Here is a 144,179-nt window from a genome sequence, read left to right on the forward strand (position 1 = left end):
TCAGCGGGGACCACTCTGTCAATCCCCTCTGAGCAGGAAGAGGACAGGTCCGTCTCTGCACACTGTGCTAGTTCTAATGGTTCTAATGATTAAGAGACATACACATTTTTGACTCAAGTCTGTACAATGGTTTTGTCGTGTTGTGTTTAAAAATAGATTCATTATAAATGTAAAAGTAAGTCTTGATTAAATTATAAAGCTATATGGATAGTATAATATTTTGTCTGTGCATTTTAAAGTGTAAGTTTGAAGGTCTATTTAAGTCCGTAGAACTACAAAAAGCTAATCACTAAAAGTTACCAAGCCTAAATTTACCAAGTTATCATTCAAGTTATTGAAATATGGTATTTTGTAATAAGAGCTTGTGTAGAAATGTGATTATCATCTGTATCATCATATCTTTGATATTTAAAAGTATATCAATATTTGTATTATCACCAAATATACCTGATATTATTTTACACTGAATTTTTATTTAATAAATATAAATTTTTAGCATATCGTTGTGTCACTTGTCTTCAAAATAGCATCGATAAACAAACTTGAATCACTTATGCCCTGTACACACGATCAGAAATTCGGTCAGAAAAGACTTGGATGGTTTGTCCGACGGAATTCCGCTCAAGTTTGCCTTGCATAAACACGGTCACACAAAAGGTCTCTGAACTTTTGACCGCCAAGAACGTGGTGACGTACAACACTATGACGAGCCGAGAAAATGAAGTCCAATGCTTCCGAGCATGCGTAGGAATTTTGCGCGTAGGCATTTGTACAGAAAATCTGAATTTCCGACCGGAACTTTTTCTGACCGAAAAATAGAGAACCTGCTCTCAATCTTTTGCTGGTGGGAATTCGGCCAGCACAAGTCCGATGGAGCATGCACGTGGTCACATTTTCCGACCAAAAGCTCTCAACGGTCTTTTGCTGACCGAATTTCCGATCTTGTGTACGGGGCATTGGTTGTATTTGTGGTAAAATGTCTAATCTCCCAAAACATAGAGGTTTGCACAATTCCATAAATATAATATTGTTTTAATATTTCAGTATAAACATTATGACATTCTATTTTTTTCTCTGCATTTTTACGGCTCCACTCTTTAATTCTTTAAACTCAGGAAAAAAAGAAAACTGGTCAGGGCAAGAATCATAGAACCCGTTTTTTTTCCCTCCGAAAAATTGCCTCCTCTTACCCTTGCATAGACATGTTATGCCTTGTAATGGATACAGGCCAGGACTGCATAGTGCAGTCTTGACCCTAGTAGTACTCGTGGTTTTTGCTTTTGTTTCTTATATGAGGTTATATAATGATATACTATGTTGTACTGTATGTTCTTTCATTTCCACTGCTTTTTTCACTCTATTGGACACTTGAGTTATAGATAAACGTTCCTTTGATTTCATTGGATATTTGAGCTTTGAAAGTATTTTTTCCATTAATGACTTTCACATTATTTAGGTTTTTCACATTTATACATTTTTCTATTAAGTCACATTCATATTTAGAGGCTAAGCGCTGCACTTTTATTTCTTCTGTTTCTGTTGTGCCCAGTATCCTGGTTATAGTGTTCAGCTGCTGATTTTTATTTTATCTTATTTTATTTTACTAAGCGCAGATTTTTTATTATTATTTCCACTGCTTTGATGCTATGGATCTTGTCTTTTTATTAAATAAAAGATTTGAAGAAGAAAAAAAAAAAGCGCCACCCAGCAGTTGAATAGCTGCTAGGATGGCATTTACATTACAGAGAATCACCGGCTCGAAAGAAAGATATCTGAATGATGCCTGTAGATGCACATCAAGCTTGAGATGTCATATGATGTCCTACGGGCGAGGAGTGGTTAAAGTCTTTTACATTGTTGATACTGAATAATATTTTTGCACACTAAATTCCAATTCACAATAAATATTACACTTTAAATTATGATCAAGTTAAAAATAAATATTCTATTTAGACAACAGAAAATTAAACCACCTGATAGCTCTGTCCTAAGAGTGGTAGTATGCATACAAGGTTCTAGGGCGCTTTCTGCCCTGCCATGTGATATTGTGCAGATACTTCACATTGCCAGATGTGCTACACACTTCTATCCACTAAACCGTGTGGATGGAGGAACCTGCAGTACCAGCTGTGGTATTCAGACAGCCACAGCATCCACAGCTGTCTCAATACTCAAACAGTAACTACATCTGGATGCAGTCAGTTTGGTTGGTAATTTTTCACCTTGACTTGTTGAAGTGGGTGGTGCAGACATGGCCATCTATGGCTCACATTTTGGCCGATGGCAGTATTGGCCATTTTACTGCAACAGCTGCCAGCACTCTTGGCCCAGCACAGCTCTGAAAAGATCTTCGCTCTTCTGCCTATGTGGGGTGGGGGTCTGTGCCTTTCCTCCAATCAGCTGTCACACAGTGTATGGCAAGAATTCACTGCTAGTGCTGAATGAGGAAATAAAAATTCTAACATGATGTAAGAATTCTAAAGAATATAACAAGGGAAAGACAGGAGATATGCATGTAATACGTATGTAGGGAGATTTTTTTTCATCCCTGTCTATCATCTGAGGCTGTTCACTTCACTGGGTATAGGAAAGGGTTTACATCCACATTAAGCACTCCAGATGCTAAATAATCCATAATAATTTGGAACAGTCAAGTGATGGAGTACAGCTCAAATTCTGTGGCCTGTTTTACACCTGGCCATTTAAAGGGGCAGTTCACCTTTTGTAACATGTTACACCCATTTTTAGGGGGGCAACATATATGTTACTGTAGCACCGGCTCCCGCACCCCAGATTTTCTACCTGTGCGGCTGTCGTCTTGTAGTTCATCGATTCTTCCTGTTAGTGTGAAACTGCCTGCCCATACGATGTACACAGCTTAAACTGACAATCTAACTTTTCAGGCTCCTACAAAAAACGGCAAAAGAAATGTGCATTTATTCTTTCATTTTTAAAAAGTGAACTTATCCTTTAACCACCTGCCGACCAGGCCATAGCTGAATGACAGCTACAGCACGGTCAGCTAGTTCTGGGAGGGCATATATTGACATCCTCCCAAACTCGTGCTTCCCGCGCGCCCCCTGGGGCGTGCATCTGGAAGTGTCCATGCTCGCTGGGTCCTCCGGATCAGGGTAAAGGACCAATGACAGCAGCCCTTTATCACGTGATCGCTCCGTGAGGAGGAGAGGAGGGAGCCAGTACAGTACAGCAGCGTGAGTGGGATGGATCTAAAGTGCCCACAGTGCCAATATGTGCTCATTCATGCCTCATTAGTGCTCATCCATGCCTCAGTATTGCCCATGTATGCCACATCCGAATACAATGTACAGGCAGACAGCTTACTCTGACATTTTGTAGTTTCTCAGGCTCCTACAAAAAAAAAAAAAAACACACCAAAAAAGTTTATTCTTTCATCCATGCCACATCTGCTCATTATTTGTGCCACATCCGTGCCTCAACCTTGCCACATCCGTACTCAATCGTGCCTCAACCTTGCCACATCCGTACTCAATCGTGCCTCAACCTTGCCACATCAGTGCCTCAAAAGTGTGATAGGTAGTCATGAAACTAGATGTGTATTTTATGTCCCAAGAACACCTGACAGTTCTCCCTACATGTTGGGCCTCTGTATGTAGCCAGGCTGTGTAAAAGTCTCACACATGTGGTATCACCATACTCAGGAAGAGTAGCAGAATGTATTTTGGGGTGTCATTTTTGCTATGTACATGCTATGTTTTAGAAATATCTTTAATATTTTTAGTCACTTACATATTTAGAAAATTACACTTAATATTACAATATGGCAAGAAAAATACTTCAGAATACACTGCAGAACATACATTTCCCTTTCCAGCTTATATAAATAGGACTATAGCCATGTATGGCCACTAGGTGGTATGAAAAAAACTCCCTAAAATGCTAGGGATTGGCATGAACTTTAACTAGCTCACCGTAGAAACCAATAACATTTAAAGTGGCCCTTCCACCTGAGTGGCGCGTTCATTTTAGGTACCCCCTCTCTTCTCCCTATAAAGCTGCATAAAAGTACCTTTGGGAGAGGAACAGTATGCACACATTTCATATATGTATGCAGATTCTTAGGGAAGGGGCCAGATGGACCCTGCCACTGAGGTTGAAGTTCCTCTTTTATATCCATGGAGCTCTCTAAAAGGTAGAACTACCTAACAACCCTGTTCTAGAAGAAAACAAAACTAACGTCTCAGCAGTCTTTGTCCGCTAAAATAAATAACTGAAGATAAATAAAAAAAGAACAAAAAATAAAATATTAGTGCAAGGGCCTCTGATTACACAAGAACCACAAAGAGGAGAAAATGCTCTGTATAAATTAAATAATCAAATTCAAATAATCTCTTTTTTGCTTCATCTATACACCACATAATTAACATCTTCATTTGCTGCACTTCATAATTATTTAATTAACCAGTTTGGCAAATACTATTGTGAATAATTGTTATTTGGATAGAAACAAATCAGTAGTAAATTGTTCTGTACGCAGACACATTGCTGGTAAGATCAAAGCAGTAATATGGATCCATTCATATAAAATTTAAATGGAAATAAAACATTTTTTTTTCTTTGTAAAATGATACAAATGCCAACACTTAAAGTGGTTGTAAAGGCAGTAGTTTTTTTTTTTATCTTAATGCATTCTATGCATTAAGATAAAAAAACTTCTGTATGCAGAAGCTCCCCTCAGCCCCCCTAATACTTACCTGAGCCCCATCTAGATTCAGCGATGTTGCACCCCTCCTCATTGACTGAGACAGCAGCATGGCACCATTGGCTCCCACTGCGGTCAAACAAAGTCAGTCAGCCAATGAGGAAAGAAAGGGGGCAGGCTGGGCCCCTGAGTGGACACAACTAGCTGCAGTTCGGCTCAGGTGCCCCATAGAAAGCTGCTTGCTGTGGGGGCCCTCAACAGGAGGGAGGGGCGAGGAGCACCAAAGAGGGACCCAAGAAGAGGAGGATCTGGGCTGCTCTGTGCAAAACCACTGCACAGAGCAGGTAAGTACAACATGTTTTTGATATGTTTAACAAAACAAAACAAACAAAAAAAAGACTTTAGTATCACTTTAGAGGACTAAAAAGCTAAAACAAAAAAAGCTACATTATGTAAATGATATCCTAAAAATCTAAGAAATGATTTACACCAAAGTATCCATACCTATACAGAAGATATTTCAAGTTTTATTCAATGCCATGTAGGCAACGTGATCCAGCAAAAGGATATTTGGCAGTTTTCCCAGGCAGAGTCAGTTGAGTATGCCACGTCCACCTTAAAGTAGAACTAACCCCACCTATCCTTTACGGCCAAACAGTGGGCCATCATAGCCTCTATTTAGATCTGCAGTTGCCATGGTGTTGCACATGTGGTCAGCTATGATACCGAAGCTCACATAAATGTAAAGCTGGCCATACATCTTTTCTTTTTTTTTTTGCATTCAGCCAATGAGCTGAACAAAATAAAATAAAATTAACATAAACATTAACTCCTCCATCCACACAAGTGAGTGGACACTGTATTCTCAAAAGCGGTACTCCCGGCAGTCAGAATACACTGATCAGCTGCTGCAGCTGGCAAAATTTTATCTAGGGATCGATTCTGTCAAACAGGCACAGCCATAGATGGATGGGAATTCTGTGGGTCCCTGTTAAACATGACAAATTTCTTTGGTCAGCTTTTGTTCTAAATTTTGTATTCTCGTAAACCAGGCACAAAAATTGCATTCCTGCCCAGCTTTAACGCAAACCGGTCGGGTATTCTGAACCTTTAACAGTAGAGTCAGGCCCAAGCACACACACACACCACAAGATGCCAAGATATTGGTTAGGCAAAAACCTCATGTGTGCTTTTCCTTGAAGCTAGGTCATTATCATAATTAGGCCTAACTTCCCCGCTGAATCTTCTTTGTCAATTGGGCTTTTAGTGATGATAAAAGTCCCACACGTGGCTCAATGCAATTAAAATAGCAGTTATGCGTTTTCTTTTCATTGCCAGTACAGGTGTTAAACATAAAAAAACATATATTAGCTCCATAATCTGCAATCATTTGTTCAGCATGAACCAATATACAACATGTTTGTGTTATCATAAATAAATGGGTTAGTGGGGGGAATATCTAAGCTGCAAATCTCCATTCTGCTCTAATTTCTGAAAAAGTAAAAGACTACGTAATCTGGATTCCCGCTTTCCTTCTTTCCACAGGATGATGAGCTGGTCTGCTGAGCATGTGACTAGACCATGATCTTGAAAATACAGGAACATCTATAAAAGCAAAATATGAACTAGTTACGCAAATAAAATCTAGATAGGTAATCTACTATACAGGCAGTCTGTATAAAGCTGGATACACAGTGGTACGTTGTCGAAGCTGCATACTTGTTACCTAGGAGCATTTGTACAAGCTCTGGGAGAGATCTAAAGTGTGTAAAGCTAAAATGTATTAAGTATGTCTGGCATCGTGCTTCACCGTATACAGTTTTCAAACCTTTTTTTTTGAATCTGTTGCAAAAGTTCTTAAAAAAAAAAAAAAATAAAAAAGTTGGACTGAAAAAGTCTGACCGAAAAGGTGTGCTTTCTTTTTTCACAAACGATGAAATAGGCACAGGTTGGGGAACATTTTAAAAAAAACAAACAAAACAAAAGCAAAATACTGTGTTTGTGCTCTTTAGTATTTTTTTTTTTTTTTAAGATATATTTTTTATGGGGGATTGTGTCAATGGCTTCACATCACTTGAGCTTTTGCGAATTCAGTGACTAGTGCATTTGGCCTGCACCTCCTAGTGGGGTTTACATTCCTATAAACATGTATAGCAAACATCAAGTCCATTAGAAGAAACAAGATACTGGACGATGGGCAAGATGAACTCGTTAAAGCTAAACATACACTATACAATCTAAATGTACAATCTCCCTTTTCGATATACAAACTATGTAACATAAGGGCCTGTGCAACTGGATAGAAATTGATTGAATTGTAGAGGTTTTGTTAAATTTAAATGAGATTGTATAATCAGATTGCAGTGTGTATGGTCACCCTAAGTTTCAGCTCACACCTATATGTTTTTTGGTGCTTTTTGCAGAAATTCACTACAATTCATTTAACATGGTTTCCTATGGCACACATTCACATATAGGCTTTTTTTTTAGCCACTGCATTTATGGAAAGGGTCAGGAACTCTTTTAAATACAAAACAGTGCTTTTTTTGGTTCAATAGATGAGCTGCAGAAAAGCATGTAGTGCATTTTTGCTGCAATTTTACTTCGATTTGGGTTTTTAATTTGCTCAACAAATTGGCCAAAAAAAAAAAAAAAAAAGCATAAAAAATGCAAAATGCATATCGCGGCAAAATCACGTCTGCAAAAACTCACAGCAAAAAGCACTGCAGAAATTACTAAAAGCAAACTGTATAGGTGTAAACCAAGCCTTAGACCCATTTTAGGCCAACAATGGTCATACATGGTTCAGGTTTTTCATTCTCCCAGTGGGCAGAACAGGAACAACTAAGCCAATTCCCCATCCACATATTCAAGTGGAAATGGGGAATCCTTCCACTGTGCTATTGTATTCTTATAGTGAGGAGACTCCCCTATTGTCAGAATACACAGATCAGCGCTGCAGCAGCTGATCAAACAGCTTTTATCCGACGGGGTGGTTGAACGGGAGTCCATCCATAGAGCGACTTCTGTTTAATTGCAGTAACCACACCTGGATACAAATGTGGCTGGACCTTGCTGAACTGATCGAATTTTGATCCATCTACAGTATGGCCACCTCAGCAGTCTAAGGCCGTGTAAACATGATCGGAATTTCGGCCAGAAAAAAATCGGATGAGAGCTTTTCATCTGAAAATGTGGCCGTGTGTATGCTCCATCGGAATTTAGCTGGCCGAATTCCCACCAGCAAAAATTTGAGAGCAGGTTCTCAATTTTCCCGACGGAAATTCCGATCGTGTGCATTTCCGTAATTCCGACACGCAAAAACTCACGCATGCTCAGATTCAAATACGAGATGGAAGCTACTGGCTAGAGGTCGACCGATATATCGGCCAATATTTGCTGTTTTTTAAATAATCGGCTCCGGCCGATTGTGCTGATAAAAAGCAGATTTAGAACTACAGGGGGACTTTGAAATGACTTCTGTAATAGAAGTCAGTGTAAGTTGCTGAGTCGTCATAGAAACGTCTTTCCTCCTCTCTGGGCAGGCTGCCAAGAAAAGAACAGAAAGATACAATGTTTACATTTGAATGAATGAAGTCATCTCAGTGTAGAAGTTCTCAGTTTAACCATTTAAAGACTAAATCTTTTCTGACACTTGTTGCTTACAAGTAAAAATCCTGTATTTTCTGCCAGAAAATCACTTAGACCCCCCAAAAAATTATGATTTTTTAGCAGAGATCCTAGGGAATAAAATAGCGGTTGTTGCAATATTTAATGTCACACGGCATTTGCACAGAGGTCTTTCAAATGCATTTTTTTGGGGAAAAAAATACACTATATAAAAAATAAAAATAAAATAAAAACAGTAAAGTTAGCCCGTTTTTTTTTTTTTCGTCCAAAAGTTTTGACTACCTGTTTTTATTTAATATATAGTTTTTTTTTTTTTATCTAAATCATACATACAAGTAAACTGATTGGAGGTTTGTTTTGTTTAATAAATGTTTAAATGTAAGAAATTTTCTGTATCACTTATGAAGGCTGCTTTCACACTGGGCAGGTGTTGATGGTAAAACGCAAGTTTTAGCGGCTCTTTACCATCATTTTAGCGGTGCTATTTGGCTGCTAGTGGGGCACATATAACCCAGCTAGCGGCCAAGGAAGAGGTTAAATGCGCCCATGAAGCACTGCTGCCAAATCGCATTGCATGCGCTTCGGCAGTGGTGCCCATTCATATCAATGGGCAGGAGTGGTGGAGGAGCGGTATACACCACTCCAAACGTGCTGCTTGCAGGACTTTTTTTTTTAAGATCCTGCCAGCGCATCGCCTCCGTGTGAAAGCACTCTGTCTTTCACACAGACTGCAGGGGAGCCATTTTGCAGGCACTTTACAGGCCCTATTTTTAGCCCAAAAGCGCCCGAAAAACGCCCCAGTGGGAAAGGTGTGTTAGATCAAGGGGGATTAAAAAAAAAAAAATAATAATAAAAAAGGAAAAAAATAAATAAATAAAATAAAATCGGCCTAACATATCAGCCCAAAAAAAATCTGCATCATATATCGGCTATCGGCCGCCATGATTTCTAAATATCGGCATCGGCCAGAGAAAAACCCATATCGGTCGACCTCTACTACTGGCTATTGATCTTCCTTTTTCTAGTCCCGTCGTACGTGTTGTACGTCACCGTGTTCTTGGCGGTCGGAATTTGGTGTGACCATGTGTAGGCAAGACAGCTCGAGCGGAATTCCGCCGGGAAAACCATCAGACCTTTTTCCGACCATAATTCCGATCGTGTGTATATGGCATAAGCAGAATACTCAGCCACTGCTGAGAAAAGCAGTGATAATAAGGCACACACAAGATTTCTATTTTTTTCCCCAGCAAACTATTACACATAGCACTGCTTAATGAAACATATTTTCTTGACGTATACCTGCACAGAAACCACAACCTTTACCTGTACAGCAGAAGAATGTCCAATCAAATCTCCAATCAGCTCCAAGGAAGCTACAATGCCATTTTCATTCATCTTCTTCACCATTTGATTGGACTGCTTATTGCCTTTTCCAAAGCCCCACATAGTGAAAAAACCTGGAAAAAAAAGCATTTAGCATTTTCAACCTATTAATTCTTTATAATAAAAGAAAACATTCAAGTCAGTGAATATGGGAAATGGCAAGCCATATACAGCTGTGGATCAACGCTCAACAACCTTTACCAATAAAACCTTTTCTCTATTAAAGTGGAGACCCCCCCCCCCCCCCCCCCAAAAAAAAACAACAATAAAAAAAACAAAAACAAAAAAAACACATGAATGTAGATCTGCAGACTGAATTTAAAACACATTGAAAGCTTCTGTTTAATGTATATTACTTTGATATAAATTCTTTTTGAGACACTAGTAAGGTGGCCAGTGCCCACTGGGAAGTTTATGCCACCACTGCCTTCCATGGAGTTCAAACTGTACTATCCCCCAAGATTTTGTGAACTCTTGGAAAAAAGGCCTTTTTGTATATATATTGCCATCTTTTCAGCAACAAAAAAGTGTTGGCTGATGTACTTCTGCTCATGTTGCATTATGGCAATGTATAGACAGTAATAAACCATGGCAGATCTCGTACAGATCATGCATTATAGGAGATCTGCTGAAGAAATCATTCACAGAAAACAAGGAAAAAAGGAGCTGGCTACCTATACATGAATATATGGTGGCGAAAGTGATGGCGTGGGATATGGTGCAGGGGTATAATGGACCAGTGTGTGGGAAATAGAAAAACAAAAGCGCCATGTAGTGATCTCCTTTTTTTGTTTGGCCATATCTTTTCCCACATAGAATACGACTTGCACTCAAAAACAGCACTGCTATATCAGCCAGTGAAAACTACAACTGCCATAAATAATGTGGGCCTTATGAATACTTTACACTATTGTTTGAATTGCAAGTGGACGTGATTTGTCCTTTGTTTTCTGGAATGGTGATACAGTTTCTGTTATAAAGAATTTTAAATAAATAAATAACTTTAATACTACCATCATAATTAGTAGTTAACCATCACTACATACCTGCTGGCACAGACTCTGCCTGGAGCTGGGGTTTTGATCTCAACTCCCAAATACGAACACTGCCATCTTCTGAACATGAAACGAGCTGCCTGGATGAAGCAACACTATAAATACAACTATTTACTGTATATACATTTTCTAGAAGTTAACTAAAATTATTAATCTTGCCAAAGTGAAAATAGTATTTCACAAAAGCTGTGCAAAAAGTTTGTAGTTAAAGTAATACATTTTACTAACTCAAGTTAATAAATTGGTTGTAAAGCCTGGACATTTTTTTTCTTCACATTTGTTTGCATTCCCTGCATTAAGGTAAAAAATGTCCCAGTGTTTGTACCACTCCTTACCTCTGTATACTTACCTGAGCCCGGTCTCAATCCAGCGCTGTGCCCATCTCCAGCAGCTTTCTCCTCTCTCTCTGTTCACAGAGGCAGCAGTGCGAGCCATTGGCTCCAGCTGCTGTCAATCAAATCATGTGAGCAGAGAGCTGGGGGTGGGACTGAGCCGCGCTATGTGTGTCAATAGAAGAACACAGCCCTTCTCTGGATTGAGCCCACGGGTGTGCCCCAATAGCAAGTGGCTTGTTATGGGGGCACACAAGGAAGAGGAGGAGCTAAAAGCGCCAGCGGGAACCCCAAGTAGAAGGGGTTCAGGGCTACTCTGTGCAAAACCATTGCACAGAGCAGATAAATATAAGAGGTTTGTTATTTTTGACAACAGCTAGGAATTCATGAGAGTTGTGATGCAACCATATGCTTCTATGTCCCAGCCATTGTCAGCTTGCCCTCCTCTCCCCTGCAGCCACCGCTGGCTGACACAGAGGAACTGGATCATGTAAGTGGACATTTTTTATATTTTTTTAGTAGTACATTTTTACTAGTATTGAACCCAAAACTAAAAATGTCATATTTTGCAGCTTATCAATCATTAGATGTGATAGTTGCATCAGTTTCCTCTTTTTAACCTCCCCTCTGTGTTTTCTGGCCAGTTACATTCCAGTTTTTGAGTGCCTCCACCCTGGATTTAGGAGCACATGGGGCACCTTTGGACAGCAGCATTGTCAGTCTAGGGGGATGGAGTGCTAGATGAACTAGCGGATTTAAATACACTAACAAATTGAAGCCTTACTCAAGCTCACACTATAAGAACTTAGAGCAGTGTTTCTCCTTTTGGGATAAAGGCTTTACATAAATAAATAAAAGCTGATAAATTTAAGTACCCCTGTTAGAGTTATATGGTTTATCCAATCTCTGTAATTGGTACATTCCACTGGAGAGCTTGTTCTATTGAAAAACAAACTTACAGGCCGGATCACCAGATAAAAAATAGAAGGAAGAAAGCCTATAATAGAAAATAAATGCAGCCACCACACCTAAGAATTGGTAAGCTGCAATATAATATATGTTTGCTTTGGGGTTTAATACAGCTTTCAGGCTACTTAAAGGGGTTGTAAAGGTTCATAAAAAAAATTAAAAAAAAACACAACAAACTTTGTATACTTACCTTCTCTGTGCAAAGGTTTTGCACAGAGTAGCCTCAGTCCTCCTCTTCTGGGGCCCCACAACAGCTCTTCTAGCGTTCCAAGGGGGCACCCATGCGGGCACACTCCTGAGTCCTGCTGCTGTGTCCATTGACACAGACAACAGGATTCAGCCCCGCCCTCCAGCTCTTGTGTCACTGGATTTGATGGTGGACGGCAGTGGCAGCCAATGCCTGCACTGCTATCAATCTATCCAATGAGGTGGCTGGAGATTCTGTGCTCATCCCTGTCGGCTGGTTCAGGTAAGTAAAAGGGGGGGGGGTGCAGGAGTTTTTTCACCTTAATGCATAGAATGCATTAAAGGTGAAAAAACTTGAGGGTTTACCCTTTTAATGTTAGGCAGAAAATCTACTTTTAGGGTAAGGTCACAACAGATGTGGTGATACGGTGTTAGGTGGCTATTCCAAAGTCCTACGAATTACAAGGGAAAATGCCTTGTCTCCCTATGTGCTCGGTTCAGACCAGCACATGGGAGTGGTGTGTGGGCAAAGTGCACAAAAAAAAAGTGCTGCATGCAGTATTTGTTTTCAGCGCAACGCAGTGCACAGCAATTCACTGCCTCACATTGCATGGTTGACAAGCCAACTATTTCAGATGTCTGTGTGACAAAAAAAGAAAAGAAAAGGGAAACAATGTGATGCACAGAGATTGGTGCATCATCACTGTGCTGATCTCAGCCAGCCGCTGCATTGCATTGAATGAACACGAAAGCATGCACTGAATAAACACATTTAGAAATACTGCATTAAAACAGTTTTCCAGCCACAGATCTGCAAAGCTGCTGATAGTTGTGTAAAATTATATTTTCATTTACAATTATTAAAAAAGTAGTATGCTATTAGGACTTGATACCTGTTTGGTATGTTTGCCATGTGCTGTATACTGGAGTCATGAGCGTTCTTCTGAAAAGCAATCACTCTCTTTGTATGCAAGTTGTATATGTAAATTCCTCTTCCCACTGCCACATAGACACACTGCAGGGAAATAACATATACATTATTGTAATCATATTAAATTATTGTCAATTTCCTGCTTTTAGTGAAGACCAAGCTAGTTCAAGCAAACAATTTACTTCACTAATAGATGCAGTGTCTGAGTGAACTGTATAAACTGCATGCTGCCTCAACTACATACAGTATACAGCACTGTGTTTTAGGAGCGACACAAGAACTTCCTGTCCCGTTCCTGGAACAAAATCAAGTCGGTTTGAGTTCTGCTCAGTGATTCACAGAGAGCTTCGTATTCTATGATTGAATACAAAACTTCCTCTGACTAGTGTAACGCAGATATCGTCACACCATCTACCCGGCTCTCCACCTCAGCCGATCAGAGGAAGCTTTGTATTCAGAGAATGCAAAGCTTCCTGTGAATGACTGAGCAGCGCTCAGCGCGACTTAAATTTGTTTCAGGCATTCAACGAAAAGTTCTCATCCCACTGCCAGAACACAGAGCTGTATACTGTATGTAGTTGAGGATAATGAACGTTCATACAGTGCACACAGCACAGCCGCTGCATCAGTAAGTTAAGTTAATAGTTCATTTAGACCAGCTTTGTCCAAATTAACTATTTAAAACTTCAGTGAAAGTCGGAGATCAGCTTTAAAAAAGGAGAGAATAAAGAAAAACAGCACATTAAATAAACTACTTATGCTCCAAAAATGTACAGCACGTCATCAGAACTGTAATAGGAACAGAATACAGACCTCTCTATCAGACGACAGGTGTTGTATGGACACCTCCTCTTGTGTTGGCAGCAGTCTATTCTCTGGAGGAGAGTCTTGCTGTGCATATATGTGTGGGAAGTTTCTTTCACAGCCTTGGATAGACCAGTCTAAAGCATCCCACACAATCAGCTCCCCAGCATCACAGCCGCTCACAAATGTCAACTCTACAGAATAAGAAATCAAAACAGTAGGCACACAAAATATTTCAATTAACTATTAAACAACATTTAGGCCCAATAAGTGACCAGAACAAAAAAACATGTCTTATCTGTAGCTCTCAAAACTACAATACTAATAGCAGGCAGTGTCAGTAAATGGCTCACTCGCACAGGGCATACTGCTATGTATTATACAGTCATTTATAATGCAGACAAAATGCACGAACATGCACAAAAATCAATTGTTTCCTATAGTTCTAAACCTGGCCCATAGACGATACGATTTTCTTTCCTTCCACTACAGGCTGAAGGAAAGAAAATCACTCGATTCCCCCAGTCTGTGTTGATGGGGGGAATGCCTCCTGCTGCGCTAATGTACTCTGCTAGCGGGTGGGAGGGGGGATGCACGGAGAGCATTACCGGCTGGCAAAATACAATGGTTACTACTAGCAGCTATAGCCGCTGCCAGTAACTGTAAGTGGAAAAATTCAACAGGCTGGTTGTATCCAAGTTGATCGATCTAGGGCTGCAACTAACGATTATTTTCATAATCGATTAGTTGGCCGATTGTTGTTTCGATTAATCGGTTAATAACCTTTAAAAAAAAAAAAAGTAGGTCAAATTGACGTTCATTTTCAACCACAGTTACAGGAAAATTTGGAAATAGAAAACTTCTTGGTCAAAGGAATTTTCAGACAGTGGATGTGGTTTTCGTTAATAAATTACATTCATTTTAAAAACAGAATGTTAAAAACAAGTGAAAATTTCAAACCAAATTCTTTCATTCATTGAAAGTACAAAGATTTTTTGTTTGAATATTTTCATCTGAAAATTGATCTGTGTGACCAGCATAAGGCTCGGTGCACACCTATGCATATTGCTTTTGATCTGTTTCTGCAGTGCTTTTTGCTGTACGTTTTGATTTTTGCGCACGTGATTTTACTGCAATTTGCATTTTTTTTGGGCAGATTAAAAAACACAAATTGGTGCAAAAACACGTTACATGCTTTTCTGCAGCTTCTCCATTGAAGTATATTGAACCAATAAAGCACCATTTTGCGTTAAAATTCCCTGACCGTTTTAGATGTGAATGTGTCCCATAGGAAACCATGTAAATTAACTAATAAACACATAGATGTGAACCAGGTCTAATGCCCTGTACACACGGTCGGAAATTCTGACGGAAAAGTCCCATCGTAACGAACAAACGTCATCACGTTCCAAGCGATCGAATTTTCCGACAACTTTGTCCGACCGTGTGTATGCAACACCAGTTTAGGACAAAATCCATCGGAAAAAATCAGACGGATTTTGTTGTTGGAATGTCCGACTGTGTGTACAAGGCATAAGACGTTTAGTAACATAATGGGGTTAAAAAAGCTAAAATTAGCCCTTTATAGTAGAAAAAAAAGCTGATAATCACTACTGGAAGGGGTTAATTTTTTTTTACTGTAGAACAGTGAAAGTAATATTTACAGTAGTGATTATTTGCTCTTTGTACTATAAAGGGCTCATTTTAGTTTTTTTTAACCTCATTATGTTACTGGCCGATTAATCGATTATGAAAATGGTAATCGATTAATTTCATAATCGATTAGTTGTTTCAGCCCTAGATCGATCAGTCAACTTGAGTACAATCAGCCTGCTCAGACATGGTTTGAATCTCAGTCAGTCTCTGTTGAACCGGCTGAGATTCTAACAGACTATGGCGAGCTTAACACGACCGATTTGCGTGGGAACAAATCATTCTTGAGCCCTGGTTCACATTGATGATTTGACATGCCAAATCAGCGGCTATTGCCCGCAATGAAACCGCCAAAATCGGTGCAACACCAACTTTTTTCTGTACCATTTTGCCGATTTGAGGTGCGATTTCAGGAAACCGCACAGATGTCTCTGAAATCGTCGGCCTGACATACTGGAATGAAATTGTGCACGTTCAGCTGAACTCGCATGATTTCAATCCCGCAGGCTGAACCTAGGCTGAAGGACAACTAACCTGTAATTTTGGGCTTCTGCTGTATGATGAACACTATTTTTAATGAATAAATTGTAAATAAATATATAAATAATGTTTATTACAAAAAAAAAATGTGTCTTAAAGCTTTGCATGTCTGTATGAGGCCTCTCCTGAATGTTTTAACTTGACAAATAGTAACAGACGTTTAAAAACATCAGTTTTGCCACATTAGCATGCCGCGTTCGGCTGCATTTGTGTCTAGGAGCGTTTAAAAAAATTGTCAAAAATTAAAAACACCTGTAAACGAAACACAGCCAAACATGAGTTACTACATTTACAAGCTGTTACAGGCATTTGGCTTTTTAACGACTGTGTACATGTACAGATAGGATAACAGAGGAGAGTTCAGGGGCAGCTGAAAAAAATGCCCAACTGCTCCTAAACATCCATTTACCAGCAGCAGTGTACATGAGGCCTTACACTAGTTATACAAAAAATTTCGGAAAGTACATAGAATAAAGTAAAGAAAAAAAAAAAGATGCTAACCGTTGACATTTATCACAGTTCGAACAATGTCCTGGTGACCTGAAAGGCATTTCATCTGAAAAATATCCCATTTATCCAATTCTTTGGACGTTCCTATTTTAAAGATTACTAAAAGACATAAAAAAAAACAAACAAAAGTTTACCCAAATGTACAAACAGTCATGCCAGACATTTAACTATAAGTAAGAGAACATATTATTATTAAATAAAATTTACTACAAGGTTACATGTACACGAGCATATAAGATCTGTATTTTCCGGTTCACATACATGTGGCTTTTCTTGCACAAAAGTTTCTGCATAAATGATCAGAAAAGTGCTTGTGTATAAATGCATAAAATTCTAGTTCTATCCTTCTGTTCTGTTTCAATCCCATAACACACTCTCTGTATCTATGTATATGAACATGCTCCCTAAGTGCATGATTTTTGGTTTTATACTGATAATATACAGATACTGATGATTACTCATCTGTAAACATGTCCCCATTAAAAACAATACATCTGCATTCGGATTCGAAAACAAAAAAAAGCTTTGTTGTTTTTTTTGCTTTTTAGTTTTTTACACAGCGGTATGCATGCACCCTAACTGGACACAAACAATATTAAGGTAGCCTACTTATGTGAATGGGCTGCCAAAGAATACTAGACCCCAAATCAGACCTGCAGCATGTCTGCCCAGTGCAGCACACAGGAGTGAGACGCCACACATTACACACACACACACACACACAGGAGCGAGACACCACGCATTACACACACACACAGGAGCGAGACACCACGCATTACACACACACACAGGAGCGAGACACCACGCATTACACACACACACAGGAGCGAGACACCAAGCATTACACACACACACAGGAGCGAGACACCAAGCATTACACACACACACAGGAGCGAGACACCACGCATTACACACACACACAGGAGCGAGACACCACGCATTACACACACACACAGGAGCGAGACACCGCGCATTACACACACACACAGGAGCGAGACACCACGCATTACACACACACACAGGAGCGAGACACCAAGCATTACACACACACACACAGGAGCGAGACACCAAGCATTACACACACACACAGGAGCAAGACACCAAGCATTACACACACACACAGGAGCGAGACACTGCGCATTACACACACACAGGAGCGAGACACCGCGCATCACACACACACACAGCAGTGAGTTACGAGTTAACATTACCTACAAATAAGTGAGCTGGGGTGTGTGTTACCGCAACTCATGGGTCCTAAAAATTTGTTTTTTCCAGGTATGCTTAGAAAATATGCTTTTCCACACAAAGATTAGGAACTTTAATGAAGAGGTGCTAGCATGGAAGGTCCCTCTTATGATAAAAGTCACCCTTCTTGAATCATTAAAAGTCCTGGCAAAAAACAGTCATTAAAAAGTGCTTTATGTTAAAGTTGAAACAGCCTAGGCTTTTGTGATTGACACATTGTTACTAAGGGCTCATCTTACCAAGCCCTAACCCCTGGAGCTAAGGTAAGACCACTGAAATCTTGGGATAGGTTTAGAAGGATGTTTTCACTGGTCAGGTAAAGGATGAGGGAGGAGGGCTAGGATTTTTCTTGCGTTCTGTAGATCTCCCTGCTTCATTAGAGATATACAATACAAGAAGCCTGTTGGCGTTTCAGTACACTAGTCCACTGGAGCAAAGACTCATTAACCACTTTCAGACCGGACCATTTTGCTGGTAAATGACCAGAGGTCTTTTTACAATTTGGCACTGCGTTGCTTTAACTGGTAATTGCGCGGTCATGCAATGTTGTACCCAAACAAAATTTGCGTCCTTTTCTTCCCACAAATAGAGCTTTCTTTTGATGGTATTTGATTGCCTCTGCGATTTTATTTTTTGCGATATAAACGTAAAAAGACCGCAAATTTTTAAAAAAAATGATATTTTCTACTTTTTGTTATTAGAAAAATCCAATAAACTCAATTTTAGTCATACATTTAGGCCAAAATGTATTCAGCCACATGTCTTTGGTAAAAAAAAGTCAATAATTGTATATTTATTGGTTTGCGCAAAAGTTGTCACATCTACAAACTAAGGTACGTTTTCTGGAATTTACGCAGCTTTTAGTTTACGACTGCCTATCTCATTTCTTGAGGTGCTAAAATGGCAGGGCAGTACAAAACCCCCCCAAATGACCCCATTTTGGAAAGTAGACACCCTAAGGAAATTGATAAGTGGCATGTTGAGCCCATTGAATATTTTATTTTTTTGCCTCAAGTGATTGAATAATGACAAAAAAATTTTTTTTTTTTTTTTTTTACACAAAGTTGTCACTAAATGATATATTGCTCACACATGCTATGGGCATATGTGAAATGACACCCCAAAATAAATTCTGCTGCTTCTTCTGAGTACGGGGATACCACATATGTGGGACTTTTTGGGAGCCTAGCCGCGTACGGGGCCCCGAAAACCAAGCACCGCCTTCAGGCTTTCTAAGGGCGTAAATTTTTGATTTCACTTCTCACTACCTATTACAGTTTTGAAGGCCATAAAATGCCAAGATGGCACAAAACCCCCACAAATGACCCCATTTTAGAAAGTAGACACCCCAAGCTATTTGCTGAGAGGCATTTTGAGTCCATGGAATATTTTATATTTTGCCACAAGTTGCGGGAAAATTACAAACTTTTTTTTTTATTTTTTTTTTCACAAAGTTGTCACTAAATGATATATTGCTCACGCATGCCATGGGCATATGTGAAATGACACCCCAAAATAAATTCTGCTGCTTCTCCTGAGTACGGGGATACCACATATGTGGGACTTTTTGGGAGCCTAGCCACGTACGGGGCCCTGAAAACCAAGCACCGCCTTCAGGCTTTCTAAGGGCGTTACAGTTTTGAAGGCCATAAAATGCCAAGATGGCACAAACCCCCCCCAAATGACCCCATTTTGGAAAGTAGACACCCCTAAATTTAGGGGTACACTAGTGAGACTAGGTAATAAATGGCGGGTGCCCTGAAACTATAAAAAAATAACTAACCAACCAGCGTCACCTGTAACAGTTATATGGTGATCACTGGTGAAAGGGTTAACTAGGGGGCAATCAGGGGGCTTTATGCGGTAGTATATGGGGGTCCCTGGCGCTATAAAAAGCTGCGGCGAACCTAAATACCTACCTGCCTAACTAGCGTCACCTGTGACACTAATACAGCAATCAGAAAAACGATCGCTTATTAGGCTGGGTTCACACTGGAGCGATGCGGGAACGCCACGAATCCGTGGCGGGTTGCCACGTCGCATGCCTCCCGGCGGCAGTTCACACTGCCCTATGCGAACTGCTGGGAGTGTCAGTGAAATGTTAATGACACCCCCAGATCAGTTCGCATATCGCAGTGCGATCTGCAAACTCGGATCGCATGGTGTGAACACCCATGCGATCCGATTCTGCTGCGGGTCAAAAAAAGGGTCCCGTGCGAATTTGCGGCGGGTGCGATGCGAATTCAGCCATACTATCTGTATGGCTGAACGCGAATCGCACAGAGATCGGATGTGATTTGCACTGCAGTGCAGTGTGAATCACAAACCGCTGCAATGTGAACCCAGCCTTAGTGACACTGGCGACGGGGGGTGATCACGGGGTTAAACCTTTATTGGGGGGGTTAGGGGGGTACATTAGAACTAAAGGGGGCTAACCCTAACTGCCCTAACAGTTATTACAGTCACAAATGACACCAATGCAAAAAAAAAAAAAAATGACATTGGTGTCACTGTGACTGGGGGGCAGGGGTAATTGGGGGGGTGATCGGGGGGGTGTGAGTGTGCCTGGCATGTTCTACTGTGTAGTGTCGTGTTGGTGCAACTCACCGATCCTCTCTCCTCGGTGTCGGAACGAAAAATACCGACACGGAGGAGAGAATACATCACTTCCTCTCCTGTGTTTACATTACAGGAGAGGAAGTGATGTCACGGAGCATTTTCATTCGTCGGGAGCGATCGCGAGGGGGTGGCCATGAATGAATGGCCGTCCCCTCGTCCGGGATCGCTCCCGAACGAATGCCGACCGCCGCAGGCCCGCGGGCAGGCAAGGACGTACATGTAAGCCCTTATGCCTGCCCGTGCCATTCTGTCGACGTACATCGTCGTGCGGCGGTCGGGAAGTGGTTAAAAGCTATCAGAGAAAAGTATATCTGTGCAACACAAAGACACATACACTAGATTACCAAAAGTATTTTGATGCCTGCCTGATTATATATATATATATATATATATATATATATATATATATATATATATATATATATATATATATATATATATATATATAAATCCTGCTCGCAAATTTTATTTTTTTTTGGTTTTACTTATAGCTCCACTTTAAGTCAACCTAATTTACTACACCCTTAACCACTTGCCGACCAGGCCATAGCCGAAAGACAGCTACAGTCGGGTTTTTCTGGGTGGGCGTCCACGGACGTCCTCCCAGAATCTTGCTCTTGCCTGCCCCCTGGGGCGCACTCCCGCAAACATCCGTGACCGCCGGGTCCAGAAGGCCCGGCGCATCACGGATCGTGGTAAACGGCCGCTGGTAGCATCATTTGACGGAGCGATCACTTGTAAACAAACTGGTGTCATGTCATGACGCCGGTTTCTCCCTCCCTTCTCTGTACCGATTGGTACAGTGTGAGGGGAGAGATTGCAGAAGCGCTGTGGGCTGGATGTGTAGTGTCCACAGCACTGCTCTGTGCCAACACTCTGTCATAAATTTTAACACAAACAAATTATTATTATTATTTTTTTTACCGAATTTTCAGTCTTTTTTTATTTATAGCGCAAAAAATAAAAATAAATAGCGGTGATTAAATACTACCAAAAGAAAGCTCTATTTGTGTGAAAAAAAAGGACAACATTTCATATGGGTACAGTGTTGCATGACTGAGTAATTGGCATTCAAAGTGTGAGAGCACCAAAAGTTGAAAATTTATCTGGTTAGGAAGGGGTTTTAAGTGCCCAGTTGTCAAGTGGTTAATCACTGATGTGAAGCTGTTCTGAAATGAAATAAAAAAAAAAAAAATAAATAAACAAAAACTTACTCAAATCTTTTCCAATTGCTGCTGCTACACAATTCTTCGGCAGTTCGATCAAAGCTAGAATACCTTAAAAGACAGAAAAAATATGGTGGTACGTTTTTAGTATTCAAGTAAACATAATTCCTTCTTGCCATTGCAAACTATATCTGTTCATATACAATGTCTCACACCCTTTTAAAACAATCACATTTTGTTGCTTTGCAGGCTGAAATTAAGATACACATTTTTTGTTTTATCCAGTTGTATTTACTCAGTGGAACTTATAGCATCCAAATTAAAGATAGAACACCAACATGTCAGGAAAAAATTTAAAATTCATTCAAAAACAGAATTTTTGGAAAAAGAATCACCCCCTTTTAAAAATGACTTGTAAACTCAATCAGGTGTAGCTAATCAACTTCTCAAATGGTACACAAAGCCATTTGACTTTGAACTGTGATCAGCTGTGGTCATTTTGATTAGCTCAGCATGAAAAGAGCTTTCCTGGAGCATTTCAGTCCTTGGTAGTGCAACTGAAGCAAACAATCAACTATGGGATCAGGACGTCGCTTTAAACTGGATGTAAGTTATAGGAGGAAACTGCTCAGAGAGGCTACCAACAGAGCTACAGCAACTCTGAAGCAGTTGCAGGAATTTATGACAAAGGCTATTTAAATCCAGCGTGGATCCCTCCTGGAGCTCCTCGGAACACAGCTTCACTCGTGACCAATACTTTAGACACTGGAGGAAAAACTGAGGTACTCCTGATAGGAGGAGGGGTTATATAGGGAGTGAACTTCCTGGATTGGGTATACCAGTGTCCATCACCTGAAGGTGCCTATACACCCATTAAGTTATTACTGAAAGCTCTGTGTCCCATACTGTACGATAACAAAAAGGTGTTCTAGTCAAACCATATATATCTGGTGGAAATTCGATGCAGCTCACCATCCAAATAAAACCACTCCTACAGAAAAGCATGGAGGTTGTAAAGTCCTGTTATGGGAGTGTTTCTCTGCAGCAGGAACTGGAGCATTAGTCAGGATAGAAGAAAAATGGATTGGGCAAAATAGCATCAAATTATTATTATTATATATTTTTTTAACATAAGGAATGTTTATTGAATCAGTCACACATTACGCTTGTAAATGCAGTTCATACATCGTAAACAGGAACTCAGTTGCGCAGGATATACAAGTCATGTAAATTAAGTACCGAGATATAATTTAGTAAGGAATTATTTCAACTAATTACCGTCTAGCATCCTTAGCAGAAGGGCAGTTTTGCCAACTAATTCAGCCTACAAACTTTATATAGTTTAATGTATCCCTTACACAAAGGAACCTTCATCCATCTAAAGGGGTCTGTTTAAAAATTAAAGGTGGGGGAAAGAGAGACATGGAAAAGGGGAAGGAAAGAAGGGGGGGAGAGGGTTAAGAGTAATCCCACATGGGTGCCATCAGGCGGATACCAGCTGGAGCCATGGGGAAAAAACAGGGAGAAGGAAAGAGAATAAAGAGAGAACATGGGAAGGGAGGGGGGCAGGGTCCATTATCCTTCTGACCTCTATTTCTCTCACCAGCGGGGATAGGGTCTTAGCCCTTGTACACATGGTCGGACATTCCGACAACCAAATCCGTCGGATTTTGTCCGAAACTGTTGCATACACACAGTCGGACAAAGTTGTCAGAAAATACGATCGTACTTAACGTGATAATGTTATTTCGTTAGGACGGGACTACGTTCAGGCTAGTAGCCAATAGCTTTGGTCTAGGAATTTGATCTGAGCATGCGTGGTACTTTGTCCGATCGGAATTCTCTACACATGATCAGACAAAGTTCGATCAGATCATGTTGTCGGAAAATTTTATAGCCCAGCTGGAAAACTTGGTCCTTCGGATACTCAGACGGAAACAGTCCGATGGAGCCCACATACTGTCGGATTATCCGACAACACGTACAAGGGCTAAGCCACTGCCACTCACCAACCAAACCCTTAGGGGAGAGCATTACCACTCATTTATATTGTAAGGTGTCTAGCTTCTATTCAGGCCGCCCATATTTAGTCGAACTTCTGAGGGCAGTTTCGGCCCATGTAGGTAAGTTTATATAATGGTAATACCGCATTGACTTGGGCACGCCACGCCTGTAACGTTAGAGGATCTGTAAGCTTCCACCTGATCTCCTTTCTGGCATAATATGCTGCATAAAATACAAATAGCTGCCAAATTATCTGTAATGCCCAGAAGGAACACAAGTGGGTCTTTATCTAGGTATAGTCCCGCCGCTCCATTTATATCAGCCACCACTGCATGCCAATAGTTTTGAAGCACTGGGCACGACTAGACCATGTGAAAAAAGGACCCCACCGACTGCCTGCATTTGGGGCATGCATCCTCTAACCCAGGGTAAATGATGGACAGTCTATGTGGGGTATAGTACACTCTATGCAGAAATTTCAACTGCACAAATCTGTCTCTTGCCGAGATCATGAATGGAATGCATTGCTGCAGTCCCTCCGACCAAGCCTCCTCAGTCAGGGCTGAAATGGCATCAAATTCTTAAAGGAAAAATGTGCTGCCCTCTGCCAGAAGGTTGTCAATGTAAAGAAGGATTACCTTCCAACATGACAATGACCCAACGCACGCAGCAAAAATGACTACACAGTGGTTGAAGGAAAAAAAAAGTGAATGTCCTTGCATGACCTAGTCAGAGCCCAGACTTAAACCCCACTGAAAATTTGTGGAATGACTTGAAGACTGCAATCCAAAAACGGTCACCATCAAATTTAACTGAACTTCAGCAGTTCTGCAAAGAAGAGTGGGCAAATTTTGCAAAGTCTTGGTGTGCAAAGTCATTAGAGACATATGGGGGAGGGAGGGAGTTATATTAAAAGTTTTTTTACCTTAAGCCCTTGTTTACACTGCTGTGATTTTCAAAGTCAAGCGACTTTGAATCCGACATCCCTGTGCGACTTTATCACGGCTTGCATAACAAGTCAATGCAAAACACACACACACACACACACACAAACATGGATGTCTAGGTTTCCTGCGCTTTAAACCTGCAGCAGTCTCTTTTCTCAACTTAGAGTCTCTTTAAAAAATATAAAAGCAAAAAAAAAAGAAAACGTTACTTACCGGTAACATCCTTTTTCAGGAGTCTTTCAGGACAGCACCATAGAGACTTTGGTTCCTCCCCTCTCAGGAAACACCGCCTTACATTTCAAAATTTAAGCCTCACCTCCCCGCTGGCCCCTCAGTTCTTCAAGAGTACCTCAGGCCAACTGGGGAGACACAAGAACACATCATAAAAACATATATCTTACCTGATGGTCTCATGCGATGAGCTCTGCATCCAACAATCTGAGTGGGTACCGGTGCTGTCCTGAAAGACTCCTGGAAAAGGACGTTACCGGTAAGTAACTCCATTTCCCTCCCCCCATCTTTCAGGACAGCACCATAGAGAGGATAAGCGAGCGCCTTACCTTAGGAAGGGACTACTGCCTGCACTTTAGTCACTTTAGGCCCAAAAGGTTTGGTCTTTAGCTGACAGCAGGTCCAATATATAGTGCTTCACGAACTTGTCAAAACTGGACCACGTTGCAGCCCTACAAACCTGCTCTGGAGACACACCAGCCCACTCTGCCTGAGAAGTCACCATTGCCCTGGTGGAGTGTGCTCTGGACCACATAAGCCTGAATAATGGCTAATCTAATCCATCTGGCTATTGTACGCCTAGAAGCTTTGGATCCTTTCTTAGCTCCTGAAAATAAAACAAAAAAGGAATCAGACTTCCTAAACTGTTTTGTACTAAGTACTGGAGGAAGCACCTTCTAACATCCAATTTATGAAAAACATGTTCCTGTTCCCTCACAGGATTCGAACAGAAGGTAGGTAAAATAATTTATTGTCCTCTATGAAAGCTAGAAGCCCCCTTGGGCAAAAATGTACAGATCGGTTCTAAAAGTCACCCGATCCGGAAATGCCTGAAAAAAGGGTTCCCCAATTGAAAGGGCATTGAGTTCACTCACTCTCCTTGCCGTAGTGATCGCCACCAAAAATGCAGTTTTAAGGGTGATCAATTTCAACGCACAAGCCTCCAACGGCTCAAACGTTTCCCCTGTAAGGGCCTGTAAAACTAAAGAAAGGTCCCATACAGGGAAGGGGGAAAGTTACTGGTTTCTGTCCGCTCAAGGCTTTAAAAAACCTGGCTATCCATGGATCCATTGCTAGTTGTTTCTCTAATAAAAAAAAAAAAAAAAACACTCAAAGCGGATACCTTTCCCTTCAGGGTACTAATGACCAACCCCTTGTCCGCCCCTGACTGCAGGAATTCTAATTCTCCTATAGAGCTTTGTATATCAAAATAACTTTCTAAGCGCCAGCTATTGAAACGCTACCACACCGTCAGGTAGATGGCCTGCGTCTCCCTCTTTCTGCAACTTAGGAGAGTTGACACTAAACAATCTGAGAACCCCTTGCCCCTCAGCAACTCTTCCTCAGAAGCCAAGCTGCGTGGTTCCACCTGAGGACAACAGATTGGTCCTTGGGAGAGAAGATCCTTCTGGACTGGCAGAATCCAGGGTGGTTCCACTGCTAGGCCCTTCAAGATGGAAAACCACGGCCTCCTGGGCCAATGAGGTGCAATTAGAACGAGAGTTGTGCTCTCCACCTGGAACTTTTTCAGTACTGCTGGAATCCATACCGAATGGGGGAAGGCATAGCACTTGGAGAACCCCCAGCTTTGAGCCAGAGCATCCACTCCAATTGCCCCATACCACCTGCTCAGGGAGAAGAAAAGACACGTATTTATGTTTTCTCTTGAAAACAAAAGGTCTACACATGGTATCTCCCACTTCCGAGTGATTGCCTCGAACACCTCCTGTTTCAAAACCCAGACGCCTTCTCTAAACATCTTCCTGCTGAAAAAATCCGCAACCTGATTTTGTTCCCCTTTCAAATGTACTGCCGAAGGGGACAGAATGTTCACTTCGGCCCATCTGAGAATGGTTTCTATCAGGACCCACAGGGCTCTGAGTGCCAAGGCTATAGCTTTCAGTTCCCTCCAGTTCGAGGACCTCTTTGCGTCCCTCCTCAACCAGGTGCCCTGAACCATCCTGGAGTCTAGATATGCGCCCCAACCTGTGCCGCTCGCATCGGTCTTAATAGTCTTGGATACTGGAAGGACCCAATCTAGACCCCGCGATAGATTGGCCCCCTTTCTCCACCACCAAAGCGATCTCTTGATTCGGCTTGGTACCGTTATCAGGGAGTCCAAAGAACCCTGACTGTGGTACCAAACCCCCAGAATGAAAAGTTGTAAGGGGCGAAAGTGCAGCCCTGCCCACTGAACTGCTGGGAGCGAGGATGTCAGTAAGCCCAGGGCAGTTCAGCTGACATAACTTTCCTTACAGAGATCTGTTGGCTGCCCTGTAGAACCAACATTGCTCTGTCCACTTTCTGGATCTTTTCTACAGGAAGGAAAACTTTCTGCTTTGTTGAGGCCAACCTGTATCCTAGGGACCTTTTGTGACGGGATCAAGCTGGACTTTTCCAGGTTCAAGAGCCATCCCAGATTTTCCAGGATACCTCTTGTTACCTGTATATCCCAAGACAGTTGTTCCAGGGAAGAGGCAAAGAGGAGCAGATCGTCTAAGTATGCGACTACAGCGATGCCTCTGAGATGCAAAAGGGCCAGAACTTCTGCCAGGACCTTGGTGAAGGCACGCGCGGGAGGGTGTCACCTTCTGTGATGGGAATGTGCAGATAGGCATCCTTCAAATATAGATGCCATGAAGCAGTTTGGGGGAAAAAGTGCTTTCACCAAATAGATTGAGTCCATACAAAACCTCTTGTAGGTGTGCTCAGCATGGAGAAAATAGAGATAGAGAGAGAGACCTTGGCTCCCCCCCCCTGCACCGGAAAGGTCAGCCATAGCATCCCTGGCTACTTTAGCCCCTGGTTCCTTCAGCAGTGTCTCCCCACCGGAGGAAACACCAGAACTGAGGGGCCGGCGGGGCGGTGAGGCTTAAATTCTGAAATGTAAGGCAGTGTTTCCTGAGAGGGGAGAAGCCAAGGTCTCTCTATGGTGCTGTCCTGAAAGACGGGGGGGGGGGGGGGGGGGGACATTGTACTATACTATGTCCGTTTTTCAATTGGTCAAAGGTTAGGTTAGGTTCACCCTCTGTAGTAATGTTTCCTGTTGTTTAAAAAAAAAAAAAAAAAAAACACTATACTTAATGACTTGCTGTCCACGTAACGCATATTTGCGGTGGCAAAGAGGGTGGGGTTTAATGCCCACACACCGCGGCAGAGATATCTGCACTAAATGAACACTTCCAGCAGAGTCCAAGCTGTCAAAGACAGCTTTTGGTCTGTACTAATGATCAGAAACCAGTGGGAAACAAAATGAAAGGTCTGCAGTCACCAGTGATACACCTCCATCCCTATATACAGATACAAAAAAAAGGAGAGTTGCCCTGGGACTTTAAATGAGGTGGTCACAGTTAGCAGGGATTCAATAGAAACAAAAACTAGAAACCAGTGGGATGGCTACCGATCAGGTGACCACTGTCACAGTCAGGGGTTAAACAAAAGATAAAAACGCTCATAGCAGAGTGTTCCTTTTGAAAATGCAGTCTCCTAGATGCCATTCTAAATTAATTGCTTTAATACTTTATAAATCGCTAATCTAGAACATGCATGCAAATCAAAAGTTAAAATTTTACAAAAATTTGGACTTGTTCCAGGCCATCAAAAGTTATTGAAGTCAGAGGGTCATTATGACAGCCAGGCAACTAGAACTTTTTTCTGAGGGTTATCACAAATCAAAGCATCCTTATCTCAAGTTGATTTCTGAGGTTAGGAACACAATAGTTTTACAAACCTCCATCAGAAAAGAATCCCGTCTCTCCCAAGAGGTTGAAATCGCGATTCCACACCCGGAGCTCAGACCCACCAGAAAGCCAGACATCCAAGCTCTGGACAACTATTAAGGTCTGAATTATAAAAAGATAAGACAGACAATCTGATCATTACCTTTATAACAGTACAATTTACACCACCAACTGTACATGTAATCATATACCATATTTATCGGCGTATAACACGCTCTTTTTTTTCCCTAAAATCAAGGGGAAATCGGGGGTGCGTGTTATACGCCGATCCCCTGCGGTTTCTCACCCTTTCTGCTGTTCTCGGCAGCTTCCAGGTATTTTTGGCCGTTCTCAGCTATCTTCGGCCGTTCTCTGCTATTTTCGGCCGCACTCGCGTGTGGCCGAGAACGGCCGAAAATACCAGAGAGCCGCCGAGATGCACAGGACATCGACTCTGTATCTCGGCGGTGCCATTTTTAAATGGAAAACACACTGACAAGGCTGCAAATGACTGACAAGGCTGCAATGCAAGGCTGCAAATGACACTGACAAGGCTGCATTCAAGGGCATTTAAATGTAAGTTTTTTTCCTTAAACTTCCTTCCTAAAAAAATGTTTCTTTTAAATTCCCTCCTAAACTTGGGGTGCATATTATACGCCGATAAATACGGTACCTGTCAGAACAGAATACACATGAAAAATGAGAACACAAAAATGAGACAAATCTTTTACGGGACTTGTAAGAATAAGGGAATTGACCACTGCTGACTTGCCCTAAAGGCATCCACCTTCCAAAACAAGACAGAAAGGGTCTATTCCCACTTTATCGTGAGACACACATGCTGCCCCAAAGCAGATGTCCAGGCACAATATAAACATGCATTGACATGGGCCTCCTAGTAATCAACCCATCGTATTCAGCTGCTAACAAAGCTCTAGTGAACACCATGAAAATTGTTTAAAATGTAAACGCCCTACTTGCTTTCTAAAGTCCTCAATGTCTTAAAATGGTCAAAACAAAGGAGGCTTCTTTTTCCATGAATACTGTCAGTAATGTATAGTATGGATTCAACTACTTGGATCACAACTCCCAGCATTGCTCATCTTTGAATGTTGTAAGAGACAGGAATGGGAGTGGATGGGTTGGGAGGCAACTAGTGAAAAATTAAACAGGACCACTTAGTGGTTCCACCTACACATCATGTGAGAACATACTAGGAGCACATAAGTGGCAAGGCATAAGTGGTGACACCAGAAATAGTTCAAGGTCTGACGCTTTTATAGGTTATTACCAAGTTGGTCAATCTGATGAGGAATACTGGGGGAAACCTCACACTAAGTAAGAAGGGATTGCAAGAAATTATAATAAGATATCTCCTTTTAGCGGTCACAAGTAAGCAAAATGTTTCTAGCGGCTTCAGTTCAGACACATTTTACCTAAAGCACTATCTGGAAGTGAAATTTGGTGTTGCATTTTCTCCATCCAATCCAGAGTGTTGCTAAATCTAAATGGATGGGTATTTTCTCTACCCCAGCCTTTTTGAACCTTCAGGTTTCTTCAGGGATGTCTTGCCAAAATGCTTAAAATTTGCCATAAAATTACATACAAGCCAGTGGGTGGATCAAGCCTGCCTTTTAGTTACACAAAGCCACAGGCTTTGATTGTGCACCAATACAACCTTCTAGTCACTGGCCTTCTAACAACCAATGACATTGTCAGTTGATAAGGAGGACATTGGGCACCTGCACACCATATTTGTTTGCCCCTCCCGTGCCCCTCTCTATCGGCACTAGGGTCACATTACTTGAGTGAGGGAGAAGAGAAACATTGGAATACTAGCCAGTGCCAATGTACAAAGGCCATTTATTATAAATGGGGTGCCTTGAGATTGTGCACCATTTTAAAGGGTGCCTGGACAAAAAAAAAAGTTAAGAAACACTGCTCTACCCAACTGTTTAAACAAGGGCCCCGATATTGCTGGTGGGTGAAGAGGACCTCTATATACACTAAACAAAGGTTGAAATCAAATAATTAAATTTAAGCTGCTGAACCTCTTTAAAAAAAGTAAAGTATTAAGTTTTAAGTATTAAGTATTAAGAAGTATTATCACCCAAGAACTCTTCATTACGGCTTTGGTACAAGGCAGAGACTTAAACTACTGCAGATAAATGTCATCACTTGAGTGATATAAGGAGCTTGAAAGATAATTCAATCCGCCAAAACTGGCCTCTACAGTGGCTGGCAGAAGTGCCCCAACTCGCAATGACATTTTGTTTAAAAAATGCAGATAGAGATTTTTAACTCACCTTTACAGTAGAATGAAAATCTGAAGTTTTTCGCCACTGCTGTCCACTTTCACAATCCCAAGCCTGACTTGAGCTATTAAGGAATGTTTTTGGAAGGGCGATTATTTGACATAATTATTCAATAATACATTTTTTAAAATTCTTACAGAATCCACAGCGAGAGACATGCAAATACATAAGCCCCTTTCTGCTACTTGTTTTCTAGTTATAAGAAGTAGAAAAAAAAACTAATCACAAAAATGTGAATAAAGTACCTGGACCAGATTGTTTACATCCACTCAAAAGTTTTCAAAAAGTTGAGCTCAGTTACGGCCTTGCCATTGTTTCAAATTTTTAGAGATATCTTAATAGGAATCTGCAGTGATTTGATATATTTTTTACTTGTATGCAGAAGAAAGAAAAACACATTAAAAAAAAATTGTATAAATATAGAATATTTAAGTCAGGTAAATAAAAAAAAATGCATATGCATATTATGTATTCTTCTATCTGCCAACAGTTAGAGCTTTAGCCTTTTTTATATGTTTTCTTTCATTTTATTTATCTTAGTCACCCATTGCAAAAAATAAAATAAAAAAAATCAGCAGCTCAAACTAAAATTTGGACACACACTTAAATGATTCATCTCAATGGCTCATGTGTAATAGGATGGCTAAGTCTGAGGTTTAAAATCAACAAAACAGTAATCGAAGGCTGGCTTACCCAGTGCTTTTAGCTTTTTGCCTTCAGAACTGCATTCATTCTTCATGGCATAGATTTAACAAGGTTAAAGTTGGAAACATTCCTCAGAGATTTTGGTCCATTTTTAAATGATAGCATCACACCGTTGCTGCGGAAGTGTCAGCTGCACATCCATGATAACATCCCCTTCCACCACATCCAAAAGGTGCTCTATTGGATTGAGATCTGGTGACTGCGGAGAGCATTGTAGTACAGTGACCTCACTGTCATGTTTAAGAAACCAGTTTGAGATGATTTGAGCTTTGAGACATGGTGCCTTATCCTGCTGGAAGTACCCATCAGAAGATGGGTACACTGAAATCATAAAGGGATAGACATAGTCAGCAACAATACTCAGGTAGGCCTTGGCATTTAAATTTTGCTCAGTTGGTACTAAGGGGCCCAAAGTGTGCCAAGATAATATCACCTACACCATAACACCACCACTACCAACCTGAACCATTGATACAAGGCAGGATGGATCCATGCTTTCATGTTGTTTAACGCCAAATTATGACCCTACCAACTGAATGCCGCAACTGAAATCCAGACTCATCAGACCAGGCAACGTTTTTTCCAATCTTCTGTTGTCCTATTTTAGTGAGCCTGTGAATTGTAGCTTCAGTTTAATGTTCTTAGCTTACAGGAGTGGCATCCGGTGTGGTCTTCTGCTGCTGTAGCCCATCTGATTCAAGGTTCAATGCGTTTTGCATTTAGGGGATGGTATTCTGCATTGCTTGGTTGTAACGAGTGGTTATGGGATTTACTATTGCCTTTCTATCATCTTAAACTAGTCTGCCCACTCTCCTCTGACATCAACAAGGCATTTTTGTCCACACACCTGCCCCTCACTGGATGTTTTCTCTTTTTCTGACCATTCTCTGTAAACCTGAGAGATGGCTGTGTGTGAAAATCCCAGTAGATCAGAAGTTTTTTTAAATACTCAAAGCTCTGGCACCGACAACCATGCCACGTTCAGTTACTTGAAAACCCCTTTCTTCCCCATTCTGATGCTTGGTTGAACTTCAGCAAGTGGTCTTCACCCCGCCTAGATGCCTAAATGCATTGAATTGCTGCCATGTGATTGGCCAATCATCAGTTTGTGTCGCCAAGCAATTTAACAGGTGTACCTAATAAAGCAGCCGGTGAGAGAGTCTGTCTCTCTCGAAAAAAAAAACAACAACAAATTATATATTTTATATATATATATATATATAGTGTTTTTTTTGCATATATTTATTAGTATATATATATATATATATATATATATATATATATATATAAACTCAGCTTCAGGCAAACAGATAAATACAGCAGATATAGGAGCGGTTTTACCTACATACAGTGCCTTGCGAAAGTATTCGGCCCCCTTGAACTTTTCAACCTTTTGCCACATTTCAGGCTTCAAACATAAAGATATAAAATTTTTATTTTTTTGTGAAGAATCACCAACAAGTGGGACACAATTGTGAAGTGGAACAAAATCTAACTTTTTTAACTAATAAAAAAATGAAAAGTGGGGCGTGCAAAATTATTCGGCCCCCTTGCGTTAATACTTTGTAGAGCCACCTTTTGCTGCGATTACAGCTGCAAGTCGCTTGGGGTATGTCTCTATCAGTGTTGCACATCGAGAGACTGAAATTCTTGCCCATTCTTTCTTGCAAAACAGCTCGAGCTCAGTGAGGTTGGATGGAGAGCGTTTGTGAACAGCAGTTTTCAGCTCTTTCCACAGATTCTCGATTGGATTCAGGTCTGGACTTTGTCTTGGCCATTCTAACACCTGGATACGTTTATTTGTGAACCATTCCTTTGTAGATTTTGCTGTATGTTTGGGATCATTGTCTTGTTGGAAGATAAATCTCCGTCCCTGTTTCAGGTCTTTTGCAGACTCCAACAGGTTTACATCCAGAATGGTCCTGTATTTGGCTGCATCCATCTTCCCCTCAATTTTAACCGTCTTCCCTGTCCCTGCTGAAGAAAAGCAGGCCCAAACCATGATGCTGCCACCACCATGTTTGACAGTGGGGATGGTGTGTTGAGGGTGATGAGCTGTGTTGCTTTTACGCCAAACATATCGTTTTGCATTGTGGGCAAAAAGTTCGATTTTGGTTTCATCTGACCAGAGCACCTTCTTCCACATGTTTGGTGTGTCTTCCAGGTGGCTTGTGGCAAACTTTAGATGAGACTTTTTATGGATATCTTTGAGAAATGGCTTTCTTCTTGCCACTCTTCCATAAAGGCCAGATTTGTGCAGTGTACGACTGATTGTTGTCCTATGGACAGACTCTCCCACCTCAGCTGTAAGTTCTCTGCAGTTCATCCAGAGTGATCATGGGCCTCTTGGCTGCATCTCTGATCAGTCTTCTCCTTGTCTGAGCTGAAAGTTTAGAGGGACGGCCAGGTCTTGGTAGATTTGCAGTGGTCTGATACTCCTTCCATTTCAAAATGATCGCTTGCACAGTGCTCCTTGGGATGTTTAAAGCTTGGGAAATCTTTTTGTATCCAAATCCCGCTTTAAACTTCTCCACAACAGTATTATGGACCTGCCTGGTGTGTTCCTTGGTCTTCATGATGCTCTCTGCGCTTTCAACAGAACCCTGAGACTATCACAGAGCAGGTGCATTTATACAGAGACTTGATTACACACAGGTGGATTCTATTTATCACCATCAGTCATTTAGGACAACATTGGATCATTCAGAGATCCTCGCTGAACTTCTGGAGTGAGTTTGCTGCACTGAAAGTAAAGGGGCCGAATAATTTTGCACGCACCACTTTTCAGTTTTTTATTTGCTAAAAAAGTTTAAATTATCCAATAGATTTCGTTCCACTTCACAATTGTGTCCCACTTGTTGGTGATTCTTCACAAAAAATAAAAATGTTATATCTTTATGTTTGAAGCCTGAAATGTGGCAAAAGGTTGAAAAGTTCAAGGGGGCCGAATACTTTCGCAAGGCACTGTATTTGTATTTCAGTCCAGTGTTAAAAAACAAACAAAAAAACAAGCATTGTGATGCCTTTTAACAAATATTACATTATATTTAGCTTTGTGTGTGGTAGCGACCTGCGATGCATCGAAGTGCAAAAACGTGACTTATTTTATTGCACGAACATCAAGCAGTGTGATCGTGTGAACTGATACAAAAAGGACATATGGCAAATTGCTATGTCCATACGTTGGACAACACGGGCCAAGAGAGCTGGTGTGAAAGGGCCCTTAATAACTGGGCTAATAACAGTGGAATGTTGCAACGCAAATATGGAAACCATATTACTATTTTCATACTATAAGGTCAAGGTCTTCACCTGTTAACTACAGAACTGTAATTTTAATTTTCATAGCAGGGAAGATGTTTGAGGTATTTTTAGGACTACATATCAGAATAAGTAGGGGGGGAATTTATTAAACTGGAGTACACAGAATTTGGAGAAGATGTGCATAGCAGCCAATAGCCTTTTAGCTTCAGCTTGTTCAGTTAATCTTTGAAATTGAAACAGTAAAATCTGAATTTATAGAGGAATACAGGATGCTGAGTTTTCATAGTGAGCTAGAGCAAATCCAAGAACCAAGCAGCACAAGGATGTTTTTTTTTTTTTCTTCTTTTAAAGTCTCTAAGAAATGTATGGCTTCTCATGGTGTGCATCAGAAGCTGCAGCAAGTCAGATGGAGCCAACCTCATTTCCTAATTGAAGGACATCCAGCATCATCTAGCACTTTCCTCCCAAGCCTGACTGTCCCTGGTCTGCCACATTCATTCACTGGATTTCATGTCTTTCAATCAAGGAGGCTCAGCATGACGTGGGTGTTACCAAGGACAATCAGCATGAAAATGCAGCCTGCCAGTAAATGCCCACTCCTCCAGAATAACAAAATATCCTGATGGATGGATGTCATTCTCATCATCCTTTCAGGAACCAGACCATTGCTTGCATCAGGGCTGAGGACTCTTGAGAGGAATACTGGGGCAGGGTTCTGTGGAGTTTTCAGGAAGATATGCAAGTTACTCTGTGTGGCCCCTCCAACCTGACATCGCCTGCCCTGCATAGTGAAGCACAGTGACCTTGTAATGACATCACAAGGTCTAAAATAAAGTTGTGTTAAAGGTTAATGAATGGTGAAAGGAGGAACCAGGGAGGACAAAACATAAGCAGATGAACAGCTTTAAGGATACAATTACTGTTTTATCAGAAGATGCAGTAAGTATCAGGTTAGCCTTCACATAGTAAGTTTCACTGGTGGGAAATACAGCTATAGCTGTAATCTTCTGATTGTGACCATGGAACTCAAAGAGGACTTCTCCAGTCTGAAAAGTAGTAGTAATATAGGATAGCATTATAATATGACAACAGCACTGATACACAACTATAAAATACATAAAAATACTAAGAAGAAAATAATTCTTGTTTGCGGTAAACATATAACAGTTAAAAATAATAAATACCCTTTTCTGCAATTAGGATCTATCATGTCTTATCTGGCATTGGATGTGTACAGTATGTACAGAATGTTTTCCCTTTTGCTTTGATATATTGCTAGCACTTTATCAAATAAACTTATACTCTATGGCCAAATACTTGTGGACACCCAAACATCGCATCTATACAAACTTGTTGGACACCCCATTCCAAAAAATATGGACATTAAATTTGGAATTCCCCCTCTCTTTGTGACAATAACAGCTTAAACATGTCTAAAAAAGATTTTTTTTCAAGATTGTACAGTGCAGTGTGTGGGAATTTGTGCCCATTTAGGCAAAAGAGCATTTGTAAGGTCATGTATGCTGGACAAGATGACATGGCTCACACCTGCCATTCCGATTCATCCCAAAAGTGTTCAAAAGGGTTGAGGTCAGATCTGTGTACAAGCCATTTGAGCTCCTCCACATTAAACTCAACCAACCAACAACATCTTTATGGAGCTGGTTTTGAGAGCCCGGGGTAGAGCCATACTGGAACATAGAAATGGCCTTGACCAAACTGCAGCATTTACAGTACTCCATACTGCAAATACTGAGTCCCATAGTTTGGAGGGGCGCTCACATAAGTTTAGCCTTATAGATAGTTGTGATGGTCAGGGGCTCACAAACTTTTGGCCTTTAAAGGTGTATTTATTGGGGAAAACCACTTATGGCATTCAACAATCTGTACAGTATTGGTATTAATTGAAAAAATGGCCTTGCCAAATGGGATCAGACTAGGCTACTCCAGTGTTGTCCGATCCCATTTGGCAAGGCCATTTTTTCATTTGTATCTCACCTTATTTTATTTAATCAATTTCACAGGTTTAGAGAAATTCACATTTCTCTTGTCTATTTTTCTGTATTTTTGGTGTACAGTAGAATTGCAGCTTTTATTAGGCCCTCATTAGACCATTTATAAGACCACACGTAATAACTCCGTAGTGCAGTTTATTTTCTAGTTTTTCCATTGGTATTAATTAACCATTTGCTGTAGGAGTACTGCAGCAGAGCGTAGTATGTGATCCAGCACTTCAAAGTAGGGAGCGGGAGTGCTGGCTGTGCCATCATTATTCACAGCACAAGCCACTTAGAAGGTGCTGGTCAATAGATGACCGTTGACACCTGCTGATTGGCGAGGAGGAAGAAAGGACACAACTGGCACCTGCTTTAGTAAAAGCACTTTACAATAAATACACCAAGCACTGTTAGGCACACATTTGACCCTTGGATCGCTCTAGATGTTAACCCCTTCCCAGTCAGTGTCAATGTATATTTTTAGCCTCGATCACTGTATTAGTGTTACTGGTTTCCACAAAGTGTCCGTAAGTGTCAGACTGCCCACCAAACTATCACAGTCCCACTATGGCCTCATGCACACTAGACATTAAAATAACGTTATAAAAACAACAGTAGCTTTGCAGTGAGTTTTTCTACATTTTTCAAACTTTTTTGCAATAGCGTTTTTCCACGTTAGCATTTCTTTTTTTTTTTCAATGGATCAAAAACATCAAAAAACCCTGGTGAGCTGCCTTTGTGCGTTTATCAGACGTTATGGCATTTTTGCAGCTGAAAACAGCTGATAAACTCTTTTCAGAACCCACTTGTTTTTTAAAGTCAAAAAACGCCCCAGTCAAAAACTGATGGTAACAGCCTATGTGTGCATGGACACATAGGATAACATGATGGGGAGTTTATCGACTGTAGAAAAAAACATCTGCTGTAAAAACGTCCAGTGTGCATGAGGCCTATAAGTCTCTAATCGCCGACATTAGTATTTAAAAAAAATACAGTAAAAATATCCCAGTTTGTAAACCAATTAATATACGCTTATTGGGTTTTGTTTTTTTGTTTTTTTTTTTAACAAAAATGTGTAGCAGAATACATACTGGCCTAAATTTATGAAGAAATTTAGATTTTTACATATTTTTATTTTTTATTTTTTTATTGGATGTGTTTTATAGCAGAAAGTAAAAAATACTGGGTTTTTCTTCACAATTTTCCGGAGCTGAAATGGTTAAAAGTAATTCAACTTGTATATGTAGTATATTGTTTTACGTAACTTTATTAAAGTTTGAAATGTATGCACTGTCAGCAGCATACGTGTCATAGTATTTTTTCTTACTATAAGGTTAGCATTCCTCCTCTCTGCTGTTCAACTTCAATATGTGCATTATTCGCGGATTCAGTGTTTTTGCACTAGCGTTTTTCAGCAATTTTTTTTAGCAAAACTATACTCCCATAAAAGCTTATGGCTCAAAAATGATGATAAAACACAAGATAGCCATGTTTTTCATAATTTTTAAGCTGTTTTTAGTTTTTTTAGTTTTTTTTTAGAGTTAGAGCATTTTTACAGCTGAAAAAACTCCTCTCAAAACCTACTAGTTCTGGGGGGGTTCCAGCCAGAAAACGCCCCTGCCAAAAACTGCTGATACCAGCCCATGTGCGCATGGACCCATAGGATAACATGCTGGGGAGTTTATTGGCTGCAGAAAAAAACATCTGAAGCCAAAGACAGCAGCTGTAAAAACGTCCAGCTTAAGCCCTTGTACACACGGTCGGAGATTCCGACGGAATGTGTCCGATCAGAGCATTTTGTCGGATATTCCGACTGTGTGTGGTCTGCATCGGACTGTTTCCGTCGGAATATCCGTCGGACCAAATTTTCCAACTTGCCGGAAATATCTTCCGACAAAATGCTCCGATCGGACATACTCCGATCATGTGTAGAGAATTCCGATCGGACAAGGTGCCACGCATGCTCAGATCAAATTCCTACATTAAAGCCATTGGCTACTAGCCTGAACGTAGTCCCATCGTAACGAAATTACGTCATCACGTTCTGAAAGATCGGATTTTCACACAACTTTTGTCCGACCGTGTGTATGCAACAGTTTCGGACAAGATCCGGATAAAATCCGACGGATTTGGTTGTCGGAATCTCCGACCGGGTGTACAGGGGCTAACAGTGTTGGACTACGTAGCTAAAATGTATCATAGAAAATCTGTAGTGGAAGACATTTTTTCAATCAATCTTGAAAAAAAGTTTTTTTTTTTTTTTTTTTTTTTTGGAGAATCCTTAGCTCTTTGGCATTCTAAATTTTTCGAGAAAAAAAATGTCATTATAAAACCCAAAGGAAATTTAAAAAAAATGCATCTCAGTCCTTTTCTGTATTATCCAAAGCAGAAATTTAAGCAAATCCCAAGTTGAAACTATATACATTTAGCTGTGCGTCTGCAGGTCAATGAATACAGTTTAATAGGTCAAGATAGCCATTATAGGTTGAATACCTGAAGATCCCACACCAGGACTGATCCATCGTCACAAGCTGAGGCAAACCTATTAAAAAATACAGAGACGGTCATCAAGTGGAGTCTGAAATGGTAACCACATCAATGATCTTACAATTAAAAAATCAGCTGCCTCTAAAAGAATATTATTATTATTATTAATATCTAAAGCCATTTTCCCCACTTTTTTGTAGAGTGGTGAAGAGTTCCTCCATATGGGGCGTACATAAGTGTACATGTTTACCTGCATGGGGATGTACAGGTGTTCCATGCATCCCAGTGCCGGCAGTTCCATTGCTGTCAAATGGGACGCAGTGACTGCATGAACACAACCGCTGTTCCCAATGCGACATCCTTGCAGTTGCACAACCTGAAGTGCACTCCTTATGACCTATGCCATGTGTTTTACTGCTGCTGAGATCCTCTGTACTTGCCCAGATGACCATTGTCATGGGGGAAAATCACACATTTTGAGTTGATGGTTAGAGTAAAAGTCCTCCATGAGAACACTTGTTCTGGTGATGGTCTGTGGATTTGCTCTTACTTTGGTGAACTTTGGTGTAGCTCAGGCATCTAGGCAAGATGGAATACTTAGAGAAAACCTCTCCTGAAGACTCCTGGAATGTATGATTTCATTTTCCTAGGCCTGGAAACCAGGAAGTTATATACTTTCCTATCTATTTACTAATGCTAGTAGCATAATGAGTAATCACTTCTGGACCACCCCACGCAGATATACTGCGTCAGTCAGGGCTGCCCTCCTGCGCAAAATCACTTACCTGTATACGATTTTGTGCAAAGGGTGTGGGGCGCATGTGCGGTGCCGGCAACCCGCTCTCGCTGTGATTGGACATAAAGGGAGCCAATCAGCAGGCCCTGTGGGCCCAATGTTCACTGGCAACCCGCAAACGCTTGTGGGAGAGGCAGGACAGCGGTCTGCCTACATAAACAAGGCAGACCGTCATTCTGTCCAAGGGGAAGATGGAGATCTTGTGTTTCTGCTAAGCAGGAACACAGATCTGACTCTGACTGTCTTCCCCCAGTCAGAGCATCCCCTACACAGTTAGCAAGCACTCCCAGGGAACACATTTAACCCTTTGATAGCCCCTGATGTTAACCCCTTCCCTGCCAGTGTCATTAGTACAGTAACAGTGCATTTTTTTTATTTTTTTATTTTTTTTTTAGCATTGATCACTGTACTAGTGTCACTGGTCCACAAAAAGTGTCACTTGGTGTCAAATTTGTCTGCCGCAATGTCGCAGTCTAGCTAAAAATCGCTGTTTGCCACCATTACTAATAAAAAATAAATAAAGTCCATAAATCTATCCCATAGTTTGTAGATGCAACAATAACTTTTGCGCAAACCAATCAATATAAGCTTAATGGGATTCTTTTTACCAAAAATATGTAGTAAAATACATATTGGCCTAAAATTGATGAAGAAATTTGATTTTTTTTTTTTTATTGGAATGCGATTTATAGAAAAAAGTTAAAAATATTGTTTTTGTGGTGATCAAATGCCCCATAAAGAAAGTGCTATTTGTGGGGAAAAAAGGACATTCATTTTATTTGGGTACAGTGTCACATGACTGCGCAATTTCAATTAAAATAAGGCAGTGCCAGATCGCAAAAAACGGCCTGGTCATGAAAGGGGGGGGGATGAACCTTCTGGGGCTTAAGTGGTTAAAAATAGTCGATGTTGATGGAGAGAGCGAAGTTCCACTTTAAAAATAAATCAGATACTTATATTAGCTGTGTTCAAGAAAAAATGTTTATTGAATACGTAGATTAATACTTTTATATCTACATATAATTAAGCTTTAAAATTAGAATTCCAGCTTTGAGAATATTAAAAGGAAAAAAAATATTAAAAAGCAGCCTTTGCTACAATACTAACCTTCAATTCAGAGCTACCCCCTGGAAAAATTCCTTTCTGCCACTGTTTGAATGACAGCTATTGTCATTCAGCCCACTTCCTATGCTCAGGCTACTGTTGGGATTGTAAATGATCACCTTGTAAAAACAACCCATTCAGTTTAAAATATAACTGGAAAGGCAAAACATTTTTTGCATAGATATAATAACAAAAAAAAAAAAAACAACATAAAAATGATCGCATTCCCTCTGTTCTCAACTGCATAAGAGCTGGGGGGAGGAGAAGCAGCAGTACACTGAGCTTCTTAATGAATGGATTGGCAGTGGTGGCATGTGAGGATAAGTCTGATCACTGGAGGAGAGTACACAGAGTTCCCAGCATAGCTAGAGAACTGACCACGATGTGCTCTCGTTAGTGTGGTCAGTTTTTTAAAAATAGGAAAGTAAGGGAACTGGCAAGAACAACAGTAATTTCACACAAAGGAAGCAATACAAAGAGAACAGCATACTTTCTCGTACAAGTACATGGTACAGCAGGCACATACCAGGAATATGCATTGGAGTAACAAATGCTTTAATTGTCACTACTGCCTGGGGAGGGGGACCTCAGTGGCCCAAAACGTAGTGGCAAATAAATGCACCAATTCTGATTTTCTACAATAATGTGCTTGTGATGTCTTGCTGACAACGCCATTCGTCACCACAGCACTGTATAAGGACAGGCTCTCATAGGCAAACACTCTCCCTAAGCTGGGCTCAGAGTATTACTACATTGAATGTCACTCATTTGTCATTATGTGAGAGCCAATCAGTATAGGAGTAAGGAAAACCCTGTCACTGAACTGCTAGATGACCCTTGCAAAAAAAAAGAAGAAGTTGATATTGAGGAGAATAATACATTTTATTTATTTATATATATATATATATATATATATATATATATATATATATATATATATATATATATTCTTTACCACTAAATCCTATAAAACTATATCACTAAAATTAAAAATATTTCATTAAGTGTTTAGTGATATAAATAAAATTAAATAACCTACAAATAAAAAAGTAATTAAATAAATCTATTAAATGAAATCACCTTGTGATACACCATACAATAAATCATACACAAAACCACTTCCCCCGGGAATGTTACAATTCTCAAAACACTTCCCAATGTACATATAAAGTGTTACAAAGTCCATAAATCTTCAAAACATGTTTCACATAACAAATAGAAGTAGTGAAAAATGATGATCAGTGTCTCTCGGCACTTGTTAAAAGGAACAATATACATACTTTATCATTTTTAAAGTGGCGGCTTAGAGGTGAGGATGTTTTCAGCGGAGTGGTGATACACAGGTGACAAGGGGATAGCAAGTGTATTATTGATTTATGTCTATATCATACATTGTGTGTGTGTGTGTGTGTGTGTGTGTGTGTGTGTGTGTGTGTGTGTGTGTGTGTGTGTGTGTGTGTGTGTGTGTGTGTGTGTGTGTTTATTGAACCTTGTGGTTATTGAACCTTAAAAATTTTCTGTATTTTATTTTTAGCGTAGACTTTTGCTTCGTTCTCTAGCCATTTAGTTACTATGAATCCATTATGTGTGTCCCTTTATTCCAGGTCAATTTTCCCAGATTAAATAGGTATTGGATATGGTGGTTAAGGATCACTAAAGGCATTTCAATTCTCTTTTTCATCTGAGCCGAGCCGTCCTCAGGGAATGGGACTGCTTTTATTATATCCCCCCCCTTTCTGCTCCTATTAAAAGAAGAAACTGTGCTGATGATAGACATTTGTTGCTGTAACTACACCTTCTAATGCCTTCTCCCTGGGCTATTGATTTCCTCGTTTGCTGCTGGATTGACAGGTGAGCACCAAAAGAACACAAGTCTCAATATTTTGCATTTTCTTTAGGACAACAGCATCATTTCTATTGATCTTTTAAGCCTTTGTAATTGCTTTTTCTTTTGAAAAGCAGCAATTCTCAACTCTAAATCTGCAGTTTTCACAAAAGTAAAATACCAGGGGAAAAAAAACAGGCAATTTTTTTGGGTTTGTCGAAGAAGTCCACATTTGTCAAGGTTACTGCAAATAACCTGGTGTGGTGAATTGACTCTTATTGGATTTGCTGTTTACAAAGATGGATATGTTTCCTAAAATCTATTGCCAAGTATATGATGTGGTTTACAAAATAGGTTATTGTGTCCTAGCATGTACTGAATGATATAATCAACACAGTCATAAAACTGAAAAATGAATGAAAGTGATGGAAAGTTGCAGTTAGCTGTTAAAAAATAAAAAATAAAAAAAATAATAATAAAAAAAATATATATATATTGCAGTTTACTGATGAAGATCAAGTGAATCGATGGGTTTTTATATACTAAAAGGAGTGGAGGATTTTCTGCTGGCAATGTGAAAGGTTAGTTTACAATGTAAGCCAAACAGCCATAATATTGTGACCACTGACAGCTAATGTGAATAACAATGATGATCTCACTACAATGGCACCTAAAAGTGTGTGTGAGATTATATATATATATATATATATATATATATATATATATATATATATATATATATATATATATATATATATATATAATCTCTATTTGGCAGCAAGTAAACATGTCCATGAAGTTGATGTATTGAAAAGCAGAAAACAAAAAAATGGGGAAGTGTAAGAATTGTAAGAATTTGAACATATAGCAAAAGAGGGCACACAAATATAGATTTGAGCTAGCTGCACACCCCGTAGCCATACTTGGAAAAATGAAGAAGAGATTCCCCATTTTTTGTTTTTGAGGAGCAACAGAAAAACCAATCGCTTTTGTAAAAATTGATTAATCAGAGCTCATATTTTAAATAAAAAATGTTTGTATTGTAATGAAATTTAACAAGTGATGTTGACAATAAAATTTATAAATTTTTACAAAAGAATTTGAACATATTTGACAAAGGCCATATTGTAATGGCTGGACAACTGGGTCAGAGCAACTCTAGAACTTCAGCTTCTTGTTGGATGTTCCCAGTCTGCAGTGGTCAGGACCTACCAAAAGCGGTCCAAGGAAGAAAAACCGGCAACAGGTTCATGGGCGGCCAAGGCTCAATGATGCACATGGGGAGCGAAGGCTGGCCAGTCTAAGCCGATCCAATAGAAGAGATACTTTGGGTCAAATTGCTGAAAAAGTTAATGTTGGTTCTGATAGAAAGGTGTCAGAACACACAGTGCATCCCAGTTTGTTGTGCATGGGACTGCGTAGCGACAGACCGGCTAGGGTGCCCATTCTGACCAGTGTCTACAGCCAAAATTGCCTACAATGGACACATGAACATCAGAACTGGAGCACAGAGCAACAGAAAAGGGTGCATTGCCTGGTCAGTGTCCAGTCTGAGGTTGCCACTCCATTTATTCCAGTAGGATACCATAGATGTGTAATTTCTAGGGGCTACCCTTCCTTTCTAAAGCAATAGAAGAAGGTGGCCTGATTTGATGAGTTCAAGAATGGTATAAGGCACAGAAAAAGGAGTTCAATGTGTTGACTTGACCGCCAGATTCTCCAGATCCAATTGATCATCTGTGGGATGTGCTGGTAAAACAAGTCCCAACCTCACAATTTACAGGACTTATAGGATCTGCTACTGATAGCTTGGTGCCAGATACCGCAGCATACCTTCAGAGGTCTAGTGGAGTCCATGCCTCAATGGGTTATAATGGATATTTATAATATAATGGCCGATTGGTGTATAATGTTAATTAAAAAAACAGTGTTCAATTATTATTATATATTTTTATAAATATACAAGTTTTCTGCATGAACAAGTGTACAAAACATTATACACGATGACATCAGATAAAACAAAAATGCAACACAGAAATTGAGATCCATAACCATCGTACATGCAAGATCTTACAGAGAATGTATCCTAGAACACTGTATAAAGGAAGATAGGATTGTTCAATGTTAATACCCATTAAGCACAAAGAAAATTAAAAGACTCTGTCACTTTGTTGATTCAGGGCAAAGTTAGAGTGTCTGCTCATAGCTCAAGTCTCACATGTCTAAGCTCTGGTGTTGACTGGTTCTAGACACATGGATGACGTTGTGTCTCCTGTGACAGTGCGTGGCACTAGCAATTGGCCACTCTAGCCTAAACACTTCCACATAGCCAAAATGTAGCACGCTCCGATACTCAGAAGCCCCGCTTTTTTTTTTTTTTTTAGGGAGGGTTCTAATAGTATGGGGGATGGTGAGGGAGAAAAGCTGGCTAGGTATAGATGCCTAGTGTACAGTGCATCCAGAAAGTATTTACAGCACTTCACTTTTTCCACATTTTGTTAGGTTACATAAGTATTCACAGCCTTTGCGCAATAATTTGTTGAAGCACCTTTGGCATCAATTATAGCCTTCATTTTTATTTTTTGTATGATGCCACAAGCTTGGCACACCTATTTTTGGGCAGTTTCTCCCATTCTTCTTTGCAGGACTTCTCAAGCTCCATCAGGTTGGGTGGGGAGCATCGGTGCACAGCCATTTTCAGATCTCTCCAGAGACGTTCAAATCAAGTTCAAATCTGGGCCACTCAAGGACATTCAGAGTTGTCCTGTAGCCACTTCTTTGTTATCATGGCTGTGTGCTGAGGGTTGTTGTCCTGTTGGAAGATGAATGTTCGCCCCAGTCTGGAGGTCCAGAGCACTCTGGAGCAGGTTTTCATAAAGGATGTCTCTGTACATTGCTGCATTCCTTTCCCTCGATCCCTCAATTTCTGCCACTGAAAAACATCCCCACGGCATGCTGCTGCTGCCACCACCATGCTTCACTGTAGGGATAGTATAGGAAAGGGTATTGTTTGTAGAATTTTCAGGTGAATAAATGAATTGAATCCATTTTGGAATAAGGCTGTAACACAACAAAATGTGGAAAAAGTGAAACACTGTGAATATTTTACGGATGCACTGTACGTGAAGGTGTCTGTGTACAGACACCGTTACTTTCCCCTGAAATTAGTTACTTTACAATACTGGATTTGGCATATGTTGTTTAGGCTAGAAAGGCGGAAAAGAAGTCCCAAGCGCTTCTACAAAAATGGGTAGCACTGAATCACAGATGTGTGCATTTGCAGATTAAATATTTTAAAAAATATTCTCAGGCTGGAAACCCATGCGCAAATGCCAGTATAAAATGCAACAAAACATATGAAAAATAACCAAAGACGCTAAAGTGTGAATGGATGGGATCTAAGAGAACAATCATATCAATCACCATGCGAGAGTAAGGCTTCTGCTCAGGTCAGCTATTAATCAGTAGGCCAAGTGGCAATCTGTCCAAAAATGGTATTAGCTAGGTCAACTTGGCTCTCTCCACTTCAATCAAGAGGTAGACACCTTCTACAACAAAAATACATTTTTATAAAGCAAGAGACTGCAGCCCCTACCATCAGCATTGAGAGAAACCTGAGAAATATAGGTGCAATAGGAATATGCAAAGTTCAGATTAAAGTAGAAGTCCAGTCTGAAGTCCGCTCTCTGCTGTCATTTTATTTTGTTTAAAAAAGTCCTGTTTAGAGAGCTCAATAGCTCAGGCTAAAATTTACACAGTGAATGAGTCGGAGCCGAGTCTACCTCTCACCTTTCTTTCGGTATGGCATCATAAAGTAGACAAATACTGCTGCTACATTATGAGAATCCTGTGTCCAAGGTGAAACATCCACGCAAAATACAAACAAACATACACACAGAGCATTACTTTTGCAGTAAGTCTCAGCCTGCTTTCAATATGTGGATCCTACAATTTGCAGGCTTAATTGTATTAAGAACTGCCTGTATTGCTCACAACCACCAATAAAATAACACAGTAATAAATGAAGCAGAGAAGATAGTCTTGCTATATTGCTGTATCAGCAGATTAATTATACTAACCATGACCTGGATTATTATGACCTTCATAATCGCATGTCAGCGAGGAATTAAACAGATGCAATTTTAAAGGTTCATACAGGATTCATTTAGTATCTTAAAAGTCAATCAGCGTAAATGTTCGAATCACTGATTCACTTTTCTACCTGTCTGCACTGAGAACATGAAAATCCCTTTTCAAAGCTTGCAGTAAAGATATTATCAAAGCACTTGAAGCATGAAACTATTTAACGAGGTGGATGAGAACACCCAAGTGTACATACTGAGCAGGTTCACCTCCTCTGCCACCAGAGGTAATTCTGACTAAAGTAACTACTAAACCTGGAAAATTGGGACAACTAATAACATAAAAAATTACGCAAAATGTATACAAGTTGTACAAATAGTGGTGTCAGACACCACAAACACATAATTTGCAATTCTATTCTATAGTGAAAGACGGAATAATGCTAGAATTATGTAGGAGTCTTGGCAGAAAACACAACTTCTGATTTTTATTGTTACCTTTTTTGGATATGAATAATCTGATACTCAAGATATTTCTATAGCGTTAGAGAAATATATACTTGTAAGATACATATGCCATAGCTGTACTGTGCACTCGACAACACCTTGAAAATGGCACTCCAGAGTGAGGACATTTATGAAATGTGCTTTTTGGTCAAACATGCCAACTATTACTTCTGTTAGCTAGACAGGTTTGTTCTGTGCACCCCTCTGATCCTGGCTTAACTTTGTTACCAAAAGCTTAGTATTCCTAATTTTGAGTTAATCTTAAAGAAGCATAGCCCAAAAGTTTCACTTTTCAGCCTTCTCTCCACCTCCTCGTCCAAATTTTGGCACTTGTTGCCTAGACAATCAAAGCGGAAGTTATGCCTCTCCTCCTCTTTGCCCGCAGCTTTATGGGACACATCACAGGTCCCAGAAGGCAGTGGGATGATTCACAAAGCACAGTGCAACTCATGCATGCGCGCTGTGAAGCCGTACAGTCTAAACGAACCAAACATTCTGGAGCTGGGGACTCGAAGAACAGTGAAGAACCAGCTCAAGTAAGGACAGAGCTAAATCCTTGGACAGGTAATTGTCCTTTTATTAAAAGTCAGCAGCTATAGTATATGTAGCTGTTGACTTTTACATTTTTCCTTTCTAGGGTGAAGATCCTATCCTCTTTACCCACTTGCTTACTGGGCACTTAAACCCGCCTCCTGCCCAGACCAATTTTCAGCTTTCAGCGCTGACACACTTTGAATGATAATTGCGTGGTCATACAACACTGTACCCAAATTAAATTTTTATCATTTTTTTCACACAAATAGAGATTTATTTTGGTGTTATTTAATCACAGCTGGTATTTTTATTTTTTGCTAAATAAAAAAAGATGGAAAATTGTGAAAAAAAAAAAAAAAGTTGTTAGAAATTTTTTCAAACAGGTAATTTTTCTCCTTCATTGATATGCGCCGATGAGGCGGCACTGGTGGGCACCGATAGGCTGCACTGATGGGGACAGATAAGACAGTACTAATGGGCACAGATAAGGCGGCACTGATGGCCACTGATAAGATGGCACTGATGGGTAATACTGATGGCCCTGATGATGAGGCACTAATTGTGGGCACTGATGGGTGGCACTAGTAGGAGACAGTGTTGTGTACTGCTAGGTGGCACTGGCAGGCAGCACAGGTGGGCACTGAGGAGCTGGCGGCAGCTTTCCGTGATCTGGACCGATGTCCCTCTCACAGCTGCCGGTGATTGGATTTTTTTTTCTTACCGGCTCTGTTTACATCACATGATCAGCTGTTATTGGCTAACAGCTGATCATGTGGTAAGGAGTCGGGACCGACCCCTTACTCCAATCTGTGATCCAGCGAGTCTCATAGGCTCGTTGATCACAGAGCACGCCGTGAGAGCCCTGCAGGAGGCGCACAGGCCGCTCAGGCACGGGAGGACATCAATAGACGTACTCCCGACAAAGCAGGTCCACACTGTAGCCATCATTCGGCTATAGCGCAGATCAGAACAAGTTAAAGGGGTATTAAAACAAAAGATGTTACATATTGCAGGTTACCAATAGTTAAATTGGCTGCATTAGGTTTCTTCTTTTTTTTTTTTTTGGGCGTTTTACCTTTATTTTTTCCCTACTAATTGTGCCAATAACACAGTTCGTTTCAAGGGGTAGCTCCACTCTATGGAGAAGCAATGGAGACACCTTTGGATAGCAGCAATGTCAATGTGGGGTGAGGGTAGTTTTAGGACCCATTCTCACATACAAATGGAGCCAATAAAAGTGTTTGTTAACCCAAAAACAAAAAATGGATCCTGGGCCTGTTCCCTTAAAGTTTGTTATACAGTACAGTACTTGTGCTGTGTAATTTGGCCCTCTCTATCACCTAAAATACCTGGGATGATCCTGCCTGGTTCTTCCCTCCCCTCTGTAAACTGACCGCGGGTTATCATGGCTGCTGAGCCCTGACACTGGTCAATTCACATGCCTCCGTCATCCGCAGTTCTCCTGTCCTCCTCTCTTCATCCCTCCCTGCCTGTCTGCTCGTACTAGGGCCGCTCTGCTCCCCTCCCTGCTGCTCTAAAATCGTTATGTTTATACCATCCCCTCTGTTAGAGAAGAACATGTGTCCTAGTGTCTGTGCTTTATAAAAAAAAATAGCACATTTCTACCTGATTTCACAGAGTCTCCTGGCGCTCATGTGATTCCTCAGGTCTCCCCTCCTCGGCTGATATCAGCGGGAGTTCTCAGCCCAGCCCACTGGAGCTGTCAGTCAGGGAAAGGAGAGAGCTGAGGAGTCACGTGAGCACCGGGAGGCACTGTGAAATCAGGTAGAAATCTGCATTTTTTTAATAAAGCACAGACACTAGGACAGGTTGTTGTTATCTAACAGAGGGGATGGTAAAAACATAACAGTGGTTTAACAACCACTTTAACAACTAGATGCAGGAGACCCAGTGGGAGTTTCCAGCGATTAGCTGCAAATAACTGTGGCCATTCAAGTGTAACTGCTTAAGCATTAATTACCTGCGAATGATTGGCCCAGTAGTTGCTGTTCGAGCAGCTGAATGGGGCCTAGGATGTACTGGCAAATTTAGATTAACCTTGAGTAACATTAAAGTAGAACCCAACCTAACACTTTTTAATCAATTACAGCAAACCGTTGTTTTTTTTCCTTTTGGGATAAAGGTTTTACATTAATAAATAAATGTTGAGAAATGTAAGCACCCTTGTCAATGTTAAATGGTTTACCTCCACCCTCTAACTTTCACTTTTGCTGGACAGCTTGGTCTGTTAAAGGAATCTGAAAAAAACCAAACAGACTTACTGGATAAATCACCAGGCAAAAACAAAGCCACCGTGATTGAATAAACTATATGGTTTAATGCAGGGGTGTCCAAACTTTTTTCAAAGAGGGCCAGATTCGATGAAGTGAACATGTGTGAGGGCCGACCATTTTGCCTGACATTCTTTGAACCATTAAAATTCGGTCATTCGAGCACTCATACCTGGCCCAACAAAAATTCTTGTGCCTTTGTCGCGCTCGTTTGCCCGACACACAGACGAATGCTCTGTTCTTTAGGGGTACCGTTAGGTCTTAATGGTACCCCACACATTGGAAACATGGGGTGCTTTTGGTGCAGCGCAATAAAAAAAAAAAAAAAAGCTCTGGGACTTCTTTCCCTGCATTTTTGTGGGTATGGAAGCCCATTGAAATGCATGGGCTGCCCTACACACAGCATGCAGCCATGCAGATGTGAGCCAAGGGCTTATTGGAGGGGCAGTAAAACTACATGGTTAAGCTGTTTTTACCACCCCCAACTTCTCCCCCTTTAGCTGCAGAGGGAGCAGCTGGGGGTGTACACATGCTGTGGCTGCAGCTGGAGGTATGCTCAGGGTGAATGGGCCTGCACTGCAACTACCCCGCAACTGTGTGGACTGCACAGTTGCGGTATAGTGATGCTACATTTACGGGCTTAAAACAGGTGGTAAGGAGGCAACATAATGCCTCTTTACCACCTTTCAAATGCCTCTGAAAAGCGATCTGTATATGGATTGCTTTTCAGAGGAGCAGCAATCCTGGCTGCTATCACACACACAAGCACCACAAAAGCAGTTCTGATGGTACAAGAATGGGGGGGGTCTGGATTAAAAGTAACACACATGCATACACATACACACAGACATACACACATACAGACACATGCATACACATATAGACACATGCATATACTTACATACATACAGACACATACATACATACAGGCACATACATACATACATACAGACATACACGCACATACATACACGCACATACAGACATACATACAGACACACACACACACACACATACATGCACACAGATACATACAGACACACATGCTGCACACACATACAGACACACATGCACATACGCATACATACAGACACACATGCACATACGCATACATACAGACATACATGGACACACACACACATGCAATCATACATGCACAGACACACACACACATGCACACACACACACACAGACACACATGCACAGACAGACACACATACACACACACACATACATACATACATACAGACAGACATGCACACACACACACATATAGACACACATGCACACACATACACAGACACACATACATACAGATACACATGCACACATACATACAGACACACATGCACACACATGCATACATACATACAGACATGCACACACACACATACAGACAGACATGCACACACACACACATACAGACACACATGCACACATACACATACAGACACACATGCACATACATACAGACAGACATGCACACATATACATACAGACACACATGCACACATACAGACACACATGCACACACATACATACAGACACACATGCACACACACACACATACACATAAATAAAGCCTTTTTAAAACGAATCTAGCTTGTAGTACAGTACCTTTCCATTCCATTTCCTCATTCAGCCGGGTACTGCACTGTAGGGGGAAGCAGAGAGCACAGCACACTCCTCTGCACTTTACTTTCACTTTTGAAGCCGACGGAGCTTCACACAGTGCCGGGGATCGGCTCATTTGACAGCCCTGATCCCGCAGCACACCAGGCGGGCCGTTCAAAACCGGACTGCGGGCCGCGATTGGCCCGCGGGCCGGACTTTGGACATGCCTGGTTTAATGTATTAGTGTGCAACCTCCTCTTCTGTATTAGTTGTGGGATATTAGTGTATTACTCGATAGAGGGCAAGTAGGAAAGGAGTATGGGAAAGTTATTTCTCATGCCTTTGCTATGTTCTCTATTTCTGCATCCTGTGTCAGCAAAGACATTCAAGCATTTAAGGCAAGTTTTAATCTGATTAGTGGGTGTGAGAAACTTCTTGATAATGGCATATATTATTATCAGGCAGGTATCTTCAGAAAAATGGGTGTTCCATCTGCAACAGCAGCAGCATTCCGGGACAAGATTACAGCCAACAGGGAGCAATGCAGACTGGTGTAGCGTAGTAACATCTGGATGAAAAGATAACCTTCACCTTGTGAAAAAATCAACCTCTGGCTAAAATACCTTTCTTGTATGAAATTGTATGCATCTCATCTTTGATAGGTACCTAGAATTCTGCTGCCTTTGGACCCCTTTCACACTGGGGTGCTTTCCAGGCGCTACAGGCACTGCAGCAGCACTTTGCGGGTGGTTTTAACCCCAACTCTGCCGCTAACGGGGGGGGGGGGAGGAAGCTCCCTGCTAGCAGTCGACGCACCCAGTGCCCCAGTGTGAAAGGGGTCTTATAAACAGCAAATTAACAAACTAACTTAAGTATTTCCTACCTGTTGTCATCCACTTGCACAAGGAAACGCACTATATCATGGTGACCTTTTAATGCTGTAAGCTCGGTGTATGGATTTTGGATCTGTTCTTCTCCAATGTTCAACACTGTGGTCTTCTAAAATTGAATACAAAAGAAAAAAATATATATTTATTGTAAAATGTTAGATTTTCCAGGAATATTGGGGAAGTCAATGGAAACACATTTTCTGGTGAAAACTGACAATTCATTCAGTTCTATTGGCCGCAGTGCACTGCGATATGGTGGATTGTGTTGCTGTGCACTGCACTGAAAAAAGTACTTACTGCAGGTCTTACTTTTTGTTTTTTGCACGCATCACATTGGCATCAGCTGAGCCAACTGTAAACAATGCCAACTGGCCTGTCTTGCAACGAGATTATGCTGGGATAGGCTGACCATAGCAGTCGCTTGGTATAAAAAAAAGGCCATAGAGGCAACCAATCAGCTTCTAGCTTTCATTTTCAAAGCTTCCAGTGAAACAGGCAGATATTTTAATGCAAAAGAGGCAAACTATGGAGGTTGATTTATTTAAGGCAAATACAATGTGCACTACAAGATCGCTTACTCTAGATCTGAGGGGAAACTCTGAAATGAGGGAAAGCTCTGCTGATTTCTATCACCCAATCACATGCAAGCAAAAATGCTTTTAAAATTCCTTGCATGTTCCCCTCAGATCTAGAGCAACTGCACTTGCAGTACACAGACTATTTGCCTTTAGTAAATCAACCCTTGTGTCTCTTTTGTGTTAAAGTGGTTGTAAAACTCAGACATGAAATATGAGCAAAGCATATCCCACTATAGTGTGTATTTGTGAGGAGCACTAAGGGGGAGATTTACTAAAACTGGGGAGTGCAAAATCTGCTGCAGCTCTGCATAGAAACCAATCAGCTTCCAGGTTTTAGTGTCAAAGCTTAATTGAACAAGATGAAGCTAGAAGCTGATTGTCTATCATGTACTGCACCAGATTCTGAGTGCTCCAGTTTTAGTAAATCTTCCCATCATTTCTGTCTGCTGCCTCATTCCTCTGCTATCTACATGACTCACTTCTTCAAGTTTTCCTGACACCAAGAGAAAAAAAGATGACAGGAGAGGTAGCATTAGCACGCAGCCTGTGATTGACAGCTTCATCTTTGTTCCTATGTATCCCTTTCCTCCCATCAGCTTTCCTCACTGAACTCTGCAGAGTGTAATTGTATCCCCCCACCTCCTGCTTTCTGAGAGCTCAGGCAAGCTGTATACATTCTGGATGTATGTATAGGAGAGATGGCTGCAGGTAAACTGGTATGGTACAACTCATGTAGGCAGATGTATTCCATCTTTGTGTATCACCTGAGGCCAGTCCCTTTACTGGGTATATATACTTTAACATTTCCTTCCTACCCGCCGTCTGCACTGATGGTGACAACAGTGGACTCTACCTGCACAGTGTGTCAGCAGGGCTACTTGTAGTCTCTACTAGTAAGGCAAGTGACAACACAGTAGCATAACTGGGATACATTTGTCCTAAGGTTGCACCGATACTAGTATTGGTGCCGATACAGAGTATTTGCACAAGTATCAGTACTCCTGCAAATGCATCGGTACCTGAAACTGATACTTTCAGGCTTGGCTCTTTGAGCTGTCAGTGGGTCTCCCCAGTGTTAAAGAAGTCCAGTAATTGAAGCTGAAAAAAAAAAAAAAAAAAGAAAAGCAGCTGGCAATGTTTATTAACAGCATTGCTCAGCCCTTAAACGCTAAAATAAAAAGAAACATTGTTTCTTTTTGTATATTTCTGCTTCATCTGCAGATCAAAGGCATGAACAAATGTTCCTCTGTTTAACCCCTTAACTCTTAATTTACTCTAATCGGCCTTAATTAACTCACTATTCTCCTCCATTTCATGTCTATTTTATAAACAATTAAAAACTTTTTTTTGTTTGCTTAGTTAGTGAATATTTTTACACATATACATTAACAAATATTTATACATTTCACAATGAAAAAGTGCTAAATTAAAAAAAAAAAAAAATCTATTTATTTAATTTGTAAATTTTCAATGCTTTGTACCATTGCTGACAGCTGAAGTTAAAACAAAACAGTTGCAGTAGGTATCGGTAATTGGTACCGGTGAGTAAAATAAATAAATAAATAAAAAAAAAAAATAAAGCGTATCGGTACTTGTACTCATTGAAAAAAAAAAAAAAAAATGGAATCGTGCATCCCTAGTTGTCCTCCATAACAGGAAGCGCCCAAACAAGAACCTTTATAGCAGCATCACCAGATTTTATTTATATGAAGGCTGCAGATTTAAAAGCATTAAAATCAACATTTGAGCTCACATTAAAGCTTTTGTGTAATTTTAGTGACTGGATTTGGATCTACTATAGGGTAACAAATAAAGCGCATTATCACGGCAAGATCAACAAGTATTATATTAAAGCCATTTTATCATGGGTAGGTAGTCAGGTTGCAAAAAAAACACACATACATAATATATATATTTAATTATTTTTATAAAGGAATAAGATGATCCAGAGTATAACCACACAGAATCAATGTAATATCTCACAGAAAATAGAGGCAATCCAAAGTATCATGGAAGCATGGAGGGAGATACAGAAAATGCAAGGTAATGTGAACATAAATATGAAGAAGGGCTCTTGGATGGACACTCATTTTAAAAGAGAGAAAAAAAAAAAGGAACAAAAAAGGTTAAAGGGCACCAGAAAGGTAGGTCTCAGGCATGAAAGCTATTGACGTGTAAGGAGGTGCCATACAGTGCCTTGAAAAAGTATTCACACCCCCTGAAATTGTCCATAATTTGTCATGTTACAACCAAAAAAGTAAATGTATTTTATTGTGATTTTACATTATAGACCACATAAAGTGGCAAATAAGACCCCATGGACACCTGAGCATTTTGTAGCCTGAAGCTACAAAACGCTAGAGGGGAAAAAATCTATTATTCTCAATGGAGATGGTTCACATCTCCACTCCATGTTGCCTGAAGCCGAACGCCTGAAGCTCAAACAAGTTCCGGACCCTTTTTTGTTGCTCAAATTGAGCAGATTTAGGCGTTTTTCTTCTTTTAACATTGGTGACCTTTTGCCCTGCACAAAATCGCGGCAAATCGTGGTAAAAAACGCCGCAAAATCGCGGTAAATTCGCTCGATTTTCTACTTGAAAGCGCTACGCTCAGGTGTGAATGCAGCCTAATTGTGAAGTGGAAGGAAAACAATAACATGGTTTTCAAAATTTCTTACATACAAATGCACGCCACACTTTTCAGATTTTTATTTGTAAAAAATGTTGAAAACCATTTAGCAGTGAAGTAGAAATACGTGAGGATCCAGCGGTATTCCTTTTGCATCTGTCAGAGATCCCAAGAAAAACATACAGGAATTCTATCCTGTGCCACTTGGTAAATACAGCCAAGGCATGCCTAACACTTAGCCCCTGTACACACGGTCGGAGATTCTGCCAACCAAATCCGTCGGATTTTGCCCGTCGGATTTAGTCCGACGGATTGTATCCGAAACTGTTGCATACACACGGCCGGGCCAAGTTGGCGAAAAATCTGATCTTTCAGAACGTGATGACGTAATTTCGTTACGATGCGGCTACATTCAGGCTAGTAGCCAATAGCTTTGATGTAGGAATTTGATCTGAGCATGCGTGGCACTTGGTCCGATCAAAATGCTCTACACATGATTGTATTAGGTCCGACCGGCCAAGTTGGTCGGGAAATCTTTCCAACATGTTAGAAAATTGGGTCGGACGGAGATTCGGACGGAATCAGTCCGATGCATACCACACACAGTAGGATTATCTGACGACACGGTCCGATAAGACTCATTCCGACAGATTCTCCGACCGTGTGTACAAGGGCTTAGGTGGAAACAGACACAACCTCCTAATATGAGCATGTGGTTTAAGAAAGTAGAGGAGGTGAACAGGATGGAAGACCTAGTATGGACAGCCAGGAAAAGGAGAAAAATGTACTTAGAAATTTAGACACCATGGAATTGCTACATTTCTTCGGAGGAAGGAAAAAAACTGATTGATGTGATTTAGAGGAGGGGGGGGGGGGAGTATAGGAGATGAATATGAGAATCGAGGGGGAGGTAGAGGAGGAGATATGGGTGGAGATTGTTCATGTTTCCATCCTTGTTTAAAAGAAAAAGAGAGAAAAATAAAGAAATTATTTAAAAAAAACAAAAAAAAAAACATTTATCATTTTCCTTCCACTTCGTGTTGATCTATCACATAAAACCCCAATAAAAAGACATTTACGTTTTGGTTGTAATTTGACAAAATGTGGAAAATTTCAAGGGGTTTGAATACTTTTTCAAGGCACTGTAAGGTGTATGTGTGCTACAGCAAGGAGAGACGGGAAGACTTCAATCTTCAGAGTAGTGTTACAAGAGGGCTTTACCCTCATCTGAATATACAAACATGTCCCAGTATGACCAGGTTTTGGTATATTGCTCTCTCCTATTTTGGGCAGTCAGTACTAGCTCCTTCAGAGCACTGATGCTTCTGACTTTATTAAGCCACATAGCAATGGAAGGAGGGTTAGTGTCTTTCCAGTACAGGGTAATACAAGCTTTGGCGGCATTAACCATACGACGAAGAATTGATATCTTGTATTTCTTCAAAGGAATGGGGGTTCTAGAGGGGAGGTTAGGGAACTTTACATCAGACTTGGTGGGGATGAGGTTTCTGCTGGGGGGGCAATTATGGAAGCTTTGAGACACTAATAGGTTAGAAGATCTGCAGCTGGCTGGAGACCCGGGAGAAGAGAGGCAACGGCCTGGTGGTTGAGAAACACTGGATTAGATCACTGCTTAGGGGGGCAAGTCGAAGTGCTGGAAATCCAGACTACTATGTTCTGTGTCAGAGCAGCGGTCCTGATCTATAGGGCAGCTTAACATAGTTCCACAATAGTGTTCACCTGTTCCCCCAAATAGCGAACAATTTAAGGTGTTCGTGGCAAATTCAAAAGCCGTGGAACACCCTTTAAAAGTCTATGGGAGAAATCTAAAGTGCTAATTTTAAAGGCTTATATGCATGGTATTGTCATAAAAAGTGTTTGGGGACCTGAGTCGTGCCCCAGGGGACATGTATCAATGCAAAAAAAACGTTTTTAAAAACGGCTGCTTTTTTGGGAGCAGTGATTTTAATAATGCTTAAAGTGAAACAATAAAAGTGTAATATTTCTTTACATTTTGTACCTGGGGGGTGTCTATATAGTATTCCCGTGAAAGTGGTGCATGTTTCCCATGTTTAGAAAAGTCTGACAGCAAAATTACACTACATTGTCCCAAGGCCTGTAGTGTCTTTTTTTTTTAACCAAATGGTAGGGGTACATTTATACCCCGTTACACAACCCAACCACCGAGCAAGGGTTGTGGGGATGAGGCCCTTCTCCCCATCAACATGGGGACACGGTGCTTTGTGGGAGCCGCTACCCCAAAGCGCCCTCCCAATGTTGAGGGCATGTGGCCTGCTACGGTTCAGGAAGGGGGGGCACTCTCTCGTCGCCCCTCTTTTCCTGTGGCCTACCAAATTGCGTGCTCGGATAAGGCTCTCATATGGATTTTTGGGGGGACCCCACGTCATTTTTTTTACATTTTGGTTTGGGGTTCCCCTGTGGGGGAATTCCATGCCGTTTTTATCAATGAACTCTTATGTGTATAGCCGGACCGACAATTCATTATAGCCGCGAGTCGTTTCAAATGACTTTTTTTCCTTGAGAAATGTCATTTTGCTGTCAGACTGTTCTAAACACGGGAAATGTGCGGCATTTTACAAGCATACTATAGACACCCCCCAGGTACGAAATTTAAAGGAATATTACACTTTTATTGTTTCACTTTAAGTCACTGCTCCAAAAAAAAAAAAAAAAAAAAAAAAAAAAAGTGCCAGTTTTAAAACTTTTTTTTGCATCGATACATGTCCCCTGGGGCAGAACCCAGGTCCCCAAACACTTTTTAAGACAATACCATGAATATAAGCCTTTAAAATTAGCACTTTTGATTTTTTATGTTCGTCTCCCATAGACTTTAACGGTGTTCACGTGTTCTGGTGCGATCCGAACGGGGGGGGGGGGGGAGGTGTTCAGCCCATCCCTATTCCCCAATCCTTTTTGACTGTTTAACCCATTGGCCAGGCCACACATACGTATTGTTGGGTGGCTGATGTTTTTGTGCTGAAAACCCACTCACTGTGCGGCACAGAAACAGAGCTCTGAAAGAAAGCTCTTGGTCCCTGCTAATGATTGGTAGACAGCGAGATTGGCTCCCAATCATATGACCACTGTGCAAGCCAATAACAGTGGTCATGTACATGGCCAATATTTCCTAACCCCTGGCAAACGTTTTTTAAAGGTACATTGGGGCAGATGAGAAAAGGAATGATAAAAAAAAAAAAAAAACACACACACACACACACACACACACACACACACACACACACTACTTGCATTTTATGCAACCCAATTGGATAGCAATTATGAAAAAAATTGCTTTATTGAAAGCTGCAGATTTAAAAATACTGAAAATGGGTGAGCAGCTCTGAATGCACACTGTTCCACCCTGCCCTGCACGCCGCTCCTGGCGGCTCCAGCCGCATAAACAAAATGGCTGATTCACACTGTATAGGCAACAGCAACTTTGTAATTTAACTTTATTCTACAGGATTTATCAAAATGATACCCGGCATGAAGGTTCTTGTTCAGGCTGTCTCTTATTAGGTGACAACTGCTTCTTTTCTCTACTCCTGCGTGGTCACCCATTTTACCAATTTAGACTATGAGCGATTATGCTGACAGACATTTTGCAGGCTTGGTTCAACATTGGTACTATTAAGAAGCTGGTGCAAAAGCTGTAGTGAGTGCATGTAGACAGAAAGTAGCTGAAAGAGGCTGGAGAAGACCAGCAGCACTGAGATTCAAAAAGGTTAAACAGTGAAAATAAATATTTCATAAAAAAAGTAAACATGGCATGTGTTTATTGATACAGGACTTCTGGCATCCTCTGAACTTTCAATCTTTTTATTTACAGTGCCTTGCGAAAGTATTCGGCACCCTTGAACTTTTCAACCTTTTGCCACATTTCAGGCTTCAAACATAAAGATATAACATTTAATTTTTTTGTGAAGAATCACCAACAAGTGGGACACAATTGTGAAGTGGAACGAAATCTATTGGATAATTTAAACTTTTTTAGCAAATAAAAAACTGAAAAGTGGGGCGTGCAAAATTATTCGGCCCCTTTACTTTCAGTGCAGCAAACTCACTCCAGAAGTTCAGCGAGGATCTCTGAATGATCCAATGTTGTCCTAAATGACTGATGGTGATAAATAGAATCCACCTGTGTGGAATCAAGTCTCTGTATAAATGCACCTGCTCTGTGATAGTCTCAGGGTTCTGTTGAAAGCGCAGAGAGCATCATGAAGACCAAGGAACACACCAGGCAGGTCCGTAATACTGTTGTGGAGAAGTTTAAAGCCGGATTTGGATACAAAAAGATTTCCCAAGCTTTAAACATCCCAAGGAGCACTGTGCAAGCGATCATTTTGAAATGGAAGGAGTATCAGACCACTGCAAATCTACCAAGACCTGGCCGTCCCTCTAAACTTTCAGCTCAGACAAGGAGAAGACTGATCAGAGATGCAGCCAAGAGGCCCATGATCACTCTGGATGAACTGCAGAGAACTACAGCTGAGGTGGGAGAGTCTGTCCATAGGACAACAATCAGTCGTACACTGCACAAATCTGGCCTTTATGGAAGAGTGGCAAGAAGAAAGCCATTTCTCAAAGATATCCATAAAAAGTCTTGTCTAAAGTTTGCCACAAGCCACCTGGGAGACACGCCAAACATGTGGAAGAAGGTGCTCTGGTCAGATGAAACCAAAAATCGAACTTTTTGCCCACAATGCAAAACGATATGTTTGGCGTAAAAGCGACACAGCTCATCGCCCTCAACACACCATCCCCACTGTCAAACATGGTGGTGGCAGCATCATGGTTTGGGCCTGTTTTTCTTCAGCAGGGACAGGGAAGGTGGTTAAAATTGAGGGGAAGATGGATGCAGCCAAATACAGGACCATTCTGGATGAAAACCTGTTGGATTCTGCAAAAGACCTGAAACTGGGACAGAGATTTATCTTCCAACAAGACAATGATCCCAAACATACAGCAAAATCTACAAAGGAATGGTTCACAAATAAACGTATCCAGGTGTTAGAATGGCCAAGTCAAAGTCCAGACCTGAATCCAATCAAGAATCTGTGGAAAGAGCTGAAAACTGCTGTTCACAAACGCTCTCCATCCAACCTCACTGAGCTCGAGCTGTTTTGCAAGGAAGAATGGGCAAGAATTTCAGTCTCTCGATGTGCAAAACTGATAGAGACATACCCCAAGCGACTTGCAGCTGTAATCGCAGCAAAATGTGGCTCTACAAAGCATTAACGCAAGGGGGCCGAATAATTTTGCCCGCCCCACTTTTCATTTTTTTTATTAGTTAAAAAAGTTTCAAAAATCCAATAGATTTCGTTCCACTTCACAATTGTGTCCCACTTGTTGGTGATTCTTCACAAAAAATAAAAAATAAATGTTATATCTTTCTGTTTGAAGCCTGAAATGTGGCAAAAGGTTGAAAAGTTCAAGGGGGCCGAATACTTTCGCAAGGCACTGTAAATGAGCTGGATCATTCCTGCACCGCAGCTCACTAAGACAGGTCATACACGGTTCGAATCATAAGTATTCCCAGGAATACTTCCTTATAGCCCAGTGTGAGTGCAGACCACATGAGGAGTGGGGACATCAATCTCAGGCAAGGTTCAGTTAAACCTTTCATGACTAAGCCTATTTTTGGCATTTGGTGTTTACAAGTTAAAATCCATATTTGTTGCTAGAAAATTACTTGGAACCCCCAAACATTATATATATTTTTTTAGCAGAGACTCTAGAGAATAAAACTGTGATTGTTGCAATATTTTATGTCACTCGGTATTTGCGCAGCAGTGTTTTAAACGCAACTTTTTGGGAAAAGGGACACTTTCATGAATTAAAAAAAAAAGAAACAGTAAAATTAGCCCAATTTTTTTGTATAATGTGAAAGATAATGTTACGACGAGTAAATAGATACCAAACATGTCACACTTTATAATCGCACACACTCATGGAATGACGACAAAGTACGGTACCTAAAAATCTCAATAGGCGACGCTTTAATTCTTTTTTTTTTTACGGTTACCAGGTTAGCGTTACAGAGGAGGTCTAGTGCTAGAATTATTGCTCTCACTCTGACGATCGCGGCGATACCTCACATGTGTGATTTGAATACCGTTTACATATCCGGACGCGACTTCCGTATGCATTTTCTTTGCTTCACGAGCTCGCGGGGACGGCGGGCGCTTTAAAAATTATTATTATTTTTTTTTTAAATGAATAAATTATTTTAAAAAAAATAACATTTTGATCACTTTTATTGCTGTCACAAGGGATGTTTAATGTTAATAGGTGGTGACAGGTACTCTTTATGGAGGGATCGGGGGTCTAAAAGACCCTTGATCCGTCCTTTACACTTCAAAGTATTCAGATTGCCGAAAACGGCGATTCTGAATACTGTATATTTTTTTTAAACTGGCGCCATTTGGCAGCCGAGTAAACGGGAAGTGACGTCACGACGTCGCTTCCGTGTTTATTATTAGGAGACTGGAAAGATACTGATTACGATGACGCTGATTACGGCGTCATTCCAGTTCCTCCCCAGCAGCCGGAGGCATCCGATCGTGAATCGGTGCTCCCGATCGAGCGGAAGCACCGGTAACAACGTCCCCTCCCGCTCCTCCGGCATTACAGCCGAGCGGCTTTTAGCCGCTTCGGTTGTTATGCCTGGATAGCCAATCGTCCGCTGTAAAAAATGGTACCGGGATGAAGCCTGCAGGTGCGGGCATCATCCCGGTATAACCCCCGGAAGACGAGTACACACATCTGCGTACGCTCGGCGGGAAGGGGTTAAAGTGGTCCCAGGATGAGTGCAACCTTATACTGGCCATACACGGAGCAAATTTCTTTCCTGGTTGCAGGAATCGGCCAAGATTCAAACCATGTATGGGCAAGCTAAATGTACCAAGTTGATCAATCGATTAAATTGGGTACAACCAGCATGCTGGGTTTCACCTGCCAACTGTGAGCCTTTGTACACACCGTCGGAGATTCCGACGGAATGTGTCCTATCGGACCGTTTTGTCGGATAATCCGACTGTGTGTGGTCTCCATCGGACTGTTTCGGTCAGAATATCCGAAGGACCAACTTTTCCAACTTGCCGGTAAAATTTTCGGACATACTCCGATCATGTGTAGCCTACTCCGACGGACAAAGTGCCACGCATGCTCAGATCAAATTCCTAGACCAAAGCTATTGGCTACTAGCCTGAACGTAGTCCCGTCGTAACGAAATAACGTCATCACATTATGTACAATCGGATTTTCCGGCAACTTTGTCCGACTGTGTGTATGCAACAGTTTCGGACAAAATCCAACGCATTTGGTTGTCAGAACGTCCGACTGTGTGTAGAAGGGCTCACACTGGAAGGTGGGGGGGGGGGGTGTGTTCCGATGAGGGTGGAACTCCGCTTTAATTACTGCATGCATTTATTTCCATTTGTAAATTAACTTTAATGCCTTTTTATGCAGTATTTACCAAGCTTTTTGGTGCTTGTGCTAAATACGACATACAAGCAATAGTGAATTGACATTTTCATTGTGGCATGCGTTAAGTGGTCACGTGACGGTCATAATGCATGCGATAACCTTTAGTGAATTGTGCCCGGTGTCCTTGACGTTTTGGTGCAAGTTTTCTGTGCTTTGCCACCGACTTCTATTATGTGCCACAGTTTTTGCGCATTTTCTGCAAAATGCGCCAAAATAGCAGACATAATAGAAGCCTAAGACAAAGCGCAGACAACCCACGTGAAATCAGCGAGTAGACTACGCTGCGGAAGAAGCACCCCGGATCGGAGCTTACACAGGACAGGAAGCTTCCATCACTTCCTGTGTATTATAAACAATCGCCATGTTCAGGATACACCAAACAGGAAGTCCTATGGATCATACACAGGATTTATCACACAACAACACTCTGTAGTGTGAGGAGGGGACATGAAGAGGGGAATACATGTCTCCAATGTGGTCAAATTGTACAGGCCCTCTGCTGGGATCTGTAGTTCCTCAGTTGTCAGAAAGGTCTGAAGGCTGTGCAGAGATGATGGTGCCATTCTGGGACTTGTGGTCCTTACCTCCGCACCGGCCTGCGGTTCTCTCCCGCCCAAGAGCCATCGGAACATGGCTGTCACTACTGTGTCCGGGCTGAACAAACAACACGACCAGCCATACACTCTGTGCTATAATTTACAGCAGGCCTGACCGCAGCACACAGGCCCGGATCAGCTGAGGACGTTCCCTAGCAACCGGACACGGCGTTCTACGACGAACCGTCAGAATGTGTAATTAAGGAAGTGACGTTCTGTCGTCGCCATCTTGCTACACCCCGCACTCCTCCACATTGAGAAGGGAGAAAGCGGATATCTTGTTACACCCACCGGAGTTTTGCATTTTACACTTATTTTTAACAGTACCGTGAGTTTATATAGTGAAATACAGTGATTATAACTCTGTCTGACTGGTTGGAAGTTGAATTTTAAAAGAAGCGGCAAACCTGCTGATCTCACGTTTGCTAATCTGACAGAAGTTCGCTTTTAAAATTAAACATTCAGACGGAGTTCTAAGTACTGTATTTTACTATATAAATTCACTTTACTGTTAAAATTAAGTGTAAAATGCAAAACTCCGGTGGGTGTAACAAGATGTCCGCTTTCCCCCTCTCAGTGTATCCTTACTGTAGAGGAGTGTGGTGTGTAGCGAGATGAAACGTCACTTCCGTTACACATTCTGACGGGTCGCCTAATCTGATGAAACACAGGGGGACCAACCCTCGTGCATGTTGCTGATCCGGGAAGGGGGCGGGGCACGAGCTGTCATAGAGCTGTCACTGCTACTCGGAGTCATTCATACCTGGAATAAACATGCAGAGCAGCAGTGACATCGCTTACCGACTGGCTGCCCACATTAAATAGCCAGGCTTATTATTTTATACAATACAATAAACATTTAAAATAAAATATTGTAATACAAATATATAATACAGTAAACATATTTATTCTGCTCTTTGTTCATAGTTCTATATAACAAACCATTTGCCAGCACAGCCATCTTTGGCTTCATACAGGTGGTAAAAAAACAGGCAATTGATCCAAATTTTTACTGCCCCAACTGCCTGCCTGCAAATTAACATTGCAGCAACTGAGGCCTCTTCACGTTGTTGCAATCTTCAGCTTGTCATGTTTGGTAAACGTGTCTATTGAAGTCAATGGGAATGTGCTGTAACTGCGTGTGACAACCGCTTCCTGTGTAGCATTACAATGCAAATCCCCCTTGGGATCAGAAAAAAAAAAAATCTTGCTTAACCACTTCAGCCCCGTACCATTTTGCTAGCTTAAGGCCAGACCACTTTTTGCAATTCGGCACTGCGTCGCTTTAACTGACAATTACGTGGTCATACAACGTGGCTCCTAAACAAAATTGACGTCCTTTTTTTCCCACAAATAGAGCTTTCTTTTGGTGGTATTTGATCACCCCTGCGGTTTTTATTGTTTGCGCTATAAAGAAAAAAAGAGCGACAATTTTGAAAAAAACGCATAATTTTTTACTTTTTGTTATAATATCCCCAAAAATCTATAAAAAAAACTTTTTTATCCCCTCAGTTTAGGCTGATGCGTATTCTTCTACATATTTTTGGTAAAAAAAATCGCATAAGCAATTATTGATTGGTTTGCGCAAAAGTTATAGCATTTATAAGAAAGGGGATAGTTTTACGGCATTTTTATTAATAATTTTCTTTTTACTAGTAATGGTGGCAATCAGCGATTTTTATTGTGACTACGACATTGTGGCGGACACATCGGACATTTTTGACACATTTTTGGGATCATTGTCATTTAGACAGCAATCAATGATATACAAATGCATTGATTCCTGTGTAAATGACAACATGGGTTCTGAGAGAGCGTTCATTGACCTCCTTCCAGAACTAAGCTCCCCTCGCACCCGCTATCGCACATCCAACTCGCTTTCTGACACAACTGATCACAGATTGGGATAAAGAGCCAATCACAGCGGCCCTTTACCATGTGATCAGCTGTGTCCAATCACAGCTGATCACAATGTAAACACACTTGCCAGTTATTGGCTTTCCTTTCCTCATGCGCTGTCACAGCATGAGGAGAGGAGAGCCAGAAACCTGCAAGCCTAATAGGGGACATCTACACTGATAATCAGGACACTGATCATCAGTGTCCTGATGATCAGTGCAGCCGCAACATTGCCTATCAGTACTGCTTATCAGTGCCCATAAGTGCTGATTATCAGTGCCCATTAGTGTCACCTACTATTGCCCATCAGTGCCACATATCTGTGCAGCCTCATCAGTGCAGCCTCCTCAGTGCTCATCAGTGCAGCCTCCTCAGTGCACATCAGTGAAGGAGAAACATTACTTGTGTGCAAAACTGCATAACAGAAGCTAAGAAAAGTTTTTTTTTTTTTAATTTTCCCTTTTACCAATATTTTATAAGACATATTAGGAAAATATAAGGAAAGTGCATATAAGGAAAATGTAAAAAATGTACTTACACCCTCAAATTCAAGCACTTCTCATAGGCAACATTGAAGACTGAAGCCGCGTACACACGGGCGGACTGTATGGCCTACTTAGTCCGTCATACAATCCGACGGACAGTCCGTCATACTTTCGAATGAACGAACTTGACCACACACACCACTTTTTGAGCGGACTAATACGGCGTACTAAGTCCGCCATACTATCCGCCCTACTTTTGAAATGAACGGACTCGCCCACACACGCGGAGGAAAGTCCGCTCATTTCGAGCGCGTCTCCAGGTAGGCAGGGCCCGCGAAGGAGACGTCGCTGACCCCGCCGCCTGGAATGGACTTAAAGGGGACCCTCAACGCCGAAAAAAATCGGCGTGGGGGTCCCCCCCAAGTCCACAACAGACCCTTGTCCGAGCACGCTACCCGGCCAGCCAAGAAAGGGGGGCGAGCGATCGCCCCCCCCCTCCTGAGCCGTACCAGGCCGCGTGCCCTCAACATGGGGGGGTGCCTTGGGGAAGGGGGGGCCGCGCGGCCCCCCCACCCCAAAGCACCTTGTCCCCATGTTGATGAGGACAAGGGCCTCTTCCCGACAACCCTGGCCGTTGGTTGTCGGGGTCTGCGGGCGGGGGGCTTATCGGAATCCGGGAGCCCCTTTTAATAAGGGGGCCCCCGGATACCGGCCCCCCACCCTATGTGAATGAGTATGGGGTACAATGTACCCCTACCCATTCAACTGTAAAATAAAAGTACAAAAAAAACCACAACACACGAGATAAAATACTTTATTGCACAGCTCCGGGGGTCTTCCGTCTTCGGGGGTCTTCTCGCCGGACTCCTCCGCTATCTTCTTGTAGCTCTTTTACTAGCGGAGGAGTCCGGCTTTCTTCCTCGCCGCCGGCCTCTTCTCCCGACTTCGGGGGTCTTGTCCCCCTCTTCGGTTCTTCTGCCGGGCCACCGCACCTTCTTATAGCTCTTTTACAGGCAGTGGCCCGGTCTTCTGTCGCCGCCGCCGCCGCCGCCGCCGCCACCTTCCGTTGTTCTTCTTCTTCTTCTTCTTCTTGTGTGAAAATCCGTGCCCTTAACCCTGTTGTAGGTGTAGCACACTCTAGTGTGTTAGAATAGATTTTGTTTTTGTTAGCGTAGATACATTTGTTCAGACTTGGCTGACAGCCAAGCCTGTGTGTTTTTTCCTGGGTTGGGCAGAGATCCAGGTAGGGCTGGATGACTCACAGGCAGCATCACTGAGACCTCTCCCCTACTTCTTTTAACTTACCGGAAACATCTAGAGGAATGGAAGGGGAAGTAAGGTGGGACTGCCTGGAGTGTACATGAGGGCTCTCACCAACCTTTCAGCCACATGGGCTGGAGAGTGACACAGTCAGACTAATGCCCTGTACACACGGTCGGACTTTCCGACGGAAAATGTGTGATCGGATCTTGTTGTTGGAAAATCCCATTGTGTGTGGGCTCCATCTGACTTTTTCTGTCAGATTTTCCGACACACAAAGTTTGAGAGCAGGATCTAAAATTTTCTGACAACAAAATCCGATCATTTAAATTCCGATCGCGTGTAGAGAATTCCGACTGACAAAGTGCCACACATGCTCAGGGTAAATTATGAGACAAAAGCTATTGGCTACTGGCCCATTTATTGTCCCGTCGTACGTGTTATACGTCACTGCGTTCTGAACGATCGGATTTTCCGACAACTTTGTGCGACCATGTGTACACAAGATAAGTTTGGGCCAAAATCCGTCTGAAAAAATCCAACAGATTTTGTGGTCGGAATGTCCGACTGTGTGTACAGGGCATTAGAGGACTGGATGGATGCAGAATCGGTTAGGAGAACTGTTGTGGAACAGGCAGGAGAAAGGGGAAGCTTCAGCCAGGTGGGCTGGCAGTGCCTAAAGAGGTGGTTCTGGGAGCAGTAGCCACAGATAGGACAGCTGTACACTAGGACTTTCTTTGCTACACCACAGTCCCTGTTTGTAAGAGGCATTTGCTACTGGTCTAATTGAGCCTTTATTGGACCATCCAAACAGTGTCAGCTGGTCCACGGTGTTGTAGTTCCACAAGCAAGAGTGGAAGGAGATCTGCAAGCAAGTTTGTGCAGGAGGCTGAGGAGTGTATATACTTTGTGTATATAGTTGTCCCTGAAGACTTTACTGTATGATCAAGTGGGCATCCCATATTTCCCATCCAAGTTTAAATCCCCTAATAAAACCCAAAAAAACAAAGCTGCTCAGACTGTTTCCTTACTCTGTGTGCTGTGGAAAATACAGTGTGCCTGGCTGTGCAGGGTAGGGGTTCACATTCACCAGCGGCTCATGTGGGGGTACCGCTACATAAAATTGTACTGCACCGCAGTTTGAGCGAAAATGCAAATGTTTGCCGATACATGGGGGTGCCGTTAAGAAAGCGTTTCTCATGTACTCCCATTAAAGTCCATGGGTTCAAAAATGCACTATGCTGCACCAAAACAAGAACCTGTACCTTTTAAAAACAAATCGCACAGCACCATAATGCATTGATGCAGATAAAGTTGTTGGGTTGTCTAGTGTGAATAGAATCTCATTTGGATTTATTTTTATTTATTTGTTTTATTGATAAATTGACAAAAGTTCTAGTCTGTTTTAAAGCAGCTTTGCAGGGTTTTTGCTATAAATGTATATTTCCAGCAGGTGGTGCTATAGTACAAGATTAGGAAGTGTGAATTGTTTCTTATACTAGCTATAGTAGTAGCAGAATATTGTAGCCATGGATTGATGGAGAAAGTTTGGGGTATAATACCCTTTATTGGCTAATTTAAAGTAAATCTAACCCCAATTAGGAAAATCACATATAAGCTTTCACTAATGTAATTTTAAGCATTGTTTTCAATCATTAGATCTGCAGCTTTCATATAAATAATACCTGGTGACGTTGCCATAAAGGTCCTTGTTCAGGCACTTCCTGTTTTTGGGGACAGCTGTCTCCCAGTTGTGCAAATGTGTTGTCATCATCTCACTTGCAATGCTAGTGAAGACTTTAAGCTACAAGCACCTGTAACAAAACTCATTATACAGTAAGGTGACCAGATTTTTAAAATGAAATCCGGGGACATATTTTTTTTTTTACTAGTAATGGTGGCAATCAGCGACTTTCTGCCCGTTACCACCGCTGCCCGCCTCACAGCCTGTGAAGTCTTACTCTCCAGGCCCCCAGCTACTACTGGGTTAGGAGCGGAGGAAGATCACTCCTCCGGGGAAGGCAAAGAGATAATCCGGTAGGCAGCTGGCCAGGACTTGAGCCAAGGCAGAAGAACATGGACCCGATACTGAAAAAATATTCCCTCCGCTCCGACCAGTACAGGATCATCAGAAAGGGGCACAGATAATGGAAAAAAATACATCTCCCTAAGCTATTAGGAGCGGGGGTGTGTAATTCAGAATTTTTATTACATTTTTTTATGTTTTTGAAATTCCCCCAGCCTCTGTTCAAATCCAATCCGGGGACAAAACCGGGGACAGACTTGGTCCGTGGGACAGTGTCCTCAATCCGGGGACTGTCCCCGGAAACTGGGGATGTCTGGTCACCCTATTATACAGGCATGGTACACTGTTTTCCCTATAAGGGAGCTAGTCTAGAGCAATGCTGTGTAGTCAAATCCAGTATTTTATGAAAAATATAACATCGCAACTATGAAACACACTGATTTACCAAAGTAAATGTTGACGAATCTGCTAGTAGTTTGATTTTTCATCTTGCATTATACAGTACATATACTAGTTTTGGACAGAGATTTAGGTATAGTGCAGGCCACTGGAGTACACTAATGTCACTTTTATGTTCATGTGAATCGAGATTGAGATAATGGATGTTTTGGGATTTGCAAATTATCCTGCTAGGAATAGCTGCTGGAAAACAGTCCTAGAGAGGTGAAAAAAGATTGCAACAATTCTCAGGAATGCAGAAAACACATATAATGTTGCCACAATTGTGCCACATTCCCTTTACCATCACACTGTGATTGACAAATTGTGATCCTACCATGAGCTGTCAAGAAGAAAACTTGAGCATTATCGGCTAAGCCAATGTTTTTCCAGACTTCAGTTGTCTACCTTTGATGACCCCCTGTGCTCACTGTCCTCTGAAGACATCAGTAGACAAAACACATCGAGGTGATGCTTCTCGCAGAGACTTCATCCTGCGCGGCTGCGGATTCAGGCTGCTTGAAAGTTGTGGATTGCAGTGGCAGTTGGTGCTCAGTTTCCTTGGGGGTGTGGCAGCCTGCGGCCCTTCACCCCCCAGCCAGGCAAAAACCCCCCCAAGCCAGCCAATCCACCAGCCAACCAACCACATAACCCACCCACTGATCGCCACACCCCCTGTCGTTCACTCAATCGCCCATCGCCCGCCAGCCCCCCGTCAGCCCCGCACATATACTTACCCCATCCAGGTGGCAGCTTCCCCCCCTGCGTCTCTTCCCGAGTTCCAGTGATCACTTCTCCTCCCAGCCAATCAGGAGTTAGGACTTGTGGCCAATCGGGTCTTAGGACTCCCAGGAAACAGGAAGACATTCGCTAATGTCAGACAACTGGGTGAGCACTGCGCCCAGAGCCCACCCTTTTTGAAGCCAATTAGACCCCCCAATCATATGGTTCTAAATAAAAAAAAAAACATTGGAATCCATGCGTCCGGCGCCCTGCATACAGATTAGGGGCTGGGTACATGGATTTGGGGGGGCAGCCCCTGCGCCCCTAAAAGACGGGCCGCCATTGGTGGATTGTTTTATTGATGCTATACATATCTTTATTCCTGTAAGTGCACCTTTTATTAAAACAATGGAGTTGATTTGATTTAACACCAAAAATACATTTTGCCCTACAAGCGCACTGAAAGGGCACTTGGAAGTGCAGTTGCTGTATATCTGAGGGGAAGATCTGAAATGAGGGGAAGCTCTGACGATTTAGTTTTTTCATCCAATTATGTGGAAGCTAAAATTTTATTTTCCTTGCATGTCCCCCTCAGATCTACAGGGACTGCACTTCCAACACAAACAAAAGTAGGGTGCAATCAAACCTGAGGACCTATACTGCCAGTATACTGTGACCAAAGGCAATATCCTAATGCCTTCTTACATCCACCTGATAGAATCTGGTGAATGTATGGACTGAAAACCAAGTTTGGGGCCTTGCAGATTTGAGCCATGGAGGCTTGGTGATGCACTGCCCACGAAACACTAACAGCCCTGGTGGAGTGTGCTTTGATTTGAAAAGGTGGAACTTTCCTCTTCAAACCATAAGCTTGAATAATTACTTGCCAAATCCATTTGGCAATAGTGGATTTCGACGCTGCCTGTCCTTTCCTAGGACGTTCAGACAATGCCCGCAGACCCCGACAACCAACGACCAGGGTTGTCGGGAAGAGGCCCTTGTCCTCATCAACATGGGGACAAGGTACTTTGGAGTGGGGGGGGCGCGCGGCCACCCCTTCCCCAAAGCACCCCCCATGTTGAGGGCACGCGGCCTGGTATGGCTCGGGGGGGGGGCGCTCGCTCGTCCCCACCCCCTTTCCTGACTGGCTGGGTTGCATGCTCGGATAAGGGTCTTATATTCCCCTTTAACTCCATACCAGGTGACGGGACCAGCGACGCTGCCTTCGCTGGTTCTGGCTACCTGGAGCCGCGCTCAAAATTAACAGGCTTTTCTCCATGCGGAAAAAGTCAGGTAATTTCAAAAGTACGGCGGACTAGCACACACACGGCCGTATTGTCCACCGGACTCACATATTTTGGTGCAAAACTACTTTCTTAGTCCGCCGGACTTTTGGATTTTCCACTGGATTGTTTGATCGTGTGTACGCGGCATATGACATACTTTCTAGGATGCCAACTCCTGGATTCACAGCAGGAAACATATGCCTTCCAGACTCTATAATAAATGACTCTGGGAGCTGTCTTCCTTGCATTAATCAAAGTAGATATCACTGAGCCTGAAAGCCCACGATTCTTCAGAATGTGGTTTCAATAGTCAAACCGTTAAATTTAGCGTTTGTAAAGTAGGATGGAACACTGGTCCCTCCGATAGCAGGTCTGCATATGGTGGTAGGGGCCATGGAGCTCTTATCACCATCTTTAATATTTCTGCATACCAAGATCTTCTGGGCCACGCTGGTGCCACAAGAACTACTGACTTACTTTTTTGCTTGATCCTACGAAGAAGTCGGCATATCGACAGAATAGGAGGAAGCGCATTAAATCAGTGAAAACTGATCCCATGGGGTCACCAACGCATCTGTTCCACATGCGAGTGGATCCCTTGTTCTTGACACACAGTTGTCAACTTTGTTGTTGAACCTGGATGCAAACAGATCTACGTCTGGGATCCCCCATCTTTGACATATAGTCAGGAAGATGTCGGGGTGAATGGGCTATTCCCCTGGGAACAATTGCTGGTGACTTAAGTAGTCCATCTGCCAGTTCTCTACTCCTGGAATGAAGATTGCCCGTATGCATGGCACATGCTTTTCTGCCCAGGTTAGGATCTGGTTTACCTCTCCCTGGGCTGCCTGACTTCTAGTGCCCCCTGGTGACTGATATAAGCCACTGCCATGGCATTGTTGGATTGAATCCTGACAGAATTAAGCAACCTGAATGTCAAGGCCCTTAGGGCTAAGTACGCTGCCCGAATCTCAAAGACGTTGATGGGCAAAGTCCTTTCAGTTCTGGACCATTTCCCTTGGACCGACATCTCTTCCAGGACTGCTCCCCAACCAGAAAGACTGGCATCTGTTGTTACCACCTTCAGGTAACTGGTAAGAAGGCTTTCCCCTTCTGCAGATTCTTGGGTATTTTCAACCAACTGAGGCTCAGACGCACTTTCAGCAACAAGCGCATCAGAAAATCTAGTGCTTGGATCTTCTTGTTCCAAGCCGACAGGATACTGTTTTGCAGCAGTCTCGAATAAAACTGAGCATAGGGAACTGCTTCGAATGAAGCCACCATCTTCCCCAACAACCTCATACAAAGGCAGATAAAAGGACCCTTCTTTGCCCTGACCGTATGAACCAGCTCCTTTATAGTGCTGATTTTTGCCTGGGGTAAGAACACCCTCTTCTGAGCTGTATCTATAATCAGACCCAAGTACTCTAATCTTCTTATTGGCTTTAAAGAAGATTTCTCTAGGTTGAGGGCCCAACCTAGGTATTCCAGGTAGTTGACTGTGGAGACCGTGCTTTGGTCCAGGTGGGCTACCGACTGGTCTATCAAGAGCAGGTTGTCCAGGTATGCTATTATCGTTACACCTCGAGTCTTAATCTGGCCAGAGGAAGGGCCAGAAGTTTTGTAAACACCCGAGGTGCAGTAGCTAGACCGAAAGGCAAGGCTACAAACTGAAAATTAAGTTTTTCTACTTCGAAACTCAGATATTTCTGGTGAGCGGGGGAAAATAGGTACATGTAGGAATGCATCCTTGATGTCAATTGATGCCAGACATTCTCCTCCTTGTAGGACGGAGACTACTGATCGGATTGATTCCATGCGAAAAGAGCTAATTTTCAGATCTAGAATGGGCCTGAGATCTCCATTTGGCTTTGGCACCGTGAAAAGGTTTGAATAAATCCCCAACCCCTGCTCTTCCATGGGGACCATCATGATCACCTTTTGTGACAAACGTCGGTCTAATGCTAGAAAGAGAGACGTCTTTTTCTCTGGATCTTTGGGGACATTTGACCCGAGGAAACGAGGAGACTGGAATTCTCGGGAACTCTAGTTTGTAACCTAGCGCTATTGTGGAGACCACCCATCTGTCTCGAAATTCTTTCTGCCAGACCCTTGAGAACTGCAGAAGTCTTCCCCCCACTTGAGCGAGCGGGGACGCCCTTCATAAAGAGGCTTTAGCGTTTTGTCTTGTGGGCTTCCTCCTCCAGGATTTCTTTTGTCCCTGGGGTTGACCCTGAGATTTACCTTTTGAACCTGATGGTGGAGGCCATCGCGACTGCCTGGAGGCTGAGGCCCCTGGCACTGGAGAAAGAGCCCATTTAAACGAGGGACGTTTACTCTTTTTCTTAACTGGCAAAAGGGTACTTTTCCCACTTGATATTTTTTGGATATATTTGTACAAAACATCCCCAAACAGCTTTTCACCATGGAAAGGAAAACCAGCCAAGAGCTTTGGCGCACCTGCATGGGGCTTCGGCTGACCAACTATTTAACCATGAGATTCTATGTATGTGCACCCACCCAAGCATAAGGTGAGAGGTTTGAAGAATAGAATCTCTGATTGCGTCAATTACAAAACACAAAGCTGCTGGCAGCTCAGCTAACTCCTGGGTCTGCTGTTCAGGGAAACCTTGAGCACCTGTTTCAAATGGTCTCTCAAGGATTGACATTGCAGTCTGAGCCACTGAACCTGCCAAGGAAAAAATATTTTTAACAGGAATCTTTAATCAGTTGGAGCTGTAAGCATTTGCGCATTGTCAACCGGACAAGTCACACTTTTATTCACACAGGATATAGCAGCGTTAATTGCTGGTATGCTCCACATCTTAGTGAATTTTTCCTCCATAGGATAAAGTGTTGAAAACTTTTTAGGAGGGAAAAAATGCTTATCTGGGTTATCCCACTCAGAATACATAAGCATTTCCAGCAATGAATGTACAGGAAAGGCACACAAGGCTTGAGGAGGCTTTAGTGAACCCAAACAAGAAGTGGGCTCTTCAACCGACTCAGTTGAGGGGAGATTAAATGTGGAGCAGGCCATTTCATTAAGAGAATGCACCAGCAACTTCTCAGCATGTGAAGCTGAAGAAGGTCCTTCCCTACTTGATCCCTCAGAAGAGGAGTCAGTCTCTCCATGGTTCCCTGAGGGGGATTCATTTTCCCCCTCCCACTATTCCTCTGTTTGAGGATCTTGGGTGGTAGAAGGGGATGTAATGCGATTTCTTCCACTCTGTGAAGATGCAATTAAACCTTTCCTCTAATCCACTGATAGTTCAGGAAAAAACCTCCTAAGTTGCATAGACATGGGGCTGAAGTGTCAGAAGCAATTGCAGCCCCTGACAACCCCTATGGCTCACTCCGACCAGCCTCCCTAGATCTTTCAGGGGGGATGGTGTTGCAGTTGGGGCCTTTGTGCCCTTGTTTTTTGTGGTATTTGTACCACTCCCTCTAGTCATGGTGCTGAGCACAAATGCAGAGGTGCTGCCAAGAAAATGCGCCTACTGCTGAGCAATAGTCCAGCAGCTGCCGCTGCTATTAAGCTCAGCCTGATGCAAAGTAAATGTGTCCTGGGAATGCTTGTGTCAACCAACACTCACATGCGACCCGTCTGCTCTGTGTCCCTCCTTCAGCTGTATGCACCTGAAAAAAGGTGAACTTTATAGCTACACAACCCTCGTTGTGGAAGCTAAAGCATGCCAACGCCGATAAGCCTCGCCCCTTCCTCCGGCCACCCGCCACGCCCTCCTCATCTTTTTTTCAAAGATACAGCTTTCCCACGCAAGTGGCTCTGATCCGACCGGATCGCACGTGGAGGAGGGCTGGGGGGGGGGGGGAGGAGAGGAGGAGAACCGCCGGATGGAGGACCGCGTAAGCGTAAGGAAAGGAGAGATGGTAATGGGCAAGTCTGACAGGGCACATTTTACACTGATAATCAGTGACCTGATTATCAGTGCAGCCCCAGAAGTGCTAGTCAGTGAACATTAGTGCAACTTACGAGTGTCCATCAGTGCAGTCTCACCAGTGCCCATCAGTGCAGCCCATAAGTGCCCAACAGTGCCACCTATCAGTGCCCATCAGTGCAGTCTCATCAGTGAAGAAGAAAATTACTTAAACACAACCAAAGGAAAGCTTTATCTGTCTCAAACAAATGGTAAATATTTAATTTGGGTATAGTGTTGCATGACCGTGCAATTGTCATTCAAATTGCAACAGTGCTGAAAGTTGTCCTGGGATGGAATGGGGTGAAAGTGCCCAGTATTGAAATGGTTATATTGCGGCTTTCCCACAGGTTTAATGGCCCATTCACAGTAGGAACTGCATGTGAATTGCACATGATCAAGCTCTGTCTTCCTTTGTGATTCACATGCAGTTCTGTGCAGTGAGATTTCACCCCATTCATTTTGAATGGGCAGAAATTGCACCACACCAAAAGCAGCGCATGCACTACGTTTGGAAACACACTGCAACCAGATTGCATGGTGCATTTCTACCATGCAATAGGGTGCAGTGCATGCGTTTGGGGTGTCGTACTGACAACTGCTTCTTATCGCAAAGGCAGTACAATTTAAATGTGAGAAACCAGCACAGAATGCAGGTTTGCCACACAGCATTCTAATATGAACAAGCACTAAGATTACTTGTTGTTTTGGTGTACACTGAGTGAAGGGATTTACACATAAATATTGTTTACACTTGTGGTTGGGGGCTGCCTTAAAAGAGAAGGTAGGCAAAAACTATTTTGTGGATAACAGGAGTGCAATTACATGTGCATGTGCTCATCAGCTGACAATGGACTAAAGCCCACCGTTGGCTGTTATCAGAGAGCTGCTCCAGACTCTGGGGGGAATCTGGACAATAATGTCAGGATAAACCCAGATACCTTACAGGCAGCTGGCTCAGCCTTTCAGTGAGCCACTAAGAGGCAGAGCCAGCAGCTCCCACCCCCTCTCCTGCCTGGCATTTTAGTGAGTGTGGGAGGGCCAGAGCAGAGAGCTGGTGACTGACAGTCCGTGTTCTCTGCTCAGAGTGAACCCGAGAACTGAGTGATCATAACTTGGTTCTTGGACTGTATGTTTATTTTTCCATATTCCTATACTTCTCCTTTAAGCAAATTCAGCTGGATGGGGTTGTACACATGCTGCAACAGCAAAGATTTGCAAAAAAAATACCCCTCTTTGCCTATGGTTTGCAGTACTACCAACCAATGCATCCCATACAAGTGAATTGCACACTGCTGTGGCATTTACAGGGTAAAACAGGTGGTGAGAAGGCAATGTATTAATATTGATAAAAAATAAACAGCCAAACAATAGACACACCAATATCACTTCCCCCAAATCATGTTTGAAAGGCCCTAGACTATGACCTAATTGTTGCTGTCCTTTATTTCACTGTATATCTACAATCCGTTGATCGCCGCTGAGCAAGAAGATGACAGGTCCGTCTCTGGACACTGTGCAGGGTTGGACCTGTTAGAGCGCTGCTCTCCCCTATGGGGGATCGGATGAGGACAGACCGCAGAGTCCGTCGTCACCCGATCCGATCCTCAGATGGATGGAAAAGTAGGTTTTTCCTCCGTCACACTTTTTCAGAACGGAGCGGGTCGAATGTCAGCGGACATGTCACCGCTGACATCCGACGCTCCGTAGAGGTCAATGGAGAGTCCGTTCAGTTCCGCCTAAAAAAAACTGAAAGGCGGACCTGAACAGATCGTTTGTGTGAAAGAGGCCTAAAGCCACAAAGTGTTTTGCGGCTATTGTCTGTTCATTTTAGTGTAAACCTGGCCATACATGGCTCTGTTTTTTTTTTGTTTTTTTTCGTTCAGCCATCAGGATGCATTGAAAAAACTGAACTGATTCCCCCATCCACACATTTGAGGTGGATGGGGGAATCCTCCCCACTGAGCTATTGTGTTCTGACTTTAGGGAGACTCCTCTGCTATGAGAATACACAGACCATTGGCTGCCGCCGCTGATCAAATGGCATTTACCTCACTTTGCGGTTGAACAAAAGTTGATTGGTACTGCAGTGGCCACACATGGATCAAAACTCCACCAGTTCCTGGTCAACCAGCCAAATTTGATCCATCTATGGCCACTTTAAGGGACAGTTTTGACTGGATTTTCAGAAATACTGCTCTTATGCCATATGCAATTTCCAGATGTTTTAAATCCTGAGAGACCTTAACTTTCAATAACTGTAGGCTTACACTTTTAATCATACTCATACTCAGTGTACAGTGCCTTTAAAAAGTATTCACATCCCTTGACATTTTCCACATTATGTCATGTTACAACCAAAAATGTAAATGCATTTTATTGGGATTTTATGTGATAGACCAACATAAAGTGGCACATAGTTGTGAAGTGGAAGGAAAATGATAAATGGTTTTCAACATGTTTTACAAATAAATATCTAAAAAGTGTGACGTGCATTTGTATTCATCCCCCCGAGGTCAATACTTTGTAGAACCACCTTTCACTGCGATTACAGCTGCAAGTCTTTTTGGAGAGTGACATTTTTTCCATTCTTCTTTGCAAAATAGTTCAAGCTTTGTCAGATTGGATGGAGTGCATCTGTGAACAGCAATTTTCAAGTCTTGCCACAGAATCTCAATTGGATTTAGGTCTGGACTTTGACTGGGCCATTCTAACACATGAATATGATTTGATTGAAACCATTCCATTGTAGCTCTGTCTGTATGTTTAGGGTCATTGTCCTGATGGAATGTGAACCTCCGCCCCAGTCTCAATTCTTTTGCAGACTCTTAACAGGTTTTCTGCTAAGATCATCCTGTATTTGCTCCATCCATTTTCCTATCAACTCGGACCAGCTTCCCTGTCCCTGCTGAAGAAAAATCCCCACAACATGATACTACCACCACCATTTTTCACTGTGGGGATGGTGTGTTCAGGGTGATGTGCAGTGTTAGTTTTCCAGCACACATGGCGTTTTGCTTTTAGGCCAAAAAGTTCAATCTTGGTCTCATCTGACCAGATCACCTTCTTCCACATGTTTTCTGTGTCCCCCACATTGTTTCTCACAAACTGCAAATGGCGTTTCTTATAGCTTTCTTTCAACGATGGCTTTATTCCAACAGATTAAATTCAAAATACTAACATTACGTTACAAAGCCATCCACAACTTTGCCCCCAGCTACATCACTAGCCTAGTCTCAAATTACCAACCTAATCGCCCTCTTCCCCTCTTCGTTCCTCCCAAGACCTCCTGCTCTCTAGCTCCCTCATTACCACCTCCCATATCCGCCTTCAGGAATTCTCCTGAGCCTCGCCCATCCTTTGGAATTCGCTACCCCAATCTGTCAGACTGTCTCTAAATTTATCCACTTTTAGGCGATCCCTGAAAACTTTCCTCTTCAGAGAAGCCTATCCTGCCTCCATCTAACAACTGCACTATTTTCTCCTTTAGCTCATCCCCCACAGCTATTACCCTTTTGTATAACTTGACCCTCCATCCTAGATTGTAAGCTCTAATGAGCAGGGCCCTCTGATTCCCCCTGTATTGAATTGTATTGTAATTGTACTGTCTGCCCTAATGTTGTAAAGCGCTGCGTAAACTGTCGCCGCTATATAAATCCTGTATAATAATAATAATAATAATAATAATTCTTGCCACTCTTCCATAAAGGCCAGATTTGTGGAGTGAGCTGTGGATCTCTGCAGCTCCTCCAGAGTTACCATGGACCTCTTGGCTGCTGCTCTGATTAATGCTCTCCTTTCCCGGCCTGTCAGTTTAGATGGACGGCCATGTCATGGTAGGTTTGCAGTTGTGCCATACTCTTTCCATTTTCGGATTATGGATTGAACAGTGCTCCGCGAGATGTTCCAAAGCTTGAGATATTTTTTTAAAACCTAACCCTGCTTTAAACTTCTCCACACCTTTATCCCTGACATGTCTGGTGTGTTCCTTGAACTTCGTGATGCTGTTTGTTCATTAAGGTTCTCTAACATATAGTACCTCTGAGGGCTTCACAGAACAGATGTATTTATACTGAGCTTAAATTACACATAGGTGGACTCTATTTACTATTTAGGTGACTACGGAAGGCAATTCATTACACTAGATTTTAGTTTAGGGGTATCAGAGTAAAGGCGGCTGAATAAAAATGCATTGAAAACCATTTATCATTTTCCTTCCACTTCACAATTATGTGCCACTTTGTGTTGGTCTAGCACATAAAATCCCAATAAAATACATTTACGTTTTGGTTGTAACATGACAAAATGTGGAAAATTGCAAGGGGTATGAATACTTTTTCAAAGCACTGTAAATGCAGTATTCTCATGTAAGCTGAATTTCACATTTTCTCAATATTCTAAGGCAGGCTAAAACAATCCGTAAAACAAGAAAATGTTATATGCAAAAGACATGATCCTACACTGGAATGTTGAACTGTAAGGGGCCTTTTTTTGAATCAATACGATGATAAAACTTTTTAGAAGTGTAAATGGCAGAGCCTTAAATATAGTGACTTTGACTTTTTTTAGCAAAGGAAAAATTTAACTTCGATCCTTTCCAACCCAACAGCATATATTCGCCTTGTCTTTGCTGTCTTGCCACTCAGTTTGGATGCTAAGAGTGAAGAGGTATACCTGGACATTTCTGCAAAATGGTTGTACGTGACTCACGGCCCCTCTCCCATGTGGCATTTGCCTACTGGCCAGTACTGATAAGATATGTTGGGAGTGGGGATTCCTCACTATTCAGTCATTGATCAGAGCAAGACCTGCAGTCAGTGACCCATGCTGGGCATTGTATAGCCACCTGCTCCCCAGTTAAATCTGCAATCACAGTGCCTAGGAGAGAAAGTCTTCCAGCCTCAACTTCCTTTGTGGCTCTGAGATGCCATATGACTCAATGCAGGGAGCTGCATATGACGCTAGTCCTGGAAGATGGGAAAAGGTGTGTCACAATAAACCACGCCCTTTAAGAACACCCATCTTTCACCATACATGCCATTGATTGTGGCACAATGACACATTTAGTCCAAGAAAAACTATCCACGAAAGAGCTAGTTGGTTATATTTGCCCGCAAGCCAAAAGCTTATCAGTCTTCAGTCTTTTTCTGAGTGAGGAATGGAGTTCATAGCCAAGTAGGATGGTATCATACACAGGGTTTTATTTTCCTCAGTTTCCGAATTGAGCCACATGGAAGACAGAACGGGTGAGAGGTCAATAAGTGCCAATTAAGTGGCAATTAAAGTGGACCTTTAGTAAAAAAATGTATGTCCTGCTAGAGGACTTCAGGCTGGCCCCTTTTGCAGGTATAGCTACTGTATGCAATAAGTGCCTAAACTGTTTAAAATCCAGTAGTATATCCAGTAATCTTATATAACCAAAAATACAGCACTAAAAAAACATATAACTGTAAAGTGACTAACATAAGTGACTCATTAACCCAATAGGGTTAGTAGTGAGAAAAACTACTAAATGACAGCATGCACAATATGTCATGCTGCCAAATTTCAAAAATGAATGCTTAAACAAGTGAAAAGGTTTATATAAAAAATAGCAAAATAATAGCAGTCAGTCTTTGAACCAATGATTCTAAAATGTCCAACAGTGAACAGTGAAAAATGAAAGATCCGACTTAAATAAATGCTTTATTTTCATTTTCATTGTTACAACAGTTCAATATAGAATAGGAGATTCGACATGACTCTGACAATAACAATCTGTGTCTATAGAACCTGTGGTCGAATGTGCCTAACCTTACCTCTATTAGTCCAAGATTATATAGAGAAAATATTCGACAGAGAGAAAAGATTTGACAGAGAGAAAAGATTCTAAAGTGCTAATTTTAAAGGCTAATATGCAAGTTACTGTCCTAAAAAGTGTCTGGGGACCTGGGTTCTGCCCCAGGGGACATGTATCAATGCAAATTTTTTTTTTTAAAACTGACGTTTTTTCGGGAGCAGTGATTTTAATAATGATTAAAGTGAAACAATAAAAGTGTAATATTCCTTTAAATTTCGTACCTGGGGGGTGTCTATAGTATGCCTGTGAAGGGGCGCTTGTTTCTGGTGCTTAGAACTGTCCCTGCAAGTGTCATTTCTGCAGGAAAAAAAGTCCTTTAAAATCACTTGCGGCTATAATGAATTGTCGGCTCCCATAATACAGAGAACACTCATTGAAAGTCATTGATAAAAAAAAAAAAATAAGAAAAAAAGCGTGGGGTTCCCCCAAATTCAATTACCAGGTCCTTCAGGTCTGGTATGGATATTAAGGGGAACCCCGCATCAAATTAAAAAAAAAATGATGTGGGGGTCCCCCTAAAAATCCATACCAGACCCTTTATCCAAGCACGCAACCTGGCAGGCCGCAGGAAAAGAGGGGGGGACAAGAGAGTGGCCCCCCTCCTGAACTGTACCAGGCCACATGCCCTCAACATTGGGAGGATGCTTTGGGGGTCTGTAACCCCTCAAAGCACCATGTCCCCATGTTGATGGGGACAAGGGCCTCATCCCCACAACCCTGGCCGGTGGTTGTGGGGGTCTACGGGCAGGGGGCTTATCAGAATCTGGAAGCCCCCTTTAACAAGGAGACCCCCATATCCCGGCCACCCCCCTGTTTGAAATGGTAATACCCCTACCATTTCACAAAGAAAGTGTAAAAAATAGTTAAATAAGACAAACACACTTTTGAAAAAAGTCCTTTATTAAAAATAAAAATAAATAAAAAAAGATTCCAGCGGTGGTAATCCCCTCTTACTATCCAGTGACAGATGATCATCTCTCCAGCGATGGCTGATCTGATCCAGCGCAGCGAATCCATCCATCTTCTGTTTCCACGGAGGAGATACTGCGGGTTCCCGGTGGCCTGACATTTCTTATATGCGGAGGGTGGCCCCCCTCTGATGCGATGGGGAAGCCGGGCTTCCCCAATGACGTATGGGTGACCCCGCCCCCCACTGATGTAACGCAGGTTTCATCAGAGGGGGGCGGGGTCACCCATACGATAGTGTGTATGGGGCTTTACAGTCTTGAGTAAAGACTTGAGACTAGGGCAGAGGTTCACCTTCCAGCAGGACAAACATACAGCCAGAGCTACCATGGAAAGGTTTAGATTAATGGATATACATGTTTTAGAATGACCTAGTCAAAGTCCAGGCCTAAATCCAACTGAGAATCTGTGGCAAAACTTGAAATTTGCTGTTCACAGATGCTCTCCTTCCAATCTGACAGAGATTGAGCTATTTTGCTTAGAAGAATGGGCAAACATGTCACTCTCTAGATGTTAAAAGCTGGTACAGACATCCCCAAAAAGACTTTCAGCTGTAATTGCAGTGAAAGGTGGTTCTACAAAGTATTGACTCAGGGGGGCTGAATACAAATGCACGCCACACTTTTCACATATTTATTTGTAAAAAATGTTGAAAGCCATTTATCATTTTCCTTCCACTTCACAATTATGTGCAACTTTGTGTTGGTCTATCACATACAATCCCAATGAAATACATTTAAATTTTTGGTTGTAACATGACAAAATGTGGAAAATATCAAGGGGTATGAATACTTTTTCAAGGCACTGTAGTACATTAATTGTGGCATCCAGATCATTTTTAAAAGATTAACCTGACCTGCTGCAGAAATTGCCAGCTTACACCATACTTTACTCTGGGATCTAAATTTCTTAAGTAATGGTGTCAAATTATGGGGAACATATTCCTTAGGATGAATAGAGATAATCACCTCTAGTTATTTAACCTTTGTATCCACCTTAAGTTGTGATACTACAGGAGGGAGAGGGTTCTTGAGAGGATCCAATAGGAGTAGTGTAGACTTTTTCCAGTTGATCGTACGACTGGAAAAAATTTCAAATTTCTCTATGACTGACATGGCAGTAACTAGTGAGCCCTGAGTATTGACCAGATAAAGCATCATATCGTCTGCATACAGGGCTATTTTTTCCTTTTGTTTACCTCTGCAGAAACCACTCACCTCCACGGTTTGTCTCAAGAAAACTTCCACAGGCTCTATGGCTACTGAAAACAGAAGTGGTGACAATGGACATCCTTTGTTAGTGCCAAAGGACAAATTACCGTTGATCCTAATCATTGCCTTTGGTGATCTATATAGGAGCTTAACCCATATACAGAAAGTATGCCCAAAACCAAAACACTTAAGCACTACCCACATAATACTTTTTTTTATTATCTTTTCCTTTTTATTGATATAAATTCCAAAAAGAAGCAATGATTACAGAACATATAAACATATCTTCATTATATTGTTTCATTGTTTCTTTTATATACTGTGTATATATATATATATATATATATATATATATAATCTGCATATAACATGCACCTTATTCCCCTTAAAATCATGGGAAAATCGTGGGTGCGTGTTATACGCCGATCCCCGTCGATCTTAGCTGATTGTGAGCAGAGCCATAACCGCTGAGATACACATAGCCGAGTGTACTTGGCTCTTCTTCGCTCCGCTCACAGTCACGCCCTGTCCCCCATTGGACCTGTGTTATGTCCATCATATGGTGGGACTGGGCGTGACTGTGAGAGGAGTCAAGAAGAGCCGAGTACACTCGGCTATGTGTATCTTGGCTCCGACAAGTCCCTACGATCTAGGCGGCATTCGCTCCACTCCGGCAAGTCTCGGCAGCGCTCGCTCTGCTCTGCCCAGTCTCGGCGGCGCCAGTTTTAAATTCATCCAAGGCTGCAATGACAAGGCTGCAATGGACACTAGGCGCAAGGCTGCACTGGGGCAAGGCTACACTGACAAGGCTGCACTGGGGCAAGGCTGCTCTGGGGCAAGCATACAATGGACACTGGGGGCAAGGCTGCACTGGGGCAAGGCTGCACTGACAAGGCTACACTGGGACAAGGCTGCACTGACAAGGATGCAATGGACACTGGGGGCAAGGCTGCACTGGCAAGGTTGCAATGGACACTGGGAGCAAGGCTGCACTGGGGCAAGGCTGCACTGACAAGGTTGCAATGGACATTGGGGGCAAGGCTGCACTGACAAGGTTGCAATGGACACTGGGGCAAGGCTGCACTGACAAGGTTGCAATGGACATGGGGGTAAGGCAGCAGCTCCATTGGGGCAAGGCTGCAATGGACACTTGGGCAAGGCTGCACTGACAAGGCTGCAAATGACACTGATAAGGCTGCATTGATGGGCATTTAAATGTAAGTTTTTTTTCCTTCACCACTTAAGCCCCGGACCAATTTGCAGCCAAAGGACCAAGCCCCTTTTCGCGATTCTGCTTTAACTGACAATTGCGCGGTCGTGCGGGACATGGCTCTCAAACAAAATTGCCATCCTTTTTTTCCCACAAATAGAGCTTTCTTTTGGTGGTATTTTATCACCTCTGCGGTTTTTATTTTTTGCGCTATAAACAAAAATAGAGCAACACTTTTGAAAAAAATTCAATATTTTTTACTTTTTGCTATAATAAATATCCCCAAAAAATATATAAAAAAATATATATAAAAATATATATAAAAACAGTTTAGGCTGATACATATTCTTCTACATATTTTTGGTAAAAAAAATTGCAATTGGCGATTATTGATTGGTTTGAGCAAAAGTTATAGCGTTTACAAAATAGGGGATAGTTTTATGGCATTTTTATTAGTATTTTTTTTTACTAGTAATGGCAGCGATCAGCGATTTTTATTGTGACTGAGACATTATGGCGGACACATCGGACATTTTTGACACCTTTTTGGGACCATTGTCATTTATACAGCAATCAGTATAAATATGTGTTTTTTTTATTGTAGGGGACGTGGCCTGCCATGTGATGTCACTGATCGTCTTTCCCTATAACAGGGAACAGATGATCGATGACAGCCACAGTAGGAAGCATGGTGAGAGGTTTGTTTACACAGACCTCTCCTCGTTCTTCAGCTCTGTGACTCAATCACAGGACACCAGCGGCGATCGGGTCCGCTGGTCCTGCGGCCACGGTCACGGACAGGTAGGTGCTTTTGCCCAGCCGTGCCATTCTGCCGACGTACATCGGTAAACTTCCCTCCTAAAAGTTTTTTTCCTTAAAATTCCCTCCTAAACTTGGGGTTTGTGTTTGATTAATCATTTTTTTTATCGATTAATTGACTAATTTCAATTAATTATAATATACATACAGATCCAACTACTTTTAGCTGATCTCCTTGCATTGCAACTCTGCATTAGTCAGTGGTAAATGTGGTATACACTATTTACAATCACCCGACACTAGTTAGTTTCCACAATCCATGACTTAACTTCACAGTTCACACAAATACGTTTTAAATTAAAATTGTAGCACAGACGTAAGTAATTTTTTAAATTAAACTTTTACAACAATGTTAAAAACAGAGGTTATCAAATTTGCCTACACTTAGCTCACTGAATGATCCCAGTTAACTGCATCCATATTTACCATCACTGTCCAGGCTGTCCGGTGACGTCACAGACATAGACGTCACCGGACTACTCCCCCCTTCCCTTCGTTAGCAGACGGAGGCACTTGGGGAAGGGGGAGGAAAGGAACTCCCTGAAGACCCGGAAGCCAGCAGAGAGGTGAGTACCGATCAAAAATTTTTTGATCAATCAAAAAAATTAACGATTCAGCGAGGAGTTAATCTTTCATTTTCCCAGCCCTAATATATATATATATATATATATATATATATATATATATATATATATATATATGTATATGTGTATATATATATATATATATATATATATATATATATATGTATATATATATATATATATATATATATATATATATATATATATATATATATATATATATATATATACACACATTTATCTATTTCCCAGCCCCCCCCCCCCCCCCACCAAAAAGGACAGCCCCTTCCCCACCCTCTCTCTTTCTCCTCCTTTGTCCTCTAAAGCCCCTGTCCGCCCAGGGTAGTAGGGTAGTTCTTCACTCATTCAAATTTTTTTTTATGATCATATCTCTTCTTACACTCTACCTTCCCCGGTTTCACTTGGATCCCTTAAATCTCCATCTTGGTTGTGTATTCTATCGATTTTTTTTTTTTACTTCAACCATTTCCCCCATATGGTCATATATGCATCTAGGGGATCTTCAAGTGTATATATTGTTTCTTCTATTGCTCTAATTCAGTCTTCTTTTATGACCTACTCCTTCATAGTAGGGACTTCTGAAGTTCTCTACAGTCTCGGGATCAAATTTATGACTGTGTTTAAAAGGTATGGGACTAGGGTATTCCTATACTGAGCAACTATTTTATCCATATCATGAAAAAGACATTTCCAAGGGTCTCTCTGGATTTTGTTCTCCTGTTATTTGATAAATCCCCCTGATAATTCCCTCCCAGTATGCTTGAATCTTTGCACATTGCCAGCACAGGTGTGCGAAGGTCCCAAATAGCATTGGTGAGAGGGGACATCCCTGTCTTTTTCCATTTAATAATGGGGGGGGGGGGTAGACTATCCATTTATTCAAATTTTAGCTGTTGGATGGTAATAGAACACAGATATCAATCGCACCATCTATTCTCCAATACCTAAATGTCCTAAAATTCCTAACATAAAGCCCCAGTCCACTCTGTCAAAAGCCTTTTTGGCATCTATTGACAGTAGTACGACTGGGGGTTCCCTCTCTCTCACCTCATGTATCAAGAACAGAGACTTAAGACAGTTGTCCCTCCCCTCCCTCCCTGTCACAAACCCTACCTGATCGTTATGGATCCATCTTGGCAATAATGGTTTTAATCTTTCTGCTATTATTTTTAGGAATATATTTGTATCTTTATTTAGTGATGGTCTATAATTGGTCTATCGCAGGTACTACTGGGTCCTTCCCTTCCTTCAAAATAAGAGTTATATAGGCCAACAATGATTCCTCACGTAAATTTTCCCCTTCTGCTAGTACATTCAAGTAGTCACATCATTTGGGGATTTGGAGTTTTTGAAACCTTTAAGGAATAGAGTACCCATCAGGGCCTGGACTCTTCCACAGGGCTATATTCTTTATCACTTTCAGGACTTCCTCCTGCGTAATTGAGGCCTCTAGTTGGTCCAATTCCTCCTTAGGTATGGAATACTGTTGCTATTTCAGGGGATGAATGTACCATTTCTCCTTTATCTTTTTCTTTTTTTTTCTTTTTTTTTTTTTTAAGGGATAAAGGATGCTCTGGAGAAATCCTGGAGACGAGCATGGGAGGAGGAGACAAGAGAGCAGAGCGGAGAGGACAATTTGGGTGATATTTGGGGACAAGATTGATGATGTAGATCGGGGCAGAGTTGTGAATGGCTTTGTATGTTGTGATTAGTATTTTGAATTTAATTTGCTGGGTGATTGGGAGCCAGTCCCACTTCACTATTGTCTTATTTTTTAATTAAAAAAAGTGCCCTTGTAAGATCGCTAAGCAAATACAGTGTGACATAAAGTATTGCAACGACCGCCATTTTATTCTCTAAGGTATTAGAAAAAATCTATATATAATGTTCGGGGGTTGTAAGTAATTTTCTAGCAAAAATAAAAAATTTTAACTTGTAAACACCAAATCTCAGAAAGAGGCTTGGCTCTTAAGTGGTTAATGCTCTCCTTGTCCAGGTTTGTCAGTGTAGGTGGACAGCCATGTCTTTATAGATGTGCAGTTGTGCCATACTTCTTCCATTTTCAGATCATGGATTGAACAGTGCTCTATGAGATGTTCAAAACTTCGGGATTTTTTTTTATAACCTAACCCTAGCATTAAACTTCTCCACATCTTTAGTGCTGATGTGTTTGGTGTGTTCCTTGGCCTCCATGATGCTGTTTGTTCTGTAAAGTTCTCTAAGAAACCTCTGAGGGCTTCAAAGAACAGCTGTATTTATACTGAGATTAAACAGGTGGAGTCTATTTACTAATTAAGTGACTTTTGAAGGCAATTGGTTCCACTAGATTTTAGTCAGGGGTATCAGAGTAAAGGGGACTGAACACAAATGCACGCCACACTTTTCAGATTTTTTAAACCATTTATCATTTTTCCTCCACTTCACAATTATATGCCACTTTGTGTCTGTCATAGAAAATCCCAATAAAATACATTTATGTTTTTGGTTGTAACATAACAAAATGTGGAAAATTTCAAGGGGTATGAATACCTTTTCAAGGCACTGTATATATACAAACAGGGAAAAGAGGCCTGTCACTGTTGCCCTGGAACTTCCGGACCCATATATCATATAAGGCAGCTGTATTTAGCACCTGTATAGATTCTATATAACACTTTAGGGAGGGCTGGACCTGAAAAATATCTTACAAAAGAAAGCGAAAAATAAATCTAAAAGAAAAATCTAAAAATACTAAAAAGAGAGAAAAAAAAGAAAAAAACATAATACCCCTCCAAAAAAAGAACGTATTATCGTCATACATACATTAACAAAAATACAAAAATTATGCATATATTGAAAAACCGACCAAAAGCATTGTGTAGACCAGAAAACATACCTACACTAATGCCTATTTTTTAAATGAAATCATACTTTAATATAACCATTTTTTTATAAAAATAGCTTATGCTGAAAAATATAATAGGCTTTTCGGTTGTATATTGCTTAAAAGCTTATTTACAGAGTTAATTTTTGTTTGGGTAAATTGTGCCAGACAAAATCAGGCAAACAACATTGCTGCTCTATTTAGAAAAACATATGTTTTGATTTGAAGAAAACAGTGTTCCAGAACGCGTTCTCAGGCATATGCTGCAGTGTTTTTTTCCGTGCTTCATTGTAATAGAAGAGCGAGTGGGTTTAAGATACTAGAACATTGTGTTTACCAATTGCCAAGTTTTCCAATTGCTCATCGATGTGCTGTGCTGTATTGTGGCAAATCCTATATATTTTTATGTTCATTTGGAACAGAGGACATTAGCTTCTCTTTTATTTGTGACTGTAAGAGCCTCCTACATAGCCGTGCTTCTGTGCTTTTACACAGTCGTTCTTGTTTACATATACAGGCTTGTCTCCATTGATGATGTCTTCAGAACAAACTTGTTTATGGATCCTGCAAAGGATGTTGTAACAGGAATGGTCAATAGAAACTAAGTATAGTATGTGTGCCGAAAAATGTTTTCAAAGAAATTGAGCGTGCCGATTTTATAACAACAAAATGTAAACTTCACACTCTCAATCACGAAAATATTCTTATTATAAAGTAAATGTTGTAAACTACTTTAGTAGTGAGAAATTAACATCCTGCACTCTCATGCCTAAGATCAGCCCCAATAACTGTAACGCCACACTTCAGATCAGCCCCAATTCATGCACCTTCACACCTCAGATCACTGTCCCCCCTGCTCATCTGTCCCACCACTATAACCCCTTGCTCATTTGTCCTACCACTGTACCACCCTGTACATCCGCCCTACCAATGTTCCCACTTTCTCATCTGCCCCACCATTGTACCTCCCTGCACATCTGCTCCACCGCCGTACCCCCATGCTTTTCTGTCTCACTGCTGAACTGCACATCTGCCCCACCACTGTAACCCCCCTGCTCATCTGCTCCATCAAAGTACCCCTTTTCTCATCTGCCACACCACTACTCTTCTGAATCACCTTCTCATCTGTCCTAACACTGAATCCATTTGCTCATCTGCCCCACCACTGTAACCCACTTTCTCGACTGCCCCACCAATTTACCTCCTGTACACCTGTCTCACCTCTGTACCCCCCTGCTCTTCTGCCCCACCTCTGTTCCCCCTGCTCTCCTGCCCCACCACTGTAACCCCCTACTCATCTGTCCCACCAATACACCTCCTTTCACATCTGCCCCACTGCTTTTCTGTCCCACCACTGAAACCCCTTCTCATCTGCCCTAACACTGAAGCCCCTGCTCATCTGTCTCCCCACTGAAACCCCCTTCTCATCTGGCTCAACCCTGAACCCTCCCTGATCATCTGCCCCATCACTGTACCCCCCTGCTCTTCTGTTTCACTGCTGAACCCCCTTCTCATCTATTCCACCATTGTACCTCCCTGCACATCTGCCCCACTTCTGAATCTGGATCTGTATGGATCTGAACAGCGCTGCAAACAATCTCTCTCTCTCAATGTACCGATCTTCTTCAGATGGTGGACTGGGCTAGCAGGAATGTGATTGGCTTTAGTAGTGGCCAATGACAGTCCTCCTCCTCCTGGAAACAGGGACTGCTCCACTCCCCAGCAGAACTGCACCCAATCTCTCACCCACAAAAGCTGATGATCGCAGCTACAGCAAAGTTAGAGAACCAAACAATGTTTCCCATCTTTTACAATGTGTAGGGGCACAGTGCCACCCCCTCAGCGCAGGTGCAGCGTGGGGAATTCTGAAATTGGAATGCATTAGTGTCTCACTGACACTTCCCTGCGCTGCTCTGCTGATGGGGGGGGGGAGAGTAGAGTGCTGGCAAAAGAGGCTTCACGTACCGCTTGCAGCACAAGTGCTGGGGGTTTACTACCCCTGTGCTATAAGCATACAAAAATATTAAAGCTGCAGTTTGTCTCTGCAGATATTTTGTACCACTACAGCATCTTACATCTGGACTGAAGATCTTTAGGTAAGAAGAATACACAACATGTCATCTAAATGTATTTTAAATGTATTTTATTTATTACCGACACTTAGATAAAGCTGTCAATTTACGCCGCGCTTCACATATACTTGTATATATTGTACATTCACATCAGTATCAGTCCCTTTCCTCAAGGAACTTACAATTTAAGGTTCCTAACTCACATTCATACATACCCACTTGTCGCCCGCCATATAGCAATATAACGTTGGCAAATTGGTTTAGTTATCCTGATCATACGTCATATGACGTGATCGGGATAACAAGTCAGCTGCTCTCTCTATCAGAGGAGTGGTCTGTGCTGATAATCAGTACATTGATTATCAGTGCAGCCCCCATCAGAGGTGCCCATCAGCTGCCAATCAGTGCCCATCACCTGCCAGCCTGTGCCCCACAAAGAACGCCCATAAAAGTGCCAATCAGTGCCCACAACAGTGCCAACCAGTGCCCATAAAAGTGCCAATCAGTGCGCCATCAGTAATGCCTGTCAGTGCCCTTCAGATGTCACTCAGTAATGCCTGTTAGTAGCTCCTCATCAGTGCTGCCTATCCAGTGTCACCTATCAGTGCCCATCGTTTTTTTTTTGTTTATAGCGCAAAAAATAAAAACCGCAGCGGTGATCAAATACCACCAAAATAAAGCTCTATTTGTGGGAAGAAACAGCGCTGAAAGCTGAAAATTGTCCTGGGCAGGAAGGGGGGAAAGTACCTGGTATTTAAGTGGTTAAACATACTAGGGGCAATGTAGACAGGAGCCAATTAACCTACCAGCACATCTTTGGAGTATGGGAGGAGCCCGGAGTGACCCGCAGAATCACACAGGCACAGGGAGAACATGCAAACAGGTAGTGACCCTAGTGTTGCTAGGTGGAAGTGATAACTACTTCTAAATCATTTATCTTCATAACAAGCCCTGTGTCTGTTTAGTAAATTGGGAAGCACTGTAGCTTAGTAAACAAAGGACCAGTTCATCTAAAAATAATTTATTAGCTTAGTTGGCTGAGTCAAATTCTTGGATTCTCGAACAGTAAAATGTCCTAGTTTCCTGACTCAGTTCCACTCTATCTGGAAGTTTTGAGTGCCCCCAATTGCGTGTTTTTTAGCACACTCCTATTGCATTCTACATAATATAAAAAAATATGAAAAACCCAACACAGGCAGTGGGACCTCTTATAATGGCCACATTAAACAGTAATGAACATTGCGTCAGCTTCTTGGATACTTGAACAGTAAAATGTCCTAGTTTCCTAAGTCAGTTTCTCTGTCAGTTTATGCAAATCCTCAAACAATCTCTGTTAATTCCAGGTTATGAGGCAACAAAACACGAAAAATGCCAAGGGGGGTGAATACTTTAGGCACTGTATGCATCCATGGTGGTCTGCATTAAAGTGAACCAGTTGCTTTGCCCTTCATGCATGTGTGTGTGTGTGTGTGTGTGTGTGTGTGTGTGTGTGTGTGTGTGTGTGTGTGTGTGTGTGTGTGTGTATAAATATATATTTATATCAATTTTTTTAATAAATAATATTTCAACACTCCCACTCGTTTTTTAACACAAATAAAATGTAAAATTCTCTTTGTATAGCTTCCGAGTACAAAATAAATTCATTTTGAAGAACCTATTTAAAAGGTACTTAGTTTGTATTTTACCTATTTTTTCTTTTATGTTCCATTTCACAGTTAATTTGATGGTCAGGCTCACCATTTCCATGTATCAGACTGACACGTTCAGATTCCATAAATTTTTTTTTTTACCAGTTTTCTCTTTTTTTTTTTGATATTTGCTACATGTATAAAGTAGAAAAATTTAACTTAAGAGAAAAAAGATGATTAGTACAACACTATAATGCTGACATACAAACAGCATTAGTTCTAGTTTTGTCAGGCAGGTTTAGAAAAAAAAATCTACACAACATATCTTCAATAGTAGCATTCACTCTGTGTTACCAATCACCACATGTTAAGTAAATATCCCCACTCACCGGACAGAGTTGACTCTCTTGTTATACAACAAAAGTAGTCAAATATCGCTTAGGTGGTCACCCAGGGACCAGGGAGTATCCTCTGGCCGCTCTCCGATGTCTTATTCTTGTGGTGATGTCCCCAATATATCCAGTGGCAAGATTTTAGTGGTGGAGAAAGAAAAAGAAGAACACACTTCTCATAGTGTAAAAATGTTTTGTATTTATTGTAAAAACATCTGTAATAAGTTTGCATACATTAAAAAGCTCCAAATATCTGTACTATGAAAGCAGGGAAATGCTAAGCATCGTCGTGCGTTCCACCTACGCTTATGCTACATGTGTTCCAACTTGGTGCAAGAAATCTAAATTGTTATACAAATGACTGTTAAAAAGCTCCTATTATGGGGTGGCATCATACCAAAATAGATGAATAACTCTGATCCCAACCATCTATATTGCTACCATAAAGTGCTGTGTGTAATAAATGGACACAAATGGGCCATAAAAGTGACCTAAAAGTCTAAACCTAAAAAGCGGCTAAATTCTTCCATACGGAGTTTAATATAACTCGAATATAGAGTTATACTACAGCTCCTGGTTTGCCATATTATCTGTACACTAGTAGTTTGATATGAAGCAGTTTATATCTATATCAATATTCATTCCCTGGGGGCTCATAGTACATAACTGGTACTTATTTCATTTTGTGACATTGCATTGCCCATGTCAGTACCCCTCCAGTGTTTCTCTATATTTGTCTATACTGCAAAATGTGAGCAAGCTGGGGTCTCTATTGTGATATAGTCTAAAATGGTTTTAAAGGCTGTATTCCTTAAAGCCCTTTCTTATGTCATTAAGATGTTCCCCAAATCTTACTGCTAGCTTTCGTGTTGTGTAGCCACATATTGTTTGCCACATGGACAATAAAGCAAATAAGTAGTGTGTACTCAGGTGATGAGTTGTTTTATCCGTTACTGTTTATGAGTTACATTAGAGGGAAATGTGGTAATTTTCCTATTTCTATTTCTTACTGTTCTACATGGTTTGCCACAAGAGAAAAACCCTTTTTCATCAAGAAATGTTCCCAGCTTTTTGAGAGGGCCCAGTACATTGTGCACCAGCCTGTCCCTGAGATTTGGTGCCCTGCAGTACACAAACCTTGGTCTACTGGGTAAGATAGTTTCTAGTATATTGCCCCTCAACAGAATAGACCAGTGTTTATGTATCACTTTTTCAAAATCTCTATAGTGATTGTTATTATCTGTAAGGAAGACAACAGTATGGTTTTCTTCTTCCCTATATTTATCCTTTAGCAGCTCTGTCCTATCTAGGTTGAGGTTCTATACCTTATGATTTATCTCTTGGAGGGATTGATCCTTGTATCCTTTTACCTTAACTCTGTAAACAGATCAGCTTGCTGGCTGGATTGTTCCCCATCTGTGCAGGGCCTCATACGTTGTCCTTTAGTATTTCCCTTATCCACCTAGGGTGGTGGCAGCTATGTGTTGGGATGTACCCATTTCGATCTGTTATCTTAAAAAAGGTTTTAGTGCCCAGTCTTTTTTATACAGTACCAGATCTAAGAAGTTCATTTGTTCACGACATGCATTGATGTTAATTTCCTTATTGCTTAATTCAAAACATCAATGCTTATGGTATTACCTTCTGAAGACATCAAGTAATAACAAAAGTTTGGAGCTTTTTAATGTATGCAAACCTAAAGCGGATATTTTTACAATGAATACAAAACATTTTTACACTATGAGAAGCTTGTTCTTCTATTTCTTTCTCCACCACTAAAATCTTGCCACTGGAAATATTGGGGACACTACCATGAGAATAAGACAATGAAGAGCGGGTGGAGGATACTCCCTGGTCACTGGGTGACCACCTAAGTGATATTTGACTCCTTTTGTTAGAGTCAACTCTATCCGATGAGTGGGGATCTTTACCTAACATGTGGTGATTTGGTACCACTGAGTGAATACTACTGCTGAACGTATAGCACAACATTTTTTATATATGCTGAAAGGATCTTTCACATTTGATGCTATCACACTTATATATTTTGTATATTTGGTTATATTCTGCGCTTAGATGTGGGCTGGGCTGCTGCTTCCCTTAAGGTGGTCCCAACTGGAATCCCCTTGAAAATTATTTTTACAGGTATAGAGTTGGTGGCACTGCCGTCACCCGAAGAGTGATCCTCCATGGTCAATCACTCTTTCCAGGTGAGTGTGCAAGCAGGGAGGGTGTTTTTCACTTCCATCACCTGAAAAGTGAACTACTATTTGGGTCACTTATCCCCAGTGAAAAGTGGGGGTAAGGAGTGTTTTCCGTGTTCTCTTTACCAAATATTTTTCATGTATTGGTTTGTGCTCTTTTATTTAGTGATATGTTATCCCTGTGATTACTTTGCGTTTTGAAAATAAATGTGCAAGTACAAATACAAGATTGTGATATTTTCTTATCTGGTCTCTGCATGTGCTTTGCAGTTAAATCAGAAATATCCCACATGTACCTTTAAGATTTTGTTTACATCTTTCACAAGCAATTATTACTCATGCATGTTCAGTGTCTACATGTGGGATATTTCCGATTTAACTGGAAAGCACATGCAGACCAGATAAGAAAATATCTTGTATTTGTACTTGCACATTTATTTTGAAAATGCAAAGTAATCACAGGGATAAAATATCACTAAATAAAGGAGCACAAACCAATACATAAATAGTCTTTGGTGAAGAGAACACGGAAAACACTCCTTAACCACACTTTTCACTGGGGATAAGCGACCCAAATAGTGGTTCACTTTTTAGGCGACGAAAGTGATGGGCAGCGCCACCAACCCTATACCTGTAAAAATGCTAAAACCTTTTTTATTTTAGAATTGCATGTTGTATTATAGCAAATTATATATATTTTTTTCAATTAACGTTTTTTTATTAGAATATACAACAACAAAATCAGAAACATTACATGCCGAGGGCACAGCGGCAGGGTGGGCATACAAAATAGAACTGTCAAATGTGAAAACCACTGTGCCCAGTTAAAGAGAAAGAATCAGCAATCACTGGCACATCAGGCCCTACCGAAACAATAGGCAGGGAACACCGAGTACCAACTTGTAGCTCATGGCGTTAGTAACAAACAGAAGTAACAAGAGAAGAAGAAGAAAAGAATGGGGAAGTAGAAGAGAGAGAAGAAAAGGGAGGGGGAAGAGGAGAGGGGGAGGGGAAGAGAACAAAAGGGTAGGTAGATTAGCATCTCAGCTTCCAGGGCAGCTCACCTTGTGTCCTCCTGAAGATGCCAGCGCTCCCAGACCACACCGTGCTCGTCCAGCTTGTCCCTCACCCTAGCCGTCAACTTTTCCATCAGTTCAACATCCTTAATTCTGGCGTACATAGCAAATTATTTTAATAGGCAAGTGCTGTTTACACAGAGAGCATACAGTCTTGTGGGTAATGTTTGAGTATTACAAAACAATAGTTGGTTTGTCAAATTTTTTGAAGGAACCATAAAAAGATCTCATATACAGTATGGATGTTTAAAAATGGAACACCAGATTTACAATCCTTTGCTACCGTACTTACAGTATCTTATTTATTACAGTCATTCATATATAGCCAACTGTTAACACAATGCTTTACATACTGTACATCCACGTAAGGAGTTTACAATTTAGGGTCCCTATCTCATAGGCATACACATACTAGGGCCAATTTAGGCAAGAGCTAATTAACCTTCCAGCATGTCTTTGGAGTGTGCAAGAAAATCTACGTACCTGGAGGAAACCCACAGGAGCAAAAGGAGAATATGCAAACTATATTCAGATAGTGTCCTAGTGATATATCAAACTTAGGACCCAAATATTGCAAGGTTACCCACTTAAGCTGGCCATAAGCGAGGCGGATGTGGAGAATCCTCCCCACTATGCTATTGTATTTTGACAGTGGTAACTCATCCACTGTCAGAATACACTGATTAGTGCTGCAGCCGATTGACTGTGGCACTGATTGCACAAACGTTTTCCAATAAGCCCATTTATAAGAAGTTGATTAGTAGATCGGCTTCCCATTAACAGGAATGGCCATAGATAGATAGAAATTTGGCCTTCCCTGCTGAACCATCCAAACTTCGAGCTATCTTAAGCCACTGTGCTGTTCTGCTAGAGTAATGACTGGCATGCAAAGCTTAAGCGCAGAAAGCCACTCAGACCAAGCTGGCAGGAAACCCCAAAAACTGCAAAAAAGAGGTGTACTGATTTATTCAAAAAGCAGTTGTGAGATATTAGAAGAACGCATTTTCCTATGAATTGCTTAAACTTTTCAAAATAAGCACCTGGTGGAGAGTCCTGCTAGAACAATGAGAGCTTGCCATTTATTGCAGAAAGCCACTCGTATGTCTATATTCCTCACCTATTTATTTAAGCAGAAGTAGGTGACATTTTTACTTGCATTTCCTGGAGTTTTATAAACAGCTTCCAAACTAATAAGATGTACTCATAAGATATGCAATTAAGCCCACAAGAAGCCCAAAAATACTCCACAAAAAGGTGTGTTGATTTATTCATAAAGCATTTGTGATTCAAAAAGTGGAAGTAAATGTTAAAGTAGAACTAAAGTCAAAATGTTTTTTTTTTTTACATTTTGGATAGGGTAAGGGAAGGTTATAAATCCTGGCAGTTTATTTTCTGCCATATGTATCCTATTAAGGAGATTTCCCTTTACTTCCTGTCTCATAGCCAAAATACAAAGTAAGAGGAAATCCCTCCAAAGAAAAGGAAATCCTGGTTGTCACCAAGGTCACCAAAGCTAACATCCCTATTGGAAGATTCCCCCTCTATTCCTGTTCTGGTGACAACCCACAATTTGGGATGTTCTTTCACTTTCACTCTTGGTAATAACAGTAAACATGACAAATAGAGAGGGCATATCTCTCTAACAGAGGCTTGACATTAATAAAAACTTGACAGCTGTTCTAATGCCCTTAGGTATACTTTAGGATCAGCCACACATAGACTAAGGTTTGCACACAATGTGATCAAACAGGCCACAGATTGCTGATGACAGGCAAGCTTAGTATTATTATTATAATACCCCATTTATATAGCGGCAACAGTTTACAGCACTTTACAATATAAGAAGGGAGACAGTACAGTTACGATACAATTAAATACAAGAGGGTTAAGAGGGCCTTTCTCAGAAGAACTTAAAATCTAGGAGGGTGAGGCAAGTGGTACAAAAGGTTGGAGGTGTGATAGGCTTCCCTGAAGAGATGAGTTTTCAGGGATCGCCTAAAGGCAGCCAGAGTAGGGGATACCAGAGAGAGTGAGATAGTGAGTTTCAGAGGGTAAGAGAGGCTCCAGAGAAATCCTGGAGATGAGCAAGGGAGCTTGAGAGCAGGAGGTATTGAGAGGAGCAGACTCGCAGAGAGTATGCTTTGGGTGATATTCGGAGACAAGATCAGTGATGTAGCTCGGGACAGAGTTGTAAAATGGCTTTGTATGTTTTTGTTATTATTTTTAATTTAATTCGCTGGGCAATTGAAAGCCAGTGTAGGGATTGGCGGAGAGGGGTAGCAGACACTGAGTGGTTGGTGAGGTAGATGAATCTGGCAGCAGCATTCATGACAGACTGAAGAAGAAGGGAGTTGCAATAGTCATGGCGAAAGATAACAAGGGAGTGATTTAGTAGCTTGGTAGTTTATTTAAAGCGGATGTAAACCCATCCATTTACCAGTTTCAAAAAAGTTTAATTTCCGGAACGTTCCAGAAATGTAACACACCCATTGGTTGTGCTCCCAACCATACTGTCAACGGCTGGTGTCCTAACTGATGGCTGGTGTCCTAACTGATCATATGTGCAGAATCATGGCAGTTGTAGATTAAACAGAGGCAAAGATGGCAGCTTCCTTGGCTGAAATTGATAGGGGGGTTTACTTACACTTTAAAAGGGCTAATTTTAGAGATGTTACAGAGGTGAAGTCTACAAGCTTTTGGCAACAATTGGATTTTGGGCTCAAAGGACAGGTCAGAGTCTAGGATTACACCTAGTACACTGACGTGAGTAGAAGGATTGATGGTTGCATTATAGAATTTGATGGAAAAGTCATGGAGGAGGGCAAGGGCGGGGGGTGGAAAACTCAGTTTTAATGAGATCTAGTTTATGGAAGTGGTGCAACATCCATGCAACATATGTCAGTTAAGTAGGTTAGTAATGCGAGAGAGGACTGAATGAGTGAGGTGAGAAGTAGAGAGATAGATTTGGGTGTCATTGGCATAGAGATGGTATTGGAGGCCATGGGAGGTTATCAGGTAACCAAGGGAAGAGGTGTAGATAGAGAAGAGGTCCAAGAACAGAACCTTATCAGAACCTATCAGTTTTGATCATAAGAAGGGTTTGTTCTTACAATCATGTTCTAGAATTTTATAGAGTGATACAGAAATTGTAATTGTAACACTATAGAACATTAGAAGGAGAAACAGTAGTCCAGTTCCCAAAAATAGGGTAATCTGAGCCAGCAAAGGCAGCTTGCTTACCACTCACCTTTCTTAACAAGAAATCTGCTCATGTATGACCACCCTAGATGAGATTGTGACATTGTTTACAATTTATTCTTTTCAAGAATGCAACATGTCCTAAAATGCCACATTAGTAGATTTTTATTGCAAACTGTGAAATACGTGAAATCAAAATGACTATAGTATAATGGCAGCCTCTTTAACATAATGCTGCATTCAAAATAATTAAAGTGACTTCTCTAGTGTTTAATAGTATTACCTCTGAGCTATTTCATATTATAATTTGGTGTCACATCTCCGTATTGGGATATCACCATTATACAGTTCTTTGCTCATTTAAATTTCATAATGACATTTCAAAATAATGGTTTTGCTTTGCAACACTTAAGATAAACTGTTTTTAGAAAAGCACATGGAAACATTTGTCATCATTTAAGCTATTTTCTACTACTTTGACATATCTGTCCACATTTATTAGAAGAATGTCATCTGCATATAGATAGACTTTTGTGAAGGTGCAGATATTTGGAAGGTCATTAATACAATGCATGATAAGAAGGAATGGGTCCCAGGGCAAATCTTCCAGAACACTTATTTTAATTGTCCTTGTATTTAAAACAGATCAATTTACATAGCTCCTTTTCAATCAATTTGTTCTATATGAATTCTGACTCTGTTTTTTTGCAATTTTTTTTTCATAAGTGCTCTGTGGCATGATGTATCTTAGATATATGGACAAAGGAACAGATGAATATGCAATGCATGTCACTTGATATTATGCTGGGGAAGGTCGACAGAAACAAATTAACAGCAAATATGTGTGTGTGTCTGTGGGTAATAAAAGAAAGGGTATAGATTATCTATATGCATATTCAAGTTTACATGTATCCATAGGAACTAACAGTAAACATACCTCTATATATCAGCCACATTTATAAACCAAATATTTATATAAGTTTTTCAGTTTTTTTTAAATGATTCTAACATGCTTTCTTTAAGGGCTTGTTCACACTAGGTGCGTTGAACTGCATTGATCAACACTTATCAATGCAGGTATAACACGAGGGCACATATAAAACAACTGTTCACACAGTGCAACCCGTTGACTATATGCCTCTGTAGAACATTGCAGTACCCTGCAGTGTATAAAGTTACATGAAATGTAATTTTACATTTCAATAAAGTTAAAAAAAAAACAAATAAAACAATGCTAGTTTTGTGTATGATATTGCAGACATGTCAGCGCTATTAAATAATTAAGAGCATCTAAAAATTCTCTTAACCTGATTTCTGTTTGTTCCGCAATACATGAGAGGAATGGGAAAAGGAGCTGATCACAAAGTTAGCCCCTTACCCCAAATTCTCTGCATGCTAGGACTTAGTTAGGAGGAGAAGGAAAGAAAAGAGTAGGGAGAAGGGGGGGGGGGGGGGGGAGGGTATACTGAGAGGCTAATGCAAGGAGGGGGGGTGGGATGACCACCAGCTACCCTCTCCATCCCCTTCTGGTAGCGATATATGTTATATAAAAACCACAGTGCCTTCAGATTGTATCTTCGAAAATAATAAGGAACCGTTGAACACAGGTTAAACATTGTCTTGTATAGGTTCTTAAGCAGCGTTAATCATATGAATAGCCACCAACTTATAGTATCTTTTCCGCTGTATTTTGGAGAGATGAAGGAGGTACTGTGCTGGCAAAAACTCTATTGGGAGCAAGGAGATCGCAGTTATCGCGTCGATGATTTCTTGAGAGCTGTGAGAAACTGTTCTGATCTCCTTTTATCAAGGATTGGATAAAAGACTATTGGACTATAATAGACTATTGGAGCATGGATCTTTCCAGGGGGATTAGGAAATATTGTTTTCTAAAAAATAAAAAAAAATAAAAAAAAGGTAAAATTTCAGTTAGCCCGCGTACACACGCGGGGACTGTTCGGCCAACTTTGTCCGTCAAACAGTTTCGGCAAACAGTGCGCTCAAAATTAGCATGGACGGACATGGCCACACACGATGTACGAACAGTTTGCTGAAACCGTGCACGATGACGTGAACGGCACGTACGACGGGACGAAAAATACGACGTCCTATACACTGCATTATAACTTTCGGGGTGTAAAGCCTTTCTGAGCATGCGCGGAACTTAGTTTGTCGAACAAGCCTACACACGAGGGAACTGTTCGCTGAAACAAGGTTTCAGCGGACAGTTTTTCGGAAATTCCAAAAAACCTTGTTCAGCGGACTGTTCGCTGAAACTGTCCGCTGAACGCCCACACACGGGCGGACTGTCCGCCGAAACACTGTTCAGCGGACAAAGTTGGCCGAACAGTCCCCGCGTGTGTACGCAGCCTTAGACTTAAGGCCGTACAACACACGATATGAAAATCGGATTGAAATATTAGTACAGCCAGCTGTCTGCCGATTTTCGGATCAATAGTACGGTGCTTTTGACAGCCGATTTTGCTTTTTACTCAGACAAAGGCTGGATGTGCAGACTATGTGAACTCAACGTCTGATTTTTGTTTCATTAGTATGGTTTTCATACGAAAAAAAAGTAAGAGCAAGCAAGCATGCTCAGTAACGTAAGAATACATACAAAACTATTCAACACATTACGTCACTTCTGACATTGTATTCTGTCGTACGAAAATTTTCATATTGTAAGTAACCTCTTCACTTTTGACATGAGACTAGCATGCCTCAAAAAACAGACGTTTGGTCATCCTAAAATTTAAGCGTGTGTACAAGGCTTTAGACAAAGGGGAGACCTCTACCTGTGTCACATCCATATTAATAGAACATTAAAAAAATGCCAAGAGCCATTTTCTAAATAAAATCATGTATTGACACAATTGCATTATTTTATAAATAATTTGCAAATAAAATTTGATATTTTAATAAATTGTATCTTGTCTCATGTGGATGCCAGTAAAGTCCATCTTCAGCAGGACTGGTTCTTGCTAATTCTTTAATGTTCTTAGACTTAGACATGTTCTTCATAGAAGTCTAATGCCTCATTTCCCACATGTACGGATGACTGGCTTCAGGAACTGAAGAGCAATACCTGCCCCATCAGGCGCTTAGAGGCACAAGGTGGTTCTTTGGGAACAAGTAATGGAAAAAGTACAGTTTAATATTTATTGTAGTATAAGTGTTTAATAAAAAGAGACACAACTAAGGACCTATTACAGTCTGGAACATCTCAGATTTTTCTAGAGCACTTTGTGGGCCCAGAATTTACTGTGCACTTGGAACATTTCTAGGGATACATTCACCTTCTAGATAACTATAGGCTGACCTACAGTGCCTTGCAAAAGTATTCGGCCCCCTTGAACTTTTCAACCTTTTGCCACATTTCAGGCTTCAAACATAAAGATATAAAATTTAAATTTTTTGTGAAGAATCACCAACAAGTGGGACACAATTGTGAAGTGGAATGAAATCTATTGGATAATTTAAACTTTTTTAGCAAATAAAAAACTGAAAAGTGGTGCATGCAAAATAATTCGGCCCCTTTACTTTCAGTGCAGCAAACACACTCCAGAAGTTCAGCAAGGATCTCTGAATGATCCAATGTTGTCCTAAATGACTGATGGTGATAAATAGAATCCACCTGTGTGGAATCAAGTCTCTGTATAAATGCACCTGCTCTGTGATAGTCTCAAGGTTCTGTTGAAAGCGCAGAGAGCATCATGAAGACCAAGGAACACACCAGGCAGGTCCGTAACACTGTTGTGGAGAAGTTTAAAGCCGGATTTGGATACAAAAAGATTTCCCAAGCTTTAAACATCCCAAGGAACACTGTGCAAGCGATCATTTTGAAATGGAAGGAGTATCAGACCACTGCAAATCTACCAAGACCTGGCCGTCCCTCTAAACTTTCAGCTCAGACAAGGAGAAGACTGATCAGAGATGCAGCCAAGAGGCCCATGATCACTCTGGATTAACTGCAGAGAACTACAGCTGAGGTGGGAGACTCTGTCCATAGGACAACAATCAGTCGTACACTGCACAAATCTGGCCTTTATGGAAGAGTGGCAAGAAGAAAGCCATTTCTCAAAGATATCCATAAAAGGTCTCATCTAAAGTTTGCCACAAGCCACCTGGGAGACACACCAAACATGTGGAAGAAGGTGCTCTGGTCAGGTGAAACCAAAATCGAACTTTTTGCCCACAATGCAAAACGATATGTTTGGCATAAAAGCAACACAGCTCATCACCCTCAACACACCATCCCCACTGTCAAACATGGTGGTGGCAGCATCATGGTTTGGGCCTGCTTTTCTTCAGCAGGGACAGGGAAGATGGTTAAAATTGAGGGGAAGATGAATGCAGCCAAATACAGGACCATTCTGGATGAAAACCTGTTGGAGTCTGCAAAAGACCTGAAACTGGGACGGAGATTTGTCTTCCAACAAGACAATGATCCCAAACATACAGCAAAATCTACAAAGGAATGGTTCACAAATAAACGTATCCAGGTGTTAGAATGGCCAAGTCAAAGTCCAGACCTGAATCCAATCGAGAATCTGTGGAAAGAGCTGAAAACTGCTGTTCACAAACGCTCTCCATCCAACCTCACTGAGCTCGAGCTGTTTTGCAAGGAAAAATGGGCAAGAATTTCAGTCTCTTGATGTGCAAAACTGATAGAGACATACCCCAAGCGACTTGCAGCTGTAATCGCGCAAAAGGTGGCTCTACAAAATATTAACGCAAGGGGGCCGAATAATTTTGCACGCCCCACTTTTCATTTTTTTATTAATTAAAAAAGTTTCAAAAATCTGATAGATTTTGTTCCACTTCACAATTGTGTCCCACTTGTTGGTGATTCTTCACAAAAAATTATAATTTTATATCTTTATGTTTGAAGCCTAAAATGTGGCAAAAGGTTGAAAAGTTCAAGGGGGCCGAATACTTTCGCAAGGCACTGTAAATCATAGGTTTTATTGTCAGGAACTCTGGATACAGTGCAAATTACATTCTAGCAGAAATACTTTGCAATGTCTTCCAGTATATGCAAAAATACAGTGCTTTCTAAAATATCAGTTTTGGTGGACTGACACATTTAGGCCTCTTGCAGATGGACGTAATATTTTGATATATATTGACACGTTTTGCCTAATTTGGACATTTTTACATAGGGGTGTACTCACTTTTGTTGTTCAGCGGTTTAAACATTTATGGTTGTGTGTTGGGTTATTTTGAGGGGACAGCAAATTTACAATGTTAAGCAAGCTGTACACTCACTACTTTACATTGTAGCAAAGTGTAATTTCTTCAGTGTTGTCACATGAAAAGATATATTATATATTTACAAAAATGTGAGGGGATCACTTTTGTGAGATATTGTATATGCATATGTTTCTTACAAAGGTTATTAAGCATAGGATTTAGGAGGGAAGAGGGAGGAGGGAACATTTTTTAAGATTGGTTAGGTTTAGCCTGGAATTTGACTTTCAATAACAGATTTTTATTAATCTTTGCCAAGACCCAAAAGATAGGCGCAAAACAAGTGTTATAATATATACAAGAAACAGGAAACAGATGAGAACTTGCTGGACTGAGAGCTGCAACATGCTGGATGAGTATGATGCAGGGTCAGACAAGCCAGGTTGGTAATGATCGGGCAGATCAGGCATAGACAGCAGAATGGTCGAGTCACAAACCACGTCAGCAATGGGGATCCATCAAGCAGAGACAGGAGGCAGAAGCAAAATCCAAGACAAGCCAAGGTCAGAGTAGGTAGCAGACAAACGTTGGTCAGACATAAGCCGGATCAAGATTAGAGGTCAACACAGGAATCTAGAATACACACAGAAGCTGCAAACCAAACAGCAATGAGTCCATACAGAAGCCTGTTCAAAGGGGTTGTAAACATTCCAGTTTTTTCACCTTAATGCATCCTGTGCAAATGCTGGACTCGGGAGCGCGCCCACAAGGTAGCCCCTTGGGAAAGCGCTTCCCAGAGGGGGTTAGCTGATGTGGGGAGGAGCCAAGACAGCGCCGGGGGACCCCAGAAAACGTGGATCAGGGCCACGCTGTACAAAATAAGCTGCACAGCAGAGGTAAGTATGACATGTTTGTTATTTAAAAAAAAACTTATGAACCTTTAGTGCCACTTTAAATAGCCCACTTGGCACCAGCATTAGCAACAGGTGTGCGGTCCTAAGCCTACGACTATGCCAATCTGCCTGGCAGTTGCTGGTCTGCGCATGCGCATATGTATGCACCGCAAAACTCTGTTCCACGGACATGCCTTCCCTGACAACGGGACTATGCTGATTCATTGGCTGCTGCCCAGCCGGAATATACCAATTCCCGACTCGCTGCCCAGCCAGACTCTGTTAACTGGATTATGCTCCTGCCTGCTGATTGGTATGAGGCTTCTGGGTTTCCATTGTCTAGTGGCTTGCATGGGTTACCTGTCTGGTCTAAGATCCCTATTGTTGTCTGTCCTAAAAATCCTTTTGCAGCCGTTTGCTTCTGTTACACCAAATCAGGGAGAGCCAGATACCTACTTTGAATGTGAGAATTGTACCCGCTATTACAGCCCCGGTAGTAGAGGTTTTTTTGGGAAGAGCAGCATTCCATTGGAACCTTGCCTGGATCTAATAGCTCTGTGATCCCAGGTACATTCAGGAGCCCGGTTTGGGTAACCTATGCCTTGGATAGGCCTGAGTGGCAGTTAAAATGTGTTGCGGTCTCTAGCTACCTAAATGGGGATGGTGCGATCGGACACCCTGGCATCGGGGTAACTGTATGGGCCAAGGACTCTGGTATTAAGCCTTCGAGCTGCCTTTGGAGTCCCAGCGTTGAGACCTATGCTGCATTCAGGAATTGTAAGCGCCAAGTGTTGCGTGTCCTCAGGGATCTGACCAGCAGGGAGCCCAGCCAACTTTCAGATCCTGGTGGCGAATACTCAGTCAGCTTTTAGACCCTGGCGGTGGGGCTCCCAGCGGACAGAAGGTTCCTGCAATCAGTTCCACCTGGCCCAGCTGCCCAACTGCTGGGAGGGTACTTAAAGTGTTTACTAAACCCACAACAGTAAAATAAATCTGTATATGCAGAAAAGCATGCTTGTTATACTCACTGTAGAACCTAAGGGGTTAATCCTCTGCATTGTATAAAAAGGCAGTTTGATCCTGTATGCACAGATCCTCCTCCTTTTCCACTGTCTCCAAAACATGTCTTGATAAGACAGAGTAAATGGAGTCAGGCTGCACATGCTCAGCTTGGTGTGTGTTGCTAGAGAGTTTTTTTCTTCTTGGGAGAGTGCATGTGATCAGCATAGGGCCAATCAGCACTGTCCAGACAGAGGGCCAGGGGTCCTGCATCCTTCTACAAGCTTTAACCAGACACCCATAGAATTCACAAAACTGCTATATGCTACTGATGAGAAAAGGTATTTAGCAGTTTATATTTACTAAAATGATTGCATTTCCATGTTCTGTGTACTGTGGGAGACCAGATATAGTGAATGCAGGGTCCTGGGTTTAGTAACACTTTAAGTCCCACCTCTTCTATTGCAATTTGCATCAGTGCTTTGATTGCCTTGCTTGCTGCCAGATCCACACTGCTTGATCTATCATTGTATCCTGTTCCCTTACTGCTGCTCGCCTTGTTCCTGTACTCAGTCCTGTATTCCCCTTTTTTCTTGCATTGCTCCTGTTACCCATATTATATATATTTGTACATATTGCATTAGTTAGTTTTCTAGGTTTCTGTTAATTAGGCACTTTTTGGCTGTGGGTCACTTGTTGTTTATGTTCTCTATTTGCTGGTGTGTGCATGTCTTTTTTCTTGCTGTTAATGAATTTTCTTTATTATTCATTGTTTGGGCCCAGTTTTCTAGTGTAGCTACATATATCTGGTCATCACAGCTGCTCACTCCTGACACAATGATTTGCATGGCTCTGCCCACTGCCTTGAAATGAAGAATAATCCTCTTATTTCTGAGGTATGTAATGGAGTGATGGAAAAATGCTTCTGTTATGTTTCTATTATATTAGTGTATGTGTTATATGTAATGAAATTAGGCTTTCTGTGCTGAGTATTTGTGTACAGAAATACTTAATGTGTATTTCCTCCTTATAGTAGAGTTCTACCCAAAAATTGAACTTCCACTTTAAGTGATGGTGATCCCCTGACATGCCACATGTGGTATGTTGTTTTTTCGGGGGGGGGGGGGGGGGGTGGATACCAAGATTTTATGGCCACCCAGCTCCCACTTCCTCCCCGGGCTCCACGGCGCCGGAAGTTCACCTCTCCACCCTCCCTCCCTGCAATCTTCTGGGACATGTCACAGGACCCAGAAGATTGCCCGACCATTCACAACGCACAGCATGGCTCACGCATGCGCAGTGCATGCACTTCTGTGAAGCCGCAGCCAGGCGCCCACAGTTAGAATGTCAGCGCCTCAGAGAGGAGGGGAAGAGGAGCAGGGCTTTGTGAGCCCACATCGCTGGACCATGGGACAGGTGAGTGTCTGCTTATTAAAAGTCAGCAGCTACACTTTTTGAAGCTGCTGAGTTTTAAATGGGTGGAACTTCGCTTTAACCAAATTTTCCCCCAAACCTCCCTTTCTTCACACCCTTTACCTACTGTATTTCCTGAAGCAAGAAACAGATTATATTAGTCCATGTTACATCTTGAGCAGGCTTGTAAAAGTCTTGCAGGGACAACTTTTGGCAAGCTTAGTTCCTATTGACATAGGCACACCCCCAGATGTAAAAACCTAAAAAATACAGCGCTGTTCCTATGTAAACTTAATGTGAAGTAATGAAACAAAAAAAAAAAAAAAATTGTGAATTATAAACGCAGCAGCAGCTTTAACCGTGAGATACCCACAATTCAAATAATTATTCCCAAATAAGCTGCGCTATACTGATCCGATAAATGCTATGTGAAGCAAATGAGTGAATAAATAAAGCATGAAATCAAAAAATATTAACAAAGTGCAGACAGGGAAATGCATATACTAATGTTCAAATATTAGTCCATCATCCCATCAACAAAAAACGTTTTGCTTGTAATCTCCAACGTGTTTTAAACACACCACACAGATATAGGAAAAGTGTCATCAGAGTTTGCAGGAAAAAAGAGGACTTCCACCACCAACACTACTGCCGCTTACCAGCTACACTGATCCCATCTCAGAGACCAGATATCGCCAAATCAAAAACGCTTCCTCTGAGTCAGGACTGCATGGAGGGTGTATCCTCTTTAAGCGCTTGGTTCAAATGGTTAGAAAAATCCTACGGCCACACCGCTTATTCCAATGGTTAGAAAAATCCTACGGCCACACCGCTCATTGCCCAGCACATATAATAACGAAAGGAATCGCCATAGTGTGATATAGTCACAAAATTTAATATAATAAAAAAGATTGCACTTACATCAAGTAGAAAAAACTTTGCTTTGTAAAACAAACAAATTCGCCGGCCGGCTTAGTAACGCTGCCCGTCGCTTCCGGGTCCAGCGTAGATCGCGGTGACGTCAGTACGTCGCTCCTCCCTACGCTGTTTCGTTATAGGTAACGTCTTCCAGGTAACACCCCCAGATGTACATCTCCTAAGAGGCTTTCCTTCCACACACAGTGGGGATCAGGGCCGTCTCTAAGGCAGGGCCAAAGGGGCAGCTACCCTGGGCCTTGTCATTGTTGTGGGGCCCAAAGCAGCTGCCTCATACTTGCCATCTATCCTGGTTAAAAGTCCCTCGTCCCTCAAGGTTTTAGTCCCATGCTGAGTCCCAATATCTCATTGTGAAGTGCTGCTACTAATGCTGTCCTATTGTTGTGTACAGATGACTCACCTGCAGACCCTGTGTTTACATGTAAATTACCTGCATTCATATGTAAATAGCGGCGGCTGACAGCATTGATATGTATATCATGCCACCCGAGGTCATATCCATAGTAATCTCTAGCAACCAATCAACAAGCAGAAGTCATGTGCTGTAACCTCTAGAAACTAATCAGTAAGCTGTAATGTGTGTTGTAACCTCTAGCAACCAGTCAGTGAGTGGTAATGACACACTGTAACCTCTGGCAACCAATCAAAATCGCTGCATGATCTGATTCAGTAAACTGATTTTGTGTCTAGCTGCTATTTATTGTATGTCTCAGAGCAGGTATGAGAGCGCAACTGCATGCGGGAGGGGGGGCCCAAGAAAAGATTTGCCCAGGGTCCTATCAATATTAAAGACGGCCCTGGTGGGGGTGATTTGCTAAAACTGTAGAGAGGAAAATGTGCATTGTAGCCAATCAGCTTCTAATTTCAGCTTATTCAATTAAGCTTGGACAATAAAACCTGGAAGCTGATTGGTTTCTATGCACCATCGATGTATGGTAGTTCACTTTTACATTTTTTTGTTTTTTGTAAAGGTGAACTAACCCTTTAACGTGAACCAGTAACTACTGTACTTATTGTAAACTCTATTCAAATGATACTGGCTTATATTTTTTTCTAATTTTGTGGACGTCCTCTTTATTCAATGCCTCTTTTAGAGCAAAATGTCAACAAAACTACCCAGCCCTTGCAGTGACATGACAACAAATGCTTTTCTATAAAATTACTTAGCACCTTTTGTGACAGAATAAGATTGCCTCAACATTCTTCTTTAATTTTCACTTCTTGACACATCATGTAAATGCGATGTCACACCTGGTTTATGTCAGCACACGGAGGCTCTTTCTCCTTCTTTATGTTAATTCTTTTCTAGTTAAACTTCTGTTTATACTTCCAATTAAGATTCTGCAACCGGAGGTTACCATGGTTACGGCTGAATTCAGCAGCAGATAGTTTTAATTAGACTTGCACTAAGGTGAGCACAAAGCATTTGACCTGCATTTTTGAGCTTTCAGAAAAAACCCCTAGAACAATGTCGACTACAACACTCCCAAGCAGACGATCAGTACTCTTGAGTAAACAAGAACGATCGTAAAACACCTACCAAAATCTCTCTATAGGTGACTACAACAGACCTGTATGTTTAACCACCTCAGCTCTAAAGGCTTTACCCCCTTTATGACTAGGCCATTATTTGCTATTCAGCACTGTGCTACTTTCACTGGCAATTGTGTCATCATGCAACACTGATTTATAGCAATTTATTAAGCTGGCGTTGTTTAGCTCTGTTTTGATGCTGATACAAAGATATTTTAATGTAAGTGTGATACTTTTATTTTAATAAACTATCCGAATGGTTTTACGCTATGGAGGCATCTCTTTCTCTTTGATGTTGTTACCGGTGATATACGTGATCATTGACCACTGAAGCTCTAAAGGCTGGGGTATTGCCGTACACCTATGATAAGGGTTATCTGGATGCAAGAACCATGATTTGATGTTCTACCACTCATATCGTAACCTGCTTCGGATTAATACTAATAAGGCTGTTACTGTCTTCATATCTGGTAAGCGCATCACTTATCTGGTGACGGGCACAGATCTGCAGCTGTGTGTGGACTCACGGTGGTGACTTGCTAATCGTTGCTACATTGGAACATTTTATTGGACTTTAACTTTCATTTTAATTTCCTCAAATTTTCTTTATGACATATTGATTATATGTTTTTTACACAAATATTTCCTTTTGATTGTTACATGTATGATAAGTGATCGCTTTTGGCAAGCAGACATTCATTTTGTAAGAACGCCATTTAACCCTTCATTCACTTTTTATTTATGCAGTCAGTTTAAGTATATAGTGTCACTGGCGCAGCTCTCCATATTTCCTTTCATCTATTCCAGTGTATGTATCCCACTTAGAGCTGCAGCCTATAGTTTATTTTTATTTACCTTTTTTATTTTATGATAAATAATTAATTTTTTTCATGTATATTTCTTCCTGAGCGCAGTTTATTATTTTTTCTATTTTTTCTACATTAAGAATGATGTCCACGAGGTGCTAACAGGTGGCATCTGCCTGTGCTTCTTACTTAAGTTCCTGAATTCTTCTGTATGACAACACCCCATCCAGAGCCAACACATCATAATCCTCAATAGCATCAGAGTTATTAGAAGTGGGGAGGTGTGCACGTAAAAGAGCATCCATGTTTGTCCTCTGCAGCACGCATTTGATGGATGGCTTTGTTTTTTCTGAATCAGGCTTGACATCTTTATTCGTGAGAAGGTGTCCAACATATGGCACCTCTGAGATCCTGAAGCGACATTTGGTAGGGCTGAACTGCATATTGAAGGCTCTGACATGGTCTAGTGTGCATTGAAGTCATTTTTCATGTTCCTCAAAAGAAGAATCCCCAAATCAAGATATCATCCACAACTATTTCACATGGCTGTCCAGCAAAGAGTTGTTCCATACATCTCTGAAAGACCTTGCTTCCAGTTGAAATTCAAAATGGCATCCGTAAGCATTTGTATCTCCCAAATAGGGTCGTAAATGCTGTGAGTAATGATGATTCCTCATCCAGGTGGATTTGCCAGAATCCACATTTTGCCTCTAGAATCCTGAAGACCTTTGCCTGTGGCATATCAGCGATCCCTTGCTGTACAGTCTTTAATGGGTGATAAGGCCTCAGGAGAGCCTTTTTAAGGTGCACAGGATCAGTGCATGCAGTATCTCACAAAAGTGAGTACACCCCTCACATTTTTGTAAATAATTTATTCTTTTCATGTCACAACACCAAAGAAATTACACTTTGCTATAATGTAAAGTAGTGAATGTACAGCTTGTATAACAGTGTAATTTTGCTGTCCCCTCAAAATAACTCAACACACAGCCATTAATGTCTAAACCGCTGGCAACAAAAGTGAGTACACCCCTAAGTGAAAATGTCCAAATTGGGCCCAAAATGTCAATATTTTGTGTGGCCACCATTATTTTCCAACCCTCTTGGACATGGCGTTCACCAGAGCTTCACAGGTTGCCACTGGAGTCCTCTTCCACTCCTCCACGACGACATCACGGAGCTGGTGGATGTCACAGACCTTGCACTCCTCCACCTTCTGTTCAGAAAGAAAGAATACATTACTTAACATGATAACTTTGGTAGCAAACCCCTGTGCTACATATGGTAGTTTTATAGTGCACATACAATAGCTCACAAAAGTGAGTACACCCCTCGCATTTTTGTAAATATTTTATTATATCTTTTCATGTGACATGCAACTTTTCTACATTGTAAAGTAGTGAGTGTACAGCTTGTATAACAATGTAAATTTGCTGTCCCCTCAAATTAACTCAACACAGCCATTGATGTCTAAACCACTGGCAACAAAAGTGAGTACATCTCTAAGTGAAAATCTCCAAATTGGGCCCAAAGTGTCAATATTTTGTGTGGCCACCATTATTTTCCAGCACTGCCTTAAAGCGGGAGTCCGCCGGGAGTCCGCCGTTTTTTTTTTTTTAAAAGCCAGCAGCTACAAATACTGCAGCTGCTGACTTTTAAAATAGTGACACTTACCTGCCCAGCACGCCCGCGATGTCGGCACCCAAAGCTGATCTCTCGATCGTCTCTCGGGTGCTGCCGCCACCATCTTGGGTATGGGAATCAGGAAGTGGAGCCTTTCGGCTTCATTTCCCGGTTCCCTACTGCGCATGCGCGAGTCGCGCTGCGCAATAAGGATGGTCCCCACTGTCTCTGGGATCCGTGTGTTTCCCAGCAGGCAGCGGGGGACTTTCAGAAAGGGGTGTAGATTCTGTGGAAAGGGGCGTACCTTCTGCAGAATCTACGCCGGAAGTAGGTGCAGATACCTGTACTGTACAGGTACCTGCACCCCCCTCCCCCCTGAAAGGTGCCAATTGTGTCGCCGGAGGGGGGGAGGATTCCAATGAGTGGAAGGTCCACTTTAGGGTGGACCTCCGCTTTAACCCTCTTGGGCATGGAGTTCACCAGAGCTTCACAGGTTGCTACTGGAGTTTTCTTTCACTCCTCCATGACAACATCATGAAGCTGGTGGATGTTTGCGCTCCTCCACCTTACGTTTGAGGATGCCTCACAGATGCTTAATAAGTTTTAGGTCTGGAGACATGCTTGGCCAGTCCATCACCTTTACCCTCAGCTTCTTTAGCAAGGCAGTGGTCATCTTGGAGGTGTGTTTGGGCTCATTATCATATTAGAATACTGCCCTACGGTCCAGTCTCTGAAGGGAGGGGATCATGCTCTGCTTTAGTATGTCACAATATATGTTGCCATTCATGGTTCCTTCAATGAACTGAAGCTCCCAAGTGCCGGCAGCACTCATGCATCCCTAGACCATGGCATTCCCACCACCATGCTTGGCTGTAGGTAAGACATACTTGTCTTTGTACTCCTCACCTGGTTGCCGCCATACATGCTTGCACTTAACTTCTTTGGTCGACCATGGTGAGGCCTGTTCTGAGTGGTCAGTAGCGTGTTCACTACAACAGTTGATGCATTGCCTTTTGTTCTGTTGCACCACAAACACTTCTGCCTCTTTTTTTAGTTCCTTAGTGGCCCTTTCAGAATGTTCAAACAACATACATATTCTGATGGCTGATTCCAGTGTTAAATCTTTCTCCCTTAACAACTGAGCAAAAACTGCATCATTGTAGATTCCACATCCAATCCTGTCACATATAAGTTCATCACCAAAATCAAATTTTTTAGCCAGCAGTCTCAGTGTGGCTACATAGGATTGTATTCCTTCATCAGGTTTCTGAGCCATCGTGAGCCATACATGTCTGTCTATTATCACATTACATTGTGGTGAGCACATCGTATCAAATTTCTTGATTAAGATGTCAGGATCCTTTTTGTTCTCATTGTCTTGAAAATGAAATGCCTTATATTCATCTAGTGCATTGGAACCAGAAAAATTGAGAAGAGTGTAAGCTTGTACCTTTTTTGACTTGTCTGAGAGTCCTGCTTTGCTGTAAACTTCCCATTCACTTCTGAAATTCAGCTAGTTGTTAGCAATGTGATTATCAAAGATTAGGGGTTGTATGCCACATAGATTTTGAGTCATGATGTTTCAGCGCTCTCACTTCTGTCACCATGTAGATTTTGTGGAAGCAATGATGAGTCGTCAGATGAATCTTGTAAAGAACTTGTAAAGAACTTGTTTATTTCTAGCCAGCAGTGAACCACACGTAAACCTTTTTTCTAGTTTCACTTCATAGCATTTTACTTCCTATTCCCACCCCCAGGTCCTAACATATCTATGTAAATGCAACACATACATATCCTACAGGTGGTGAGAAGGGATACTGACTGGTGAAAGTATCTTAAAAAAATAATATTTTTTTATCCATCTTTTTATATAATTTTTAACATTTTCTTTTCTTTTTTTGTGTAGCACCCTGGGGTTTATTCAGGGTTTAGTTAGGGAGCTCCTCACAAATTTACTTGCCAAGAGTAGTTATCTTGGGCGATTGATAGAGATCTATTGATTTCTTCCTAAATTTGGTCTTGTTGCTCTTTTGACATTATAATACCATACAATACTGTTATGTTATTATCCATTTTCCCTGGTGTTCTCATAAACATGTAGCTAGCAAATCCAGCATTGTCCTGCTGTGATCTGCTGCTCTGCTGCCACATGCCTTGTCCTGTACCCCCATCTTTGTTTCAGACGTCATGGGGAATCAGCTGCCTCTTCCTGGTTCAAACAGCCCAGTCCCCTGATGATGTGCTGCCTGGTCCTTCCCCACCAGCTGCAGTGAATGGAACGTGAATCATCCTGGTATATGTGACATGGTATCACAGGGGGCCTTGGAGCAGAGGAGGCAACATTCTCACCTAGGCAAGAAGGGTACTCGGGGTGCGGGACAGAAGGTCCGCCTTAAATCAATATATTGCACATGTACCTGACAGTTGACTCTAGGGTTTAAAATCTTCTACCACAAAGCTGTTCTGCCCGCAAACCTTGAGTCCAGGTATGTGCCACCTCTGTTGGTGATGTAAATCACAAATAGCACATGTCCTATTCTTTTGGGATATACTATTCTATGCAAAAGGCTAGACTGGCTGTGCAATAGTTAAAAGACTGGAAGACACTTAGCAAGTAATTGACACTAAGAAAAATGGTCTGTTTGTACTAAATTATTAGACAGCAAAAATAATCATGACCCATACAGCAGGTGTATAACTAATTATGTATTATCATTGTGCATAATGCAATGAAATCTAATACATTTACAGTCCTAACCAAATCTACATGACGAATATTATGCCCATCAAGCTCTTCTACACAGCAAACACTTCTACTCTCTCATATTACGGCAGTCAATTACTGGATAAGTAGAGTAATTGACATTGGTTAACCAACACTTTGGACATTATTGTATTCACTTTACTGGTGAAATAATAGGTATGATAATTAAATTTGAAATGCATATTAAAGCGCAGGAAATATTTCATTTTTTTCTCTCTAAATGCAATCTAACTCTATTGTTGCAATTAAATTACAGCTTAAACAGGACAGAAAGAAATTCATGTAGTGTTTGTAAATGACTGGAGGCATGTCAAAGTAAACATTCCTTTGATGTAATGCTTTGCAGAATATAATAGTAAGGTCGAAAGTGGGCCTTGGAAATTAGATGGGGGTCACATGTGTGCAAAGTAGACACTCCCATTGACTCTGGTATTCCCATCATTTAGTTTTGGTTGTTGATGTCAAGGAACCTATAGACACCCTGGCTGTCATCAGATTAGGGCTGACACAATGGAAATCTAGTATCTTTAAGTAGCTTTAGTTAATGTGTGTGGCGGGACAAAATTAAATGTAGCCAGGTGCTGGGTTACAGCAATATGGAGAAGGAGACATTGTCTTTTATTCTTCTTTCCCTTTACTGTCATGGTCTGGAGTCAGGATCGGAGGCCAGTAGCCATAAAAGTGGAGCAGCACCCACCGACAGGCGGGACAGGTATACAAGCAGGTCACCCTAGCTGATGATACGGGGTCATCTGAGGTGCGGAGTCTAAGTACTAACTGGTATTCACCAGCTCGTGATGGTGGAAACTGCATGTTAATCCTCAGGCTCGCCCCTCCAGGAGGTGAGAAAGCCAGGATCCAGTAGCAGATATAGCAGGTTGAGATCAAGCAGAAGTGTAGCCAGGACACAAGCCAAAAGGTCAATAACGAATGGTTGCAGTTTGGAATTAAGCAGAAGCGTAATCGAAGAACAAGCAAAAAGTCGGTAATGAATGGTAGCAAAGATATGGATGGCAGTAGGAGACAAAAGCAAGATATTGGCTGGAGAAAGCACAATAATCTGGCACACAGGAAGTGCAGAGACATGGCTTAAAGCAGAACTTCAGTCATTTTTTCAGCTTTCCATCTATTAAATCTTCTGCCCTTGTTTTTTTTACTTTGGATAGTAAAACATTTTTTTCTGCAAGCAAATATCGTATAAAGCCCACATCCTGTTTCTTGTCTGGTAAAAAGCCTAGGCCTATGACATCATACGCAGCTCTCTCTGTCTCTCTCTCTCTCTCTCTCTCTCTCTCACTCTCGTGAGAGTTTCCCAGGAAGGGAGGGGGAGTCATAAGAGGGCCAATGAGAGCTGCAGAGTTGGATGTGTGCCTCTGTGTGTCTGTGTAAATCCAGGAAGTGAACAGGCAACAGCTACAGCTGCCCACAGTTAAAATGGTTGCAGCCAGACTCAGTGGAGGGAGATTTCTGCAGCATATTTGGCAAGTACATAATCACGGTATATATAAAATAATATGCAAAGGGGTTGGAAGAAAGCTTCAGATTGGCAAAGATGTTTTTTTTACAAATTATATGAGCAGACTGTAGTTCCTCTTTAATTCTGGAAGTTCATGGGAGAAACAAAGAGTTCAGGGTTCAAGACCAACAAGAATCAAGGCAGGATCATTCAAGGAATTGCCCAGCATTCCAGATGGCTCAGCAAGCAGAGTAATTTGCCAGACACAGCAGAGGTCCCAGGTACTGAGTTACTGATGTTATGCTGTACCTTTCTCCTCCGGTCAGCAGGGGGAGATCTAAAGCTGAGCAAGTCTATAGACTTTTATGCAGAGTGCTGAGAATCCTGGGAGTTGTAATTTGAGATGGAAGCCAAATAATGGGACCAATAGATTCCTTACAGTTGTAGCAAGGTTCCAGGCCTCCTTCGATCTAATGAGAGCCTCCAGGTCCAGGGATAGCTGACATCCTTCTGTATGTAATGGGTTGCGAGGCATGGTGGGTGCAGAGTAGTTAAAGTTATTGGGTGCCAGACACTTCTTGGATGCAAAAGAAAGTTAATTTCTCTTAAAAAAACTTTTTGTGGGAGAGAGGGTTAAGGCCCTGAAACCCTTAGGTAGTTCCAAGCTCAACTGGCAGACTCTGAGACTTCAAGAGGAGGACAGCCATGCAGGGAAAGACATCCAGCAAGATGCCACATCTTCATGTGCAGGAATGCTGTCTCCTATGGCAACAGTCTTTAACAGTTCCTAACACAAATGTAACAGTTCCTTTCACATTCACTTGATAGCCAATGACGTTTCCCAGTTCTTCACTGTCCCCATTTGGTGAGAATGCTGCTCTGGTACTTGCTTCAGTTAGTCAGTGTGGTCCCTGGTAATTATGCGGATAGCACCCTACTGGCGACAGCTTCCTCTCTACCTCTGACCACGACAGGTTCTCCGGCCGGCCGAACCATCACTTTTGGTTAGACTGTAAGCCGCAGTCCCAACAGTGCGCTGCTCTCTTTCTTCTGGATAGGCCCTCAGACAGCATAGCAGCCAGATGTGCCTGGGATAGGCCCAATCTCCGACCTAGCAGCCCGGGCAATACAACACATGTCCACCCAGACAGCCGTCCAGGTGGCACAGAACATAGATCACCTGACTCCACCCAAATATATAGGCTCTCCCAGCAGGCCAAGTGATTCAAGAAAACCTCTGAATCAAAAATAAGAATACTCAAGCGCAAATGTGGATAATCAGTGAAAAATTATACCTAGATAATTCTACTACTACCGCTACTTCTTCAAAATATACCCATGTGATTGCAAACACATAGGTAACACTAATTATCAGGTGAATAAAATGCAATGTGCCCAGAACAAAAAAAAAATATATATATAATTTACTGAGTAAATATTAAGTGAGTAAATATTAAGTGAAATAGGTATCAACACCCTAAAATTAATGTAAATGCATATGAATTGAAGATAAATGTCCAAAACCAATAGGAAATGTATAAATTAAAAGATCCCAAATGTGCAATAGATTAAATTAAATAAATTCATTCAATTCATTAAATTAATAAAAGTGCAGACAAACTCAGCCACTGGGCTAAATGAAATATATACACAGATGGATTTTACAAAAAGTACTCATCCGGTGAAATCTGCACTAGGATAGATAACCAATCATGAGCGTGTTGAGTACTTCAGCTTGATAGGGATATCCCAAAAAGAAAGGTCACTAATCTTTATCCTTATAATCCGGTGGATAATAAACCAAAGGGATAATCCTGCTTCCACCGCTCCAGGAAGATTGTTTAATCATGAAAAGCAAAGGAAAAATATCAGTGCGCAATATTTCCAATAGTGGGAAGAAGGATCAGCTTAAAACCACTCACATGTGTTAGCATATAAAGAGAGCTTCTCTCAGATTGAATGGTCAGATCACACTACTTGAATGTGCAGCCACTGCACTGCCAAGCACTATTGCGCACTGTCACAGGCTCCTCTCCCTCACACGTTGCGTCACCGTCACGTGACTTTCTCAAAGGGTTGCCTTAGAAGGGACATTTATCTTCAATTCATATGAATTTATATTAATTTTAGGGTGTTGATACCTATTTCACTTAATATTTACTCACTTAATATTTACTCAGTAAATTATATATAATTATTTATTTTTTTGTTTTCTGAGCACATTGCACTTTTCACCTGATAATTAGTGTTACCTATGTGTTGTCAATCACAGGTGTATATTTTTAAGAAGTAACGGAATATTTTGGGATGTTCGTTTTCCCCTTTTCACATTTTTTAGTATTATATTAGAATTTTCATCTGATTACCTGTAGTTAATTTGCGATATTTTGCACTTAGCACTTTCCAGTTGTATAGGTAAGACTATTGAAGATAGCGCAACATATTATTTTTGATATCAAGAAAACCCATACCCATTGGCTGAGATACCCCATATACCCATAACCTGACCTTGCGTTGTCCTTCATGTATCTAGTACCATCAAGTACCCGGCCACCTAGTGGTAGAAGAGAAAAGTGCAACAAGGCCAAACTTAGGGAGAAATCAATAATCTCTAACAATCAACCAGGATAATTATTCTCGGCAAGTAAATTTTTGAGGAGCAACCCTGCCTAAACTCCAGGATGCTACACACTATATATCTCAATATACACAGTGCAATAAGAGGGGTGGAGAGATGATTTTATTAAACTGCAGAGGAAACGTCTTCTTCTTGGCACGCAAGGGAGTTAGAGAGAGAGCACCTCTGTCTGGATATCAGTGGATCCACTCTCCCTCTGCTTTTACCACTGATCACCAGAGGCTTTTAGGGAGAGACTGAGGGGGCCATCCCTTTCTACAGCATCCTGGGGACTGGCAAGAGGGCTATCCACCCATAGCTGATACTGGACTGAGCATGGACTGAGCCACTGAGAGCAGGATGCCAAGTGTACTCAAATTCATTCCACACCCATACTGCACTAATTCCAAACCTGAACCACATCTACCTTGCACCTGTGCTGAGACTATACTGTACCTATACTGTACCTATATGCATGCAGGTTAACTGGGACTGTTGTTAAGTGCACCAATGCTCTTAAAGAGGCCCAACAATAGCCAGCAAAAGAATATCTCAAAGGACTGTCCCTCCTGTAATAATTATTTTGCAAACCTTCTTTGTTCTCCTGCCCCCTTTGCTACCAGCCTCATTTTATTTTGGACAGTGCATACCCAGTTGGTCTAGGACTCGCATTGCCACAATTAAGGTAGCCTTGCTACTGTTTATGCTGATCTGGATGCCAATCATCATCTTAAGCCTAGTCCTTACTGTTATTCACTTTGTATGCTAAATTGTGTTATTAATCCATTTAATGCTTGCCAAGTTACCAATATATTAGGTTTGCCTTTACTACCTGGTTTGGTGCCTGCTTTCTTTGATATAGCACTACTACTGGGTACAAAGTATTACTTTCAGTTCTTTACTTTGTATATTTGTACACTCAATCTGGTGTGTTAGAGGGCCCTTTTTTTAAAGTTCAGGCAAAGAAGAGAGGACCCACCCTGATCAGCAGCTTCTACTGGGGTAGTGCTACATAAATAAACATATTCACTAAATCTCTGCAATAGATGTACATTTCTCCATGTTTTATCCATTTTTATCCTGTACGTCAAGTACAAAAATACCTGTTGACCAGAAATCTCCTTTATTTCCTGTTTAGACTTGCAGCACAGTGTCATTTCTTTACTCAAATACCAATCAGTGTTGTCAGTCCTATTTCCCACCCCTCTCTGACTTCTAGCACTGTAGAGCAATTTATCCTAAAAGTTTACTTCAGAAGAAATTAAGTCCTTATCTAAGCTAGCTCAGCTCCACTCCCAGTAGAAACTCAGCCTTCTAACGACTAATATAAACACAAAGCAAGTGCTCTGGAAGGAGGAGAAGGAGGGGGAGCTGAACTGCTGAGAGATGAAGTCTTTTGTGCTTATGCTGTGAGATTTAAGGATGAATTGCATCACTGTGACTGTACCTACAGAGGTCAGTGAGGAATTTCAAAGCTCATTTATTGCACGTTGAGGGTATGTAAATACTTAAATGTCCATAGCCTGGACACAGGTTCAGTTTAAGGCCTCATTTACACAGGAGCACTTATCAATACATTTATGCAGAAGGCATTATCTGCCAACCCGGAAGGTACAAGTGTGTCTATGTTTTTAGAAAAAGTATAATGAAAGAACCATTTCAGTTTAAAATAGAAATGAAAGGCAAAACATTTTTTCCCTCTGTTCTTAGCTGCATAAGAGCTGTGGGGGTGGGGGGTTGGAGGGATAAGCAGCGGCACACTGAGCTTCCCAGTGAATGACTGTGCAGCGGGGGTTACATGGTAGGTGAGCTTGAAAAAATACACAAGTCCATCAAGTCCAACCTATGTGTGTGGTTATATGTTAGTGTTACCTTGTATATCTCTGTATGTTTAGGTGCTTATCTAATAGTTTTTTGAAATTATCGATGCTCCCCGCTGAAACCACCACCTGTGGAAAGGCATTCCACAACCTTGCCGCTCTTACAGTAAAGAACCCTCTACGCAGTTTAAGGTTAAACCTCTTTTCTTCTAATTTTAGTGAGTGGCCACGTATCTTATTAAACTCCCTTACGCAAAAAGGTTTTATCCCTAGTGTGGAGTCACCAGTATGGTATTTGTAAATTTAAGCCATATCCCCTCTCTTCTCCAGAGAGAATAAGTTCAGTGCTCACAACCTTTCTTCATAACTAATATCCTCCAGGCCCTTTATTAGCTTTGTTGCTTTTCTTTGTACTTGCTCCATTTCCACTACATCTTTCCTGAGGACTGATGCCCAGAACTGGACAGCATAGTCCAGGTGCGGGTGGACCAGAGTCTTGTAGAGTAGGAGAATTATTGCGTTATCCCTGGAGTTAATCCCCTTTTTAATGCATGCCAATATTCTGTATGCTTTGTTAGCAGCAGCTTGACATTGCATGCTATTGCTGAGCCTATCATCTACTAGGACCCCCAGGTCCTTTTCCATCCTAGATTCCTCCAGAGATTCTCCCCCAGTGTATAGATTGCACTCATATTTTTGCCACCCAAATGCATTATTTTACATTTTTCTACATTAAACCTCATTGGTCATGTAGTTGCCCACCCCATTCATTTGTTCAGATCTTCTTACAAGGTCTCCACATCCTGTGGAGAAGTTATTGCCCTGCTTAGGTTAGTGTTGTCCGCAAATACAGAAATTGAGCTGTTTACCCCATCCTCCAGGTCATTTATGAACAAATTAAACAGGATTGGTCCCTGCACAGAACCCTGGAAGAACCCACTACCCACCCCTGACCAATCCAAGTATTCCCCATCTATCACCACCCTCCAAACTTGCCCTCGTAGCCAGTTTTTAATCCATGTACTCACCCTATGGTCCATGCCAACGGACCTTATTTTGTACGGTAAACGTTTATGGAGAACTGTGTAAAATGCTTTTGCAAAGTCCAGATACACCACATCTACAGGCCTTCCTTTATCTAGATGGCAGGGGGTGTGTTAGGACAAGTCCGATCAATCGGAGGAGAGCATACTGAGTGCCGTGCATAGCTAGAGAACTGACCATGGTGTGCTCTCCTTCGTGTGGTCACTTTTTAATAGGAAAGCAGAAGGACTGGCAGGAACGCTGGAGAATTCACATAAAAGAAACAATACAAAGAGAATAAAATATTTTCTCATACAAGTACATGGTACAACAAGCACCTATCAGGAATATGAAGTGTTGGGGTAACAAACGATTGTAGCACAGGCTTAGTATTGCCTCTGTAATATATGCAGAATATTGCTCTCTGAAACATTGCATTGCATTTTCTGGCTAAACTGATAGCAGGAGGATAGACTCTATTGGGTACAGCTGCAGGATTGAAGGAAGATTGAGTCCTGCTGTAGCTAAGAAAGAAGCCCACCCCTAACAACAAAAACAATGAAAGACAGGATGGATAGCTGCCCAGGAGAGCTGTGATTGGGAGAGAGAGAGGAGGACACAGGAGGAGAGACAGACTGGCATTGTGGCAGGCAGACAGAAAAAAGTATTTCATGTGTTTATCTCTTGAGCACTTCCAGAGCCTGTGACTCTCCTAAAGGAAGGTGCACACTTGAGAGGGGAGTTTGCAGTGTGTTATTCTGCCTGATTACTGAAGATGTCCTAACAGTGCAGAGAAATCTAGAGACCAATTTCAGTGCTGCAGCAATCATCATCATTATCCTGTTTGGAGGTTTCTGTGGCATGTGTTGCTCCCATCACCATCCAGTCAACTGAGACAGCGATCAATCTACCAATTGCTGGAAGGAAGTTATATCAAGTGCATCTTGATATATCTTTGCTGCTTTTCCTCCTCTTTTTACGCTCAATTTCTAAGGAATACATATCCCGTGGTACCTTGCTGCCTGAAAGCAGTGATTCCTGTACTGTCTATGCCTCCTGGAACTCCTCCTCTCAGCTCCTCTGTAGTTTGGAAGACAGAAGGCAGGCTCTGTGTATTTTCTGACACAGCCGTGCCTACTTACAGGGCATAGTGAATATTTGTCACAGAAGTGAAAGTAATAAAAAGTATGGGGATCTTCTGAAAGTAAGTTCACAAACTTCCAGTTTATTCAGATTAAAGCAGTAGTAAACAGCGACATGGGGAAAAGAAAATCCTATGCTAAGAAATTACATAATGTGATAGTATGTATTACATATTAGCACATTATGAAATACTTATCTTAGAATGAAGCCCTCCAGTGGTGTCACTGTCACCGCTGATAGGGCTTCCATCTTCACCCAGTTTTCCTTCCAGGTTTGCGGGCTCCAGCAGCTCGAATGGACCAGCCGCAATGATGTCACAAATGTGCAGGAGTTACGGCCCCGGTACAGCGCTCTAAAGGACTGGATGCTGGCACCTCATGTGACTTTGGCAGCCATAATGGATCAGGCAGTGTCTATTTAAGACTCAAGCTCCACGTTTGGCACATTTCACATGTGGCTAGCATAGGGACAGGTCGCCAGTCTGTCAAGGACAATGCTTATCGTCAGGGAGAGGTTCCAGGCCATCCTTGTAGTCATGGAGCAGGTGCATAAGGAGGAGTGGGTACCATCATGGCACTGTTAGGGTTGGCCTTGGTCTTGGTGCCCAAGTTTAGCAGGTCCAATATTCCCCTGGCTGAGAGGAAAGAGAAAAGAGAGACTGGAGAGTGTTGCGTGCCTGTATCAGATTCCCGCCAGAGCTATCATTCAACACTCTGAAGGATGAAGCCTGCCGAGCAGTGATGGCACTACCAAACGAGGACCAAGCCAGTCTAGAACAGATTGTAACATGCCTGGAGGGCCTGTTTGGAGGGAATTTGACAGTTCCAGAGTTGAGGTGGAGGCTCTTTGTCTGGAGGCAACAGAAGAACAAAAGCCTCACCCACTTTGCGGTAACACTCGAGAATATTTTGGAAACGCCTAGAGAAGAGGCATGTGCGCGGCTGTACCAAAACATCTGCCTCAGACCACCTACTGAGGGACCAGTTTGTGGTAGGAATGAAGGCTGGGTCAGTCAGGAGAGCCCCACATGAGAGAATAAAAGCAGTGACAAAAAGCTGTGAACTGTTACGCCTGAAACAGGAGGCCTTGGACCCTTCAGCTCTGTCGGCCATACAAACAGCTTTAAAAGGAACTTGCCTAGGATGTGGCACACAAGAAATGTCCACATTCAAACTGAATTTGGTCCACCTCTCTAAGGGGTGATAATCAGTTGCAGAGGGACCAAGCGGAGGACTGGAAGTGCAGGTGTTCTTGTTTTAGACATGTAGCCAAGAACTGTGGTTGGCCAGAATCCAAAAGTACCCTCAGGTGACCTGTGGCCCAGTAAATTCAGTATATTACCCTGTTTACTGGCCAAATTTGAGAACTCAGGCTGGCGTGCGTGGGTCTGCAGTCTGAAAGCTGTCTGGCTCAACATAATCTAGGCCTACGAGGCCTACAAGAGGGTATCAAAAGACAGCTCCACCACAACCTGTTGAGACCCTGTGTGCTCTTCCAAACCTGTTCTCAGACTCCATGGATGTCCCACCAGTACAAGAAGTTCCCGGCTAATGGTACCTGTCTCCTTTCGTGATAGTCTCCAGCCCCTGAAGAAATAGAAGAAGGAAGCCCCAGTGCAGCATCTGTGGACAGACTAGAAGCCCCTGCAGGCCCCACTGACCATCTAGGCTCTTCAAAGGAGTCAGCCTCCAGCCTGGGGGAAGGGGGTGTGGTTGGTTCTAACGACGCTCGTCTACCCGAATCTCCAAAACTTCAACAGAAGATGTAAAAGTTGACCTCACAGAGGGCATTTAAGCTTGCCCCTAAGGCAGATTCCTGCAAAGTAATCTGATTATGTTTGATGCGAACGTAGCCAGAATATGATCAGGAGGAATCACAGGAACCAATTCCATCTTGGAAGTGGAGGAAAATTGTTGCGACAAAGCGTCAGCCCTTTCATTCCTAGTACCGGGTAAGAATGAGACAATGTAATTGAAACTTGACAAGAAAAGAGCCCATCGCACCCTTCTGGGAGAGAGGCATTTAGCCTCAGACAAGAATGTGAGATTCTTATGGTCTGAATGAAAGAATGAAAACCATCACAGTGGTACCTTCGAGGAGATGCCTCCATTCTTTAAGGGCTAAAATGATCTCTAACAACTCTGTGTCCCCAATCTCGTAATTGCATTCAGCAGGTGACAATTTCTTGGAAAAGTAGCCACAAGGATGCATAGTGCTCTTAGAGGTAGGATGTTGAGACAGAAGGGCACCAACTCCAGTCTCTAAAGCATCAACCTCAAGGATAAAGGGTAACATAGGATCAGGATGTGCCAACACAAGAGCAGAAACAAAGGCAGCCATGAGACTCTCAAAGGCCTTAATGGACTCTGGAAACCAACTCTGTGGATTACCATCCTTTCTGGTCATATCAGTCAGGGGCTTGACCAGAGACGAAAAGTTACGTATAAACTTACAATAATAACTGGAAAAGCCAACAAAAAGTTGCAGACGATGTATACCCACAGGTGGGGGCCACTGTAGGATTGCTGAAAGTTTCTCTGGCTCCATCGACAAAAAATGGCAGTGGAAATTACATAAACCAGGAATTTAACCTGTTCATGATGGAACTCGCACTTCTCCAATTTACAATAGAGATTGTTTTCTCTCAGCTTCTGAACCACATGACAGACATCTGTGTGGTGGCTCTCTAGGGATGTGGAAAAAATGAGGATATCGTCGAGATAAACCACCACACATAGCTGCAACAAATCTCAATGGACATCGTTGATAAATTCCTGGAAAACTGTCGAAGCATTACAAAGTGACATTACAAGGTACTCATAATGGCCCGTTCTGGTATTAAACACAGTTTTCCATTCCTCGCCCTCCCTGATCCTCACGAGATGGTATGCTCCTCTCAAATCCAGCTGTGAAAACCGTTGATCCCTTGAGGTGGTCAATGGAATTGGATAAGCATTCTTAATCATGAAACCATTGAGACCCCTATAATCAATACAAGGTCTGAGTTCACCACACTTCTTCTTCACAAAGAAGAAACCAGCACCAGCAGGAAACGAGGACTTGTGGATGAATCCTCAAAAAGTGCATCTGCAACATTCTCCACCATGGCCTTATACTCAGAGACCATCAAAAGATAAACCCGACTATGAGGGGGTATGGCACCAGGTTGAAGGTCAATCATATGACTGGTGTGGAGGCAAACTACAGCTTGACCTTAGTCAAAGACATCGCTAAAATTGCGGTACTCCTCCAGCAGGGAGTAGAAAGAAGACATACATAGGACTTTAGCCACATTCTGGAAACATGTCTTGCTACATTGTGGTGACCAGGAGAGAACCTCAGCACAAAGCCAATCAAAAGAGGGGTTGTGCCTCTGTAACCAAGGATTACCAATAACCAGCGAAAACTTGTAGATGAGGAAATAACTTGGAATTGGATTATCTCATGGTGAAGAGCCCCTATGGCCATGGACAACGGAACAGTCTCATGAGTCACATGGACAGGCTGTAAAGGTCTACAAACAAGAGCCTCAATGGCAAGTGGAGTGGCATGAATCTGCAGTGGAATCAAGTGCTTAAATGCAATGGCAGCATCAATGAACAGGCCTGCATCCCCAGAGTCGATTAGAGCCTGTATCTAGACAGACGTCTCAGACCAAGAAAGGGTAACCGGAACCAGATGCCTATCCTTCTGGATAACTTGGGATGAGACAACGCCACCTAAGGTCTCTCCTCTACATGACCTCAACGTTCGTGCATTCCCTGGATGGGTAGTACAAGATTTCATAAAGTGACCTGCCTGGCCACAATAAAGGCACAACCTCTCCCTCCTCCTAAAGGTTCTCTCATCCGCAGAGAGACGTGTGAAGCCCAAGTGCATGGGTTCATCGTCACTGACCAACTTGGTACAAGGAGGAATGGGAGGTGAGGGAGGCAAGGGTGGGTCTGCAAAGCTCGGAGACAAATGTACATGCTTCCGCAAGTGCTCCTTAAAAGAGAGTCTTTCTCTGAGTCTGGAGTCAATGAGGACGGCAAACGTGATCAACTTCTCCAGCTCAGTGGGTATATCTTGGGCTGCTATCTCATCTTTGATGGTATCTGAGAAACCATGAGAAAAAGCAGCCACAAGTGCCTCATTGTTCCATGCAACCTCTGCTGCCAGAGTACGGAATTCAATGGTGTAATCGGCAACAGTTCTCATACTCTTTTGATGGACATGAGGCACTTGGCAGCAGAAGCGGAGCATGCGGGAATGTCAAATACCCTTTTAAAGGAAGCCACAAACTCTGGGTAACTCAGGACAACATGTTTTTGCATTTTACATAGAGGCCCTCTCAGAAAGCAAAGATATCACAAAACCTGTTTTGTTTTGTCCGTGGGAAATGCCTGGGGCAGCATTTCAAATTATATCTCAACCTAACTGGGAAACCCTCTGCATTGACCTGGATCGCCCCTACATCGCTGGGAAAGCGGAGAGGAACCAGACATACCTCTTATAGAGATAATACTGGAGGCGGGTGCCTGCATAGAGACTGGTGTGGTAGCAGGGATGGCCTGCAACACAGGCTGTACCGGAGCAGCCACAATGGGAGATTCCAGGTGAGCCGTGCGTTTCAGGAACATTTGTAACGCTAAGGCAAACTGATCCATACTGTGATCGTGCTCATCCAACCTGGAAAAAATATTACCAACAAGTGGATTGACTGCATCTTCTGAATTAATGGTCTTCGCTTACTGTCAGAAACCATGAATCAGACTGAGACAGAAGTGCAGTTAAAAATCACAATAATTAATAATAATTGTAAAAGGTAAACAGAGCAATGTAGTCAAATCATAGCCAGAGTTCAGTAACCAGAACAGACAGTCAGGACATCAGGGAGCCAGACATCAGCATACTACAGGACAGGCCAGAAAATCAGAAACCCGTAGAATCAGCATAGTGGAACAGCAAGCAGGACCAGGAACCAGTAGGGACATCAACCAAGCAAGTCTTCAATAGGTACACAGTAGAGAGTCTCTGGATGTGTTGACCAAGGTGAAGGCAGAGAGGGACTGAACTTAACAGCATAAGTAACCAGCAGGACTGGCGAACAGGGTATCATCATCAGGTGAGTCACTGTGGAAAAGACTGAAGCTGGCAATTAACCAACATCTGAGTGGCCTGCTCTGAGAAGGAAGGGCTGAGCCCAGCCCTGACAGGTGTGACTTGAGAAAAAGTTGGTAGAGCCATGAGCAGGACTGTACGGTTGCTCAATGAACTTCCAGAGCTTAAACACTCTGTGTCTACACCAATCGATCATTTGTCCAAGGTGAGTGGCTTGGTAGTATTTGAATGCAACCGGGACAGCTACTCCTCCATGACATTTAAGCAATGTCAGGAGATGTCTATAGAGCCTGGGTCATTTATGAGCCCATTTAAATTTGGTGAAAGGGGCATTCATTTGGCGAAGAAGGAATGGAAATAGGTAAAGTCTGGAAGAGATACAAGAACTTTGGTAGGATACTCATCTTGATGATGTTACAGCGATCAAACCAAGATTGCTGTCCTTGATGCCACTTATCTAGCAGGGTGTGAATTATACTAAGTGAAGGTGTGAAATTTAAAGCTAAAATATACGCTGAGTTTGGCAGAATGTGAGTTCCTAAGTATTTTAAGTATTTTAAGTGGAAGACGCCCATTTTAAGTTAAAATTAAGTTGTAAAGTGCGACGTAACGGAGGAAGTTGCTTCAGATTTAGAGAAATTGATTTTCAAGTTTGATAAAGCTCCATAACAGTCAAATTCCGCCAAAAGTTTTGGCAGAGAAATTTGCAGGTTAGACAGGGAGAAGAGTAGATCATCTGCGCAAGCAGAGACTTTGTGGTTGAGTTCTCCCACCTGTAAGCCGGAGATATCGGAGTTTGACCAAATTCTGTTTAGAAAGGGTTTCAAGGATAAGGCGAATAAACATAGGTGAAAGGGGACAGCCCTGCCGGGTACCCGTGGATATAGAAAATGGCTCTGAGAACACTCCATTTGCCTTAACTGAGGCCCATGGGGCAGAATACACACTAGAGATCCCCTGAAGCATTTGTTCACCAAAACCCATATGTCTCAAGACCGCAAACATGAAAGTCCAGTTCACCCCATCAAAGGCTTTCTCTGCATCAGTACTTAGAAAAAACGCAGGGAGAGCCAGTGTGTTTGGCTAAATGGACTGGGTTAAGGACTTTAATAGTATTTTCCCTTGCTTCCCGAGAGGGAATAAATTTCACCTGGTCTAGGTGGACCAGTTGGGGCAACAGGGTTTGAAGACGTGAGGCAAGGAGTTTGGTTAAAATATTTAGCTCTACATTGAGCAATGAGACAGGTGGAAGGGTCTTTTCCCTGTTTTGGAAAGACTGAAATATGTGCCGAGTGCAGCCAGGGGGGAAGAAGTGGACTATCCCAGGGCATTGAACACGTTGAGCAATTGTGAACCTAACAAGGGCAGTTGGGTCTTGTAATATTGTACTGTAAACCTGCCTGGGCCGGGTGCTTTCATAGGTTTAGCGGTTTTCACTGCAGTTTTCAATTCCTCAATGGTAATAGGGGCTTCTAAGTCACGACGAACTGAGAAAGAAAGGAGAGAAAGGTGCACTGATGAAAGGTAGTCCTTGATAGAGAAAGGGGACATAGTGGACAGAGAAAGGTTGTACAATGAATAGTAAAATTCCCCAAAAGTCTGTCTATAGGCAAAGAAAGATTTTGTCTGTCCGCCCCCTTTATATGGGGTATGTATGAAGCTGTACATTGCACTCTAAGTGCTCTTGTCAGCAATTTACCACATTTATCTCCGCTTCTGTTTCCTGCATGATGGCAAAGCTGCTTTGGCTTTATAGTGAAGAAGGTTTGAAACCTGACAGCAAAGATGAGCAAGATCATTTCACAAAGAGTGAAGGGGTTTCTTCTTATGTTGCAGTTCAAGAGTCTTGATGTCAGCTAACAACTTTTGCACTTTGCAAGCTTTCTTAATGCGGATCCCTGTTTGATCGAAATCCCATGGATGACTGCTTTGTGGGCCTCCCACACTATGCCAGGGTCACTGTTTGGTGTGTCATTAGTCTCACAGTAAGCTGTGAGTTCTTTCAAGACATCCGCTATAAATTATGTATCCTATAGAAATATCAAAAACAAAAGAGAGGAGTTGGTGGGGGGATCAAAAAGAGGTCAATACAAGAATACAATTGGTGGGGAGAAGAAAAGAAAGCTTAGTCCCGTTCCCCAGTGTGCAATATGCGCCAGGCATAAACCAACTGTAGGCATGTAGCGTTTGCAGGATACGTTTCCTGGAGCCTAGAGGAAGTGCCAGAAGGGGTGTCCAACCCAGGATCAAGAGGAACATTACACCCCCGTCCCCCCCCCCCCCCAGGATCAATTTACCTTCTACAAACTCCACAAGCCTTGAGAGGGTTTTACAAAGGAAAGAATCTTGGTGAACATTAGTGCATACATGGTAGCTAACATCACATTAATGGTGCCAATGTGGCCATTAACCACTTCCCGACCAGCGCACGACGATGTACGTCGACAGAATGGCACGGGCAGGCATATTGGCGTACAGGTACGTCCAATATTGAATGCCGCCCTGCCATCGGGAGCGCGCCGGCGGCGGCGCGCTCCCGCGCTGGTCGGGACCCCCGTGAGTCATCGCCGCGGGCATCCCCGCGATCGTCTCACGGAGCAGCCGAATGGAGGAAATGCAGAGTAAACAGCATTTCTCCATTCTGCCTAGCAACTAGTGACGCTGATCTCTGCTCCATGTGATTGGAGCAGAGATCAGTGTTCCCTAAATGAAAGCCCAACCCCCCCACAGTTAGTAACACACCCCTAGGAACACTTAACCCCTACACTGCCACCCACTGGTTAACCCCTTCACTGCCAGTGTCATTTACACAGGAATCACTTTATATAGCAGTGATTACTGTATAAATGACAATGGTCCCAAAAATGTGTCAAAAATGTCCGATGGGTCCCCCACAATGTCGCAGTCGCAATAAAAATCGCTGATCGCCGCCATTACTAGTAAAAAAAAATAATAAAAAATTATCAATAAAAATGCTATAAAACTATCCCTATTTTGTAAATGCTATAACTTTTGCGCAAACCAATCAATAATTGCTTATTGCGACTTTTTTTACCAAAAATATGTAGAAGAATACGTATCGGCCTAAACTGAGGGAAAAAAATGTTTTTTTATATATTTTTGGGGGATATTTATTATAACAAAAAGTAAAAAATAATGCGTTTTTTTCAAAATTGTCGCTCTATTTTTGTTTATAGCGCAAAAAATAAAAACCGCAGGGGTGATCAAATACCACCAAAAGAAAGCTCTATTTGTGAGAAAAAAAGGGCGTCAATTTTGTTTGGGAGCCACGTCGCACGACCGCACAATTGTCAGTTAAAGCGACGCAGTGCCAAATCGCAAAAAGTGGTCTGGTCTTTGACCAGCAAATTGGTCCGGTCTGTAAGTGGTTAAGAAACAGGTAGTGGCCACCTATATCAGAGCACTTGTCTGAGAGGGACCAGGGGATACGACTAGAAGTCAGTATGTAAACACCCTTAGATTTTGCTTCCTGGTTAGAGGCATGATATGCATAGGGGAAGAACCTGTTCTGAAGGAAAGGAGGTCAGTCTGCTTTAAAATGAGTTTCTTGCACAGTCACTATATCAGTATGAAAGCATTTCAGATCATTAAGTAGCATCCTCCGCTTCTCAGGAACATTAAGTCCCTTTGCGTTTAGAGAAGTGACGCACACTGCATCCATCACATATTGTTTTTTTTTTTTTAAATATATCTATGCACAAATGCTTAGCTCTCCAATTCTATTTTAAACTGTATGAGTTGTTTTACAGGGTGATCATTTGCAATCACTTTAACCATATTTATTGAAGTTTCATGTTGTTCTTTACTGTGTTGTGATGCAGAGAACGGCATCTGTCAAAGGGGAGGGGGAGTTTAGGCGGGTGCAGTCTATTTTCTCCACTGCAGGTGGTTCTCATCCGCAGTGGCAATGCAGGTGGAGGAAGAAGTCGAGAGGGACCTAGTTCTTCTATGGGTTTTCGTTGATCACAGAGAGGCAGCATCCAATTGGATTCTGGCACCCCTTGTGACTTTGGCAGCCATCTTGGGGCAGGCAGAGTCTATTTAAAGTGTAAAGTCTTGTTTTCCTGAAAAATAAATAAATAATAAACATGTTATACTTACCTGCTCTGTGTAGTGTCTTTGCACAGGGCAGCCTGGATCCTCCTCTTCTTGGGTCTCTCTTCGCTGCTCCTGGCCCCTCCCTCCCGTTGAGTGTCCCATAGCAAGCAGCTTGCTATGGGGGCACGGGAGCCAAGCTGCAGCTCTGTGTATCCATCCAGACACAGAACTGCCCTTTCGGACCCACCCCCTCTCTCTCCTGATTGGCTAACTGACTTTGATTGACAGCCGCAGGAGCCAATGGCGCCATGGTTGTGTCTCAGCCAATCAGGAGGGAGAGTCTCGGACAGCCGAGGGACTCATGGACATCGTTGGACAGAGATGGTCCTCAGGTAAATATTAGGGGGTGCTGGGGAAGGGTGCTGCACACCGAAAGCTTTTTTTCTTAATCCATAGAATGCATTAAGATAAAAGACCTTCTGACTTTACAAGTCCTTTAAGACCTTGGCTCCTGGGTTTGCACACATTTCGTGTGTGGCTAGCATAGGGACAGGTCACCTGTCTGTCAGGGACAGTGCTTAGCATCAGGGAGAAAATCCAGATGAGTTGGGAAAGTGCAGGGACATGCCAAGCTTCCTGGAAGCCTCGCATCTGGGTATAGACCAGCCAGGCTGCAGTTTTCCCCTAGAGACAGATGCTTTTGGCACAACTGAGATTCTATTGGCTCAGAAGGTACTGGAGAGGTGGGGCAGCTATAATCTCTGCATTTTTAGACCAAAAGGATGTCGGTAAGGGACATTTCAGAGACAGATGTAAAAAAAAAAAAAAAACACAGATTTTGACATACTTTCCCTGGTTTTACTGAGGCTGGCAACCCTGATGGGGCCCCCTAGTGGAACGGGGCCCTCGGGCAGTGCCTGAGTGGCCCAATGGTCAGTCCGCCCCTGCCTATGCCTCACATGACCCCCAATACACCCAATCACAGAGCGCTGGACACTGAACATGGCGGCCAGAGCGCGGGGACACAGGAACTTAAAATTAGGTGGAGGCAGCCAGTGACACATACTGGCGCTTCCCTAAATCTCGCGCCCGGGGTCACGGCATCCCCTGCACCCCCCATGCTACGCCACTGCTTCACGGTAGTTCTTACTACCACAACTTTTTAAACTTGCTGCTATGTCTGTGACAGATTGTAAAAGAATTACTGATAGTTCACAGATAAGCAAAATGGTAGTTATTAAAACCAACTCTGAGTTGACATACAGAGAGGTGCCAGTGCTCGGAATTTGGCATATGGACTGATTCCCACAGAGAGCTGATAGGTATGGCAGTGGCTGGAGATGCTGCCATCATTATCCGAGTATGACCATGGCAGTTGAATGGAGACAGGATGAGTCATCCATTGCATCTTAGCTAGCAAGAGGCTGAAAATGTACCAAGGATGAAGTGTCTGCCGCATGGACACTCCAGCCTCAGACTCCATTTCTGACAGGTACAGGAATCTGTCACCTATTGACATTTGTCGTGCAAGGAGCAAGGATATTCTGCAGAGTGCCTACAACTTTAATCCACTTTAATCAAAGAAGTCTGTTGATTTCCAACAGAGGCTCTGGGTCTGGCCAGTTAAACTATTGTCTCATTCTAAACACACACCTATAATTTACTCCTATCTATAGTTAACTCTATTACAACATGCAAATTTTATTAAATGTACTCTATATATATATATATATATATATATATATATATATATATATATATATATATATACACTTCAAATAAATAAATATGTATCAACGTATACATTTATATTTTCATACATATACATTATAAATTCCAATCTTACAACACAAAATGGGATCCCTGAACAGCTGCCAACCAGTGTCTTATATATTTTTACTGCGCTTGCAACATTGTATAGGTGTAAACATACTCAGTCTTACTAAATCATAGTACATTTTTGACGAGCTACCTGGGTTGAACACTACCTTCCTAGAGATTCCGATCGAGCAGGACTAGGACGCTAACATCACCGTGCAGGGCTTGATCGTACTCGCGGCCTGTAACCAACAGCTGGAGGTGATCGGAAATACAAACAAGCATATATACCTTAGAGTCGGGACAGACACTTGAAACGTGACATTATTGGTTCTAGCGTGTTAAGGTTCTTGATTGTATACATAAATGTGTAATTTCACAGGGTTAGTACAGACTTGATGGGGCAAGGATTACAAACCAGCACTACTTGCCGTTTCTATCCATTAGCGTATTAAGTATTTTACCACATATCCGTGGCAGCTGTTTGTTTCAATCCTTTCTCTACATTTTTCCAACACCATCTTTGGTGCTGTATTTTTCCTTTTTAAAACATCTCTATGTTAGCATATGTGTCCATACACACATAGGCGTTTACAGGTGTATTAGAAAAGGAACGTTTGCCAGCAAAAAAACATCCCCAGTGCATTCAGAAAAGGAGAATTTGGGCAGTAAAAAAATTCTGATGTGCCTAAACATGTGTAAATGCATCTAAACCCTAGATGTGTTTAGCGCTTGAATGTTCATTTATTCCAGTGGCCAGAATAAATCGCATATAATAAATACCAATATGGTGCTTACACCGTGAATACCTATCTAGGTGTATCAATCAAAATCAGTGTACTAATCTCAAATTAAATAACATTTGCGAGTGAACCAAACAACAAAAGTCCATATGTATGTGAATCTTGTGCCCGATTTTTCCTAACCATCAATGGAAAACCTTCACCACATTATGGATATCACCAGAGAAGTGGTAAAAAAAAACTGTGTGTCAGCTTACCAGATGAAGTTGACCTAATTAGTGAAAAAAAGGTCAAGCAGGCTTTTGCAAGACAATCCTTGCTGTGTTGGAGAAATCTGTGGATCAGATACCCAGTTCCCAGCATATGGAGCTCACGGATGGACTATGAAACAAAATGCAGAGGAACCAAAAATAGTACTTTGGTCACGTGATTACGTCATATCCAGTCCCTGTGGTTGTCTCCCTGTTTGGTCTCATCTGACCAGAGTACCTTCTTCCACATGTTTGCTGTGTTACATGGCTTCTTACAAACTGCAAATGGGACTTCTTATGGCTTTCTTCTTGCCACTCTTCCATAAAGGCCAGATTTGTGGATAGCATGACTAATAGTTGTCCGGTGGACAGATTCTCCCACCTGAGCTGTGGATCTCCGCAGCTCCTCCAGAGTTACCATGGGCCTCTTGGCTGCTTCTCTGATTAATGCTCCCCTTGCCCAGCCTGTCAGTTTAGGTGGACGGACATGTCTTGGTAGGTTTGCAGTTGTGCCATATACTGGATTGAACTATCCGTACATGACGCTGGGGGCGGAGCATCCGGACCCACCGTGGATATATCCGGGTGTCCGGTACGGCTGCAGTTCGCATTTGTGTTTGGATGGTCTTACGTAGCGGTCATTGGTTTGGGAGTGTAACATTTAGGCTGGGGCTAACGCAACATATGTAGGTAATACAGCATTACTTCTTTTACACTCGGGGTATAGTTGGTATTATTCCACTATACGCAATAGAGATTATCGATCAATTTTGTTGTTACTGTTTACCTACATATATATATATATTCCCTTGGAATATTTTTATTTGGTTACTGTATTTATCCCAGCCTCCCTGCCTATACCATGTGTCATTGTGTTTCGTTATACATAACTACATATATACTTTACATCAGTCATTTGCATCTACATATGTATATTTAGAGATGGATCACTATAGGTTTACTAATTTATAGACCATTATATCATTTCCAATCACTATAATCCATGTTTTGGGTTTTCTTTTTGTTTCCATTTTGTTTGTAAGATTGGTGCATCTCTACAGATACACATTATACATATATATATATTTTTTAAATATATCTATGGGTATATCTGAGACCGTTCACCAAATGCCTCATGCAGTCCCTGCTGTTCACCTTGATTTGTTCCTTGTTGTGGTTCTGGTACACTGCGTCCCCTCAGCTCCCGAGCTGGATATGCTCATTCCCGACATCCTGACACCAGTGGTCAGTGACCCAGCCCAACGGTTTGGGTAAGTATGAGGTCTCTTTCGTCTTGACCTCTCTTGCCTACCACTTTCTGCCCCCATCCTCTCATTTATTATCATACACCCACTATTTCTCTATTATTATTTTTCAGATATGTAAACTATGCATCTGCCCCAGAAGAGCGAACACAGTAGGGCACCATCAATGCTTTTTATATGCTCATATTGCTGGGTACTTTTGTTGGGTGTATCATGGTTTATGCATTGTTTTTACTTATGTATGTCCAATTTTTCCACTCTGTATGATGTAGACCTATCCACTGGTTTAGCAATTTACAACGAACATTGTTATTGTTTAATGGATGAATATCAATTGTAATGAATTGACATTTGTATTTACCTATGCTGTCGACTTGGCCACTATGCCGGTAACGCACATTTATTGCTGTTCCCATTTGTTTATACAGCATCTTGTTATTAATAAATTGATTGTATTACAATTTTCTGTGAACGTGTGCCAAATCTCTCCCACCTCGTTTAAAATCCCGGGGCTATTGTGTGTTTTTTTTTATGTATTTTATGGATGGAGGTGTGTGGGAGGTCATCCCAGACCTTATTTTTTTCTTTTTTTTCTTTTTTTTTTTCTATACTGGATTGAACAGTGCTCTGTGAGTTGTTCAAAGCTTGGGATATTTTTTTATAACCTAACTCAAAAGACACGCATGTAGGTTAATTGGCTTCTGTCCAAAATTGACCCTAGTATATGAATGGGGACCTTGGATTGTGGGCTCTTTGAGAGTAGGGACCGATGCGAGTGTGCAATGTAAAGGGATAGGGACAATTGCAGACACTCACTCAGGTTGAACTGGATGGACTGGTGTCTTTATTCAACCTTACTAACTATGTGACCCTGCTTTAAAATTTTTTACAACTTTATCCCTGACCTGTCTGGTGTGTTCCTTGGCTTTTATGATTCTGTTTGTTTACAGAGGTTCTCGAACAAACCTCTGAGGGCTTCACAGAACAACTGTATTTATAATGAGATCAAATTACAAACAGGTGGACTTTATTTACTAATTGGGTGACTACTTCTGAAGGCAATTGGTCCCAGTAGATTTTAGTTAGGGTTATCATGGTAAAGGGGACTGAATACAAATGTACGCAACACTTTTCAGAAATGTAAAAAAATTGAAAACCATTTGTCATTTTCCTTCTACTTCACAATTATGTGCCACTTTGTGTTGGTCTATCATATAAAATCCCAATAAAATACATTTACCTTTTTGGTTGTAACATGTCAAAATGTGGAAAATGTCAAGGGGTATGAATACTTTTTCAAAGCACTGTAATCCAAGTCTCCAAACAAGTGTAACAAAAGTGCAATGCTGGATGTTAAGGGCCAGATGGAGGTAAGGTAAGGGATTCATCACTTCAAAAGATGAAATACTATGGGAGAGATTTACTAAAGCTGCTGCACTCAGAATCTAGGGCACCTGTGCATGGTAGCCAATCAGCTTCTAACTTCAGCTTGTTCAATTAAGCTTTGACAATAAAACCTGAAAGCCGATTGATTTCTGTGAAAAAATGCACCTGATTTTGCATTCTCCAGCTTTAGTAAATAAACCCTTATGTGTGGCATCTGGAGGGAAATATGGTCTTTTTTGTTTATTTATGGTGAAATATCAGTTATGGACTATGATATAATAGTAAGTGAGTCATAAACAGATGTATAATAAACATGTTAACCACTTCAGCCCAGGAAGAATTTACCCCCTTCCTGACCAGAGCACTTTTTGTGATTCGGCACTGCGTTGCTTTAACTGACAATTGCGTGGTCGTGCAATGTGGCTCCCAAACAAAATTTACATCCTTTTTTTTCCCACAAATAGATGATTTCTTTTGGTGGTATTTGATCACCTCTGCGGTTTTTATTTTTTGCGCTATAAACAAAAAAATAGCAACAATTTAGAAAAAAACGCATTATTTTTAACTTTTTTGCTATAATAAATATCCCCAAAAAATATATAAAAAAATGTATTTCTATTTAGTTTAGGCCGATACATATTCTTCTACATATTTTTGGTAAAAAGAAATCTGTGACATTATGATGGACGCATTAATACAGCGATCAATGCTAAAAAATTGCATTGATTACTATAAAAATGTGACTAGCAGTGAAGAAGTTAACCACTAGGTGGCGCTATAGGGGTTAAAGGGGTTGTAAAGTACATTTTAAATTTTTTTTTAAATAACAAACATGTTATACTTACCTCCACTGTGCAGCTCGTTTTGCACAGAGTGGCTCTGAACCTGGTCTTCTGGGGTCCCCCGGCGGCTGTCTCGGCTTCCCCCCACAAGTACTTCTCACATTCATGCGAACGCCCTCACATGGTGAGAAGCACTTGCGGGCACACCCCCGTGATACAGCCTATAGCCGCTCGCTGTATCACTCGGTCCCGCTCCCGTGCGCCACTTCATTAGATGTGATTGACAGCAGCACGAGCCAATGGCTGCGCTGCTTTAAATCCATCCACTCTAGTCAATCAGCGGCCAGGCTGAGCGGGGAAGAGGACGTCGGGGGGCGAGCGCGGGACTTTCGAGGGGTCAGGGAAGTAAAACGGGGGGGGCTGAATGCATTAAGGGGAAAAAATATTTACCTTTACAACCCCTTTAAGTGTGTCCTAGGGAGTGATTCTAACTGTGGGGGGGAGGGGCTGTGTGTGACACGTCACTGATCACCGCTCCCGATTACAGGGAGCGCTGATCAGTGACAGTGTCATTAGGCAGAACGGGGAGATGCTTGTTTACATTAGCATCTCCCTGTTCTTTCTCACCTTGAGACGATCGCAGGTATGCCCGCGGACATTGAGTCTGCGAGACCCACGGTCACGGAGATCCCGGCAGGCGTGCGCTTTAAGAGGCGGCTTGTGGGCGTGCACGCTGGGGGGTGTGCACGCTGGCGGCAGCGCACGCCTACAAGCCGCCTCTTAAAGGGCAACATACAGGGACGTTAATCTGCCTGTACATGCTCTTCTGCCGCAGTATATCTGCGTGAGGCGGTCGGGAAGCTGTTAATTTAATTTGATTGATGAAACTGGTCTACAGGAAGAGAAAAAAGAAAATAATGATTCTAAGGCCAGTTCTAATACCTTGAAGTACTGAGCTTTTGGATCTAAATCCTACTAGCACACTATGGTGTTCATTTACTAAAGAAAATCCACTTTGCACTACAAATGCACTGCAAGTGCGCTTAGAAGTGCAGTTGCTGTAGATCTGAAGGGGACGTGCAAGGAAAATAAAAAAAAACTGTATTTTTGCTTGCGCATGATAAGATGATAAAATCAGCAGAGCGTCCCTTCATTTCAGATGAAGAGAAAGGGTACCACCACTCCAGGCAGGTCCACAGGAACAAAAAAAACTCTCCTCCAGGAATGATGAGACCTGGGTGCAGGCAAAGGCATATAGCCAATGAAGATAAAATATTGTGCCTTTTATTTGTAAAAACAGGATCACACTGTACAAGTCAAAGCAAAGCAATATCAGTTAACGCGTTTCACACTACCAAAAGTGCTTACTCATAGCTTCCCCTCTTTTCAGATCTTCCCCTCAGCTCTAAAGCGACTGCACTTCCAAATGCCCTTCCAAGTGCAATTGCAGTGGACTTGTAGTAGACTTGTAGTGCAAAATGGATTTGCCTTTAGTAAATCAACCCCTATATCTATAAAGCTTTTACAGTGTGTTCTCTTGCATGTTGGCGATTGAAATGTTCTGGTTTAATTCCAATGTTCAAAAACACTTTGGCAGGATAACACATTTTTACCTACATTGACCCTGGAATGCGTGCAATTATGGCAGTGGTGGAGCCATTAGAATGTAGATTCCATTCGAGGCAGGGAGCTATGTGAATGGTGAGCACATAGGCTCTATGTAATACGTAGGCACTATATAAATGCATGATATAATAATAACAACACACACATCTTTATATTTAGCAAATGAACTCCATGCAGCACAAAAATACAAGCAGAAAACAGCAATTAATGCAAGACTGTGGCTGTCACATGAAATTACACCTCAGGTAGCAAGCTAGGAGTCAATTACATTGACACTGCAAACACCACTGATTACCTTGCTTATGGGAAGCTGCTATTTAAGATTGATAGCTGGGGCACGTGGGCAGCACTAACCAGATGGCAATTTTTATAGAGGTAAACTTCAAATATTATTAGCACAACAGTGAGGCCAAGTGCGGGTCAGCATTAGCACAAGGCACAATTAATCAGCTCTAATATATTTTTCAATATGGAAGTTTTTTGTGCTCTTCATAAAGTCATTTCCTTTTTAAGGTTATCTATGCTATTACTGGACAAGTATATTAAAAAGTAATCAATGCCAAAATATCTTTACGTTGATTACATTTTATACCTAGCCACTTAGAAAATGTAGACTTCTAAAGAATGAATGGTTTCATACTTGTGATCTTGAGAGGCATGGGTCATATATAAGCAACTTCAATATGTACTACTTTCAGTACTTTCTGTACACCTAATTTTTAGCATGCAGTATTTTTTTTGCGCACTTCCGCACTCCAATAAAATTGCTTTGCTGGCAGCAATATGGCAGCATATACTATATGTGGTAATAGCCTCACCTACTTCCATCCACGGGACCAGGGAATAGCTATAAAGAGTTGACGCCCACACAACAGCTTATTCCCATTTTTGTCCTCATAAAAGGTGCCTCACCTTGCGGTTACTAAAGTTCGTTCAAAGAGCCAGTATATGACTTGGTTGCAGCCACAGGAAATATGTGCTGCATATTCAACCAACAGCATCTGACCAGCATGGCCACATTCCACAGAGATGTCAACCAACATGATAGGCAGGACAGCCAAATGGGTCCTTTTATGGCACATTCCTTCAACACTACTGATGGGCTCAGTAGTCCTCACTACAGCTGACTTTGGGAAGGCAGTAGCTTACTTGCTTTGTTATATGCTAGGATTTGCTTAAAGTGGAAGTAAACCCATCGATTTAAACAGTTAAAAAAAAAGGCATGCCGGGAATGCTAACTGCACATTGGCTGTGCTCTCAGCCAAACTATCAAACCATCCAATGGTTGGTGTCATAACGAATCACATGTGCAGCACCATAGCAGTTGATGATTAAACAGAGGCAAAGATGGCAGCTTCCTTTGCTGAAAACGATAGGGGAGTTTACTTCCACTTTAGGCTTTCCACCCTGGGAAGATAGTTTTTGGTCTACCACATGCATGCTGTCATGTTGGTGCCAGAAAAATGGAAAAAAAAAAAGCGTATAAATTGCCTACCATAATTTTCCGTTCCTGGCACCAATCCATGGCATCATGCTGAACCCACCCGGTTCGTCCCTAGCGATGTACATGGAATGAGTTGTTGGCACCAGCTCTTTATTGCTATGCACTGGTCCTGTTGGCAGAAGAAGGTGGCGCTACTACCACATGTATGCTGTCATAGATTGGCACTAGGAAAGGAAAGTAAGTATTTGAAACAGTTTTCCATTTTTGGAACTATAGAGTACCTTCTAATATAGGAAAGAACATGATTGTAAACCTCCTTGAGTATTTTATTAAATAAGTAAAAGGGACATTTGTACTGACTGAGCTTACATAAAAGAGACTAGCAAACAGATTAATTACGGTGTGACTCCACTTTTTGTGCAGTTACACTTTTTGTGAACACGCTCCTTCAGCACCCTTCCCCCAGTTTTATACTTATTTGTCCCCTATCCAGTAAGATCTTAGCTGCACTGCCTCATCAGTTCCGCACAACTGCCTTTCAAAATCTTCTCTTCCAGGCCCACACATGCGTTTGGAATTTCCATTTAATATTACGGAATATCTGCAATTTGAACTATGAACTCTCCACAGAGTTGAATTTCAAATTGCATTTAATTTTTTATTTTCAGCTGTCTGCGTCCCATTATATAGTTCACCTTTCACTTCTTGACAGCAGTTCTTTTATTGTTGCCACAAACAGGAATAAAAATCTAGCCATTGTGCTGTGCTGGACTTTTGGTGTGTCCTGGCACATTTAAGGAGGGATGGGCTGCTTCCAGGCACACCTGCCCTCAAATTTTCCATTGCCATACAGTGGTGAAAATAATTATTTGATGCCCTGCAGATGTTGTACATTTCCCCACTTTTAAAGAAATGAACGGTCTATAATTTTTATCATAGGTGTGTTTTAAATGATAGAGACAGAATATCAACCAAAAATCCAGAAAAAAACACATGATACAAATGTTATAAATTGAGT

At 41.8% G+C, this 144,179-nt stretch overlaps 1 protein-coding gene across 1 annotated transcript; it reads right to left on the bottom strand.

Moving 5' to 3' along the window:
* Positions 1 to 4,383: 4,383 nt before the first annotated feature.
* On the bottom strand, positions 4,384 to 64,519 carry WDR41 (WD repeat domain 41). Its single transcript, XM_077462584.1, has 13 exons — positions 64,319 to 64,519; positions 53,013 to 53,128; positions 39,383 to 39,431; positions 35,807 to 35,938; positions 30,915 to 30,977; positions 28,620 to 28,731; positions 21,756 to 21,818; positions 16,666 to 16,773; positions 13,981 to 14,165; positions 13,130 to 13,251; positions 10,741 to 10,829; positions 9,635 to 9,768; positions 4,384 to 6,286 (listed from the first exon to the last, which is right to left on the bottom strand). Exons 1-13 carry the CDS (start codon positions 64,364 to 64,366, stop codon positions 6,125 to 6,127), a joined length of 1,383 nt encoding a protein of 460 aa, XP_077318710.1. The 5' UTR covers positions 64,367 to 64,519; the 3' UTR covers positions 4,384 to 6,124.
* Positions 64,520 to 144,179: the final 79,660 nt, after the last annotated feature.

The sequence above is a fragment of the Lithobates pipiens genome, unplaced genomic scaffold, assembly GCF_037356315.1.
Source record: "Lithobates pipiens isolate NorthernLeopardFrog02 unplaced genomic scaffold, aLitPip1_a1.2 Scaffold_3, whole genome shotgun sequence".
Taxonomy (NCBI): domain Eukaryota; kingdom Metazoa; phylum Chordata; class Amphibia; order Anura; family Ranidae; genus Lithobates; species Lithobates pipiens.

Bases quoted from the DNA above. Each gene is read 5' to 3' on its own strand.
- WDR41 (XM_077462584.1), bottom strand. From the start codon at position 64,366: ATGTTCCGATGGCTCTTGGGCGGGAGAGAACCGCAGGCCGGTGCGGAG. The intron at 39,432-53,012 runs GTAGGAAATACT...ATTTTTTAATAG, and splicing joins GTGCAAGTGGATGACAACAG to GTTTGCCTCAGCTTGTGACG. The intron at 16,774-21,755 runs GTAAGTTTTTGT...TATGTCTTTTAG, and splicing joins AGCAATTGGAAAAGATTTGA to TAATCTTTAAAATAGGAACG.